Raw genomic sequence first — 144,179 nt, forward strand, 5'->3', positions numbered from 1 at the left:
AACCCAGCTTGAGAATTGTTGGTATGTCTAAGATATTGAGCTTAAGTTGAATCTGAAAGCTTGATATTTTCGTCACCAAACGGAAATTCACGCACTAAAGGGTTAAGAATGTTGGAATCACCGCCGTCTCAGTCTCTATACATAAAACTGAGACGGCGGTGGTTTGAATTTCAGAACCCTTTGCCGTTGGTTTATACACGGCCGACTTGATGCGTTGTGCGCAATTAGGATTCTCACAGAAGACAGGAAGGAAGATAGGACTCCCTCAAACAACGTACAGGTTACAGTAGGTGTACAAGAGGGAGGGGAAGGAAAGGGAGGAGTTGTAGAAGACAGGTGGTCTAATGTTCTAAGGGGAAAGAGATTGCAGGCCAAGGGCTCTATTCAGGATCAGAATTCAGGACAGGTGTCTGTGCAAAATCGGTACGAGTCACTCCAGGTAGAACAACAGAGGGAAGATGAGGGACAGGGAACTGTTGCTGAGATGTGTGGGAGTAGGAGGAAGGGAAAAGGTAGGAAAGGAAAATGTAGAGCACATGATAGGAAAAGACAGGTGGAACAGGGTCATGGGAAGGAGAAAAGGGAGGAGGAAGTAGCTTCTGCAGTTATCAGGAAAGATAGGGCTGACCAGGAGGGGAGGGGAGCAAACGAGGTGGGTAGGGTTGAGGCTCTGGTCATGGGAGATTCCATCGTTAGACACGTGGGGAAAGTGTGTGGAGGAAAGGGTACCAGGGTAGAGTGTTATCCAGGAATTAGGTTGAGGAAAGTAGAAGAGAGGGAGGAGGGGAAGGAGAAGGTGGTAGTGTTTCACGTTGGTACCAACAACGTAAGGCAAGCTGATATAAGAACCAACATAGTTGGAGATGTGTGGGATCTGGTAAATGCAGCACGGGTGAAGTTTAAGAAAGCGGAGATTGTTATTAGTGGAATACTGTGTAGAAGGGATACTGACTGGAGGGTGATTGGGGATTTAAATGAGACTATGGAGTGGGTATGTGGGAAACTGGGAGTGAAATTTCTAGATCCAAATGGGTGGGTAGGAGATAGGGATCTGCGCTCAGATAGCCTTCATTTAAACCGTAGCGGTACGTATAAGTTAGGAAATTTGTTTGGAAGAGTAATAGGGAGGTACATTCAGGGAAACGGGATGGCCTAGGGAGCGGTGATAAGGGAACAGGGAACTGGAAATCAAGTAGGGATGACATAAAATTGTTAGTGTTGAACTGTAGAAGTATTGTAAGGAAAGGAATAGAATTAAGTAATTTAATAGATATATATTCACCAGATATTGTAATAGGAGTTGAATCATGGCTGAGAAATGATATAATGGATGCATAAATTTTCTCACGGCACTGGAGTGTGTATCGTAGAGATAGGATAGGAAGGGTGGGAGGCGGAGTGTTCATTCTGGTGAAAGAAGAATTTGTAAGCTACGAAAAAGTTAAAGATGAGACACTTGAAATTCTAGGTGTAAGGCTCATTTCTAAAGATAATAGGCAACTTGATATATTTGGAGTGTACAGATCTGGAAAGGGTAGCACTGACGCGGATTCAGAATTATTTGATAGGATAGTCAGCTATGTGGGAAACGACATGGAAAGAAATGTGATTGTAGCGGGAGATCTGAATTTGCCGGATGTCAATTGGGAAGGAAATGCGAACGACAGAAAGCATGACCAACAAATGGCAAATAAGTTAATATGGGAAGGACAGCTGATTCAGAAAGTGATGGAACCAACCAGAGGGAAAAATATCCTGGATGTCGTGCTGATAAAACCAGATGAGCTCTATAGGGAAACTGAAGTAATAGATGGCATTAGTGATCATGAAGCTGTTTTTGTGGTAGTTAAAAATAAATGTGATAGAAAGGAAGGTCTTAAAAGTAGGACTGTTAGGCAGTACCACATGGCTGATAAAGCAGGCATGAGGCAGTTTCTAAAAAGTAGCTATGATCGGTGGAAAACGGTAAATATAAATGTAAACAGACTCTGGGATGGGTTTAAAGAAATTGTTGAGGAATGCGAAAACAGGTTTGTACCATTAAGGGTGGTAAGGAATGGTAAAGACCACCCTTTGTATAATACAGAAATAAAGAGACTAAGAAGGAGGTGCAGACTGGAAAGAAATAGAGTTAGAAATGGCTGTGGAAGTAAGGAGAAATTGAAGGAAATTACTAGAAAGTTGAATCTAGCAAAGAAGGCAGCTAAGGATAATATCATGGCAAGCATAATTGGCAGTCATACGAATTTTAGTGAAAAATGGAAGGGTATGTATAAGTATTTTAAGGCAGAAACAGGTTCCAAGAAGGACATTCCAGGAAAAATTAATGAACAAGGGGAGTGTGTATGTGAGGATCTTCAAAAGGCAGAAGTATTCAGTCAGCAGTATGTAAAGATTGTTGGTTACAAGGATAATGTCGAGATACAGGAGGAGACTAAGGCCAAAGAAGTAATAAAATTTACATATGATAACAATGACATTTACAATAAGATACAAAAGTTTAAAACTAGAAAAGCGACTGGAATTGATCAGATTTCTGGGGATATACTAAAGACAATGGGTTGGGATAAAGTACCATATCTGAAGTACTTATTTGATTATTGTTTGGTCGGAGGAGCTATACCAGATGAATGGAGAGTTGCTATAGTAGCCCCTGTGTATAAAGGAAAGGGTGATAGACATAAAGCTGAAAATTACAAGCCAGTAAGTTTGACATGCATTGTATGTAAGCTTTGGGAAGGCATTCTTTCTGATTATATTAGACATGTTTGTGAAATTAATAACTGGTTCGATAGAAGGCAGTTCGGTTTTAGGAAAGGTTATTCCACTGAAGCTCAACTTGTAGGATTCCAGCAAGATATAGCAGATATCCTGGATTCAGGAGGTCAAATGGACTGTATCGCGATTGACCTGTCTAAAGCATTTGATAGGGTGGATCATGGGAGACTACTGGCAAAAATGAGTGCAATTGGACTAGACAAAAGAGTGACTGAATGGGTTGCTATATTTCTAGAAAATAGATCTCAGAGAATTAGAGTAGGTGAAGCTTTATCTGACCCTGTAATAATTAAGAGAGGAATTCCTCAAGGCAGTATTATCGGACCTTTATGTTTTCTTATATATATAAATGATATGAGTAAAGGAGTGGAATCGGAGGTAAGGCTTTTTGCGGATGATGTTATTCTCTATAGAGTGATAAATAAGTTACAAGATTGTGAGCAACTGCAACGTGACCTCGAAAATGTTGTGAGATGGACAGCAGGCAATGGTATGTTGATAAACGGGGTTAAAAGTCAGGTTGTGAGTTTTACAAGTAGGAAAAGTCCTCTCAGTTTTAATTACTGCGTTGATGGGGTGAAATTTCCTTTTGGGGATCATTGTATGTATCTAGGTGTTAATATAAGGAAAGATCTTCATTGGGGTAATCACATAAATACGATTGTAAATAAAGGGTACAGATCTCTGCACATGGTTATGAGGGTGTTTAGGGGTTGTAGTAAGGATGTAAAGGAGAGGGCATATAAGTCTCTGGTAAGACCCCAACTAGAGTATGGTTCCAGTGCATGGGACCCTCACCAGGATTACCTGATTCAAGAACTGGAAAAAATCCAAATAAAAGCAGCTCGATTTGTTCTGAGTGATTTCCAACAAAAGAGTAGTGTTACAAAAATGTTGCAATGTTTGGGTTGAGAAGAATTGAGAGAAAGAAGAAGAGCTGCTCGACTCAGTGGTATGTTCCGGGCTGTCAGCGGAGAGATGGCGTGGAATGACATTAGTAGACGAATAAGTTTGAATGGCGTTTATAAAAGTAGGAAAGATCACAATATGAAGATGAATTTGGAATTCAAGAGGACAAACTGGGGCAAATATTCATTTATAGGAAAGGGAGTTAGGGATTGGAACAACCTACCAAGGGAGATGTTCAATAAATTTCCAATTTCTTTGAGATCATTTAGGAAAAGGCTAGGAAAGCTACAGATAGGGAATCTGCCACCTGGGCGACTGCCCTAAATGCAGATCAGTATTGATTGATTGATTGATTGGCAAGGGCCCACGTCATTCTGAACAACTTAACAAGCCAGTCCAATTAAAGAGATCAGCGGGATCCAGTCGGCCGTGGTCTGTAGCAAGTCGCAGTCTCATTCGTCACTACGTTGGCCTTGACAACGCCATCTTAGCTCGAATTAGGACGTATGTGCGTAAACAGCAAGGTCATGAGACGAATGATGGAGGAAATTGGTTGAAGAAATATTAACAACATAATATCCAAGGAAAGACGGACAGGATAGAAGAGAGCTGAAGATGGAAAGAATTTCCTTCGACTATGGAAAATCTCACTGTTGCGTTGAAGGCATGATCAAATTTTCTTCCCATACTGATTTATAATGGTCCTCCTAAATTAAGTCTGTAAATACGGAAAGTAGCCTTATTGGTTTCATGTAACGATCTATCGGCACCCACGGTTCCTACGAAAACTGTCGTGTTGTTACCGACGTTTACTTTTATTTTTTCGTTATTTACTCGCCGGATATACGAATAAAACAGTAAGAACTCACGTTATACTACGCGGGAACTACCGACTAACCGTATTTATCGATATTCCTAGAGGTTGAAACGTGCTCACTGGAGTTCGGTGTCTCGTTTACGTCGCGGTTGGCGGTAAACTTGCATGCATTTCTCTCTGTTTTTATTGGTGATTATATTGTGAAATCAAGAAGTATGACAGACAATATGCAGTATTTAGCTTACTTGTTAGTTCACTATTTATATACTGTAATTAGGTGAGTTGTGTTTGGGAAGTGTTACTTTCTTTTTCTTTTTGCTAGTGGCTTTACGTCGCACCGACACAGATATGTCTTATGGCGACGATGGGATAGGAAAGGCCTAGGAGTCGGAAGGAGGCGGCCGTGGCCTTAATTGCGGTACAGCCCCAGCATTTTCCTGGTGTAAAAATGGGAAACCACGGAAAAGCATCTTCAGGGCTGCCGACATTGGGGTTCGAACCTCTATCTCCCGATTACTGGATACTGGCCGCACTGCAGCTATCGAGCTCGGTGGAAGTCTTACTTATACATTGCTGTGCAAAACTTAATTACGAAACTAACTTTCTTATGTTATGTCACTGCGAAGTAACATAGCTCGCTGACACTTGAACCACACATAGGAAGAACTGCTACAACATGGGAGGCAACTGAAAGGAATATGGGAGGAGACGAACAGAAATGACACTTTTGTACAGAGAGAATACGTAAGTCACTGCGAATCGTGATGGTCCCCTGGGCATCACAACGTGAAAGGATGTGTCATGACCACAGACAGCGATGCATGCTCTTCAACGTGCTTCCATTCTGGTCACAAGATTGGTAAGGACTTCTTGTGGTAGGGCGTTCCATTCCTCCACTAGTGTTGCTGGCTGATCGTTGATGAATGTGGACGTGCTGCAATACGTCTGCTCATCACGTCCCACACGACCTAGATGGGATTTAAGCCGGGGGAGCGGCTAGACCATTCCATGCGCAGAATATCCTCTGGTTCCAAGAGCTCCTCTACCTGCGCTGTTCAATGCGCTCGTGCACTGCAATCTATAAAAAAGAAGTCAGGGCCGAACGCACCTTGAAAAGACGTACATGGGGAAGGAGTACACTGTCACAATAATGCTGACTGGTGAGTGTACCCCGTTCAAAGATTTGGAGGTCGGAACGCCCATGCAACATTACGCCTCCCAACACCAAAATGAAGATGTTCGACAATGTTCCTGGGTGCAATGCCTGTTCCCGTTTCCCGCCATATAAGGGTAGTTCTAGAACCACTACTCGAACTGAATCTGCTCTCATCTGAGAAGAACATCCGATCCCACTCCTCCTTGGTCCAGATCTGATGCTCTTGGCACCATCGCAAACGGTGTCGACGGAACACAAAGTAATGGTCGTGGCCCAAACAGTCCACCCCCATGCATCTGCCGTGCCACTGAGGAGCGTGAGATTGGGTTCCTTGCGGTCCTGTTAAGTGTGGTTTAAATTTTACCCGCTGTTTGACGTGAGACTCTTCTTGCTTTTTTCACACAATGTAGCTGTCATCTGCTGCTGTTGTTGACCGTAGTCGACCCCCTCTCCTCCTGGCAGCAGTGCCTGTCCCTGCACGTGAAACAGTGCTGTGACCAATACCGAACTCCTGGGCTACACTCGTCACACGTCGTCCTTCATACAGTTTCCCGATGATTGAAGTCATCCAGATGTTGTCTCCGGGCCATGTTGCAATGAATAACACCACGACAGGGCACCGTAAAATCTCGCTGATTGACTCACACAGACTTGTCCCGTTCCTTCAACTGCCTCATTTTGTGGGGCCAGACCCATTTGGCGGTATAGTCCTTTTCCTTGTTAGGTCGTTATTTAAATAGTTTTGTTAAGTAGTTAGGTGCATAATGTTAGTAAATTGTTTGATATAAGTTCAGTTAGGCTAGTCCTAGTTATTTATCGCGTGCAAGATGCTGAAGGGAGTTCATTTAGATGACGACGATATCATGGACAATCTTGACAATAATTATTGAAGTGATGATCCTTCTTTATCCGAATCAGAAAGTGTAGATGGCGACGATAAGAAATGTGTATTTTATGCAAAATTGGCTGGCATTTTTCAGTGGTGCATCACTTTACAGAATTTAACCTATCCTTGGATATAATGCCCATAGAATCTGTTATTTACCATGCTAGTAAACAGTAACATAGCCTTTCTACTAACACAATTCACAAACTTGGGCAGTAAACAACATTTCCCAGAATTACTTCAAAACTTTCAAAATCTTAAACTTGTAACTTTGTTACCACATTTGTTATATTTTAGTATTGAAAACATTCCTTAGCTGACAATTTGGTAGTCCCCATACTACGAACAAGATAATATTAAGCAATTTCCTCAATTGTGCCTAAAGTTTAACAGCTGAAGAGCGCAGAGATTTTTCTATCAAACTTTAAACAAAACAAATTTCGATAATCACTTCCTGCCTGAATGCAGATCCGGTCAAAGAGCTTACACTCGCTTGTTCCTTTACTCGTGTTTAAGCGAAACAGTGTACACTAGCGCTTGTAGTGGCAGAAAAGGGAAACTGCTAATCTAATGGATCGGATATCGCATCTCTGCCGACACTTCGTAAGAAACGTTCATCACACATAGGGCCATTCTTTTTTTTTTCTGCTGTAAACAGAAGTTGGAATAGCATGAACCTAAAATGAAGAATCGCAAGACGCTTTTATTAGAAACTGCAGCACCACCGGATGTAGAAGATAGAACGTTCCTCTAAAACGAAGTGGTGTTTTATGAACGTGAAGATCGTGCATAACCTTAATTTTTAGGAATAAATAGAGAATTCATCCTCATACTTTATTGTATTTTATTTACCTAAAATTCGTAGCTCATATCCCTAGGATGTTTTCAAAATTGAGTTGCTTTCCGGAAGGGCTGGAACTGTAGATTTTTATTATTGGAAACATTTTTGTTGTTGCGATTGCTATAGCCGTTATTTTATTCTCACAAAAAGCTACTACAGGCCATCCAACTTCACCCAATTCACTGATTCAGATGGGAGAAGGAACGCTGATTGATAAACAATAACAATGTACCATTCCAGAAATTTGTGCTGTTTTCATCGCGTAGCTACCCGAAAACAGTTCCCTTCAAAACACGGCAAGTGTCCTTTGTCTTCAGTACTGATATACAGGAGCTCACTTCAACAGCGAGGCTCGGATGCGTGTAATGGGATGAGGTAGAGCGACTCAATATGACAGGGGCGGAAGGCTAACGCACCGTGAAGTGTACAGGTTGGGAGGACGACTCTCCTTCAGCAGATTTCAATATGGAAACTGGTTGTTCAAAATGCACGTCACTCATAAACCTGGGCGCACTGGCGGAAAACGAATTACATATTTCACATTATGCCGACCTGAATTTAAGGCCCCTTTCCGCAAAACTTTTCGTACATATCACTCTGAAATATGTATATACTATGCGACGGAAAGGAAGGCATAACCCTAAGATTTGCCGATAGTAATGTTATTTTATCTGAGTCTGCGGAAGATATGGTGAAATTGATATATCGTATATGCAGAGTCGTAGGGAAGGAATACATGTTAAAAATAAATAAGTCTAAAACAAAATTAACTTGATGGAGTGCATTCGAAACGAAATTAGAAATTATATATAAAATATAAGTTTTGTCTGTACATTGATCAGAATTTAAATATAATTGTATGTTTGCATCAGGCATGTTCACAGCAACAAGGAAACGCACTTTTTAATTTTCCATAATTACTGTCTGTCTGTCTGTCTGTCTGTCTGTCTGTCTGTCTGTCTGTCTGTCTGTCTGTCTGTCTGTCTGTCTGTCTGTACGCGCATCACAAGAAGAAGGCTGAAGACAATTTAATGAAAATCGGTATGTAAAATGCTGGAATAAGTCAGTACATTCTAGGCCCTAAATAATTTTATTCACATTGAGTGAAATGGTAGTTTAGGGAAGTCCTAAAATGTAATTCCCAAATATTTATGTTATTAGTGGTCCTATCGGTAAATACTGCATAACTAAAGTTATATAGTATTAAATTTCCGATCGATTATGCCTTTTACATTTGTACCGTACCGGCTGTGATAACAGAGATACGCTTGAATTTGAATTTTTGTTGCGAAGTTTATATCAGCGCCAAGTCACGAGAAAATGGGTAAATCGACTGTAATGAAAATCGGTATGCAAAGTCTGGGGAATAAACAACGAAAGTCTTCGCAATAAATATTGTTATAAGATTCCTTAATAGCACAGATTAGGAAGAAAACTAAATGTGAAGGCCTACAATAAAATAATGTCATAAAATTGATCAACAATAACATTAAATTGACCATTCTTTGTTGTGATGTGCTTTGTGCCTTCCGCTGCCACTCATCTCCGATAGATGGGATTACTGCCGTACCGGGTATAGCAGCTTGCCTAAATATTGGCGGGAAGTAGACGGAGAGTTAGATCCCTCTCTTCTTTAGCTTGCCATTCCTCTCCTCTTGTTCATAAACTTTCTGATACTACTGGTCCGTTACGCACTAGTTCATCATAGCATTCCAGCTGTTCAGTCCCTACACTGAGGCACTGATTATAATGAGCATTAAGTTTATTTAACGGAAAAATGGCAGAGGAATCTTCGCGGCTGTCTGCATCCTGGTCATTCCAGGACTAGAAATTTAGACTGTTAGATCGACAGCGCAGTACTGTTCGTTAAACGTGAGAAAAAGTGTGTTTTTTTCATTTTATCGAGTCTTTCATATGATAACATTGTTTTTATCGCTACATTCCTACTGGCGTCATTGTTATGATCTATGATGTCTTCAGTTGGGAAAACCACAAAGACAGTCTTTGTGAGAATTCCGTAGCAAAGCAAGGGTACACACTGTTCCTTAAATGTATTAATTTACAAAATGTCATAAAATTAATACATAAAGGAGTGTAAGATATATTTCCATTCAGAAAATAAGTACATTTAAAATCTCAATATCTAGGAGATTACTCTTACCACTGCCGAACCATAGACTGTACGAGTGCAGCGAATGCCGAGGATTGCTCCTTTTGGGGATCATTGTAAGTACCTAGGTGTTAATATAAGGAAAGATCTTCATTGGGGTAATGACATAAATGGGATTGTTAATAAAGGGTACAGGTATCTGGACAAAGTTATGAGTGTATTTGGGGGTTGTATCAAGGATGCAAAGGAGAGAGCATGTAAGTCTCTGGTAAGACCCCAACTAGAGCATGGTTCCAGTGTATGGGACCCTCACCAGGAATACTTAATTCGAGAACTGGAAAAATCCAAAGAATAGCAGCTCGATTTTTTCTGAGTGATTTCCGTCAAAAGAATAGCGTTACAAAAATGCTGCAAAGTTTGGGCTGGGAAGAGCTGGGAGAAATAAGACGAGCTGCTCGACTAAGTGGTATGTTCCTAGGTCTCAGTAGTGAAATGGCGCGGAATGACATTAGTAGACGAATAAGTTTGAGTGGTGTCATTAAAAGTAGGAAAGATCACAATATAAAGATAAAGGTGGAATTCAAGAGGACAAATAGTGACAAATATTAATTTGTAGGAAAGGGGGTTACGGACTGGAGTAACTTACCAAGGGAGACGTTCAATAAATTTCCAATTTCTTTGCAATCATTTAAGAAAATTCAGGCCAGATTTTAAGAAAAGGTTAAAACTAAACATCTAAAATGTATCTAGGGGATTATGATATTTCTTAATAGTTAATTAATTTTGTGACAGTTCACTGTAGCGGTAGCGGTATATAAGACATTTCGTCTGAGTTTCGACACTAATTTGCTGTATTTCATATAGTTTAAGGTATTCAAATAATTGAGAGGCAGTGACAATGAACAGCACTGCACTTTACCGCACGATGTTGTGGAACCTGACGGGTGGTAGCTGTAAACAAACTGTCCCGATCATGCACTTGACTCATCTGAACAAAGGACTTGGTCAAATATGAGGGAGCATTAGATTTTAAAATTCTCAGCAGTGAGCAAACAGCTGAGTATGATCGTCTATCCCTGAGTTTCAGCCACTCTGCGGCCTTGTAGTAAGATATTACATGACCGTCTTTACAAATGTTGAAGACCTGTACACTTCCCCCTCAAAAACAGACACAATAAGTCCGGGGAGTGCTAACATGTGTCCTGGCATTCTATCTCTCCTTCTGGTCAAATTTCATAGCTTCTTGTACTCCAGTTGTTGTTGTTGAGTAATTATGTTTTAACCTTACTTTATTATAACTTGTAGCGCTAAGCTAGTAGTAAGTTTTATAAGCCATAGTGTTAAGTACTGAAAATAACTAAAGTCGTCCCCGTGTAAGGACGTACCCTAAGGGTGCAACCTTACCCTTTCTCCCCTGTAATATTAAAGTATTGATTTATAGTAACTTTTCTTGCTGTTGGGTCTTTTTCAGTGTCGGTAACCATACAGTTTAGGGACCCTACTTGCCGATACGACGTCTTACATTTACCGTTAATCTGGCACGTTGGCAACGTTCAATCACTGTTCTAGCGTGAATTGCGTGTTGCCACCGCATTGGTATTAAAGTCACTAATGATACATTTGCGAGAATATTTAAAGAATATTTTCTTTTTCTGTGGGATTGTAAATCTATTTGGCTAATACCAGGTAAGTAGAATTGTGGCATGTTCGGATAATGCATTTAATAACATAGTTTGTGTGAAATGATGAGCACAACATTTTATTAATTACGTTCCTATTTCGTCCCATACTTATACGAACAGAATTCGATTGGGATGTCTAAGAAGGAATAAGGAAGAAAAATCTGCAAGAACTCCTCCGAAAAGGAAAGCAAGGTTACGTCCTTTACAAACATCAGGTCAAGAAATGCTTGTACATTGCTACGAGCAATTGAAACACGAACTACGACGAAGAAGGTATCAGTCGCAGTGATACGAAGCTAATGGCAAGAGTTTCATTATTAACTGGGGTAAGTGTTCGTTTTTATCTTGTTTCTATGATAAGTTTCTGACATAATGACAATCAGTTCAAATGGAGCAGTATTTCATTCTGAACCTAACCTAACCTAATCATGTAGGCCTATACCATGTCTTGTGTCGACTTCGATACGGTTTGTAGACTTAACCTTTGTGTATTCCTGTTGACGTACGGTGTATGTGTATGTAATATATTTCTGTGTGTGTATTCTTACAGGGTAGTGGTGAATATATATGTTATATTTTATTTAAAAATCTTAGAATAATTTATCTTCATCAGGTGTCTTTGGTTTCAAATGTGCATTTCTCTTTCAGGGTCGCCCACATACTCCTGGAATAAACCACACAAATCTGGACATGATGTTCAAGGAGTAATTCGTCGACCTGTGTCTTAGGGAGGAAGACTGGTTATTGTTCATGCTGGAAAGAAAGATGGCTTTATACCTGGTATGTTCTTACTTTATTTTACTTCATTTTATTATAGTGAGGTGATCTCTCTTTTCATAGTTATGAGGGTATTTAGGGTTTGTAGTACGGATGTAAAGGGGGAAGGCACGTAAGTATCTGATAAAACCCCAACTTGAGTACAGTTCCTGTGTATGAGACCCTCACTAGGATTACTTGATTTGAGAACTGGAAAAGTTCAAAAGAAAGAAGCACGATTTGTTGTGGGTGATTTCTGACAAAAGAGTAGCGTTACAAAAATTTTGTCGAGTTTGGGCTGGGAAGACTTGGGTGAAAGGAGACGAGTGGCTGGACTAAGTGGTGTGTTCCGAGCTGTCGGTAGAGAGGTGGTGTGGAATGACATTGGTAGACGAATACGTTTCAGTGGTATTTTAAAAGTAGGTAAGATCATAGTACAATTATAAAGTTGAGGATGAAAAGTGGGGCAAATATTTGTTTTTGTTTTTTTTAAAGAAGGGAGTTAGGGATTGGAGTAATTTACCAAGGGAGATGTTCAATAAATTTCCAAATTCTTTGCAATTATTGAAGAAAATACTAGGCCTATCCCTGAAACTACATCTTCCACCTGGGCGACTGATCTAAGTGCAAGTCAGTGGTGCCCGATTGATTGAAATTGACTGGCACGAGATCGGTAGTGGCATTATAACTTACCGTTCATTGGGTTCTGTACGTGGTTTTTGATTTTGACTTCTCCACTGTCAAGGGATCTCTTGGTTATTAAAAAGACTTGCAGGTATTCACTTTAGGCCAATGATTAACCTTAGAGAGGTACTTCAATCAAAATTTCCCCAGTGTATTTTCATATAATATTACTGGATATTTTTATCAGTAAATTACTTGTATTGCAGGCCTATTTATTATGTTTATTCTGCATTCGACAATCTCCACCTGAATCGGTGCTTGATACCTGACTGTTGAACACCTTCCAAGCTTCTTATTTCTTACTGCCTGATATAGGTTCAGTGTTCGCAACAATTACATTTGTTCTAAGGTATTGAAATGGGTGTTTATACTTATATCTTTAATGCAAGTGATCGTGGACTTCTAATCCAGATATAGGCCTACTAATGGAAATACATTCATGAGAGATGTTAGGATAAAGTAGTGTAAGTAGTAATTCATTGACTTCATCATCAGGTGACTTTGCTACACAGTAGTTGGTTTCACTTAAAATCAGACATCTTTTTGTATCATTCAACAGAAATCACATTTTTTATCAATTAATAGGCCTATCCTTGAAGAGGATCTCATATTTTTAGGGAATACTTTTTTTTAGAAGAAATAACTTCAAACTAAAACTTAAAATTCTTACAGGTGCTGATTTGATGCTACAAACTTGAAGAGAAATCAAGATTATGCTACAAAAGATGAGCTGCAAAGGTTGTGTAATATGAATCGAAGTCACTTAAAGAGGTACAGAAGCACCTAAACATAAGTTTAGATAATATTGTTTACATTCATGTTGTTGACTTTCATGTATGCATAATAATATTTCTCTGTTTCTTTAAAACCAGGTACATTGTTGACGAGATGCTGCACAGTGAAGGCCATACTGTCCTACGATTTCCTCCATACCACTCATTTTTCAATGCCATCGAATTTGCATGGTCTGTGGCAAAACAGTATTATAACAAAACAGTGGCTTCAAGACCTGGTCATGGATTGGACAGAGCTACAGCTGTGTGGAAAGAATCTCTTGATCAGGTAGGCCAAGTGGAAATGTTATTTATTGGATATAGGCAAGTGGAGTTTATAATATACTTGTCAAGTTGTGATACTTCAATATATTCTACAGGTGACAGCAGAGATGTGGAGAAATGAAGTGAAACACACTGAGAAGAAGATTGTCGAGTCGGCCAACTAACTGGGTCATCTTTGAAAATGTCTTTTTCTATCGGCAGAGGCTTTTTTTAAATCGTCATATTTTGTATAGGCTACGCGAGATGGACAGTAGCCCACTGGTTTTCTGATTAAACATAATTTATTTAAGCTATTGCATCAGTCTACTTACATATTCACTGTCCACGTATACCGGTAACCTGGTGATTTGATTATTGAAGCATTGTGCAATGATGCGACATACAAACTGAGACAATTTCGAGTGGTCATGAGCATAACTCATAGTCATAGGGTAGGCTAAATAATAATGTTATTGGCTTTATGTCCCACTAACAACTTTTATGGTTTTTTTGAGATGTCAACGTGCTGGAATTTAGTCCTGCAGGAGCTCTTATGTGCCAGTAAATCTACTGACACGAGGCTGAGCACCTTCAAATGCCATCGCACTGAGCTCGGCCCTGCCAAGTTGGGTTCAGAAGGCCAGCGTCTCATCCGTCTGAGCCATTCAGACAGGCGTGGAGGCTAGAGAGCTGAGTTTAAGTAATTGTCGAACGTCAACTAGTTATAAAAATACTGATTGATTAAACTAATACGGTAATTAGAATAACCTAATTGCCTACCTACTTACAAGCTAGGTACTTTGGAATTATGTTCTGACTATCTTTTTAACACTGCAAATAAATCCATCTATTATTTAAAACTCCCTGTAAGAAGAGGACAGTGAATGCGAGTGGGTATTATTTTCAAATGAGCTGAGCTCGAGAGTCCATTGTAGCATATGATTTTTCCAGTGTACCATGACTCTGTATGTATTGCTTCAGAGGAAATTTGGCTCCCCGCCAATGTCCAGTGTACCGATAATGAGCCGTGTGTGTGTGTTGTGTCTCACTGATCCGTGACTATGCACGATTCTTTCAGTGTGCCATGATTCACTGTGTCTCGCTGCAACGGAAGCTCGGCTCCCCGCCAGTGTCCATTATGCCGATAAGGAGCCGTGTGTGTCATGTGGCTCACTGAGCCGTGATTGTGCATGATTTGTGTGCCGTGAGCTTGCCGTTCCTGTGAATCGATTCACTCGGACACTTGAATGAATCGATACACTGCTTCGAATCATGCACTCAGTAGCCAACATTAGTACAGGTACATAGTACATTACCATTAAGACAGATAGCATTGCAAAGTAATTCGTCTTTACCATAATAATAATAATAATAATAATAATAATAATAATAATAATAATAATAATAATAATCGTATGGCCTCAGTTACCGTGTGTAGACATTTCAAGTTGACGCCATCTGGCTGTCTGCTCGTCAATTGTGACGTTCCGTTTTATTCTAGGCCCACTAGATGGCAGACCGAGTATACCAAAACTCTCTTGGGCGTCTCTGGCTGAGATTTAATTAATTTTGTCAGGTAAACACCAAATGTGTCGCCAGAGATCTTTTACATGCCGATATCGTACGGCATGGAGTGTCGAATGGACTTTTTTCCGCCCTTCAAAAATCCGACTACCTCTGCCGGGTTTGAACCCGCTATCTTGGGATCCGGAGGCCGTCACTCTACCACTGATCCACAGAGGCAGCTGTCTTTACCATGAAATACATCGTCAACATAGATTAGTGAGGTTGGACATCCCGCCCGTCATCATTCATGAGTCGCTGTTGAACATACTGTACTTGTCAAAACTAGTAAGTTTCTATTTTACACAATAATAGTGAAATGTTGATGAAGACGACATACACCCAGCCCCCGTGCCAGAGATATTAACCAACGGTGGTTCAAATTCGTGACCCTGTCGGGAATCGAACCCTCATCCTGTGACCAAAAGCCAGCACGCTAATCATTTAGCCATGGGGCCGGACAGTAATAGTGAAAAACCACGTTCACTGCAGCTATTGTTGACTGGATATTTCTTCTCTTTAAAGAACAGTGAGTACCACGAATTAATATCCTGTTTTGTTGATTCCTGTAAACTTTGTATGTACCGGTACGGTGTTGGTTCGCCAGTTCCTAGCGTATCTACTGAATGAAAACTTTGTAGATCAATGGATTCAGTTTTATGTTTATTGCCTTCAGTCATCACGGCAGTGCTTTCAATGACAACAGTCGCTCGAGTACAATTCCTGTCGAACCTAACCTAACCCTGTGACAATCAGTGGTTTTCGGTGGATCACAACCTAACCGGTCATTATAATTTGTTTTCGGTGGATCACAACCAAACCTGTCCCCATCAGTGGTTTTCGGAAGAATACTGTGGTTTTGTCACAAGCCAATACAGACTCTTGAATCAATGTGTGAAAATGGGAAAGTGCAGAAAACCCTCTTCAGGAATGCCAATCTCAAAGTCCATAGTCTTTTTAGCGTTGTCACACAGCTGAAATGTCACTTTAGAGGTAATTGTAAAAAGTCTTGTATATAGGCTCTACAGATACATAGTACATTACCAATTCCATCTCGATAGCTGTGAGACGCACACTGCATAGCGGTTTCGCTCTATAGATAAATCATATTATAGTGAAAAAAAATTGTTTAAAAAAATCTGACATGAAGGTCCAGAAGGAAAATACTTTCATTGGAATTCTTATTTATGTGTTCACCACCCTAGTAGGTTTAAATAAACCTTATAAATGCTTCGTAAGGCCCATTCTCGAATATGGATCTGCATGCTCGGATGCGTACAGGATGGGTTTAATAAATTCCCTAGAGAAAGTTCAAAGAAGAGCGATGCGTTTCGTAACTGGGAATAGGAGGAATACCATTAACTGGGAAAGTCTTGAATCTAGAAGAACTAGAGCTCGCCTGTGTGGTCTTTATAAGAGCTATACGGAAAGGGCTGCTTGGAGTTGTATTAGGAATAATTTGGAACCTCCCTCATACTTATCGAGAAATTATCATAAGCATAAAAACCAGCATACGGATGTGGGCAAGTTTTCCTTCGTCAACAGGATCGTAAGGGATTGGAATAAATTACCTGCAGCAGTCTTTGATAGATTCCCTTCTGGTATCAAGTCATTTAAGAAGACCATTAGTGTTTGTGTAAAGTGAAAAGTAAAAGTTGTAAATTATGGGCACTGAATTTGTGATTTTCTGCTTGGATTCGATTGTGAAACTGGGAGGTTTTTACTTGTGGTATTCTCTTTCCAGGAAATTGCTTGCTGTACTCATGTTTTTGTAATTGTTGTTGTTCTTGGTTAATTAACAATGTTTTTAACTTTATTTTTTATCACTTGTAACGTTAAGCTAGTAGTAAGCTCAATCTATAGTTTTGTAAGCCATAGTGGAAATAATTAAATTGTGTGTGAAACTGTACATGATGCTGGATTTAAAACGACTAGTAGTATTTCTTGTAATATTTTTTATGGAATTCCTTTTTGTACCGATACTTGAGTTGTTGTAGTTGTTGGGTAGTAGGTTTTAACTTTATCATCACTTGTAGTGTTAAGCTAGTAGCAAGTTCAGTCTGTAGTATTGTAATTTGTAGTGTTAAGTACTGGAAATACTTAAGTTGTGTGCGAATATGTATATAATGACACTGGATTTAGAAAGTTAAATTACTAGTATTTCTTGCTTGTTGTAATGTTGTTGTTGTAGGGTAATTACGGTTTAACTTCACTTTATTATCACTTATAATGGTAAGCTAGTAGTAAGGTCAACCTATAATATTGTAAGCCATATTGTTAAGCACTATAAATACTTAAGTTGTGTGAGAATTTGTATATGATGTTGCTCGATTTAGAATATTAAACTAGCAGTAATGCTTGCAATATTTTCCTTCCATATATCTGCTTTTTGTACTCTTGTTCTTTGCTTGTTTGTTTGTTTTTTTGTTTGTTGTTGTTGGGTAATTATGTTAACTTTACTTTATTATTACATTACTGTAAGTGACCGTTGCCACCGGGATATTTCCCATTTGCAATTTAATAATAATAATAATGAGTGACAGGGGTTTAACGTAATTTGGAAGGAATGTTTTGCGTATGATAAACGAGTACCAGGTTAACTACTGGGGGGCAAGGGCGGCATGCGTAGAGCTAACCACTCCACTCCACCAAGTGCCAACGTTATGGATAGTGGAAGCCTTCACCTTCCACCCTTCCAATGGCTTTCATGGTTTGTACGGAGATGACTTTGCTTTTTGCTTTTTAAATATTAGTATTCATGTTTATTCATACCCCTGCTTTGTAATTCAGTGACCATGGAATGGCTCTAAATGTTGTAAATTATATTTACTTGTATTTATTTCCTTTTTCCATATTGCACACGTTTGTTGTTATTATTATTATTACTGCTACATATCGCTTAACATGTAAATAAACTAATATTTAATACAGTAAATAATGTTTATCTCTTTGGATTCATTTTTTCGTTGCATATTCTTTTTGCTATGACAACATTACTTCTTTATGATATAAATAAATATAAAATAAAAGTATTTCTTCCCAAACATATTTGTTATACGTGCACCAATCAGAGAACCAACTAGGGAAGTACCTTTTACTAAGGTGCATAATGTTTTTGCATACATGTATAATTGAAGAACTGAAGATCCATATACAGGTAAGTGGGTCGCCCATGTGGTAGGCCTATTACGCGTCATAGGAAACTGAGTGAACTGGCTGTGCAGTTTGATCACATTGCTGTGAGCTTGGTATCAGGAGATGGTGATGAATTTGAACCCCACACTCGGCAGGTCTGAAGTTTTTTTTCGCCCGTCATTTTCATTTCAGGCTAGTGCTGTGTCTGTACGCTTATGTACATTTTAAACGTTTGAAATCTTAGCCCTCTTTCCTATCCCATTCTTGCCTCACAACCTGTCTTCATGTGATTTAAGGCAATGTATATGTAAAAATCTGGTAATGTTGTTTGACTCATAGTGCTCCTGTACATTGGTTTCTGTAATGTTGTAAGCTTGAGATACACCAACTTGTAAGCTGAAAATATTTTTCAAATGCCAAATGCCAAATTGCCGTAAAAGTACTTAGTGGGATGTAAAGCTGTTAGCATTATTATTAAAAGGAAGGACAGATATGTCTTATGTGGTAAGTCCTTGAACTTGCAGAAATCGCAATGAATTATACAATCTATATTCCCTCCCCCCTTCCTTTTTTTTTTTTTTTTTGCTTTACGTCGCTCCGACACAGCTATGTCTTATGGCGACGACCCCCCTTCCTTTAAGAATGCAGTTATAGTAATGCGTACATCAGAATAAAGGCAGGATTTTTTAAATTAATTTAAGCAAGTGAAGGAGAGAATGTATGACTAGCTCAGGTTGGCGGATTCGAGTTAGGCGGTATTTGAAAGTGCTCAAATGCGCCAGCCTCATGTCTAGATCTACCGGTACATAAAGAACTCTTGCGGGACGAAATACTGGCACCTCGGCGTATATGAAAACGATAGAAGTAGATAGTAGAAGTAATATTCAATTCTGCAGTGAGCTTCAAAGCTGACCTAATTTCCGTTCACGTAGCTTGGCACATTAGTGTTCTTATATGGTGGGTTCGAGTCCGGCGGTATTTGAAAGTGCTCAAATACGCCAGTGTCATGTCTAGATCTACCGGTACATGAAATAACTTGCGGGACGAAATTTTTTGGCAGTAGAACTTACTACATTATTATTTTCAAATCCGCAGTGAACTTGAAAGCTGACCTAATTTCCGTTCACGGAGTTTGGCACATTAGTATTCCTATATGTTTCCTGGTAAGCTTGAAGATATAACCAGCCTGCAGGCTGAAAATATGCCCAGTAATCTCTCTCCTTACTGGTTACCGGTATTGAAGAGAGAAGGAAATGTTCGCGCAAAAGAAAGGGAAGTCATTGGATGTCTGGAACTTTCTAAAATCACACTGCAAAGATTTATTAAATAAATTGTATCGTTTAACACGCCCCTCTTTTCAAGAATATGGTTAGTACGCCTACTGTATATCAAAATAAAGACAGATACATGTAACATTAATTTGAGTGAGAAAGTGTGTTTATTTCCTTAATTCCTCATTGAGCGTGGAAACCGACTTAATTATGAATATCTTGATTTATTTCATCTTAACTTTTAGCATTTACTAGGGTAGGGACACATTCATTATCGGTGTTTACATTGAGGTTAGTTTGTTATGGTTATGTCTGGTGATTTTAATACGTAACCAGGCAGGTTGGCAGCAGTGATCAGCCATTACAAAAAAGAGAAAAGAAGAGCATCGGGCGGCGATATTTACTTTCTGGGGTATTTCCTTACGCGGCGATTACTATATTTCGTGTATGAAACTCTATATGGTTGGAGAGTTAAACTAGTAGTATTTCCTGTAATATTTTATTTCCATGGAATTGCTTGCTGTACTCTTGTCGTTGTTGTTGTTGTAGCGTAATTACGGTATAACTTCACTTTACTATCGCTTATAATGTTGAGCTAATATTAAGGTCAATATATAATAGGCTATTGAAAGCCGTAGTGTTAAGCACTGGAAATACTTAAGTTGTGTGTCAATTTGTATATGATGATGCTGTATTTACAATGTTAAACTAGTAGTAATTCTTATAATACTTTCTTTCCATGGATTTGCCTGCCGTGCCCTTGTTACTTGTTTGTTTGTTTTGTTTGTTTGTTTGTTTGTTTGTTTGTTTGTTTGTTTGTTTGTTTGTTTGTTTGTTTGTTTGTTTGTTTGTTTGTTTGTTTGTTTGTTTGTTTGTTTGTTTGTTTGTTTGTTGGGTAGTTATGTTAACTTTACTTTTTTATTACACTGTAAGTGACCATTGCCACCGGGATATTTCCCATTTGCTGTGTCTTAATCATTCCAGAAAGGTCTCGAATCTTCCCCGAGAGTATAAAAACTGCTGATTTTCCTGGCTCTCGGCCACTCGTACAGCATCTAGGTTAGTGTATGGAAGTATAGCAGGAGGCGGGAAGCGCCTCTTTCATCCGCCAGCAGCTCTTCTACAAGGTAATGGCCTTTTAATATCTTTATTTCTTGCTAGCTCAGCAGTTTAGCCCTCGGGGAAGGTCCGAAAGCTTTTCAATGTAACCTACCTTTCGAAAAATGTAACTTAGTGCCGGCTTATGTAAACTTTTCTTATTACCTTGACGGTAAATCGGGGATAGAGAGTGCTTTACCCTCTCGAGCTCCCCTTCATTTTTGAGTTGAGGTGACTACGTTTTCTTAACCGATTTTCTACTCTTAATGTATTAAAATTTTCTTATACGAGTCACCTTCCCTAGTGTGGTAATAGCCCCTGTTGAATCGGCCTAGCGCCACTTAGGTTTTAACAAGCTTTCATGTAGGAGTGCAAGTACTCGCCTCCATTCAGCTTTCTATTTTGGGGCCATTAACTTCCTGCGAAGGTCCAGTAGATTGGGTACGAGATACCCCCGTTTATATTTGTAAGTTGTGCCTTGATGGCAGTTAATTTTAAAGTAGGGTATTGCCTTCAATAGGCTTTAGAAATTGAGAGCGGGTCATCTCTTTGTTTGTGGTAAAAGTGCCTCTAGGAGGCCCGGTATAGTTTTTGAAGCTTATGCTCCTGGTATGAAGGGGATTTCTGCCCTTTGAACAAATGTGTAAAGGTGGGCTAATTGCCCAAGGGTTGTGAAATTTGGGGCTCAAAGCCCAGAACTTGTAAAGGTCCCGGAACTTGTGTTTGAGTTTGTAAAATAATTCTTGTACCTGATTTTTCATTGTTATTTCACCTAGTGAAAATTTGTTAAATCTTGTTGTCTATTGGAAATATAACCTTTATTGAAATTTTAATTAATCTTTCGGACTTGTAATTAGACCCATTCCAGCCCGCACCTTCTTTCACATCTGCTGTTCCACAGATACCTCGGAATAATAATAATAATAATAATAATAATAATAATAATAATAATAATAATAATAATAATAATAATAATAATCGCACATTTGGTGTTACATTTCTCTGAGATATCGCTGTAAATTACAGTGCTGTAATGTACTCGTAGAGTAGGAAATACGTCAGTTTGGATTAACATCTTTCTCAGGTTCGACGGACAAAACAGCGTTCCAACGCTTAAGTAATAAGGGATCACTTATAGTAATTATTCCCTTATAAGAGTTTATATTTCATAGATAACACTTAAAGAGCACACTCATTGATACAGTATTACTGGAAATGTGACAATGCTCCATTTTATGCGCATGCTTCCTGGATCGTGTAGTTCTGGCTACAGAATACTGGGGTAATCTATTGTGTTTTATTTATCGAAGGACATCGCGCAATCTTTGTTGCCATTTTTGAGGTTAAAAGTTCGTTTGTATTGTATTTGTATATCAGAATGGATAACAATACAGCGAGCCGAGACGAACTTGTGTCGGGGTACAGGGTGCACATAATATAGAACAACCAGGCCGATGCAGTTTCTCAGCAGAATATGAATGACTTGGGAAAAATTTGTTGTAGACAGTACAAACTATAAAATTGCATAGAATCTAGTGTTCTTCTTAGAATATGTGTATAGTTATCTAGGTACTTGAACCTAAACAAATATTCCTACAAGTATAAAATATCTAGCGTTACAACGCTTTTAATGATTTGACAGCCCTTACGTTGAAGTAGGTCTAATTACTCCCCTAATAAAATTGTATACTATGTTTTGATATGCGATACTATGATTTAAGAAACTTGTTATATTACCTACAGTAATCCCCCAAACGAATTGTTGACTAACCTGATATAATTAGCACAAATCAACTTTAAAACAAATGGTGGTATTGCAACACGTTCATTTTTCTGATAAGTCAGAATTGTTCTTTACTATACTGTAGTCTTACAGTCTTGATCATTTATCAACTTTTAACACGTTTCCAATTAATTAAGCGAAATAATGATGATAATAATTTGAAATTAAGAGGTGGTATAAAATATGAAAACAATATATTAATTAATGTTAATGAGTCCACTCTAACAAGAATATCATAACTGACTCTTTACAAAAACGAAGCCTTCTTGGTCGCATTACGTTTCGAAGAGATTTTGCATCTGTACTGTGTGCACGGAAAGAATTCTGTGAATGAAATGCGACATGTTAAGCAAAATCATAATCCTCCAGCTTGCTGTAACATAAGTGAGGCACTTAGTATGTGTGGGAGGTCCACTTATACGAATAAGTGGAACACTTACTGCATGTGCGTAACATGGAATGAAACATGTCTTATAAGGGGCACTAATGTATGAGTGCTGTCTATGAATTGGGTCCTTATTAACTGAAAACAATATACTGTGGGGGTATAATACCTAGGGTTGGGGAGCGGATGACACGTAAAAGTAACCTAAGACGACCAACATTAACGTCGAATTAACAGTTCTCAGGGTCGCTGAGATGAATTATGCCGTTTAAGTCTAAATTCAACCATCATCGACGTGGGGATTATGGAGAGATGAAGAGATTATGGATGTTCCAGCATAGCTCTCTACCAAACTTGCTGTACACACGACTTAGAATGTGGGAAAAAGCCAGTGGCGTAGGACAACCCTGGCATCTCTATCGGAAGGGGTGGCACGTGAATAACAATCGAAAATGACCGATATTAGTGTGGAATGCGTAGTTTTCGAGGTCAATTAGAAAAACTGTGATATTTTTTATGCCGTTTAAGTGAAAGTTCGGCTTTCTTAGGCATTAAGGGGTGAGCAGGGGTGAAGAAGATAATGTCCAACATGAATGAGATTAATGTTGAATCAGGGCGTGACGTTAGGGTGATTTTGTAGAATCAGTCGAAATATGATTTATTTTTTTACAGTTTGTACGTAGAGGAATAGCCACTTGATTTCATCTATCAGCAGCTGACTGTAATGCAGAATAGTTGTAAGCAAATACTTGCTATGTCCACCTCTCACAACACCGTGAAACACTCTTAAGAAAAGTCCTGCAACACAATATTTTAAAAACAATTGCAGTAATCAAAATCGATACCAAACTATCATATTTTAGTTAAAAACATTGTTGTATAGTTTACCTGGGATCGTGTTATGCACAAATAGTGCAACATGTAACTATTGTCGCACATTTAATAGACATTGGTGTAGTCAGTCAGTCAATGTGGTTTCGAATGAACTCCCTTGCCTACGTTAGTGATAGGCTTATCAGCTGTCCGATTTTATATTTTCAAATTTCATTGGAACAGTTTTTGACTTAATTTTGTTGGTATATTTTTGTGTGTTGTAATCGAATAAATTATTATAACCGAGACTTCGATATTGGTTACAAGGAATAGTTCTACAGTTACTGAAAAATGAAATAATTGAAGTTAAGTAAGAACATCTAAGTGGTCCATCGTTCGCAGTACAGCGACTTAGCCGATAAACCATGGAGGCTGTGAAATAACACTAATTAAATATTACTTTTTAATAATCTTACAATAACAAATAATCCCGTTATTCATATGAGTTGACAATATATAGCATTATTTCTACCTGCTGTATTTATTTATTTATTTATTTATTTATTTATTTATTTATTTATTTATTTATTTATTTATTTATCTCTCTTTGCAAAAAATCAAATTCTCATAAATATTTCTCCTGGTCATGGCCATCCACCAAAGGCTGCTATTTTCAGATGGCCATGGGACATAACGTGCACGGTTGCTAGGTAACACAGTCTGACCATTCATCCATACCTTGCAACACAGCTTGTACTGTTTCTATGGTTATACTTCCGTCCCTCATTTTATGGCGTTACGTTACACCGCGCACTACAGGTAGTATCAAATACAGTAAACTAATGTAGAGAATTGGTTAGAATGATCTCAAAAGTAATCTCGGGAGTTGCTTTGCAGACAAGTTTATTACTGAGCAGTTTTGACCTAACAGCATAATCAAAATGAGTCCGTGTGGCTCCACAAACCCCATAAATAGCTGGGGTAAACTTAGAATTGATTACTACTAGACGGCCGTCCTGCTCCTCAGCAGGTCAGACAACTCTTCTTGATTCGCGTGTCGTAGTGATGTTGTTTTTTCTTACAATTTCAGTGGTTTTACGATCATTTAATAAGAAGTGCATTGTCTTATGCAGCCCTTCGTAGTCAGAATTCCTCCATTCGGACGTCAACATTAGTCAATTGGGTAAAAATTTATCCATATATTTGTTTTTTTATCCTGCAGTTCTTGATCTAAAGCAGCTTCTTATTGTGTCGTAGATGGCGATGCTATATTTAATCTACAGAACGATTGTCTTGTGACCTCATAGGGTAGTCTCGAAGGAGCGTTTCTGGCTAAGCAGAGAACTTTTGTAAGATACACGGCCTTCAATCTTTCTAGCGCAGCTAGGTTATCCTTGGATAGATATTGTGTAACGCGTATGTCGTGATGGCATCTGTTTGTACGTAGACTTTTTTCTCATTTTACAACTTGGTTTAGGTCGCACCGACACAGATAGGTCTTGTGGCGACGGTGGAATAGGAAATGCCTGCGGGTAGGAAGGAAGCAGTCGTGCCGTTAATTAAGTTACAGCCCTACCATTTGCCTGTGTGAAAATGGGAAACCACCGAAAACCATAAGAAAAGAAGTACGTAAGAATTAGTTATCATCATCTCTGGCACGATAGGCCTATTTCGACGTTGGCATTCATACTAATTTTCGGTCAGTCTTTCCTATTCAGTGTCATGCTGGCCAAGGATTCTCACGTCCTTGGGTCCATATTCCTGCCAGCTATAAAATTAAAGCACATCATGAATCATTTCTGAAGTCGTGCAAACGTTTCTTGTGTCGTCTTGAATAAGTGAGGCCAGATAATTCTTGTCCGCATTTCGAAAGTTAGTTCGTTTAACTGGTTGGCTTGTCAACTCTACGTCAACCACCAACAATTCTTAAGGACCATCGTTTTCTCTTATATTAGCCTCCCTTAGCTGATGGAGACAGTATTTTATAGTTACATAGATTGTTTTAATTTACTTTACGTCGCACCGACACAGATAGGTCTTATAGCAAAGATGGGATGGGAATGGGAAGAAAGTGACCGTGACTTCAACTCCTTAGCGACCCGGTGCATTTCAGTGCGCATTTACCCACCGATGATTTACGTGTGAAGAGTAAGAAAACGCAGCGATCTCTTTAAACAAGTCTCTTACCAGAATTTAGCTCGTATTATTTTCAAACCTTTACAAGAGAAACTCAAAACGATGCAGTTTACACGCATTGACTTTATATTTAACTTATCGTCTACAAATGGACAATACTCATTTTATACAGAATAAAAGTGAAGCTATTGTATTTCCATGCGTTGTTTCACAATGCAATGAAACCTGGAGTAATTGTGGCAGCGGGAACTTTGAGTGGAATGACAGGGAACAATAGTTCAAATAATCATTTAGAACAAATGCCAGGTTAAAGGGACGATTAGTTCGTGAGAAAGAGGGCGTGTTTCGTCATCCGTGACTTGATCATGCACACCATGCACTTCCATTCCTTACGTTTTGCGTTCACTCTCTCTTTGCTCAATTCCGTCTTTTGTTATCTTACTGTTATCGTCTGAACTATTACAACTTAATTACTTCTCTTTTATTCAAACTGCACCACGCAATATCGTATTTCAAAGTGACAGCGAGTCTAGTATTTACGACTCATAACAGATGTCAAGGACTTCCAAAAATTATAGAAATCCTCACCAGATGATGTCAACATTCAAATCAGTGAATAGACAGCGACGTTATACTATCAATCGACAAAATTAAATATCGTGTAGTGTTACATACATCCGCTAAAATGCTCTCAAGTGGAAATAATTCAGTCTATTTCAAACTGTTTATAAATAAGGAAAGAAACGCTGATTTGAGGTGATACATGCATACGAGGAAGGCAGAGATCTTCACTTTCAAAGTCACCGGGCGAGTTAGCCGTGCGGCAGTGCTACCAAATGAGGGTCTTTTACCCTATATTTCGGAGGATTTAATCGCCCCAGAGGGGAATTTCGTGTGATAGAAGAGTCAGGGGTAATGTTAGGGGGAAAATTATTTTTTGAGAAAACTTGAGAAGCTATGGAAGTGACATCATTAATTATTTACTTCATGGCAATAGCATGCTCGGTTCCGGTAGTGTGTTCGTTTTATCTGAAGTTTTCTTTTTCTGTTGGCCAGCCTATCTCAAGCACTGCAATCAGTCATGCAACGTCATGATTTTCTCTTCTAGCAGCTCTTATCTCTTCGCGTGCATTGGGATGCTCTCTTCTCGTCTCTCTTATGAACGTAGCTGTCGCCTCATCATTTACATTTTTATTGACTAACACTGGATAAAATCTACTGAATGTTTTAAATAATAAGGATTATAATCTACCGATACAAGAAAACGCTGGAGACATTCATTGCATTCTCTCTCTGTCCCTCCTAGTCGGTGACATCACGCGTTGCGTTCTTCCCCGCATTACGTAATCTCTCCCCTCTTATCGAACTCAAAACTCTGGCTGATTGCATCATTAGAAGGGAAATCCCCGACCCGCATATACAATATAAAATCTGTACTCTGCTAGAAATTCAAAATTGGTACAAAATTAATACACCTGATGAACAACTACACTACAGGAAAAGTGGGAAGAAGAAGAAGAATCATAGAGTGGTCACAGAGTACGGCTGAGTGGAATTGCACATTTTTCTCACAATAAATTTCCATGACTATTGCGTTATTTAACTTAGTTGTGTTATAACATTTCATTGATCGAGAAAGTACCGAAATTTTCATTACACTCCCGAAAATCTTTACGCACAATCTACAATAGACATGCCAACACTGCATGGAGGGCGGCGTCAAGGTGTTAATTAAGAGACAGCACAGGCATTAGCCTGGTATGAAAGTGATAACACACTGAAAGCTATCTTCAGGACTGCCGACAGTGAGGTTCGAACACACTATCTCTCGAATGCAAGCTGATAGCTACGCGACCTAGATCGCGGTGGTTAGGTAGAAATTGATGGGCAGGACGCAGGTGTGGCAACAATGAGTGGTTACGCTCTCAAAGGTCAGTAGTTACAGCAGAGTGTATCTGCTAGGTGCGTTGTAGCGAATGTTTCCTCAGAGAAAGCGAAGTTCGCGATCCAATTAGTGGTCTGACGGAATCCCTCAGCAACTCCGGAGAGCATCTTTGAGAGCTCTGCGGCGTCTAATGAGTTATTCATGCCCTTAATTATGGAGAGACCATTAAACATTAACCATATGTCGTAATGTAGTTACACATGGGGTGTTTGCCCTCTAGCTCGTGTGAATTGAACTCCTCAACACGAACAAGGTCGATCAGCTTATAAGAACGTATGGTGTAACCCACAAGACACTAATATTCCTTTTACAATTTTTTACGACACACCGACACAGTGAAATCTTATGGTGACGATGCGACGGGAAAGGACTAGGAGTTCGAAGGAAGTGACAGTGGCCCTAATTGAATCAGTTATTTGTGAAAGGGTTGTGTTGTTTGGGTCATCAGTCGATAGAACGGTTTGATTCAGCTCTCCATAACACCCTATCCTGTGCTAACGTTTTCAATTCTACGCAACTACTGCATCCTAATTCTGCTCGTATTTGCTTTTCATATTGTTACCTTGGTCCACCTCTACCATTCTTACCACCTACACTTCCCTCAACAACCAGCTGTACACGACTTGGGTGTCATAACATATGTCCTATCATTGTAACTCTTCTTCTGGTCAAATTTAGCCAACTCGATCAGCTCTCACCAATTTGATGCAGTATGCATTCATTTGTGATTCTGTTTACCTACGAACTTCAGAATTCTTCTGTAAGTCCGCGTTTCAAAAACTTCTATTCTCTTTTTTCTGCACTACTTATAGTCCTTGTTTCAATTCCATACAACGCCAGGCTCCAATCGAAAGTCTTCAAAATCATATTTTTAATTCCTGTATCAATGTTGGAGAAGAACAAGTTTATTTTCGTAAGAAAGGCCTTCGTTGCTTGTGCTAGATGTCCCCCTTACTTCTACTACCCAAGCAACAATACTCTCTACTTCCTTAAAACTTACTTTCCTAATTTCATATTATTTCCTTCGCTAAATGACTTTGTTCGCCCGCACTCCATTACCTTTGTTTTAGATAAAATTATATTTATTTAGAAATGGATAGATATCTACAAAAGTAAATTTTAGAGAGTAGACAAAAACTTAATAAATAGTGATTGACTGAAACTACCAAAGTTGCATTTCTACAAAGCACAGAACTGGTAAAGGGCCTTCTAGTCCCATAATACGCATTTCAGATTCCATTCCTGAGGAACAAAAACATCAAATTTAATTCCTGGTGATGTACCATTCTCCGAGTGAATTCAAAGTTCTTAGAAATTAAAGCACACATTATTCATCCCCGCATTTTAAATTCTGTTTTTTAATATACTTTATTATTGCAAAATCTCTTTTCACTCAACCTGTGTCATTTAGAAATAAAAACGTTACGAAGAGATCCAAAACAATGCACGTGCATCATTTTGATAAACACAATCAGTAACACTGTTTATTATATCTAATAAGTAATTTTATTTTTCACTGCATCTTATATAACCTCTTTCAGAACTAACCTCGTAGCCATTATAATGAATTTCTGACTCTACATCTATATATTAAGAGTTTTACTTACACCTGACTTGGCAAATCTGTCTGTCCGTTCTATTGGACGAATTTGTTACATTTTTGTTCTATTCTCTCCGGATTTACCTGCCGGTAAATTATCAGAAATCGATAGGTCTGTAAGTTCAGCCAACTGTGGGTACTCATAAAATCAAATCATTAAATAATCACTCCAATAATTGCAGGTTAAGGCTTACCCTAACCCGTAATACATTCTGTACTTAACAGGTTGCTAAGCGACAAACACTCTCATTAACAGTCTGATATATGTGATTTTTATCCTTAGTAATGTCTTTACATGCATTCATGTTTGATTTATATCTGTATACACTTCCTATAATGATGGAAGAATACTATTCGCTCTAGATTCTCTTTGAGCCTCTGATTTTGTCCAGCTTCTCAATATACTTAACAGATGGCAGAACGTTCCTATAATTTACATGCTGCTACGAAAGATAGTCTAGGTAAGTACCACCGCCGTCTCAATCCTATATAGAGATTGAGACGGCGGTGGTACTTACAGACGAGAAGGTATCAAAGCCTTCTGTATGACCAGTAATAAAGCGCACGGACAAACTTACCCGAACCAGCCACGGCCAGTTGTATGTTGCACTAACTCGGGAAAGGTCGTTTGAAGGTAGTGCGATCCAGATACGGCCGAGTGGTCGAGGCACAAAGATTATTGTACGGAATTAAGTGTTATATACTAAATTATGAATGAAACAGCTGTTATGTAGCGGTAATAAATGTTCATAAAACTATTGAGAAGAGCAGGCAAAACAATTGGCTTATCACGACCTTCTTAAAAGCAATGCTGTGCGGGTCCAATAGAAGTATAGCTTTATAGTTTCTCTGTAAGAAGATCAGAATGCTTCTTCTTAAAGTGCTTCCTGCTCAATAGTCGGCGATTTTTTCACAATATCATGATAGAAACTGATATATTCATCACCAATATACTCTATCGATTTCCTTATGACGTTGATATTTTTAATATTAATGGGAAAATTTCTATCATAGCCTTCAAAGTCAAGTAGTGTCGGTAAAGGGGGACGAATTCCAGTCGGCTTAGACAAAGCAAATATTTCTGACATTTCTGGGAGGCTGGAAATCCACTTAGACACTGTTAAAAATCTGCTTGCTGAAATTACTCATAATTGTACACAGACATCTGGAAAGATACTTTGTCCCTTCTGGCTACGGTACGTTACTTCTAAAAGAAGTACTTAATAACACGGAATTTTTCGCGTCTACATTCCAACTGGAGGAATGTGAGAAAACATGGATTTACAAAAGTGGACGGGAGCCTTTCTCCAAATGATCGATTCAATTCAGGCACAGCTCCAGCATTTGCTGGCCTGAAAATAGAAAAAGAAAGCCATCTTGACGGTAGTCTATAGTGGGGTTCGAACCCACTATCTCCCGAATGCAAGCCTATAGCTACTTGCCACGGTCGGAAGGCTTGCGCGTCCCAATGAAGCAAATAGCCGCGCCGCAGGTGCAACCACATTGGATGGGTGTCTGTCGAGAGACCAGACTAATGAATGGTTCATCGAAAGGGGGTAGCAGCCTTTCGGAAGTTGCAAGGGCGGCAGCCTAGATGATTGACTTATATTGCCCTGTAATAATACTCAACACGGCTGAAAGCAACGGGAAAGTACAGCCGTAACTATCTCCAGAGGACGTGCAGCTCTCTCTGTATGAATGGTGTTCTGCTGATGGATTCCTCCCGCGTAAAATATCCAGGACGTAAAATAGTCGCCAGGTCGGATCTCCGGGTGGGGATTACACAAGAAGCGGCGACCACCGGAAGATGGATACTAATATTTTGGCGATTCGGGGCGTGGAATTTTAGAACTGTGAATCGTTGTGGTAGATTAGCGAATTTGTAAAGGGAGATGGATAGATTGAATTATATCTATTTAGTATAAGCGAAGTACGTTCACAGGAAGAGCAGGATTCTTCATAAGGCGTCTACAGGAGTACCAACATAAAATCAAAGACGGGAAATGCAGGAGATTTGTTTAATAACGAATGAGGAAACAGGGCAGCAGCTAAGCTACTACGACCAGCATAGGGAAAGGATTATTGTTGTAAAGATATACACCAAACTAATGCCCACTACAACAGTGTAGTTCGGCGGGTGTTGAACTCGAAAGAATATATGAAGGGATAGAAGATTTAATACAATATGTAAAAGGTGACGAAAATCTAATTGTGATGGGAGACTGGAATGCGGTGGTCGGCCAACGATGAGAAGGTAATGCAGTAGGACAATTCGGATTGGGACAAATGAACGAAAGAGGATCTCGGCTGGCTGAGTTCTGCATCAAGCATAGTTTAGTCTTTGCAAATACTTGCCTCAAACACCAGACACGACGCCTGTACACACGCACGAGACCTGGAGACACTGGAAGGTATCAAATAGACTGCATTATGGTTAGTCAGAGATTCAGAAACCAGGTGTTGGATTGCAAAACTTCCCCAGGAGCAGACGTGGACTCTGATCACAACTTGTCGGTCATGAAATGCCATCTGAAGTTGGAAAAATTAAAGAAGGGAAAAATCCAGTGGGATGGGATGTAGACAAGTTGAAAGAAACCAGTGTTCAAGGAACATTTTGCACAAGGACTAAATGGAAAGGCTGAAGGAAACCCAGCAAAATAATGGACAGCCATCAAGTATGAGGTCAGTAGGGCTGCTGGAAAGATGTTAGGAAGAAAGTAAAGATAAACTAAGCATCAATGGATAACTTAAGAGATAGTAGACCTTATCGATAAGCGACGAAAATACAAGAATGCCAGAAATGAAGAGGGCAGAAAATAATACAGGCGATTAAAGAATGAAGTGGATAGGAAGGGCAAGGCAACTAAGAAAGAATAGCTGAAGGAGAAGAGCAAGGTAGTGTGATCCCAGGAAAGGCAGGAACATATCCAACAGTTGTATCAGTTGTGGACATAGATGATATGGTTCTGGAACAAGAAGAGTCCCTTGATGCTGATGAAATGTGTGACCCAATTTCGAGGTCAGAATTCGACAGAGATTTCAGAGACCTAAATAGGAACGAAGCACCTGGAAGTGATGGCATTCCCTCTGAATTACTGACTGCCTTGGGGGAAACCAGCATGGCGAGGTTATTTCATTTATTGTGCAAGATGTATGAGACAGGAGAAGTGCCATCCGATTTTCGGCAGAATGTGGTTATGCCTAATCCCAAGTAAGCCGGTCGTGACCACACCATTAGTTTAGTATTAGTTTAGTAATTCTAACACGTATTATTATTTACAGAAGAATGGAAGCCAAATTGAAACTGAGCTGGGAGACGATCAATTTGGCTTCTGAAGAAATGTAGGGACACGTGAAGCAATCCTGATTTTACCTATGATCTTAGAGCATTCTTAGTTCTAGAAAATGCATTTGATAATGTTGATTAGGCCAAGCCTTTTGAGGTTGTGAAGGTGATCGAGAAAGAAGAATGATCTACAATCGTATAAAAATCAGTGTACAGTGATAAGAATCGAGGGCTTTGAAAAAAAAACAGAAATCCAGAAAGGAATAAGGCAAGGCTGCACTTTGTTCCCCTTCCTCTTCCATATTTACATAGAACAGGCAGTAAAGGAAATCAAAGAAGAATTTGGAAAGGGAATCACAATCCAGGGAGAGGAAATCAAAACCCTGAGATTTGCCGAAGATATTGTTATTTTATCTGAGATTGCGGAGGATCTGGAGAAGTTTCTGTATGGTATGGACAGAGTCTTGGGTGAGGTGTAAAAGATGAAAATGAATAAGTGCAAAACAAAAGTAAGGGAGTGCAGTCGAACGAAGCAGGTGGTGCAGGGAATATTAGATTGGGAAATGAAGTCTTAAAGGAAGTGGATGAATAATGTTACTGGGGCAGTAATATAAGTAACGTTGGCAGAAGTAAGGAGGACATAAAATGCAGACTAACACAAGCGAGGAAAGTCTTTCTTAAGAAAAGAAATTTGCTCACTTCGAACATTGATATGGAGCGTGGCACTGTATGGCAGTGAATCTCGGACGAAGAATAACTCACAAAGAAAGTGAATAGAAGCTTTTGAAATGTGGTGTTACAAGAGAATGCTGAAGGTGAGATGGATAGATCGAATCACGAATGAATGAAGAGATGCTGAATTGAATTGCTGAGAGGAGATCGTTGTGGCTATATTTGACGAGAAGAAGAGATATAATGATAGGACGCCAGGACTTGTTTAGTTGGTTTTAAGGAAAATGTAGGAGCAAGAACGATAGAGGTAGACCAAGGTATGAATATGACAAGCAGATTAGAGCAGATGTATAATGAGCAGTTATCTAGAAATGAAAAGGTTAGCACAGGATAGGATGGAATAGAGAGCTTCATCAAACTAGTCCATGGACTGATGACTCAAATAACAATTTCGACAATAAGAAAGTCGAACAAGTTCTGAAGTAGAATACCCACCGCCTGGTGAGTACTATCGAAAGTAAATATCTAGTCGCACTTAGTATGGATATGACAGTTTTCCTCTACTACTGCGGTGCAGCTAGGGATCCGGATAGGCAGAAATCGCCTCGCCACATTCGACGTCTTTAACTTTGAAACGAAGGGATTGGATGATGGATTTCCTGTTGGTGGTAAGGATTCATCGAACCTACGTACTGCAGAGGATACTGCACTCATTGCAACTGGTGAGAAGAAAACAACAGAGCTTTTGTTTCTCCCGTCAACAAATGTCATTGCTGAAATGGGACTGCAAATGGACATGAACAACAAGGCTTCCTCAGAAGAAATTGCAAGGTATTAAAATCTGATCTCCTTTTGAAAACCCTGTATTTCTCGCTTTAGAGTGCTGCTCTGAAGTGTGGATCCCTTCGCAGCAATACTTAGAGCAAGTACAGATCAGATTCTCAAAATGGATCAGTATAATTTGTTTCGGAATCAAGCTGTCTTCGACAGATTATGTTTTGTTTTGTACAAAGATATGTATTGAGTCTGTTAGAACTAGCTGCAGGGATCTTAGTTCACGTTTCATAGACAAAGGTATCGAAAATTTCCTTGATTTTCCCAATTTACTCCAGTTGCTACCAATTCAAGTTCCCCCGCGGACCACTCGACAGGACCACTTATCCAGGTGCAGAACTGAATCACACAAGAACACTTGGTTTATGCAGACCCTAAGATCCCTGAATGAAATTAGCGGGATGGTGGATATATTTCACTCGTCAGTTTGTAAAATTGGTAGTCATCTTATGGATGCTTCATAGACAGAGAGTTCCTTGTATGCTGTTCTGCGCATTTTGTTACTGCAAGTTATACTTCATTCCTTCGGTCGTTTTAAATTTATAAACACTTTTCTGCTTTCATGTTCTTTTTTTTCGTATGTGTTTTGTAAATAAGTACATATTATATATTGTTTAAATTGTATTACTAGTTGTAGTAGTAAGTGGTGTTAATATTGTTGTTCTTGGATTATGTAATTGAAAAATGAATAACTCTGTCCATGATAAATAAACACATCAAATCAAATCAAATCAAATCAAATCAAATCAAATCAAATCAAATCAAATCAAATCAAATCAAATCAAATCAAATCAAATCAAATCAAATCAAATCAAATCAAATCAAATCAAATCAAATCAAACCAAATCAAATCAAATCAAATCAAATCAAATCAAATCAAATCAAATCAAATCAAATCAAATCAAATCAAATCAAATCAAATCAAATCAAATCAAATCAAATCAAATCAAATCAAATCAAATCAAATCAAATCAAATCAAATCAAATCAAATCAAATCAAATCAAATCAAATCAAATCAAATCAAATCAAATCAAATCAAATCAAATCAAATCAAATCAAATCAAATCAAATCAAATCAAATCAAATCAAATCAACTCACTATTCAATAATGTATGTATGATGGGTATTCAGCCCGAAGGCTTGTTTGTTCCTCCACAGTTCTGCCAACACCTGTCATAGATAGCCTAGGCGTCAATGAAGAGGCATACTAGGGAAATGAGGAGAGAGGTATTTTCCCGTTGCTTTCCTCACCGAGCCAGAAGTTGCTGTTACATATCAGTCTGCCAAGCCCACTGAAATGCATGCACCAACCGACCCTATGAGCGATATTTTCACACCATTCATAGCAGGGACTGGCTGCATAAGGAATGGTGTTACTAGCATCACACACACCTCGGTCACTTTCATATTGTCAAAGCCAAGGCTCAGACTGAGACAGGTCAGTGTTCTAGCCCGTACCAGAAGACGTAGTGCAGTGTAAACACTACATCTTGCCAGCATGTGCATACTATTCAGTAATATAAACTCACCAGCTTAAAGACCGAGGGATAGTGAACTGTAAGAGAAAGGCTATTGCTGTTCAGAGAAGGGGTCCCATCCTGAGAAATTATCGATCCGAGGTATTTAAAATATTCGTTTCTCGTAACATACCGTTGATATAAACTGTATCTGTATTCTCGATCGACAGCATCAAGAACTACTCCAAAAATATCTTCAGATCCTCTTGTGTACAAAGAATAATTTACTTTCAGAGAATGCCTTACCGGGTGTTCGCTTTGAAATATGTGCATGCATGTACACTCTTGGTGATGTTGAGGTGTGCTCACAAGTCGTCTTACAGCTGAGGGTCAGTAGAGAATTTGTGTACCGTGACGCGACAAAATGTGTGCCGGAGGTGTAACCATAGCAACCGTGCAGGCTATGTCTTTTGGCTGGTTGCCGTCTGGAATTAGCAGTCGTCGGTAGATGGCCATGACCAAAAGACATATTTAACTGTAACCATTTGCTTTTCACAAAGGTGCAAGTGGTTTCTTTTTAATTTGACTGACTATCAGAAGCACACCGAATACCTAGAACTATATGTACAGCTATAAGTTAAAAACTGATGCAGGCATGAATCAATCGTCTGTTCACAAATTCAATTACTACATATCAATAACTTGTTTACCGATGTGTTGTGTGCTGAAATCTCCGTTCATATTACATTCCACTGACGTACGAGTAACGGCTGGTCTCCTCACTATTAACCATCAGTGCACATTTTAACCCTGTATTACGTAAATCGGAACTTACCGTGGTAATGCACGTTCGAAGATGAGTCGTATCTCCAACGGTTCAACTAGTTATTGAAACTCCTGGCCGTCATTGAAATCAATTGGCACTAATGTTGTTGCCCAATGCTTTCGTCACCAACACGAGACACGTTACTAGCTGCAGTACCCTGTTCTGCTCGGGTCAGTTTCTTTTAAATTCATCAATCTCTCACTGCTTATCTGCATTTAGGGCCACCGCCCAGGTGGCAGATTCCCTATCCGTTGTTTTCCTACCCTTTTCTTAAATGACTTCAAAGAAATTGGAAATTTATTGAACATCTCCCTTGTCAAGTTATTCCAGTCCCTTACTCTACATCCTATAAATGACTATTTGCCACATTTGTTCTCTTCAATTCCTACTTTGTCTTCATATCGGATCTTTTCTGCTTTTAAAGACACCACTCTAACTTATTCGTCTACTAATAGCACGCCACGCCATCTCTCCACTGACACCTCAGAACACACCACTTAGTCGGGCAGCTCGTCTCCTTTCTCCCAAGTCTTCCACGCTCCAACTTTGCAACATTTTTGTAACGCTACTGCTTTGTCGGAAATCACCCAGAACAAATCGAGCTGGTTTTCGTTGGATTCTTTTTAGTTGTTGAATCAAGTATTCCTGGTGAGGGTCCCATACACTGGAATCATACTCTAGTTGGAGCCTTACCAGAGACTTATATGCCCCCTCCTTTACATCCTTACTACAACCTCCAAGCACCCTCATAACCATTTCCAGAGATCTGTACCCTTTATCTACAATCAAATTTATGTGAAATGTTTCCTTATATTAAGACCTAGGGTACTTAATTTGATCCCCAAAAGGAACTTTCACCCCATCAAGGCAGTAATTAAAACTAAGAGGACTTTTCCTATTTGTGAAACTCACAACCTGACTTTTAACCCCGTTTATCAACATACCATTGCCTGCTGTCCATCTCACAACATTATCGAGGTCACGTTGCAGTTGCTCACAATCTTGTAACTTATTTATTACTCTGTTCAGAATAACATCATCTGAAAAAAGCCTTATCTCTGATTCCACTTCTTTACACATATCATTGATATATATATGAGAAAATATAAAGGTCCAAAAATGTTGCCTTGAGGAATTCCCCCCTTAATTATTATAAGGTGAGATAAAGATTCGCCTACTCTAACTCTCTGAAATCTATTTTCTAGAAGTAAAGCAAGCCATACAGTCACTCTTTTGCCAAGTCCATTTCCAGTCATTTTTGCCAGTAGTCTTCCATGATCCACCCTGCGAAATGCTTTTGACAGGTCAATCGCGATACAGTCCCTTTGACCTCCTGAATCCAAGGCATCTGCTTTATCATGCTGGAAACCTACAAGTTGAGCTTCAGTTAATTTTAGGGTTTCTGTTAACTGTGTGACGCCAATTTTCGCGGATTTCTTTACAGTGACGTTGGTTTATAGTTCACGAACTATTTTGTACATTTCGAAAAGTTGCATGTTTAATATTAAGTTTTAGTCAGAGATTATAATTTCCTTGTGACAGCCGAGTTTGTCTAAGTAGTAGATGATGCTTAAAAAAATATATATATAAAATGTAAGTTATGGTATAACTCGGGGCGGATTTCTATGACAAGTCATATTTTTGTCCTTAACATTATATCATGTACTCTTGGATTTTTAACACGCTTTCAAGCTCGATAATCAAAAGTGAACTGGTATTATTGGGCATAATGGTGCATACTTAGTTCTTTTATAGTTTCGTGGCATATTTTCAACAAAGTTAAATTTCATTTCATAATCATCAGAGGAAGCTCTGAAAATTATTTTTCAGTACAGACTGGAATGTACCTCTACTGAAAAACCATTGGAAAGTAGTGTATAAAATGCTTCTTGCTGGCAAAAACTGTAGTTTTCTTGTTGAATCACTACCTGGAGATCGGGCAATTGTTTACAAAGAAGCAGGCATTGTTCATATCTCTCTCATTCACCCTTCCCTTTTTGTCCTTCAACACACTGACTGACCTTGGTTACTGAGGGAGCTTCAGTCATTGAGTAGCTTTCAAAATGTGTAAAACGAAAGTCCCAATTAGTGAGAAGTTGCGCAGTTATATTCGCGCTTTCTGTGAAAATATATTCGGTACTGGTAGCGTAGGCAGGATTGGCCAATGCGGGGGTGGGGGTTTGTAATTAGAAAATGATGGTGGACGTATGACTTGTCAGTATAAGGATACTGATACAAGTAAATTAGAGATCTGTTGGTTCAATGTCTCTGGATCTTTCCTGTATTTATTTATGGTTTATTGTCATTTTCTGCTGACTTTCTGTTTGTAAAATTTACATGTGGGGGCGGGGGGTTCTAACCCTGAGTAACCCATCCCACTGTCTATGCCCCTGTTCGGTACGGATAGAGTGATGTTAATCTGTGAATTGCGTGGGCATGCCAAAGGAACAGTAGCACCTAGGGAGTGTAGAAAATTAGAAAATATGCTGAAAATAATAGCGGACTTTTGTACCTGCGTGGAATAAGTGCCATTCTCAGTGGAGATCCTTCGTCTGCAGATTTTCAGGAATTTCGTCCCAAGTGATTTAAGTCTATTCAAGTACGCTCCCGTTACATCATATGATGTCGAAAGAAGTCTTCCTCGCTACAAGACGATACTCAGCGACAACAACCTTAAGATGGATGAGGTCATAAATTGCAACAAACCTGACAAAGGACACTCGCTCAGGTATGAAAGCTTCATTCACATGACACATATATTGTGTATAACGAAAAATTAATTTGAAATTGAACAGTGAAAGTAACAGTAGTGTTCATGTCTTCCACAGAGTCCGTCCTTGCCTAGGAGTGTGCAGTGTGAGTTCATGAACTCTTCACCGCTAGAGTTGATTTCAAGATTTCGGAGAATTAAAACAATTTTAACTCTAAACAAACTTCAGCCTGAAGCAATTTTGATTAAAGGGTTTCTTTATGTAATGTGCATGCTATTCATTACGTCATACTTTGAATTTTATATGACATATTTTTATGTTTCAGGTCATAATTGTATACATACTTCATACATGTTTAGGTCTTAGAAATCGGCCCCTAGTCATAGCTGTATGTATTTATGCCTCGCGCTAGATACATAATATGAAGTACACGATTCCAACGCTCAATGGGATTGTCACCATTTATGCTAAGACTGTGCTTTTCATACAAATGCTGAACTTGGACTTAAGCGGCAACCAGAGTGTAACAATCCATATCAGCGACCCAGAAAACCATGGAGTCGACGTTAATATCAGTCGTTTTCACTTATTCTCACATGTGAACCCCTCCTCTGGGGGTGCTAGTAGTGTCTTACCTCCACAGTACTATTTTCCAGATAGTAAGTTATGCGTTTACCAAGTTTCCTGGAGAGCTATGCTGCAACATACACACATACGTCCATAATCTCGGTCACTTTGGACAAAGCGTCACCACTTCCTACGCTCCCTGCCGACGGTGAACGAACTTGGACTTAAACGACAGCCAGAGTGCGACTATTGATCACAGCGACCCCGAAAACTATGGATTCGACAAAATTTTCTATTAGTTGTATATGCCACACCGTCTCCAGCACCACCCCTAGGGGTGCTAAGGGTAGCTTCCAACCGCAGTGTTTGTCTACACATAGCGACTAATAAGTGTACCAAGTCTCGTTGAATCTGGATCAGTCTTTAGAAAATCAATCAGTCACTACTGATCTGCATTTACGACAGTCGCCCAGGTGGCAGATTCCGTATCTGTTGTTTTCCCAGACTTTTCGTAAAAGGTTGCAAATAAATTAGAAATTTATTGAACATCTCCCTTGGTAAGTTATTCCAATCCCTAACTACCATCCGTATAAAAGAATATTTGCCACTATTTCTCACTTTGAATTCTAACTTTACCTCCATATTGTGATCTTTCTCACATTTAAAGACACCACTCAAACTTATACGTCTACTAATGTCATCCCATACCATCTCTCGACTAACAGCTCGGAACACATCACGTAGTCAAGCAGCTCGTCTCATTTTTCCCAAGTGTTCCAAGCTCAAACTTTGCAACATTTTTGTAACGCTACTCTTTTTCCGGAAATCACTGAGAACAAATCGAGCTGCTTCCCTACGGATTCTTTCCACTTCTCGAATCAATTAATCCTGGTGAAGGTGCCATACACTGGCAGCATACCCTAGTTGGGGTCTAACCAGAGACTTATATGCCCTCTCCTTTACATCCTTACTACAAACCCTAACTGCCCTCATAACTATGGGCAGAGATTTGTACCCTTTATTTACAGTCCCATTTATGTGATTACCCCAATGAAGATCTTTCCTTATATTAACACCTAGATACTAACAATGATCCCCATAAGGAACTTTCATTCCATCAACGCAGTAATTAAAACTGAGAGGACTTTTCCTATTTGTGAAACTCACAACCTGACTTTCAACCCCGTTTACCATTATACCATCTCACAACGTTATCGAGGTGATTTTTCAGTTGCTCGCAATCTTGTAACTTATTTATTACTTGTCTGCAAAATGTCTTATCTCTGATTCCACTTCCTTACACATGTTATTTATATAAAATTATAAGAAAACACAAAAATCCAATAATACTGTCTTGAGGAATTCTCCTCTTAATTATTACAGGGTCAGACAATGCTCTAATTCTCTGAGATCTATTTTCTAGAAATATAGCAACCCATTCACTCACTCTTTTTCCCAGTCCAATTGCACTCATTTTTTCCAGTAGTCTCTCATGATCCACCCTCTCAAATGCCTTAGATAGGTCAATCGCGGTACAGTCCATTTGACCTCTTGAATCCAGGATATCTGCTACATCTTCCTGGAATCCTACAAGTTGAGCTTCAGTTTAATAACCTTTCCTAAACCCGAACTGCTTTCCATGGAACCAGTCCTTAGTCCTTTAGTACTACTCGAAGACGATTGTAACTCCCAAATGGTATTCCGCAAATATTCCGCAGATTTTCAGCTTAACGTATCTCCGGCCTTCTACCCAACCAACAACCATGAGTTTACAGAAATAATGATAAAACAGGCATTTCGTTACTTCCCTGCTAGTAAACAGCCAGAGACGTTGCCGTGGTAAGCGGTAGGTTCGTTGTCGGTCATTCAATGCAGTGTATGGAACCCGCAGAAAATAGTAATTTGAAGTGTAAGCGAAATTATGTGCATGAAAAAGGTTGTTTAAAATGAAGAGAATTTTTACATATGGTCTTCGGATTTTACAGTAAATTGATATTATAAGAGTAAATTTAGCAAACCTCCCCTGGTTTCCGTATCAACTTCCAGTCTATTCAGCGATTTTTAAATCCTATGCTTATCTCAACCTGGCTGAGTACACTGTAAATATGATAATATTGGTCGAGATGTGTCCAGCCGTTTCGCCATGATGGTGGAACAGCCGGATAGAAAAACAGACACGAAAGCTAGAATCCTTTGATACGGACTTGAATTAACCTAAAACAGATAAATAGCTCAGAACTGACATAATAAAAGAGACAGCGGACCACCTACACTTTTATTTCTATTTATTTATTGAGAATCAGGAGGAGCATAGTGCCGTATTACAAAGAATCGTACAGGTAATGAATAACGTATGCGCTATACGTAGGATCCATTCTCAAATTAAAGCCCCCTCCTCCCGCCGGGAGGAGAAGTTTGGTTAGATTTGCTGGTACCGGTGCATTGCTATGCTCCTCACCGAGCAGTTTAGTGGAAATTTAGAATTAAGAAAAGTGAACGTAAGTAATAGGTTATTATTAGTGGAAATTAAAGTCGTTATTGGTGAAAGTAAATAATTAGTGAATAATGAGAAGATGGGATCAATGAGCGACCATGCCATATGGTGCGTAACGTTTGGAGTTTAGTTAATTAATAAGCTAATTATTGATTCACATTAAATTAATCCAGTTAATTACTATTAATATTGCGTTTAATGGATTGATTAACTTGATTGAATTCGATTGTGTGACTACACAGTTTTATCTATAGAATTCTTATTTAGTCTGCCATTCACATTGATAATGAGAAAATGGGGAAATTTTAAGAGCTGAAATTGGTACCAGTGATAGACTGTTGTGTGTTCTTTACATCAAAAATACAACGAATCTCTCACGACCACAACTTTTGTACTTTCTTAAGGAAAAAGTAGGTCTCTGATTGCGAAACTGCTATTTCATCGCCATGATGACGTAAGTACACAGCTACATCTATCGGCATGTGTTGGAACTAGTACATTCTGAATCATATTGCCTTTAACTGGTACCAGATATAGTTTACAAGCATAATGCAATGTTCACATTCACACTGTTTAGTGAAAAATGCTATCTTTCAGTAAAATAAATGAAACAATTTTTCCATTGTGGGGTATGAAAACAAATTAAAAATGCAAACATATTCCGGGAAGAGTTTAAAGCAATTGTTGAGGAATTTGAAAACAGGTTTGTACCTTTAAAGGTGGTAAAGCATGTTAAAGACCCACTATGTTATAGCAATGAAGTAAAGAAACTAGAAGGAGGGGCATATTAGAAAGAAATAGAGGTAAAATGGCTATAGAATTAAGGAGAATTTGAAAGAACTTACAAGGACATTGAATCGAGCAAAGAAGACATCTAAGGATAACATGAATGCAAACGTAATTGGGAGACATACACATTTTAGTGAAAGTTGAAGGGTATGTAGCCAGAAACAGGCTCCAAGAAAGACATTCCATGAATCATTAATGAACAAAGGAAGTGTGTAGGAGAGGATCTTCAAAAGGCAGAAGTGTGTACGAGTATAATGTCCAGACAGACAATGACTTTTCAATAAGATACAAAAGGTGAAAACAAGAAAAGGGGCTGGAATTGATAAGATTTCGAGGGATATATTAAAGACATGGAATTGGGATATACGCCATATCTGGAGAACGTATTTGATTATTGTTCACATGAACGCGCTATACCAAAAGAATAGAGAGTTGTTATAGTAGCCCCTGTGTATAATGGAAAGCTGAAAAGTACCGGCCTGTCAGTTTAAAATGTATTCCATGTAAACTTTGTGAAATCATTCTTTCTGATTATATTACACATGTTTGCGAAAATAATAACTGCTTCGATAGAAGGCAGTTCGGGTTTAGAGAAGGTTAAACCACTGGAGCTCAATTTGTAGGAATCCAGCAAGGTATAGCGGATATCTTGGATTCAGAAGGTCGAATGGATTGTATCGCGATTTATTTATCTAAGGCGTTCGATATGATAGATCATGGGGGATTACTGGCAAAAATGAGTACAATTGGACTAGACAAAAGAGTGACGGAATAGGTTACCATAGGTCCAAAAAAGAGATCTCAGGGAATTAAGGTAGGCGAAGCTTTATCTGCCCCTGTAATAATTAAGACGGGAATTCCTCAAGGCAATATTATTGGACCTTTAGGTTTTCTTATATATTAAAGATATGAGCAAATAAGTCTATCTAACTATGCTTTCATTCCTCCTCTGAGGGGGGAGGCGGGCCACCTAGTAGGGAACACTCACTCACTGGCCAAGGGAGTTATGGGGTTAAAGTTAATGTGCTCTATGTAGGAGAGGGTAAATGGAGGTGATGGGAATGGGAGATATGATTGGGCGCGTCTTGGTTTTTTGTCTTCCCTTTATTTGCTTTTCTAATATTTTGTTATTTTTTGGTTTATCATAACATTTTGTGGTGTTTTATCGACGTTGAAGAATTTGTGGTTACACAAATATAACAATAAATAAATATAGGCTTATTTCGTCTTGTAAAGTAGTAGAATAAGAGGTGAGGCTTTTTGCGGATGATGTTATTCTCTATAGAGTAATAAATAAGTTACAAGATTGTGAGCAACTGCGAAATGACTTTGATAATATTGTGAGATGGACACTAGGCTATGGTATAATGATAAACGGGGTTTAAAGTCAGGTTATGAGCGTCAGAAATAGTGAAACTCCTCTCAGTTTTAATTACTGCGTTGATGGGGTGAAAGTTCCTAATGGTGATCATTGTAAGTACCTAGGTGTTAATATAAGGAATGACCTTCATTGTGGTAATCACATCAATGGGATTGAAAATAAAGGGTACAGATCTCTGCCCATGGTTATGAGGGTATTTGGGGGTTGTAGTAAAGATGTGAATGAGAGGGCATATAAGACTCTGGTATGACCCCAGCTAGAGTACGGTTCCAGTGTATTGGACCCTCACCAGGATTATTTGGTTCAAAAACTGGAACAAATCCAAAGAAAATCAGCTCGAGCTGTTCCGGGTGATTTCTGGCAAAAGAGTAGCGTTACAAAAATGTTGCAAAGTTTGGTCTGGGAAGACTTGGATGGAAAGAGATGAGCTGCTCGACTAAATGGTATCTTCCGAACTGCCAGTGGAGAGATGGCGTGGAATGAAGTTAGTGGAGGAATAATTCTAATTTTTTTCTTAATCTGTTTACCCTCCAGTGTTGGTTTTTCTTAATTGGACTGAGTGACGGATCCCACCTCTACCGCCTCAAGGGAAGTGTCCTGGAGGGTGAGACATTGGGTAGGGGATACAACTGGGGAGAATGACCAGTACCGCGCCCATACGGCCTCGCCTACTATGCTGAACAGGGACCTTATGGGGGGATGGGAAGATTGGAAGGTATAGACAAGGAAGAGGGAAGGAAACGGCCGTGGTCCTAAGTTAGGTACGATTTCAGCATTTGGCTGAGTTGACCCCGTTTCAGCCCTCATAGGATTTTTTAAATTTTGTGGCAGGGCCGGTGATCGAACCCGGGCCTACGGGAGTGGCAGCTAATCACACTAACCACTACACCACAGAGACGGATTTTTATTAATGTGTTTAAAAGCAGGAAACATCGCAGAATGGAGATAAAATTGGAATTCGAGAGGACAACCTGGGGCAAATAGTCGTTTATAGGAAAGGGTATTAGGGATTGGAATAACTTACCGAGGGGGTGTTCAGTAAATATTTACTTTCTTTGCAATCATTCAAGAAAAGGCTTGGAAAATAACAGATATGGTATCTGCCACCTGGGCGACTGCCCCATATGCAGGATTGATTGATTGATTGATTGATTGATTGATTGATTGATTGATTGATTGATTGATTGATTGATTGATTGATTGATTGATTGATTGATTGATTGATTGATTGATTGATTGATTGATTGATTGATTGATTGATTGATTGATTGATTGATTCGTCTTCAACGACAAGCACGAAACTGTGCAGTTGTGTGTGGCCGAAATCGTTAAGGAGTTGAATTTATGTTGGGACACAGTGGTTATGCGGTTCGAATCCCTTTGTTTGACAATATTTCTACTATCAGAATGTTGGCCGGCAGGGTAGGGGGGGGGGGTTCCTTTTTTTTTTTTTTTTTTGCCAGTTGCTTTACGTCGCACCGACACAGATAGGTCTTATGGCGACGATGGGATAGGGAAGGGATAGGAGTGGGAAGGAAGCGGCCGTGGCCTTAATTAAGGTACAGCCCCGGCATTTGCCTGGTGTGAAAATGGGAAACCACGGAAAACCATTTTCAGGGCTGCCGACAGTGGGGTTCGAACCTACTATCTCCCGAATACTGGATACTGGCCGCACTTAAGCGACTGCAGCTATCGAGCTCGGTGGGGGGAGGTGGTGGTATACAAGTTCTAATCACTATATTGCGTGTCAAAAGCCTGGGTTAAGCTCCAAGCCTGTACGCAGTGCTCATATGGAGTGAGGGCATATGGCGCTGTTGATGGTGATTGGAGACCCCTCGGTGCTCTGGGCCATCACCGCGCTTCATGCTCTCCATTGCTACTGTCATGTATCATGTCATTCATTTAAATTATTCTCTGATTCGTTGGCTGTATGGCCACCGTACTGCCTTTCGGTTCAGAAGGTGCGGTGTTCGAATACCTATCGGGAAGGAGAAATTTTCGTACTAGAGGAGGGGAAGAAAGGAACTGTTACAACATTAGCTGTTTTGTACGGTAACTTTGTGTCGAATACTTTCCTGTGAGCTGAAAGAGTTCTGAGTTATAATTTTCCAAGCTGTTGGTTAGTGCTCAAGTTGTGAGAAACAGGATTCCTGGCTCTGACCATTGCACAGAAGAAACATTGTACACGGTCAAGGTTGCTGGAGTTTGAAGAAGGATAAGAAGAAATTACCTGATTGGGGAGGCATATTCGACAACCAGCAAAGCACGGAGAACACAGGACATTGTACCTGTGATATCAGAAAACTTGTATACTATACCAAGGAGTGACAATGTACGAGGGAAAACAAACAAGAATTTGCTATCAAAATGCAGTTCGAATTCTTTCTGATTATCAACAATTGAAATCATTTCACCAGGCGATATACATGAAATACGGGGGTTTGATGAAATGGTAATGGAGTTGTGGTACACTTGCAGTGATAATATTTAAGACTCTACGTAGCGCACCGTTGTTGCAGTGAATATTGTGCATTCTGCAATTAGGTTGTATCTATGAGGGAGACTATTTCCTTGCAGATTTTACAATCATATGAAGGAAGAATTTCACAAGAATTTTTGGAAACGGTATCATCTATAAAGAGGGCAAAAAGAAGGAGACCAAAAACACTGCCCTTTGGGACTCCAGAGATTGTCTCAGAGGAAAAGAACTCCATCAGATCCTAGACACGAAATATCCAGCGAATGGTCCTTGCTAAACTTCTTTGAGGAGTTAATTTATTTTAACTGACAGGGAGAGAGGGCGTACTTCACTAAGATAATTTATAATGTTCGAATTTAAACTTAAATGTTTCTACATCTCTGAACTATTTTCATCAGTTTATAATAATTAATTAGGGAAAGAGTGGGATTTGATTCAATCTGATGATGTTCTTTTAAGTACGAAAAATGCCATTCTTTGTTTAGTGATGTGTTTTTGCAGGTATGTTTGTAGTTCTTATATTTCATGTTAAGGAGACGAGAACTTAAAGTTAAGTACTTTGAGTTGAATGCACCAGAACAAAGAACCAAGCCTAAGGTGTTTGAGGTTCTCCACTTTTAATTAATATTATTTATACCTTTAAATGATAAATTAATTCATCTGCAGTTTGACTGAGTAATGAGATTTGAGTTTCTACGAGGGACACTGTTACTTAATTACATATATTTCCTACCGTGACGTTATTATTTTCTTCCCGCTCTGTACGGAAAATTACACATTACGGTATTGTGATTACTTTCCACGCTGTTTTATTCCAACTCGTCTCCGAATGGTTGAAATCCACTTCACAGCAACGTAAACATGGATTGCCTGAGAGATCGTGCATCAAGAAGCACCAGACTTAAGCTTGTAGAATTATTTCCTCACCTTATTACAGCACTGTGGTTCCGCATCTTCTGCACGGAAAGTGATGTCTCTGCATTGCCAGCTCAAGGTATTTGCCGCCATCACAAGACTGACTAATGTATGGGCCGAACAATTTCCAACAGATAAATATAGCCTTTATCACAGCATATAATAAATTTTGAATTACCTTCATTAATCCATGACCATATTTACGATTCTGGTAGCTTAGTGGACTGTTCACTGCTTCAAATAACATTCATATTTAACTATTACATAACCCCTTGTACACACCTACGCGAGCAAGAAAACGTCAATGCATGCATCAAACACGGAAGATTTGAGTAGCGGTGAAAGAAAATGTTTCATAATTCAATTCCAAATGAGCATATTCACCATAGTATTGTTACGTGTCATCGCCCTTCTCGGTACTTCCAGGAAGGGGGTAGTGACTCAGGCGACCTGGACTCTCCCAGCCGGCGCGTAGGATGGAGCCGGCCTTTCCGTGTATTGTTCTCGTTGGCCGGCTTACCTGTGAGTTTCTTGGAGAGTGAACGGGAATGTTCTGTCTCTAGTCACCACACGAATATTCTGGCTCAAATCACCCGAGCTATAAAAGAGGTGGCTAGCAGCGGAGAGTCATTCACGGTTAGGTTCCGTCGTAGATTCAGTGTGAGACTCCGAGTGTTGCGGTTGGGTGACTGGGCTGCGGACGACAGAGGTGTTGGCTGTCTCTAGTGTCCCACCGAGGTCCGAACCAGGTGCTGTTGTTGTTGTGTAGGAGAGACCAGTGAGTGGCTGGGCTGGAGAAGACGGAACGGAAGACTGTACTGCGTGCTCGTGTATTTTTGCGTGAGTCCGCGAGGGAAGCCGCTATCGTGAGTGTGAAGCTAAATGGAGCTGTGTTAATGTTCGCTGCTTAGTTGTTCACTGCATGTGACTGTGTGAATTACCGGACTGTATGTGGAGCCGAACCAACGAACAGTCATCATATGTCGAGTGGCCCATAGCCCTGTGTTAATATCCAGCAGTCTACGCACAACTGGTGTATGAGATGACCGGACTTCGTAAGTGAAAGTAAGGTTTACGCGATAGCAGGTGTAGCAACGGGCTGGACCGCCTGCTGCACCATAAGGAAGAGTAATTTGTAAATAAACAACATTTGGTAGTGTGGCCATTCGTAGCTGATTAGAATTGTGCGTGTGTATTTATTGGGTCAACCTGAAATAAATTACAGTAGTGAAACAGATAGATCTTTATTCGTAACTGTATGAAATATTGTGCGCAACAGCCACTAAAGCGATATGTTTAAGTTATTGGTTTCGAAATTCTGCAAACAACTCATCGTAACGTAATGTAACACTTTGGGGCACGTATTAAACATTACAAGCCATGCCATTAATTACTTACAATCTGTATAAAAATCAGTCTGCAGTAATAAGAATGGTGAGCTTTGAAATAGAAGCAGCAATCCAGAAAGGAATCAGTCAGCCTGAGTCTCGCGGAGCGACCGCTCGGCAGCTGTGAATTTGATTGAGATCGCCGACCTCATTGGGTCTTTTTATCTCACCTTGTTTTGGGGCTCTTAGAGCATGTACTTTTGGTATAATTTGGTGCAATTTGTGTTTATTTACATTTGTGAATTGTAGTGTATTTGTATACTGGTAAATATTTACAAATTTGCTATTAGGGTCTCGGCTGGGCATGCAGTATTTAGGAAAAATTTGAATATAGTGGGGGGAAATGTTACTGTATAGTTGTTTGTGTACAGTGTTGCTGTGGTTTGCGGTATTCACAGGTATTTACAATATTTACATGGTGTTTTGATGGACCTGTTTTTCTGACTATCTATGGTGTTTACAATATTTACAGTATTTACATATGATATGATTTGATTTGTTATTCACTGGGTCAGGTTGGCGTATGTTATGAAGGGTCTTTCAGTCGTTAATTTGTGTTTTTGGAAGTTTATATCAGTAATACACTCTGGCATCAAGTTCATGAAGTTGCTGAATTAGTGGATTTGCATGTTCTTGTCCCTGACGGTAGAAATGGTTTGCGGCATTTTTTATTTCGTCCATGATGGATGTAATCTTGAGTTGGCGATGAATTTCTGTGTTCCCTAGATGGTAGGGTGCGTCGACAATCAGTCGCAAGATTTTGTTTTGAAATCGTGCAATTTCTTAATGTAGCACTCCTTAGCTGTGCTCCACACAGTGGATGCATATAGTGTCACAGTCCGAAGGAGTGTTCTGTATATAAGGAGCTTGTTCTTTACATCGAGCTTAGATCTTTTGTTAAGGAGGCATTCAATAGATTTGTATGCCTTCTGGGACTTCAAGGATGTAGTTGATGTGTGACTTGTATTGGAGCGTACGTTCCAGTATCACTCCTAGATATTTGGCCTCGGTTGTCCACTGAATCTCTCCGCCGTTAAATCGAAGATTTGTTTGGGTTTTCTTTCATATCTGACAGTATAGTATTGAGCCGTATCCTGCCGGCCCATAATAATAATTAGAATATTATTTGACCTAATATGTAAAATTTATTCATAAAAGTTACAGTCTAAAATGTTAAAGCATCGTACCCTAAGATAGTTGATACCGGATGTTGAGCAAGACTGTGAGTCGCTGGATATTGCTTCATATTTCCGTATGACCATGAGAAAGGATAGCGTACCCAAGCGCTGACAAGGATCGACACGTGTATTAGATGCTGACCAAGCAAGATATTTCAGCCAATGGGAACTTAAGGATTTGGCAAACCTGGAGGCTACACCGCGCCAAACCTTAATTCCAGGATGACCAACGTGCTCAGTTGATAAAGTCAGTTTCTGTAGGTAATCGGTTTTCCACAGTTTCAGAAGTCAGATATATTTGGAAATGTAATATAAAAATTGGTGGAAGAGATTTGCTAGTGTTTGAGCTGTGTTTTGTAAATATATCACAATAAGTATTGTGTCATCATATATGACGAACTCTCTGATTGGTGGTTGGTTCAGACACCCGGGAACCCCAGCATTAATGGCGTCACCGAAGCATCCTCAGTAACCCAAGCACTGGAGAGCGTCACTCTGTGTTAAAAACTTGGATAGTGCGGAAGCACAAACTTTGATTGGTGATCGTGATTAACGTGGTGTTATTCCAGTAACAGTAACTGGTTCTCAATGATACTTTAAATTGTGCAGTTGCGATATTTTACTGTACTTGAGTAAAGGGAATAGTATAATTTTGGCAGAGTTTACTTTCAATCGATAAAGACGGTGTTTAGTGACCGCTGAGTAACAAGTGTAGTGGAAACGTGCTATTCTTTCACTATTTCGCGACGGGCGCGTTTTCGCGTGGAACTTCCGTAACGAACCGTGTGCTGCTTTTCAAACTGTATTTTTACCCTTTAAGTGAAGTGTGTAATATATATGTGAATCAGTGTGTTTAACTGATCTTGTAAAGAGAAAGGGTATTTCGGCTCGCAGCATTAAGCAGCGAAGATATGATCAACTATAGTCTTCTGTGTTCCAGTGAATTATTTTCCAGCAAGATGATGGATACGCCTGCAGAGGAAGGAAGTGCATTCCCACATGTTAATGCTGTGATTAACATGGTGTAGATCCCTAAATCAGTGGGGATGTAAGCTGCTATCCTGGTATCTCGGGAGTCGTCATGTAAAATACAGTAAGGCGCATGTGTTATTTATGGCATGATATGTAAGTTATGTTAAGGTACTAGGGCAGTGTAGATAGAATTTTTTATCTTCATGTAAAGTAAGCCTGAAGGCATGTGTTTGTTTAATTTTGTTACTATGATAGATTCGGATACGAGAATAATGCATGTTTATTTTATTTTCATTTTGCTTTATGAGTAGATGTTTGGGAGAATGAGGGATTGATAGGATCAGTTGTTGTTTATTTGTGTATGTTACTTAGCGTAGGATATTCCGAGTTTTCCTTAAATATATTGAACCCATGACCTTTGTGCCCTAAGAATATTATGCACAAATCGACAATCATTTAAAAGTTGGATTCTTGATAGCATGGATTTGACACGTGACGAGGGGGTGATTACCTTCGGTCCCACGCTCTGGGGTACGTGACGTCAGCCACACGTGTCAACGGCGGAAGAATCTCAAGTCATTTTTATGAACTATTTCAAAGCGCGTGTACATGGCGTGACCCAAGCCAAGTCAAAAAAATATAGTGCCTATCAAAGGAGGTCAATCATCTCAAAAATCGAACCCGTATACATTTTAAATGTCCATGAACACTACCGCCAGAAATGTAGCAAGCATGTAGTCACTTTCAAAACTCTTGAAATTACAGTTTAGGTAAGTCAGAAAATTTATAGAAATTTGCTTGGCGGCAAAGGGAGAGGGGGTAACTGCTATAAATATGAAGGGACGCCATGACGAAGTCTCCTTCTCCGGCATTTGTGAAACAAAGCGGACGAAAAATTGTTGAGCTGCTCTGCGAAATCAAACAACGAAAGTAGACTGAGTTCAACTGCAGATCTCAGCCAGTGTGGCTAGGTCTTGTCTCCATGAGGAGATAGTTTTCTTGAGTGAAATAATTTTACCAGTTAGGACGGTCAAAGTACTGAATAAATTCTAATGTGATTAAGTAATTCGTGTGCGGAAATAATTATAGTCTATCGTGTGCGCTCAACAAACAAGTGAAGGGTATTTTTTTTAATGTTTTATTCCAGGAAACCTGAAGATATATAAAAAATGGTTTGTAAAGCCATGAATGTAAAAATGGCTAAATAAAATGCCAGGGTCGCAGGTGAGCCATATGACGACATGAGGTAGGTGACTTTCCAACTTACTACCTCTTATATCTTGTCTCATGATCTCAAAAGGTGTATTTGAATGGGGATATACGACGCAGTGGTCATCCCTACTAAGTTTTGTAAATGTGACAATACGACTAAAAGAGTCATTTGTTTTATTTTCCACTTGGATAAAATTTTGAAGTCTTGCGAGTGCCGTATAATGTTGTAAAAAGTTATTGAATAGGGTTCCGAAGTGATATCACGTCCAATGTAGATCGTCATCCGTGTGAAGTGTACTGCCTATATTTTGTGATGCTAAATTAAGATGTTCATTCGACGTAAAATTTTTCTGTCTGCAATTTGACATTAATAATAATAATCCATGGTTACTCATTTTCAATCGAGTGGAAGCGCGCTGTCGGGTGAGAACCTAGGGTGATGAATTTGGTCACGGAGAGAAACGTTTTTCTATGCCCATTTTAAACTGTGTCTGATTGACAATAAAAAGATCTAGTAGAATGTTTCAGTCATTTCCCGTATAAATCAAGTTACTAAATACGATCTCATTTATGCGAAGTTATTCATGAGTAATGCATTGTGCCATATTAGACGTCGAGATTTCTAGTAAGGATTTTATTCCAGTTCTTTGTCGATGATAATTGTGGAGCTGGGGAACAGGGCTTAGTTTGTTGACATGAGATTTGTGAATCAGGCTGGACCTGTCATTGAAGCCGGGACACGGAAGCCCGAGGAATGTTTTATATGAGTTGAGATGAGATGTGCGAATCAGGTTAGAGTCCTGTCATTGAAGCCGGGACATGATAGCCCGAGGAATATTTTATAATGTTGAGAATGGAAAGAAATTCATAGAAATCCATAGCGGTATTAATTGGCGACGCGTATAATTAGTGTGGGCATCTTGAAGCATAATCTGTGCATTTTGTTGGTTAGAATATCGTATTTGTTTATTATGTCGGCAGAGTTTAAAGGGAGCCTTTTGATAAGTCTGTCAGGTAGAACGAACCGGGCGTTTCATGTAACTGCCAAGCGAACTTGGGGGGTGAGAGGCCTCAACTGTGATAACGGGACAGGCGTGGAATTGAGATTGTACTGTATTCTCGGCCAGGGGAAACGTTAAAATGCTGGATTTAGTTGAAATTCATAGCCGGTAATGATCTGAGTATTGTGAAATACTGTAATTGGGGACGTAATGAACATTTGAAACCATGAACTTTGAGTATAAGGAAAAGAGTAACCAAATTCAGGGTGTCCAAAATATAGAGCGATGGTCGTGATGATCGGTTTGTCTGTGAGGGGTGTGCAAAATTCATAATGGTATGACGAGAGATGACATCGTAATTATATGGCGAGTTGTTTGGTTTGTACGTAGATTCATAGGATATCCAAGTGTTAATAACGGTTAGGACTAGATTAGATTTTAAAGCGTGAAATCAGGAGACAAGATATATAACTGGACATGAATTATGTAACAATTCTTTTCCAGAGTTCGTGTTACGAGGGCTGGACCATAACGAATCACTATGATGGTACATGTGGTCTCACATGGAAGCCGAATTTAAGGATTTCCAGACTTTCCTTTCTTAAATGATTAATAATTGAGACAATGGTTTCTAGTATGAATGCCCGTCAGGCAGTTACGTTAAAGTCTCACACCAGTCTTCTGACGTTTATGTAAAATGATTGTGGTGTCCAGTGGACATAATTGACTTCTATGATACCATTGACAGTCAGAACGCTTCGAAATTTTCCTGAATAAATAGGAATCTTTTAAACAGACCTTTCATTCCAGTAGATATATTAGAATTACTGAACCCTACCTTTACCTCAGCAAGTGACGAAGAACCCGATACGACCCAAGAGACAGATCTCATGAGCTTTGCTGATAGGTAAGAAAGGTAGGTATCCCTCAATATGTACCTAAAGGGTTCAATATGCTAGAAGGGCTAGATCGACAGGTTCATTTTTATACAACGTTAAACACGTATTAGTTCATTTTATTTCGGTTATTCAGAGAGACAGGTATAGCTATTCTGCATGATGCATGATTTTACAGAAGCTGATTAAAGGAGCTGCAGAACGTCGTTGTTAAAATAAGATCTTTGAAGTTAAGTTGGATTCTGTTTGCCTGATGGTCTGCCAAGGACACGAACTGCGTCTCATTATGTTGAAAGGCCAGTAGGATTCATGAGAAATAAGAGATAAAATTTGCATGCTGAATTATAATGTATTGGTGCAGGCTGATTGTATGCCTGACAAGATAAAGAGTATTGTGCAGATGTGTGTGCCTGCCTAGCGTCTTCTGAGTGTATATTGTGATCAGAATGGACAGTGTTAATTCCAGACTATTGAGTCTGATGTTGTTAAATGGCCCAAGCATGCTAAGAAGGAATGAATATACGTGAGTTTCCGTGTAGCCGATGAAAGGCGTTATCTCATGGCAAGCTGATTTCTGGCCTGTGTTTATATGTAAGTGTGAAGGAGACAGTATTTCCTTGTGGCGGCCTCGGGAGACAAAATCCAATCTTTAGCATAGTGGAGTTCAACATTTCTTTTCAGCCCGTAATCTACCCGGAAGTACATGACGGATGACCGCGCTGTTGAGCGCTCAAACGCAGCAGAAGGAGGCAATGTTGCCCATTGCTTTCTTCATGATATCAAGGGTTATTTATATGTTTTTCCCTTACAGGATGATGTTTTACATTGTTTTCTTTTTTTGTGATTGTATACCTTGTCTCGTTGTTTTTAAAGGGAACAGCCCGAGTGCTGAAGTATTGCTGGTTTATCTAGTTCTGTCTAGATCTTTTGCAGTGAACCGGGATTCACATTAGAATCAGTGTAGCATTTAAGATTTTACTCGATATCCGATGTATATAGATGTGTCTAGTTTGATTATTTGAATTGTTGTAAATATAGTGTAGGATTTGCCCCTAGTATTTTGCATAACTTTCATAGCGTCCATTGCGTCTTAATTATTTTTCTTTTCGTCGTAACTTTTCTTTATAATGTAACTTTTATTTTATGGAAATAGTTTGACGACCCTCGGGATTAACTTAACTTTTGAAACCGTATCGTTGGGATGCGATAGTGTGAAACTCCATACGGAAATACCACATGTCAGTGTTTGCGTACACTTGTTGCCATACAATATAAACATTGGACTATAAGAAGAAACTCAGTCTTGAGTTATATAAATGTTCTTTGTTGAACTTGTTTTTTTTTAATGTCAAATTTGGTATGATCATTCAATTAACGTTTTAAATTTCGACTTATTTCTAATACTTTGAGTTCATTTTTTTACAAATTATTATTTTTCTTGAGTTAATAATTTTCATGTGATATGATCGGGGATATTTATTAATAAATCCATCTTACCCCCTACGATTGTTTCTCATTCGTGTTATACCTCCATTTCCTGTCATTGATTGCTATTTAGAGTAGAACTTCGACTTTTTATCCTGACCCAACCGACAACCAACCCACACTCTGCCCAACCCTGAGTTAGTCGGATGCTCATACAGGAATGGAGGCATCGTCCTAGAGGGTATTTACCCCTGGGTACGGTACAGTATACTGCAGTGGGTTTGGCTGAGTTGATCTTAATGCTCCACATGCGGCACCAGATGGCGTCCTGTAAATCTCTTATGAAAATTTTCGGCTGGAAAGATTCTGCCATTAGCGCAGTGTCGTTGGTATGCCTGAGCAGTAGAGCGGATACAGATACGTCCCTATGATGGATCCTTGAGGTAGACCAGCTCTCACTGTTTTTATGCCTGAATTTTCGCCTAGAATCCAGTCAGGGTTGTAGTTCGTTCCTCCTCTATTTTAATGTTTATACAGAATAGAAAGTAAAGGAAATCAAAGATGAGTTTGGGAAGGTAATCATAATCCAAGGAGAGGAAACCAAAATCCTGAGATATGCCGAAGATATTGTTATTTTAACTGAGACTGCAGAAGATCTCGAGAAATTGCTGAATGATATGACCAGAGTCTTGGGTGAGCACTACAAGATGAAAACAAATAAGACGAAAACCAAAGTAACGAAGTGCAGTCGAGCGAAGTCAGGTGATGCAGGAAATGTTAGATTACTACAAGAAGACTTAAAGGAAGTGGATGAATATTGTTACTTGGGTGGTAAAATAACTAACGATGGCAGAAGTAAGGAGGACATAAAATGCAGACTAGCTCAAGCAAGGAAGGCCTTTCTTACGAAAAGAAATGTGCTCACTTCTAACATTGATATAGGAATTAGAAAAATGCTTTGGAAGACTTTCGTCTGCAGCCTGGCAATGTATAGAAATGAAACATGGATGATACCTCGCTCGAAACAAAGAGTACTATATGCTTTTGAAATGTGGTGTAAGGAATAATGCTGAAAGTGAGATGTATAGATCGATTCACGAATGAAGAGATGCTGAATCGAATTGGAGAGAGGGGATCGATTGGGCTGAATTTGACGAGTAGAGGAAATCGAATGATAGGACACACCTTAAGACACCCACGACTTGTGCATTTGGTTTTTGAGGAAAGTGTAGTTGGTAAGAACAGTAGGGACAGAGCAAGGAACGAATATGACAAGCAGATTAGAACAGATGTAGGATGCAGCAGTTAGTTAGAACTGAGAATGTTATAACAGGTTTGGGTGGCATGGAGGGCTGCATCAAAAAACACACCGGTATATTTAAACTACGAAAATTTTAATTCGGTGTCATATATCGTATAGGGTTGGTTCACATTCGGAAGTCAACCTGGAAAGTTGGTAGGAATGTCTCTCAGTGAGGCTACAGCAGCTATTATCTTAATAACAATGTTTAGCAACTTTATCAATGCATAGTAGAATATATTAATACTTAAATTCAATTAAGGTGCTCAAGACTGTATTAATACTTGATCTCGTTAATAGAGGGAGTGTTACTCCCATCTTTATAGCGACGGTGCCATCAATATTGCACTGCGTCGTGTCTCCTGGGCAACGTTTCAGTGTGTTTCACGGCCCATATAATCCTCATTGCTCTGGAGATTATTTCACGGCCGCCTTGACTGCGTATCACTTCCATTTGCATTTTCTAAGCAGCGAGTAACTGCTAAAATGAGACATGCAACTATTTTAAGTTTAATAAGCGAGGTTATAAACGACAAAGGAATATAGTATAGGCCACCTGTTTATGCTCAAGTGAGAAATGATATTGATATACCAAGGACTTTATCATAGAAGATATTTGGGAAATTGAAATGATCCCGGAAAAATGGAATGTAGCCGTCATTCAACCATAAAAATGGTGACAAGCATAGTGTTGATAACTACAGTATCCCTACTGCAAATCGCTTGCGAGTTATTCTCAAACATTTTTGCAGAACAGAGTAGAAAAAATCTATATACAAGCAATTAGGTGGATATCAGGGTGGATTCGAAGAGTGTTCAAAGGAAATAATTTAAAATCAATAATACTTCTGTGAAGCTCTAAGGTACACGGAGTTTGCCCTATTCCATTAGACCATCCAGAAAATCTTTATGATTTGTGGTTAAAAAAATGAAATGTAGTACGGCTTTTGGTTCCGGGAGTGTCCGAGGATATGTTCGGCTCGCCAGATGCAGGTCTTTTGATTTGACTCCCGTAAGCGACCTGCGAGTATTGATGAGGATGAAATTATGATGAAGTCGACACATAGCACAGCCCCTGTGCCAGCGAAATTAACCATTTATGGTTAAAATTCCAGACCCTTCCGGGAATAGAACCCAGGGCCCCTGTTACCAAAGGCCAACACGCTAACCATTTAGCCATGGAGCCAGACATGATTTGTGGTAAATAAATAATAATAAGGAGAAGAAGTAACGATGAAATATACGGAACATAGGAAACATAACAGATACCGTACAACCAAGACCGACTCCAATCCTCAGACCGTAATATAAAAATAACATGGCGGCCGAAGTAGCCGGATTGCTGGTATTGGCTAACACGAAAATAACACGTAGATATTATACAAACGGTGATAATTTGACATGGTTCATGTAACATCATAGGAAAAATCTCTTTTTCACGTGGGAAAGACGCTACGCCAAGAAGTACGCACCACACATATCCAACTAGAATCACAGATATTCTACTAGAAGAGAGAACAACAATATAATTGGATGCCGTTATGCACTAAGCGCCACTTGAAGAAAATTGAGATTTTAGCGCCATCTTGTAGAGGAAGGTTTGAACTATTTATAAAAAAAATCCCCACTGCATTACAAGAGGCCGTTAGTTGTTAGTATACAGAAAATCTAAGCGACAAAGCGGGAATCAGTAAAAGTGTAAATTGCATCGGTAGATTATGCGGCGTTTCAGTTTTCATCATTAGACCACACCACATTGCGCGCGGATGGCAGCGAGGGAGCCCGCGTTTTAGATAGTGCTGACATTTTTACGTGGTGATACATTGAGTGGTTTATCAAGTGACGAAGTTCAGCGATGTATCAAGTACTTCCAAAAGTAAGGAGAAGGACAATGCCACTAATGCAGCTTGCTAAGAAGGTTGCGTCTGAGAATCATTCTCTAGAATTTGATGGTGAATCTCAGGAGGTAAATCTAAATAAGTCAAGACAGGGACGACCACGGGAAAGTAGAGTTCCCTTTCACCAGGCATTAATAGCGTTGTGGCCAAAGGAACACCTATCCCTGAAGACAAACTAAGAGACTTTGGCTCGCTGATGCACCTAATACCTGCAGATGCCAAACAATTTTACCAGAATCTTCAAGCAGATTCTGACAATGTGGATGACGTAGATGGATTTAATGGAGGTCCTGATTTCGAGATTGAATGAACTGAGAGCAACAATCTTATTACCTGTCCAGTGATTTGTGTGTATTTATGGGAGAAAATATCTTTAATCACATTTTCTGTGTCAAGCAGAACAAAACTTACTCATAGGCTTAAAAATATCACGTCAATACTGTACTCTCAGAATATAATAGGCCTATCGTGAAGGAAAATCCATTAAAAAATAGACTACAATGGCTCATGTCTTACCATTTGTATTTGACTCAGATAAGTTAAATTCCTCAAATCAGTAAGTCGTTATAGCAACGACTTTAGAGAATAGCTTCCCATCTAGAATTTCTCCAGCCAGGCCGAGTGGCTCAGACGGTTGAGGTGCTGGCTTTCGGATCCCAACTTGGCAGGTTCGATCCTGGCTCAGTCCGGTGGTATTTGAAGGTGCTCAAATACGCCAGCGTCCTGTCGGTAGATTTACTGGCACGTGAAAGAACTCCTGCGGGACTAAATTCCAGCACTTCGGCGTCTCCGAAAATCGTAAAAGTAGTTAGTGGGACGTAAAGCAAATAACATTATTACAATTTCTCCATCTAAAACTTGTATAATGTACCGGAGTTGTGGCGCGGTTCGTGGTGGATCAAGCACTTAGCGGGCGTTTTCAGACAGTAGGAGATTCAGTTTTTAATCATGGCTGCCGCCACGTTATATTTTTTGAAGTTTTACTCAGTAGATACTCAACAGTTGGGGGTTATGGTGTAGCATCGTGATACATTATTCGCTCTTGAGAAAAACCTTAAATTGCATCAGTAGACTAAGCACCATTTCTTCAAGAAAATCTATGTTGTGCGAGTATAAAGATGTTGAAGTTTGGTGAGAAGCTACAATCTATTATCCTACAACACCAGTAATACCATGTTTAGCAAAATTATGTTCGCTCGAATTTACACATAGAACCAAATGTAAACGCGATTATCTCACAACCAACTTTTGGCGCTTGGTCTAGTGATGCATAACGGCATCCAATTATTTCAAAAATTTCCATTGGTCCGCCTCTGTGGTGTAGTGGTTAGTGTGATAAGCTGCCATCCCCGGAGGACCGGGTTCGATTTCCGGCTAAGCCACGAAATTTGAAAAGTGGTACGAGGGCCGGAAAGGGGTCCAGTAAGCCTCGGGAGGTTAACTCAGTAGAGGTGGGTTCGATTCCCACTTCAGCCATCCTGGAAGTGATTTTCCGTGGTTTCCCACTTCTCCTCCAGTCAAATGGCACCTAACTCAAGTCCACGGCCGATTCTTTCCCTCTTCCAATGTTCCCATCCCCCCGCAAGACCGCTGTTCAGCATAGCAGGTACTGGTCATCATCCCCAGTTGTATCGCACGACCCAGGGTCTGAAGCTCCTGGAGGTGGGATCCCTCACTGAGTCCGAGGGAAAAACCAACCCTGGAGGGTAAGCAGATTAAGAAAGGAAGAAAGAAAGAAATTTCCATTAGTCAAATAACGTTTTGTCTTCGATTTTACTTCCCTGGATAGATGAAAATACATAATAAAACTGTTAAACTAAATGTTTATTAATTCATTTTGAATGTTTCATAGTAAATTAACATGTGAAATTCATCAATCTATTCGCTCTCATGAGAACTATGAAATATAATTTCTTGCCTTAGTTTTCAAATGGTGGACAATTTACTACATTCAGCACCCAATGAAAGGAAAATACATCTACATATATAAAGTAAAAGTTTTGTCTGTACATTGCTCAGAATTTAAAAAGTATCGGATTTCTGCATCAGTCGTGCCCACAGTGAAAAGGAAATGCTCTTTTTACTGTTCCGTAATGTCTGTCTGTCTGTCTGTCTGTCTGTCTGTCTGTCTGTCTGTCTGTCTGTCTGTCTGTCTGTCTGTCTGTCTGTCTGTCTGTCTGTCTGTCTGTCTGTCTGTCTGTCTGTCTGTCTGTCTGTCTGTCTGTCTGTCTGTCTGTCTGTCTGTCTGTCTGTACACGCATCACGAGAAAACAGCTGAATAGAATTTAATGAAGATCGGTATACAAAGTCGAGGAATAAGTCGCTATGGTCTAGGGCGGAACGAAATGGTAGTTTAGGGATAGGCCTAAAATTTAATTCCCAAATAATTATGTTATTAGTGGTCGAATCGATAAATACTACATAACTAAAGTTATATAGTATTATATTTCCGATAATTTACCGGTATGTCTTATACATTGTTACCATACCGGCTATGATCAGAGATATCCATGAATTTGGATTCTTGTTATTAAGTCCTTATTAGCGCCGATCACGACAAAATGGGTAGAGAGGATTTAATAAAAATCGGTATGTAAAGCCGAAGAATAAGGAAGTATACTCTGCGTTATAAATAATATTTTAAGATGCCCTATCAATCAATCAATCAATCAATCAATCAATCAATCAATCAATCAATCAATCAATCAATCAATCAATCAATCAATCAATCAATCAATACTGAACTGCATTTAGGGCAGTCGCCCAGGTGGCAGATTCCCTATCTGTTATTTTTCTAGCCTTTTCCTCAATGATTTCAAAGAAATTAGAAATTTATTGAACATCTCCCTTAGTAAGTAATTCCAATCCCTAACTCCCCTTCCTATAAGTGAATATTTGCCTCAGTTTGTCCTCCTGATTCCAACTTTATCTTCATATTGTGATCTTTCCTACTTTTATAGACGCCACTCAAACTTATTCGTCTACTGACGTCATTCCACGCCATCTCTTCGCCGACAGCTCGAAGCATACCACTTAGTCGAGCAGCTCTCCTTCTTTCTCTCAATTCTTCCCAGCCCAAACATTGCAACACTTTTGTAACGCTACTCTTTCGTCGGAAATCACCAAGAACAAATCGAGCTGCTTTACATTGGATTTTTTCCAATTCTTGAATCAGGTAATCCTGCTGAGGGTCCCACACACTGGAACCATACTCTAGTTGGGGTCCTACCAGAGACTTACATGCCTCCGCCGTTACATCCTTACTACAACTCCTAAACACCCTCATAACCATGTGCAGAGATCTGTACCCTTTATTTACAATCCCATTTATGTGATTACACCAATGAAGATATTTACTTATATTAACACCTAGACACTTACAATGATCCCCCAAAAGGAACTTTCACCCCATCAACGCAGTAATTAAAACTGAGAGGACTTTTCCTATTTGTGAAACTCACAACCTGACTTTTAACCCCGTTTATCAACATACCATTGCCTGCTGTATATCTCACAACATTTTCCAGGTCACGTTGGAGTTGCTCACAATCTTGTAACTTATATATTACTCTATAGAGAATAACATCATCCACAAAAAGCCTTATCTCTGATTCCACTCCTTTACTCATATCATTTATATATATAAGAAAATATAAAGTTCCGATAATACTGCCTTGAGGAATTCCCCTCTTAATTATTACAGGGTCAGATAAATCTTCACCTACTCTAATATTCTGAGATCTATTTTCTAGAAACAGAGCCACCCATTCAGTCACTCTTTTGTCTAGTCCAGTTGCACTCATTTTTGCTAGTACTCTCCCATGATCCACCCTATCAAATGCTTTAGACAGTTCAATCGCGATACAGTCCATTTGACCACCTGAATCCAAGACATCTGCTATATCTTGCCGGAATCCTACAAGTTGAGCTTCAGTGGAATAAACTTTCCTAAATTTGAACTGCCTTCTATCGAACCAGTTATTAATTTCACAAACATGTCTAATATAATCAGACAGAATGCCTTCCCAAAAATTACATACAATGCATTTCAAACTTACTGGCCTGTAATTTTCTGCTTTATGTCTATCACCCTTTCCTTTATACACAGGGGCTACTATACCAACTCTCCATTCATCTGCTACAGCTCCTCCGACCAAACAATAATCAAATAAGTACGTCAGATATGGTACTATATCCAAACCCATTGTCTTTAGAATATCCCCAGAAATCTTATCAATTCCAGCCGCTTTTCTAGTTTTCAACTTTTGTATCTTATTGTAGATATCATAGTTATCATATGTAAATTTTAATACTTCTTTAGCTTTAGTCTCCTCCTCTATCTGGACATTATCCTTGTAACCAACAATCTTTACATACTGCTGACGGAATACTTCTGCCTTTTGATGATCCTCACACACACATTCCCCTTGTTCATTAATTATTCCTGGAATTTCCTTCTGGGAACCTGTTTCTGCCTTAAAATAGCTATACATACCTTTCCATTTTTCACTAAAATTTGCATGACTACCAATTATGCTTGCTATCATGTTATCCTTATTTGCCTTATTTGCTAGATTCAATTTTCTAGTAAGTTCCTTCAATTTCTCCTTACTTCCACAGCCATTCCTAACTCTATTTCTTTCCAGTCTGTACTTCCTTTTTAGTCTATTTATTTCTCTATTATAATAAGGTGGGTCTTTACCATTCCTTACCTCCCTTAAAGGTACAAACCTGTTTTGGCATTCTCAACCATTTCTTTAAACCCATCCAGGAGTCTGTTTACATTTTTATTTACCGTCTTCCACCGATCATAGTTACTTTTTAAAAAACTGCCTCATGCCTGCTTTATCAGCGATATGGTACTGCCTAATAGTCATACTTTTAAGACCTTCCTTTCTATCACATTTATTTTTCACTACGACAAAAACAGCTTCGTGATCACTGATACCATCTATTACTTCAGTTTCCCTATAGAGCTCATCTGGTTTTATCAGCACCACATCCAGGATATTTTTCCCTCTGGTTGGTCATTAACATTCTAAATCAGCTCTCTTTCCCTTATTAACTTATTTGCAATTTGCTGGTCATGCTTCCTGTCGCTCGCATTTCCTTCCCAATTGACATCTGGTAAATTCAGATCTCCCGCTACAGTCACATTTCTTTCCTTGTCGTTTCCTACATAGCTGATTATCTTACCAAATAATTCTGAATCCGTGTCAGTGCTACCCTTTCCTGGTCTATACACTCCAAATATATCAAGTTGCCTATAATCTTTAGAAATGAGTCTTACCCCTAGAATTTCATGTCTCATCTTTAACTTTTTCGTAGCTTACAAATTCGTCTTTCACCAGAATGAATACTCCCCTCCCACCATTCCTATCCTATCTCTACGATACACACTCCAGTTCCGTGAGAAAATTTCTACATCGATTATATCATTTCTCAGCCATATCTATTAAATTACTCAATTCAATTCCTTTCGTTACAATACTTCTACAGTTCAACACTAACTATTTTATGTCATCCCTACTTGATTTCCAGTTCCCTGTTCCCTTTTCACCGCTCCCTAGGCCACCCCGTTTCCCTGAATGTACCTCCCTATTACCCTTCCACACCAATATCCTAAGATCACAGAGTCGAAAGAAAACTAAATGTGATGGTCTACAATATAGAAAGCTCATCAAAATGATCAACAATAACATTACTTTGACCATTGTTTGTTGTGATGTTTTTTGCACTGCCGTCTCAATCCTATATACTGCCTGCTCTATGCTGTACGGTTAACATGCTTCTCGGCGTGAGCTCTTAGTGTCGCGAACCTCCGCTAGGTGCGCCAGCTAACGCACCCAACTTATCTCCGTACCCACGTTATTGTGTTACAGTGCGTTTGCATCGAGCATTTATGTGCGAGTCTGTGGTTGTAAAATGATCGTTGTGTTCATATCTGTATATCAAAGCAAGAAATCCAAATTCTTCAGATTCCTGTTATCACCCCAAATAAAGAACTTGGGGAAAATTGGTTTAACGCTATATGAAGGCAAGGATCAACCAAGGGTAATCAATGGATTCCATCCAATTATTCTTGTGTTTGTAGCCTGAATTTTAGAGATGGAGATAGATAAAATGAAAATGAAAACCTATAACCTGTTTTCCAGTCAAAGACCGGGTCAGGGATGGGATGAATGAAGCCCCCAACTTGCGGCGAGGATAGGAATTGTGCCGGCTGCCGAGGCCTATCGAGCTCCTCTGGGGCAATGCTTAATGTCTGAGAGATGAAATGAAATCGTAGTGGAGAGTGTTGCTGGGAAAATCAGACTACCCGGAGAAAAACCTGTCCCGTCTCCGCTTTGTCCAGCAGAAATCTCACATGGAGTGACCGGGATTTGAACCACGGTATCCTGCGGTGAAAGGCAGATGCGCTGCCGCCTGAGCCACGCAGGCTCTCAAAAGATAAAACTAAAATAAAAATATATTGAAACCAGAGAGCTTGCCTAGTCGGTCTTCGAATTATCCTCTTTACCTTCAAATCAGAAAAATAGCTCTATGAAAGAGCAGACAGCGACAATATATTACTTCGGAAGAAATCTGTGATGAAACAAGCTCTTCAACCACAGGAAATACATTGGATGACGAGTACGAAATTCATTTGAACAACGATGTATCAATAAAAGTCAGTATTCCAACGAGTAAGAATGACAGCAGTGATCAGAAAATCTGACAATTCGAAGACAACCCAGAAATTGATCGTCTGAATAAGTAGAGGAAGCAACCAAATATAAAGGAAAAACGACCGTTTTTAAAAATCATATCCATAATTTTCGCAAGACAAAATCCGGGCTGTCAACAAATCACGCGGTACTATGTGGCGACGGAAATATTATCCCAAACAGTTACGTATATGGTAGGACTCCTGGTCACAACGTACTCTGGACTGGTAGCCTAAATGGAAAATGTTAGTAGTGTTTGTCGGGATTTCCCAATTAGTGAAGGAAAGACTTAGAGCCTAATGTAAAACTCTCAGACCAACAGAGAGGACCAACAGTGATCGCCGATTAAACAGCTAATTAGGTACGCCTCCTCTACGACAGAACCTGTGGCAAGTTCTTTTGTGTAGTCAATGTTGAAGGTGTATGTGGCACAGATATTGTAAAATCTCCTGCTCTCGCGAATAAACTGTCATGTTTTCTTGTGATCCGAATTGTAATCCTACTTCCTCGTTAAAGGCTTAGAAGTCTTCGATCTATCCCTTTTAGTTCAGTTTAGTTGCCTTTCGGCAAAACAATCCAGATTGTGCACATTTCTATTCACCAGCAGATAAAATACTTACAATGGTTGAATGATGATTTCAATGAGTACGTTAAAATAATTCGGTTGGAATCAAAATGTGAAAAACTGAAGTGTCTGACTAATGAGACGGCAGATACTGTGTCGCTAACTGTGAAATCTATAGTGGAATGTGTGTCTTATCTGTTACGAAATCGGTTATTTTATGTTCTCATTAGATGATTTTCTGGAGACGGAATAGAAGCTCTATTTAGTTCAGTGAGATTGGGTTTTGGATTTAATGACATGACGAACGCACGCACTGCATTATGTGCTATAAAACGTATCCTGAAAACTGGTTATGGACAAAGGGTCAGTGAAATAGTGATAGAAATTTTTTTCCGTCCACTGTTGATAAATAACAATAAGAAAAGGACTGAAAAGGTGCTCCGTTACTCGTGTCGAGAAAATTCTGAAATTTTTATGTACCATGCAGCATGGGATGATCCTAATATATCTACTGTAATTGGTAAGATTTTATGTATTTTACGTTTCTATATCTTAAGCCAAGCTCAAATGTGAAATGTTAGTTTCTGTATGTGCATTATCTTCTCAATTAGTAATATGTTAAGGATTATTTTTCATTTTATATTGGTGTTACGGACCAACTCTCATTTAAAGAACATATGCTCTGGGTGCGGTAAGTGCTGCCATCTGCAATGTCGCTGCAAACGCAATTCTCTTGTCACAGAGCAGGCAGTATGTGAAGATTGAGACGGCGGTGGTTTTTGGTCTTTGGTTGCCACTTTTCTCCGATAGAGAGGATTACTGCTTCGTACCGAGTATTTTCTTAAAATTTGCCTTACGTCGCACTGACATAGTTAGGTCTTATGGCGACGATGGGATAGGAAAGGGCTATGAGTGTGAAAGAATCGGCCTTGGCCTTAATTAAGGTATCGCCCCAGCATTCGACTGGTGTGAAAATAGGAATCCACGGAATAACATCTTCAAGGCTGCCGACAGTGGGATTCGAATCCACTATCTCAGAGATGCAAGCTCACAGCTGCGCAGGGGCGTGGTTAAGGGCAACTCGCCCAGTCGTACGAGTGTAACAGCCCGTCTAAATATTGGCGGGAAATAGCAGAGGAGTTAGATAACTTTCATCTTTAGGATGCCATTCCTCTGATTCATCATAGCATTCGAGCTATTCAATCACTACTCTGAGGCACTGATTGGAATGAGAAGTATGCATATTTAACGGAATTTATATCAGAGAAGTGTCCACGGCTGTCTGCTGCCTGGTCCTTCCAGCTCTGGAACTTTGGTCTATTAGATCGACATCGTGGTACTGTTCGTTAAAAGTGAGAAAATGTGCAGTTTTTCCACTTGATCGAGTATTTTATATAATAACATTGTTTTAATCGCTACAATATCGACGTTATTGTAATGACTTATGTTGACTTTAGTTAAGAAATCCACAAGGTCAGTCTTTCTGAGAATCCCGTAGCGAAGCACGGGTATATCAGCTAGTCCTAAGTAATAATGTTACTGGCTTTACGTCCCACTAACTACATTTTTACGGTTTTCGGAGACGCCGAAGTGCCGTAATGTAGTTCGGCGGGAGTAAATCTACCGACACAAGGCTGACGTGAATGAACGCCTTCAAATACCACCGGACTGATCCAGGATCGAACCTGCCAATTTGGGGTTAGAAGATCAGCGCCTTAACCCGAAATGACCAGACCCCTAGCCAATGAATGGCCCTGGTAATGCTAACATAATGTTGACATAGCAGCACTTCGATAACGATAGTGATCAAAAGTTCAGACACTAAAGATGAAATAGTATTTTACCCATTAAAGTACATGGATGCAAAAACTGTTTGACTCTAAACATTGGCATTTAATCACATGGACGAACTTCATTTTTGTGTAGTCTGTTTGATAACGTGTAACCACAGCATGAATCGGAAGGTGTAGGTAGTGTAAAACCCTGCGTTACAAACCCACCTATTTCTTGTGTATAACAGTGTACAGATTGCTCCATCTCTCACACTTACACGTTTTGTTATAGATACTCCAACCAAACATTTTCACTGGCAGGCAGTGTACACTCGACACTTTGAAACACATAGACACTGACGGAATATCAAATACCGATATTAATATTTTCCTAGGTACAGTAATAGTTTCACCGTGAAATTAGAGGAAACTCTTCCCTAACCTCAGACTTATTCTCAAAATGATGTATGTACACCAAGGTTTTTCCATTGACTTCAAAATAATCAGGATGTATATACCTAATCCATTTCTCTATTAATATTTTATTCCGTAGAAAACTTAAGAATAGTTATATGAGAGACATTGCCATAGTTAGACTTAAATCTGGTTCACAACACGATCAAAACAAAGACTTTCTCACATTACTGCGTATAATTACAGATCCTAAGTGTCCTCTGACTCATATAAATACACCCGCACACTAATACCTATTCTACAAAAAACTAATATTTATCGTCAACTTTCATGAATTTATACCGACTACATACGATAACAACAAATCAAAACAAACCCATACTTCCAACATATACGACTACTCGATTCGCCATCTTTGAACGATCGAGAGTACCATTCGAGGATTGGAGTCGGTCTTGATACAACGCGGAAAACGCGATTGACATTACTTGAACATTTATACTAAATGGATGTGAAGAGATTAACTAAACAGATGTTCAAATATGTTTGGAGCAAGGATTAAACTGCAGAATTGCTTAATGAAGACAAGAAAGTTTGGAAAGAAAAACGATAAGGGAATAAGGATGAAAGAGAAAATTTTAGAAAGAAAGTGTTAAGAATGGAATGATTCCAAGGTCGGGAGGGAAATAAAACCGGCTCAAAATGGCCAGAAGAGAGGAAAAGTGATGAGAATATCGAATGTTTTAAACTATCGATAGACTACGATTGTGAAGCGTGACTATCAAATAAAAACATTAGATAGTTTTCATGCTGTTTTAAATCGGTTATAAAGTAATAATATAGGTTTTGTACTGCGGTAGTACATGTAACTTGTAATAAGTCATTTGCTAGTAACTACCATAATGTGGATTGTTGTTTTATACCACCGATTTTTATAGCGTGTTTCTTTTGTTGGTAGCAATATAAGCGGAAACACAGATACCAGTAACAAACGTTGCATAATGTTCGAGTGAAGGGATTGGAAACTGAAATGCGTTGGTCTATAAAATAAGATAAAATGTCCCGATTAAAGTAACTGTGGTTATTATGTTTCATTTTAAATAAAATACATTTTTGTGCCCATAACCAGAAGTTAATGGCCTGTTCATAAAATAACAAATGTTAGGTGATATCAGACGAAGGTTAGGGTTACACCTTATTGTAATGACATGACATATTATAGTAATGCGAATACAGCAAACTAGACTATATGAAAAGACAACATTTTTTCCTAGGACCAAGTAATAGTGCATATATTAATTTTAAAATAATTCCATTCATTTAAGGTTAATGTTCAATCATTTGAGGATAATGGTTAGTACATGGAAAGTATTTATATTAACTATAACATGAATACCTATTGATAAAATGCACAATAATAAAATCGCATTTATCTTTATACAACTTTGTGTCAGATATCTATTCATTTATAATAAATGACTCTGACTTCACTCCATAACGACAGAGGAACCGATATTAGCGCTGACTTGTGGAAACAATTGGAACTTGCGATCCGAATGAAAAACCGTTTGCAAACGGAAACAATCGGGTGTAACAGTAATTGACGACTATTGAATAACTGAGTAGTTTTCATTAGATAGTTCCGTCACTAGAAGGAGTATTGGAGTAAGAACAACAAAGGAGTAAACAATGAAATTGTCACGTAGTGCCTAGGAAACCCTAACGGAAAGTCAAAATGTGACAAATGGTTCAGGGAGGGAAGAAAGACCCTTGGGCAGTCTGGATTAAAACGGGAAGACATCCTAAACCGAATAAAATACAGATCATTGATCGACAGCTTCAAAGGCTTGCATGACGAACAGAAAATGAACAGGGGATGGACAGAGGAAGGAAGACACAGGAAGATCGCAAAGATTTTGGGCTGCAAAGAACGCTCCCAGTGATGTGCGAACTGCTATTCATTTCGCAAACATGTTTAATATAATCAGAAAGAATGTTTTCCCAAATCTTACATGCAATTCATATCAAACTGACTGGCCTGTAATTTTCAGATTTATGTCTATCACCCTTTCCTTTATATATACAGGGGCTACTATAGCAACTCTCCATTCATTTGCTAAACTTCCTTCATGCAGACAATAATCAAACAAGTACTTCAGATATGGTACTATATCCCAACCCATTGTCTTCAGTTTATCCCCCGAATCCTTATCATTTCCAGCCGCTTTTCTAGTTTTCAAATTTTGTGTCTTACTGTCAATATCATTGCTGTCGTAGGTAAATTTTAATACTTCTTTAGTATTAGTCACCTCCTCTATATGGATATTATCCTTGTAACCAACAATCTTTACATACTGCTGACTGAATACTTCTGCCTTTTGAACATCCTCGCATACACACTCCCCTTGTTCATTAATTATTCCTGGAATGTCCTTCTTGGAACCTGTTTCTTCCTTAATGTACCTATACATACTCCTCCATTTTTTCACTAAAATGTGTATGGCCACCAATTATGCTTGCCATCATGTTATCCTTAACTTATTGCTTCTTTGCTAGATTCAATTTCCTAGTAAGTTCCTTCAATTTCTCCTTACTTCCACAGCCATTTCTAACTCTATTTCTTTCCAACCTGCACCTCCTTCTTAGTCTCTTTACTTCCCTGTTATAGTATAGTGGATCTTTACCATTCTTCACCACCTTTAAAGGTACAAACCTATTTTCACATTCCTCAACAATTGCTTTAAACCCATCTATGTAGGAATGTTTGAGTTATGTCTCACACAAAATTAATTGAATGGTAGGAATATGATATGTCGTAGTCGAGGTTATATACTGTAGGTAACGCGACAGTCGTATTTCAGTTCAGTCACTAAACGCAGAACATGTTTTTATTCACACAAAGTATTATCATTTCCCTTTGAATTTTGATCGCCAATTGTTATACCATACAGGAATTACATTTACAATCATGCATGAAATCATTGTATTTTAATTGTCTCATGATACATCTGAATAATCTATCTCAACAGGTGGGGAGACTAAAACAGTCTCTATATAAATTCTGTGGTCGACTTGCGCGCATTCTACTGGAAAATAACACATACAATGCCACTCTCCACGTAAAAACAACTTCCTAGTTCCTGTATCAATGTTCGAAGGGAAGAAACTTGCTTTCTTAAGAAAGGCCCTCCTTGTTTGTTCCAGTATGAATTTTATGTCCTTTTTACTTCTGCCATCATTAGTTAATATTCAACCACTTCCTTCAAGACTTCATATCGTAATTTTATATTACCTGCATCACCTGCCTTCGTTCAAGGGCACTCCATTACTTTTGTTTTGGACTTATTTATTTCATATTGTACCCCTTAACCAAGACTCCGTTCATATCATTTAGGAATTTCTCCAGATCATCTGCAGTCTGATATAAAATAACAAAATAATCAGGAAATCTGAGGGTTTTGACTTCCTCACCATGGATTATGATTCTCTTTGCGAATTCATTTTTGATTTTCTTTACCGGCTGTTCTGTATAAACATTGAAAAAAGAGGGGGAGGACACTCCAGGCTTGCCTCACTCCTTTCCAGATTACTGATATGTTTTTCAAAGCCCTCAATTCTTATCACTGCAGACTGATTTTTATACAGATTATAGAAAATTATTCGATCTCGGTATCTGATCCCGATCGATCACCTTCAGGCTCTCAAAGAGCTTGCTCCAATCATCAGTATAGCATGTCTTTTCCATAGTTCACTCTATGATAAGAATACAGCACTTTTCTTATGACAACAGGGCTGCCATGTCGAACGGTTCTGCTCAACACCATCACGGGAAAACGGCTGCACATACATTTGTGAAATTCAGTATTTAATTTAAAGACAAAAAGCGGAATAAACGAAGCTACAAATTATTTTTATGAGCTAAATGGGCCTGGGGAGGGGGTTACAGTTGCTATTTTTGGTTTGTACAGAATCAGAGATAAACTATGACACATAAACACCTCAGCGTTGAAGAGTGAGGCAAACTGGGGAGACAATAGACAAGTAATATTTATGTGTTCCAGGGGTGAGGGATGCATTTAATTACATTTAATGAATGTATCCAGGCAAGAAAGGCTAGAAAACAGATGTAACAAATAAATACTCTTGATGAAAACACACACTTAGGCTTATCGTATAACTCTCCCCCAACACAAGACAAGTACGCACTGATTTAAAGCCTAAAAATACACACGCAAAAAACAAATACTGTATATGAGTTCACTACAGAAGTGAGCTGCCGGCGGTTCGCAGAGTGAGGGACTACACGAGGCTTGTACCAGAGCAACACAGAAGGAAAATCAAGGAAGGCAACTAAGCGATGGCTGTTCCCACTATTGTGCTTCCTCCCTACAAATATATTTATAAAAAAGTAAATGTTATGTAGTTATTTTAATAACTCGCGTTAAGAAATGCTCAATTCATTTTAACCATCTTTCATCATACATTACCAGTCACAGTATAATATCACTTAATCACGAGGAATTATGGGTGTATCAGAGAGGGTGTGTTCACTCCTTGTAGCTCCATAAGAGCAATACTGTTTTCTTAATGTGGAATGAGCTATAGATATAAGAACGCCACATACCAGGTAGTGTCTTTCTTTAAGATCTGGCATAAAGTCAGAATTGCTTCACGTGTTCCAAAATTCCTGCAGTCTCCGAACTCAGTTTCAACTTGTCATTTTCACATATTTATCATCTACAAAAATTATATTGTCCTTTCTGTAAACATAGAAATGCATTACATTTCCGCTCGGCCACTGTTGGACATTTCCAAAAGTCGGTATAATCCCTTCCCTCCACGAAGGTAGCATGTTACACAAAGGATAATTTATACTGGCAATGATTTGTTTAGAGAGAACAGAGAGCAGTTTCTCGCGGACAGTTCTGGTAGCGTACAGAGCCTACGACTGGAGCACCATTAATCTTCACGATTGATTTTAAGGCCTGCGGTGGAGCGCCGAAGAAGCTACAGATTCTCTCTGAAACATCGCTCTACGGCGTGCTGTATCCATTATCTCGGTCAGCGAGCCCCAATAGCAGAAAAGTTAGAACAAGGGAGACACTAGGGCCGAGTGAACCATTTGCGCCCCAGGCGGTGAGAGAAATGTGTGTCTCATAAGCTAATAATAATAATAATAATAATAATAATAATAATAATAATAATAATAATAATAATAATAATAATAATAATAATAATAATAATAATAATAATAATAATAATAATTATCATCATAATAATAATAGCTTGAATCGTGGATCAAATAAGGAGAGAACTTCGAAAGTGCAGAATGCCTATAGACTCACCTAGAACAGATAAAACAAAAAATAAATATCCATGAACGCAAAATTAAGACATTACAACTCACTTATCAAATATGAAGTACTATATGCCTCGGAAGCCTTGCTCATTGGAGGCAGGTCACTTATTAAAGACATAGAGAAACAGGAGAAGAAAATATTGAGAAAAATCTTTGGTCTAATCTGCTCGGAGCGAATCTGGATGAAACGCAAATCTCGGGAGTATACTGAAGAGATCACCGACACAGTCAGAAAAAGGCGATTAATATTATATGGCCACATTCTCAGAATGAAGAACGACAGGTTCACTACAAGGATTATCAACCTTGCTGTCTTAATGAAAGTCAAGAACAACTGGCTTAGTGATATAGAAAAAGACCTTCACGAAACTGGCATCCCACAGGAAATTATTCAAGATCGACTTCTGTTCAAAAAAGCAATCGACAACAACCATCATTTTGCTAAAAAATGAATACCAGGACCAATAAATCAAGGACTGAAGAACGGAGGAAAACGTTCAGTTCCCATGTGAAGAGATTTTGGAATAAGAAGATAATCAACGTTAGCTACATAAGTTTTATCGCGCTCCACAGACGGACAAAAGGCTGTATAGTGTTGAGACTGAGAGAGTTAACAGATTCAAATATATGGGATCTAATGAAAGAGAAGCTGACAACCGTAGGCGAGATAGGATGGCCGCAGCGTTTCTCAGAACACACGATCTGTGCAAGCTAAACTCAGACATTACAACACGGTGATTAAACCCGAAAATCACTCTATGGGAGTGAATGCCTCGCAATTATTGGAAAGTCTGGTCTGAGAGAAGCTGAAAAGTTTGAGAGGAAGATCATTCGAAAGATCGTGGCTGGACAATACAGGTCGCGAGGATGAGAGGAACTATGTCAGAAAAGCGAACGATTGAAGTCATCCATCAAGAAGCGATGACTCAAGTCACATGGCGACCTATCTACAATGGATGACAAGCGGTCGACTAGACCTTAACACATGTGATAAGCGATTCAGGAAGGCCAGAAAGGATCTGAAAGAAATTGGACTAAATCGAGAAGACATTGTTAAAAGAACCTAGTACCAACACCAGATCAGTAACTTCAAAGGATTTCGTGAAGGAGAAGAAGAAGAAGAGCAGAAAGGAGACAGGGAGAACGTAAGGATACTGTACTGCAAGGAAAGCTTCTAGAATGTGCTTATTGTGTCGTAAACGCCTAAATAATAATAATAATAATAATAATAATAATAATAATAATAATAATAATAATAATAATGATATTAATTGGCAATCTTCTCCAACAACAAACAAGAAGCAATCCGTCCGCAGAAAAACTTCATGAAATATGAAAAGACAAAGAATATGGAAGATACTTCCTTAGCAGTATCGTAGTATTCGACGTAGGCGTCGCAACACGTCGCTTCTGGGCCAGCTTTGCATTCAAAAACGCTAAGAGATTACATCTACCTTCGTTTCTTCCTGCAGCAGGCTTTTCTTCCAGTTTTATGCTGCTGCTTGTAGCCTATCGCGCCTTTGGATCGTAGTCCTTAGCTCGAATTCAACCTGAACAAAAGTCTCGTGCTTGTTTTTATGAAAGGGATAGGTTATATAGACAGTGAACACATCGTGCTATTCTTCCATTGAAAATAGTAACAATAACTTGTGTACGTGCTTCTTCTACATGATCTGGTATTCGAAATCCATCCCTTTTGTGTCTAGGATCAAGAAAATTTGCCGCCCTTGTCACAGAACGAGTTTCATATGCAAAAAGTGGCGTTGTTACGGCTTCCATATTTACTTCGAAGGCCATCTGTCCCACAGTGGTAACTGGTTTTCCTACTTCTGTAGAAGGAGAGAGAAATAACCCTTGCACCAAAGGGATCACGCGAGAACACGTGGTGTATAGTTCTCCGGATAACATGGTATTCATCGTTTCGAATGGGCCTAGAATTGCTACGCACTCCTTTAGGATTAACCATTCGTCAGCTGGAAATAGTTAAGGTCATACATTATATTCAAATGTTACAAAAATACGTGGTTTTCAATACATTACACTGTATTCGTAATTCTCAGGTGTTAGTGCATTCACAAGTTTCGAGTGAGCCAGTATGAGTTGGTCCTTTACCTCGAGGAGACGGCGCATCAAGGCGGGTCGAACATTACTGAGTGGCTGCTTACTGGTCTCTGACTGTTAGTGTTTTAATTTATGGCTTGCAACAAGACATTGTTTAGGAGAAAAATCAGGACACAAACACTAGCAGCGTTCCCAGAAGGCCTGGAGAAAATATGTGTGTATAAGCCATAGTTCGGCACTATCTTGTGTTTAGCATTTCAAAACTTACAACCCTAATCTTACTTTTACTTCTGTTGTGGCATATTTAATTGAAATGCGTGACAATATTTGAGCAAGTATCCAAAAGCGTACGAAAAGGGAACGTGTTCTTTACCACATCACTTATGGCCAAATTAAGTGTGTGCGCTACACAGGGCACATAGTGGATATCTAAGTGACGTACCGCAGCTACCATATTTGCAGCGTCATCTATAGTAATTGCTAGCACTTTACCAGGCAGCTGCCAAGAATTGATGATGTCTGACAGCGGCTAGCGATATGCTCCGCGGTGTAACTTCCTTCAAGAATTTCCGTTGCCAGGCATGCGGACGTCAGTGTATTTGACGTCCTTGATATGAAATGGGCAGTCACAGTTATGTATGGGCCTTGTCCATTGGATGTCTAACAGTCAGTCGTTAAAGCGGTTGCATGTCTATAGAAACAATCATAGCCAAACTCTTATTCAAGCGCTTATGCTCTTCACTGCCTGGAGCGTACACCGCGCTACTTTGCTCAGTTGTTGGTTCCAAACATTGCTTAGGGCACCTCCTTAAATGATAGAATAAATTAGATGTGCCGCCTCTCCTTGAAAAACTAGGACCACATAATTTTCACTTGGCAGATTTCTTCTGATCGTCTTCTGCATCGAAAAGTTACAAACAACTGCGTGACATTAGCTACACAGTGAAGTTAACGGTGCCAGAAAGTTCACCCGTCACACGCAGCAACTGACAGGAAGGAGTATCTTGTCTGAATGAGCAGAGCACGTTCGCTCCGTATTCTCCGCGGTAGTACCGGAGAATACCGGTGGAGCGCTTCACTTGCTACGATCGATTCAATCACTCGGAGGACGGCCTCCTCTCCCAGCGCTACTCAAGGACACACACGTGCCATGTCGACAAAGACTAGACTCGTGACACACGGGCCCATATTCAACCAGCATACGGTCACAATACGTAGGCGAGTTTATACAACCAAACGGGATAAATCAGCAACCTAACTGAGAACGAATTACAAAATTACAAAGAGCATTGTCTGTAGCAGATACAACACAAAATCTATATCAAAAAACGCAAAATTACGACACTACAACAGAGTTGAAAAACCAGAAACCCTTCATGCATCAGAAAATCTGATAATTGGTGGGAGATCACAAATAAAACAATCGAAAAAGAAGAGAGGAAATTTCTAGGACGTAAATGCGAAAACGGTATTTGGATGAAAAGGAAATCACAGGAAATATATGAAGTGTAAGAAAAAGAATCGCAATCATCATTACAAAGAGAAGATTAAAATTCTATGGTTACCGGATCAGGATGGATAACAATAGGCTAACAGAGAAAATACCACAACAATTGGCTTAGAGAAATAAACAAAGATCTGCAGGAAATCGATGTAAATGAAGACACGACAGAAGAAGATCAGGAATGTCATAAACAAACACAAATTTTCTGATCAACCTACAAGCTGCAGGATGGACGGAAGAACGCAAGAAGAAGCACAGCGAAAGGATGAAGAGATTTTGAGAAGACAAGAAGAAACGTTGTGCTAAATAACTTCGCACTTGCTCGGTAGTGGGGCGTAAGGAATAAAAAAAAAATTATAAATATAATCTACAAGAGTTGGGCATCACATATGATGATACCCTGGAGCAGAACCAAGTGAAGAAGAATCTCGAAGACCACAAAAGTTTATAAGGAAAGTGGAAGCTGAGAAAAGGGAAGGCGTGAACCGAAAGAAGAATTGAATAACACCGGTAAGAAATGTGGGAGTAGTGAAACACGGGGGAGGAGACAGTTGCGTGGTCAGTAGTAGGTTTCATTTTCCTTTACATGTTAGCATAGGAAAATAAACACAACGGAAACTGTTCTGATGGACTGCATGTAAATATGAGGCTGGGGGGAGTGACCACTCTTAAGGGATATAATGGGCAGGAAAAGCATTCTGATATACGAAGTTTTTCAATCAAGCTGTCGATATGGAGGTAGAACACGGCAAGGACAGACAAGTTGAAATATCTGGGTGAATGTATCCAACTTAACAGACTGGATAAAGAGGCAAACAAGGCAAGAGCCAGACAATTAGGTCTGGTCTACAAGCTGACACAAAACAAACGGGCAACATCCTACACGGTGAAAATCTGACATTATAATCGGAATGATTGTACGCTGCAGAGTGCCTTATTTTAAATTTAAAAGTGGGAGCTGCAAGAACTGGAGAAGAAGGATAGGAAGATTCTGGGACCGCAGAAGACTACTGATGTCAGTTGGAAGGAAAGGAGAAATCAGGACACGGACACAATGCGGAAACAAGGATCTTCTTATGCATGATGAGGTTAAAGGTCACCTCCAGGTGAGTAGAAGAGGTCACGAGGGGTGGAGAAGAAGTTTGATTTACACTGCAGTAGAAAGGTGTTCAAAAGAAGAGTCGGCAATCTAAAATCATTTCAAGAGAAATCACTAAAACGGAGTCACGAACGGATCATTTATGAAGAGGGGAGAAAGATGAGAAGGGGTTTTGGGAAGAGAGGGAAAGGACAAGAATCCTTAAGTTCTATGCGGTCGACATTTGGCCAAATTTGGGCACAAAATAATAATAATAATAATAATAATAATAATAATAATAATAATAATAATAATAATAATAATAATAATAATAATAATAATAATGAGACAGGAGTGTCGAAAGGTGACGGATTATCATCGATTTGGTTTTAACATTTTCTTGAAAAAGGTAATGAGAATTTGGAGGAAGACCGTAAAAGAAGAAGCCTAAATAAAGCTTGAAAAAATTACATGAAATCGCAGGCAAAGCAGGACTCCGAATGTCATACGAAAATACAGTACATAGAATAAAAATACAATAAATATAAGCATCTGGAAACGAAGTATGCTACAGGCAAGAGGTCAATTAAATTTAAATATTTTGGTGAATGGATCTTGATAAAGAATCAAGTAAGGGAAGGACCTGAAGATGGAGTTAGCCTATATTTTAGTAGAGAATGGATACAATGAACCGAACGATATCTTACAGAGCAAAGATAAGGCACTATACCACGGTTATCGAGCCAGAGATACATGGAGGAAGAGCAGAAATAGAGAAATATACTGACAGACAGAGAAGATCACAGACACCACACGGGCATCTCACAAGAATGAACTAGTCTTCAACTACATCAGCAACTACCAAATGGGTAGAAGAAACCTAGAAAGGGCATGGAGAAAGTTGGCATCAAACCATAGAGATATGTGTCGACATAAAATAGATACAATCAAGGGGTTTTAGGAAAAGCAAAATGAAATGTGCAAGAACATATGGTCGGTGGAGAGCAGGAGGAACCGCTCAATTGTTTATCGTGGTCCAAAGTAGGCGAAATTCGAAGAGTGAGATACTTCACCGGAGTAGAAGACCGGGCTGGGTAGCTCCGGGGTTTGATAACTGGCCTCCTCAGCTCAAGTTGGCAGGTTTGATCCTGTCTCAGTGCAGTGGCGTTTGAAGGTACTGTACCTATGCGGATTTTTGTTCTCCACAGTTGAAAACTCTGTCGATATTGCACATTGCATTTCTTCAGAGAAACAAGTGACTTTTAATTTCATGCCTGAAATCACCTACTTCCGTGGTTCCTCCCTCTTTATGTCATGAAGTGGTAGGCTTTTCATCTTCCTGATATTTTGATAGTGAACATTAGTCCACCTGTTATAATTTATTTTTTCATCTTCAGTAGAAGATACTTTAGCTCTTCATTTCCTGCCATCAGTTTGGTGTCTTTCGCATGTCTGAGGTTATTCATATTTCTCCCGTAAATTATAATCCCAATTTCTGTTTCATATAGCAGGCCTACAAATAAGGCGACAACATTCATCTGTCATACGCTCTTCTCAGTCTTGACCCATTTAGTTGTTCCAGGGAGGGTTATCGCCGCAGCTTCTTGATCAGAGTATAGATTCCTTCGAAGACACATAAGATGAGCTTATGTTTCTGTATTATTGAGTATTAGTATTATTTATTTACCACAATTCTGTTCGGCGATGTAGAAAATGGGTGAGCTCCAATATAGATATAAAATGTTTCCTTGACCTGTCTTACTGTGAGATACCAGGACTGTGAGTAAAGTGGTACTAATAATGACAGAACGCAATAACAAGTACATAGCGACATAGAGTTCCATTGCGCGGTATACAGATGCCACGTCACGAAATCGCTGGCTTCGGAGCGGTTCCTTCAAGTACGTAAAAATATGGAAGTCACAAGGGCATGTGTCTGGTGAGTACGGAGGGTGTTCCAACACTTTCCAGTGCCAGCGTTGAAATAAGAGCTTGGAATTATTTGCGACATGACAACATGAGTTCTCATGCAACACGATAGGCCGATGATCTGTCAATAAACGTGGGTGTTTGCACCGCACAGCCGCTTGGATATGTCGCCCCGGAAATAAACAATAAAAATCACTGTTGACAGTTTGTGCCCCAGGCACAGCATGCGTAAGAACAACCCCAATGGGTTCTTGTCGAAGTGGCGAACCGGGGTGAAACTTTAATTCACGTTCGTGGACTCGTGGCGACTACACACTGCAGGAATGAGTTTCCTTCGTTGTGCAGGTGCACACCGATGTAACTTCTATACGCCGGTGAGTTGCCGTGGAACCCAAAGGGATTTCCCTCATGTGCCACACCGTTCTATGACTGCGACCAACCTCTACGGGTAAATCTCAGACAGTTCATCGAAGGTCAACGGAAACGAAACCACTCACGATGTAAATATGATATTGGGGAATGAACGGCAGACCTGCGCGCTGCAAATCCGGACTCATTTCGATTCGCAGAAAAAGCTTCGACCCATCGTCCAACGGAACTTACGGTAAAGCATCCTCGCCACAAGCTCCTCAATAACATTCTGATGTATTTTTGTCACGTGTAACTTCGATTTTAATCCGCGAACATTCATCACTAAAGTTGGGAAGTTAAGGAAAAGTCATATTTCTTTCCTGAGGCCATTTTACGCAAAATCTGGAAAAAAAAAGTGTGAATGATAAATTCCTCACCCAGTTTAAAGCACTCTTATGTTGCATATAAATACACATCTCGACCAATTTTACTGATTTGATCATATTTTGGTGATATAAGTTCATATTTGGTTATAGTTCGAACATTTTTCTTTAAAATGATGCCTAGTTTTTAACAAAGTGCATGTTATATGTGTCGAGTTGCAAACACAGGATTTCACAATACTGCAGTGGGTATATAATTCCTCCATTTCCCGAAACGTATCGATAGTAGGTTTAGAAAACGTAACTGCGAGAAACAAATGCTGTACACACTTACAACAACAGATACAAAAAGTACCATTCTGACACTCCGTGCTCTTGGCTCCCTTCAGGAGAACAGAGTGGGAACTGTACCTCGGGGCTATGATACTGTGCTCTGTCAGTTTGTGTCTGTTGTATTATCGCTTATTACATTTTGACACGTTCATTGTTCGAAATATACTTATACGTGTTGTCCACCCCGAAAATGCTGAAGTCATTTTTTTACGTTCATCGGGTCATATTTAGCTAATTTTTAGGTAATATTTAGCTAGTTTAGGTCAGTTTACCGGTACCTAGTTTTAGGTCATCTTTAGCTAGCTCTAGTTCATATTTAGCTACATTTCAGTGCCTTCGGACTATATTTAGCTAGGCTTAGGTCGTATTTATCTAGTTTAACATCATATTGAGCTAGATTCAGCATATAATTAGCTACATTTTAGGCCATATTTAGCTAGTTTTAGGTCATACTTAGCTAATTTCTATGACATATTTAGCTAGTTTTAGGTCACACTTACCTAGTTTCTATGATATTTACCTAGTTCTAGGTCACAGTAGCTAGTTTCTGACACATTTAGCTAGTTTTAGGTTATATTTAGGTAGATTTAGGTCATATTTAGATAGTTTTAGATCATCTTAAGCTAGACTTAGGTTATATTTAGATAGTATTATATAATTTTTTTTTTGCTAGAGGCTTTACGTCGCACCGACACAGATAGGCGCCTCTACGCGCACGGCCAACTCGCCCGGTTATATCATATTTGAGCTAGATTTAGGTCATAATTAGGTAGTTTCTAGGTCATATTCAACTAGTTTCCAGGGCATATTTAGCTAGTTTTGTGTCGTACCTACCTAATTTTAGATAATACTAGGTAGTTTTATGTTATATTTAACATATATTAGCAAGTTTAAGTCGTATTTAAGCACTTTTGGTTATATTTAGCTAGTTTTAGGGCATATTTTATATTTCTTTATATCTTATACTTCCGAACCGTACTGGTCCCCTTTAGAAAACATGCTCTAGAATGGTGCAATCGACACTCTTCACTTCGACACCACACAGCAACAACACCCCCAACTGGATGCCCATCAGATCACACTATACTGTACGTTGTAACCTGACCGCTCCCATATACCATTTACGGATACCCGATCACCTATAAGTGTCTGGACTACGTCATCACAGCCCTCGCATTATTTAAAATATTTAAATAGTTCACAAATTACTTACATAGAATTCTGCAAGATATACTTAATGTGTTACTGCTCGCTCATTCTGCCTATCTGTAGGACTGGTGCTCGCATAAAAGATCTCCCTGATAATCCCAGACCAAGAGCACACTGTTTGTATTCTTGGCTACGCCAGCTGCAGTATGCGCATAGTTCTTGACCTTGCAAGCAGCCGGCATGTGTTCGATCTGGCAAGCATCAGTCGCCAGTCTGAATCTCAGCTGTTAACATGGTGAGACACTTATCACTGCAACACCGTATTTTCGTATGAAAGAGTTCTGGTTTCATGTCAATGGTCGTGTGAACAGTCACAACTCTCGCTATTGCTGTGCAGAAAACCCTAATCTTGTTTATGAAGTCCCTCATTATGATAGGAAGATTGGTGTTTGGTGCGCTGTTAGTGCAAGACGAATAATTGGACCTATATTTTTCGAGACGACAGTAAATGTAGAGAGGTACCAAGATAGCATTTTGACACCGTTCCTCCATCAGTTAACGGAAGAAGAAAAATTCGCGTGGGTTTTCAACAAGATTCAGCCCCTGTTCATACAGCGCAGGATTTCCTTCTTAAGATCTAGGAAGTGTTCCCAGACAGAGTGATCAGTGCTGGTCTATTTCCCCCTCGTTTTCCAGATCTAACAATGTGTGATTTTTACTTGTGCGGTAAACTGAAAGAAAAAGTGTATCGAACAAATCCTCACACATTGGAGGAACTAAAAAACACATTACGAATAAAATCGGAAATATTACTGTGGTAGAACTCACTTGCGTAAGCATGAATGTGGTTAGCAGTTTTTCTAAGATTTTTAAACATAATATTAACACACACATCCATTAATAATTTGATAGTTCAAATATGTTTTCAATCAATTGCCATGAACTCCTACAGTTCATCTAAACCAATTTTATAAGACAAGAAAATAGTGCACTTGTTTTATGGCAAGCCCTATAGTTCATCTAAGTGAAATTACTTCAATTTACACGACTTTTAAAGAAAAATCTATAGTTCAAAATAAGACCTGAAGTCTTCTTGAACAACCTCCTACAATTATTAGGAACAGTAGGATTAGAATCCACACGAAGCATTTTTCTTTTGACGTATGCATCACTATGAATGATTGAGTGCTTTGTTAAAAGTCAGTTAGTGTCTAAGAGGAATTACTCACTCCAAAAATATATGAAAAACACTTATATCACCTGTAATCTGCTTATAAGGATTGACGAAGTACTGTCCTGCGGCTTGGTAACTGGAACTTTCTGCAGCATGCAGCCAAGACTCGAACTCGACACCAGCGGCGCACAGTGGTCTAAACACCGACTCTAGCCGGCAATAAATCGTATCATCTTTCCGGGTTCACAAAAGCCGACGAAAATTAATACTCAGTGGTTTTCGAGGTCGCTGATTACGAATCCGCTAACGGATTTTCGATTAACGCAGTAGCGGATCCACTAAGCGTCCACTAACTCGCAAAACTTAAGGTAGCGGGACAAAATTTAGTATTCCGCCAATAGATTCATGGTAAGTGGCGCGCTACGCTCCCGTTAACTCTTTAATGAATTATGAACAGGGTTTAGAAATAAAAACATATGGAATCCTTGACAAATATCAAATGATTTTATTTTCATAAGAATCGGTCATTTAAATCCGTGATGTGAAACATATCAACGATTGTAAAAATTAGCCCTGTTTGGCGAGGATGGTGACCTGGAAAGGAATAAGAATATATTACGTTATATTTGGAATGTTTCTATTTTTAGCGCCATGTTACGTATTATTAAGACTACTTACGAGTCATACCTTGGGTTTGCTATCTGTATTTGATTTTTCAACGTCCTCTTCTTCTGCTTTGGAAATCTCTTCTTCGGAAGTCTCTCCACCCGAAGCCTCCTCTTCATCTGTCTCCTCATCAAACACGAGCAAAGCATGTGCTTCAGGGGGCAGTTCATTCCAGTGAATTTCGGCTTTGATGAAGAGCCTTGTAACTACTGGGTCCGACGAAAATAGGAGACTGTGTATTAAGATAAGTTGTTGTGTCCTTTCAGGAGGTCTTTCGGGTTTGTTACTCCCGGAAGAACCTGTAATCCTTGTTTCGAGATTCTTGGGCCTCCTCGGACAGCTTTCCGATTGGCAGTAGGGCGTATCTGATCACCTGAGCACCACGAATTAAGACTTTGTGGACGGTCGGAGGCACAGGATACCAATTACAGCGTACAATTTTTCAGTGGTCTAAAGCGTACGCGCTGAAAGCCTCATCGTTCAGCTGATGACAACTGGAAAATACCTAAAACCCAGAGAAGAGTATAAATATCGTGAAGGGAAGTAAGTCCAAATATAGTTGAACTGGGTTTTGTTGTACTGCAATATAACAGAAAATCTGATGATTAATTCTTCGCTGACTCCGGTTCCTTCCGCTGCATTTTTCGGATTGCGATAGAACGTTCTTGAGATGTTGCCGGTGTTCGAGGCCCCAGTCCCTTGAACAACCCTGTCAACTTTCAGGCCCAGCTCTTTCCACAAAGCCTCCTGAATAGTGGATTTACGATCTTTGACTTCCTTCTTTTGTTCAACCGTAGTGTTTCGTAAACTACCTTTAAACCACAAATTTCAGTGCAAAGAAATACAGTCAGATCCATGGTAGCGGAGAGCGATAGGCCATGACTCACAGATAGTGGGTGCTGCGTTGCGGGTAGAGGATGGGAGGGGGAAAAGACACTGATACGAAAAAGTAATGCGGTGATTTTTTTTCGGTTTGCTTATAAGTAAATGCCACCAGAAACAAAAAGTTGCAAGAAGTGGCAGTTGATTTCTGGTGGAAAATCTTTAGGATAGTGTATAATATCGGTTAAATCAATCAGTAACATATAACTTCGGCTTCCGGCCCTGAAAATACCATAAAATCGGAGTACAGTTAAGTCTAAAATATGGAGAAGTTAACTGGTTGATACGGTTTCTTTAGCGCATGCAGAAGGAGTTATCCTTGTGTATTTACTAACAAATACCCTCCCAGAAGGAGTTCTTCAATATTCTGGTTGGTCCCAATCTATCTGTAATTATAAAAGAAAGTGTTTGTCTGTCTGTCTGTGTGTCTGTGCGCGATGCCCAGCAAAATCTACAGCACTCAGATATCTGAAATTTTGAGCATAGGTAGATGGAAGGAGGTCCGAATGCACCTCGAAGCCGGAATTTTCATTTTCGCTTTCGTTGGTGAGTTATGAATGAAAAACGATCGGAAAATATGCATTGGGATATGACAATCCAACGTGCTGTCACCAAGATTAATGCATAGAGTCGCTGTCGCTAGGCAACGTACATAAGATAGGTAGAGAACACAATATTCAAGGAGCCATTTTACGTCCAGGACGTAGGAAGCTGTTTTTGGTCTTATATGGTGTGAGGGCATATGACGGTGTTGATGATGATTCGTCCGTCGTATCGGGACTTTAAGTCTTGAGCTATTGGAGAGTAGTGGCATACGTGCCGGCGCTGGGTTTCATCCTCTTCATTCTTGCTATCATATATCATGTCATTCATTTCTTTCAACAAGCAACTTTTACAAGAATTACCCGATGTTCTACGGAGTTACAAGTCTATCGACTACACGGCTGTGCTTCGAAAGACTTGGAGTCATCTGGAGTACCCTTCAATGTCTTAGAGCGAACGATTGTGGCACCAATTATCCTTCTTAAGAATAAGAATCCTGCCCTCTGCAATGAACACGACTCTGAAATTGATGACTAATATTATTGAAGCAATTCTCATGATTGGGCATGCCGCGAGCGAAGTAATATTCATTCCTCGGATTCGAATAATTTCTTCGGATATACAGTTTAAGTTTAGATCTCTGCAGTGTTCAAAATAAAATTTCTCTATGTAATAATAAAGCAAGCATAATCTTTTTCTTCTTCTTACTATATATAAAAATGGATGTATGCATGTATGTGTGTGTGTAAATGACATATCTCCTCCTAAACCACTGGAGCAATTTCATCCAAACTTGGTACACTTATGCCTTACTATCTGGAGACGAGCACTGTGGGGGTAAGCCATCCGTACCTCCCTTAGGGGTGGGAGGTCAGGGGGGACAAGGTATAAAAATAATCGAAAAAAGTGGCGAATCCACGGTTTTCGGGGTCGCTGAGATGATCAGTGACACTCCCCATTTTTCAAGTGTCAAAGTTCAGCTCTGTTTCGCTTGGGGGGCGAGGGGGAGTGATATATAAAATTAAACGAAAATAATGTCGAATACATAGCTTTCGAGGGTCGCCGAAGTGAATTGTATACTCTGGATTTTTAGTATCAGAAGACAAACCACGTGGGGGTAACACAGCTTAGGAACCTTTAGGGGCAGGGGGGGCGAGGGGGCTGAGATATAAAACTCATCGAAAATAGTGTCGAATCCATACTTTTCGGAGTCGCTGAGATGAACAGTGACACTCCGGAATTTTTAAAAGTCCAAGTTCAGGCCCCTTCGTGATGGGGGGCGATGGGAGAGTGATATATAGAAATAATAATGATATATAGAAATAATAGTGTCGAATTCATTGTCGCTGAAGTGAATAGTGACAATCGGAATTTTTAATATCAGGAGACAAACCACATGGGGGTAAAACACCCCAGGAACCCTTAGAGGCGGGAGGAGGGGGCAAGGGGACTGAGATATACAAATCATCGAAAGTAGTGCCGAATCCATACTTTACGGGGTCGCTGAGATGAATAGCAACATTCAGATTTTTTAAAACTCTAATTTTAGCCCCCTCTAGGGTGGGGGAAGTGGGAGTGAGATATAATAGTAATCGAGTATACTGCCGAATCCATAGTTTTCCGGGTCGCTGAGATGAATAGTAACATTCCAGATGTTTAAAGTCTAACTTCAGCGCCCTTTGCCATAGGGGTGAGAAAGGGTGAAAAAATAAATCGTCAGAAATGACCGAGATAATGGACGTGTGTATTTTCCAGTGTGACTTACTACCTGTAAAACGTACTGTGGAAGTAGGACGCCCCTAGAACCACTAGGGAAGCGGGTAAAATATCATCCACACTAATAAATGGAAGTCTGTTAGGCGCGATCTATATATACTGTACTATATATAAAAATTAAGGCATAAAAATGAAAACAGACGTAAATTAGTGAGACCATTCTAGGCACCTTAGAAATTTAAATCTTGGTACCAGACAAGCTGATGACTTCAGGATCCCTAGAAGAATCTGAAATTCTCATAATTCTCTGAGGGGTACATGCTGGGAGTTTCAAACCTGCATAAGAACACAGTCGGTGATATTTATCCAGAACCTACAGGTTTTATGGGCTTAAAAGTGTCCTTGAAGTCCTGATTTTTAACCCACTCCCCCATATCAAGATCGCAGCACAATCTCCCAGACAAGTTAGGAAATTGAAATTTTGCAAAATTATAGCTTTTAGCATGTAACCGACGGAAAATTTACGAGATGTTTAAAACTTTTATTTTTTACCCCCGATAAATATCGAAATATGGAGGCAATTTTAATGACGGTGCAGTCCTTCCTTTCGATGTATTTCGTGCCTAAACGGTAAGTCGTATCACAAAACGGATGGCAGGCACAATCTCCGTTCAATTTGGAGTGATCTACAACTTCGGTCTTATGACCTTTTGTCGTATCTCTATCCCTTATACATTAAATTTTCTCTTTCTGGATTTACCTAAATTTTGCACCTTGAACACGTACAATTGATGGTTTGATTCACTTATAGGAAAGATGGGATCATCAAATTCTACACGAATATTGGCCCACCTAGTAGCCATATGTGAGCCAAATTCTATGTTTGAAGCTGTCGCATAAGTATCTGAAAAGTAATTCACTGTGTGAAAATCTTACACAAATTTCACCCCATTCAACGTTTCTAAAACATAATGAATTGTGGTAGACAAGTGCACCTGTCTTTATCATCACAACTCCACAACTCGCACTTTACATTGGAAACATCGCCTGCGGACCTCCCTATGCTTTTTCTCGGATAACGCCAATTTACATGCAGTTTAAAAATTATTATTCACTTCATGTACAGTAATTTACTTCGATATCCGTATACAATCTGGAATACCGTAGCGAAGCACGGGAACAATTGCTAGTAAGATATAAATGTTTAATGTTTCCCCGCCACTTACACACTCCACTGACATTATGTAAGGCAAATATGAGGTACCTGGGGTGTCTAGAACGAGTTCCCAAACTTTTTTTCAGCGATTTCTTGACTTCGATTTCATCGATTTTTTGCCGACTAGAATCGGTGTTTTGACCACTGTGCGGCGTGACAAGTTTCATCCAAAGAAGACAGCACGTTATCATCCCTCGTTGAAAATACGCTCGAAGAAACCACGATTAACCCCACGCTGGAGATGACGTTCTACGTAGCGTAATATGTCGACACTTCGCCAAGATTTCCAATGTTCTTTTTAAACAGAAATGTTGAAACACGGAAAGTTCAATTGGCACAATATAATGGGCTGTAGAACTCTTAATTATCGTTAAAAATCCTATTAAACACTGACATAAGTCTTAATGCACAGCTTGTATTCCCACTTTTGGTTTTACGATGTTTAATATGTGACTCAGAATATCACAGTCTATGCTACAGTGTGATCCATAAGCCAAGTTAATGCAGTAATGACCTACAATCGTTTTCAAAATGGAAAGCACAGTCTTTCACTCACAGTTTATAAAACATGAATTGAACACCGTCACAGTTCATAACAGTCACTGATTATGTCTTTAATTCACTCCTAGAGTAACCATCACAGTCCATGAAAGACTCGAGAAAATGCAATGAATATCGCTCTTAGAACAGTCTCCTGAATATTAATGTTCATAGATTGAGAGGATTTTATGACTGAATTTGCATTACACGAGTTTCTATGACCTACTATTGTCATAAAATGTCCTTAACATTTAGTTACTTTCTCATGGTAATAATCGAAAGTTCGAGAAAATACGTTGAAAATAGTCAGATTTAGCCCTGTTAATTAATGAATATTCTAGTAGAATGGTATTTCAAACAGTTCACAATCGTAATAGTATACGAGAAATACGTCTCAGAATTAATTAAACTGACATAAATTGAAAGTTCAGTTTAACACGCACAATGTCCTAATATGCTGTTACTGTCAATGACAAAGTTCAAAATTAAATAAATTGACAAAGTCCACAATACCGTCAACTGGTAAATTAAACACTTGAATTCTCACTCATACTTCCATACACAGTCTCTACCGTAAATTCACTAGGTTAAGACACTCGTAAATCTTATACAATGAAGATTCAGTCCGAGAACATTTTTACAATATTTCACACGTCACGACGCGGTTGAAACGTTACTTGCGACGACCTCGCACAATTCAAAGTTCTAGAGTGACGTCTAGTCGTAGAGTTTAAGATACTCTGACTATGCGCTCGGGTCGTCGACCTATTTATATCCGGCTGGCAGTAGATCTCTGAGTCGGGCGATAGGGGGGTGATAATACTTCCCAAATTTCAACTCGTTATACCATTGAAACCACTAGGCTGATTAATCTCAAATTTGCAACGTTGTACTTTTAAAATGTAAGCTACAATTTTGTGTTCGTCTCATATTTATTGGTCAAGTCGTTGAGAAGTACAAAAATTGTTTCAAGACGTTTCTGCGGGGAGGTGAGATGCATGCGGTGCTGACGTCACTCGACCTTGCCCCACTCATGCTGACTTCCTCACTCAGAGCGGTATGGACGAGAACGTTCTCTCGTACAGCTGTTCGCACATCGTAACTTACCTGTTCTCTCATGAATAAAGATTTGACAACCCTTATGTGCCAGGGCCTATGCCTTCCTGTTACAATATATATATGTAAGTGCCAATAGAGTCTTGTTTTTCTCATAGTAGTTGTTATCTTCTGAACTTTTCCACAAAATTGTCGGTTCGGTGTCAGTAGGGACATGGGTTGGGAATCTAATTACCTCATTGGACCTCAGATTTTCCTAACGAATCTCCTGTCCCTTGTTCAATGACAGGATGCGCTACTTTCACCGCCGCACACAGACGCTGTGTTCTGACTACCGCACATTAACGTTTTAATTATACTTGGTTGGAGATGCACTTGGATTTATAAGCTATATGACAGAGTCTGAAAGCCATTTCCATCTTTTCCATCCTTCAAATGATATATTATCTGTACCCCCGCTTGTCGTAAGAGGCTACTAAGTGGGGAACCACCAAAAATCAGTACTTGCTCTCTCGTTTTCTAAGCCCACAATTAGGAAATAGGAAAGTCCTCTCGGTTATAATTACTGGGTTGATGGTATGAAAGTTCATTATAGGAATCACTGTAAGTGTCTAGGAGTTAATAAGAGGAGAGATCATCACAGAAATTGTATTGTAAGTAAAGGGTACAGATCTCTGCACATGGTTATGATGGTATTTAGGGGTAATAGTAAAGATTTAAAGGAGAGGCCATATATGTCTGTGGTAAGACTCCAACTAGACTATGGTTCTAGTGTATGGGACTTTCGTCAGAATTACTTGATTCAAGAAAAAAGAGTAGCGTTACAAAACTTTGCAAAGTTTGGGCTAAGAAGACTTGGAAGAAAGAATTGGAATAACTTTTTGAGATAGATGTTCAATAAATTCCCATATGTTTTGCAATTATTTACGAAACGAGTAGGAAAACAAGAGATAGGGAATCTGCCGCCTGGGCGACTGCGCTAAATGTACATCACTGGTCACTGATTGAGTGATTGATATCAATTGCTCTAAGCTCTTCGGTGTAGGACAGAAAATGTTGCAGTGCGAATTTTGTCCTGTTTTGTTTTAGAGATTTTTCAACAAATTTTGTTTTTTCAAAAGTGATAACCGGTTTGATGGTTGTCAGGAATAACGCGGCGTTACTTTAAATGTGTGTTTGTTAGCCATAAAGAAGTGATGTTTGAAGTTTATGATCGAGGGGCGAGAGACAGAAGAAGTAGCTGAGTGGAGTACTTTGAACTTACAGTGCTTAGAACACGACGGCCAGAATTACTTCCATTCTCTTCCGTCATGTACATGTAATTATTCCCCCTCATCTTATACTTTTACAACGTTTTGTGTTCTCAAAGGAGCATCTCTTTAAATTCTGCTAAGATTGTAATTTGATCTGTGTGCATTTCCAGAGACTAACTCTAATATTGCTAGGGCTGACATCAAGGGATTTGGATCTTATTCTGTTCCGCGAAATATGAGCAAGATTCATTTTTAATTCCGCCAGCATGCTTGTAAAGCTCAAATGTCTCTTCTAAGTGAAATGCACGGAAGATTAATGACGGTCCAATTCATTAGCTCCTTACAACATTTATGCTAATTAAAGCTCATCTTTCCCATGACAAGTCACTTTAATTGGATTCTCATTCGCAAGGATAAGTTCGTCATCGTCAGTAATTGGATTAATCGTTTTCCGTCTCTGGAAGTATTAAAGTTCTTTCTCCTCTGCGGCCTTAGGAAGTACTTTTTTAAATGAGGTCTGGTGGTAGAAGGTACCGTCACAATTGTAATGTATGCCGGACTTAATGAGACATCCATTTTCAATCTCAACCTAACTAACTGGACTGAAAGGTTTGCAGATTATTTTGTGTACGTATGAATTTACAAAGAGCTTATAAATTCGTAATAAAACAGAAGGTTGAAACAGATCAATTAAATAGTTGTTATTTTATGCAATCAGAAAAAGGGAAGACAGGAATAAAGCACGTTACCCTTTGCGAAGATCATGTTATAATAAATATGTCTCCCGGTGATGGCCATCCATACTTTACACATCTACCTGAATGTTTAGTAGGTAGCATTGTCTGCTCAACCATCGATATCTTACATCACAGCCTACATGATGATTGGTAACATTGTCTGACCATCCATCACCACAGCCTGCACTCTTGCATTGATTATGCTTGCGTCACAAATTTTGTCACGTTACGTTACGCAAATTTTCACACGATCCTCAGCCATATGTCATGTTTAAATCAATAAAAGTCGTTTCTTTTCTGCTTTTGAAATTCATCAGTGTTGGACTCCAGATTTCATATCAGGAAACTCAATGCATGGAAGGATATCTTCGGTACGTGGATGGACAATCAATTAAAACGGAATTTGCCAAAATATACCAAGTGTCTACATTCAAATACCTGGAAGAAGTCATCCAAACTTCAGGACTTAATCGTGAAGCAAAGAAATAAATGGTCTGTAAACTACAAAGAGCATGTGACTCATTTAGGGCAGATCATTGGTTACAGATGTAGAAGAGCAAATATAATAATTTAAGGAAAATTTTTGACTAGTCTGTAGAGGGGTAGTTTGGACGATAAGTATATCTCATGACCTGTACCAACACTCAGAGAAAATCTCAGACACATTGAGGAAAAGACGTTTGAAATTTCATGGACATACTCTCAGAATGCGTAATCAGGGATTAAATAAAATACTTCTGCACCTTGCTCTATGAGTGAAATTAGGAAAACAATTGGCTGCTCGAAATTGGAAAAGATCTTTAGGAAATAGGCATCACAGATGACATTTTGTTAGAAAGATCTAAGTTTACAAAATTAGTCGACAGTCACCGCTTTAAACATCATCGAAGCACTTCCACCAACAAAACCTGGCCATAAGATCGCAAGGAAAGCCACAGCGAGAAGATGAAGGGATTTCGGGTGAACCAAAAATCAGCGACATCAGCGACATCAGTTAAATCGCTCTCCTCAGTGGGGCATAACGAAGAAGGAAGTGTGTGGAGAAGCAACTGATGAATTATGAGCGGGTGAAGCGAAGCGTGTACATTACTGCAAGTATCAGTCATTTGTTCATATTTATATGCACTATAAGAATTTATGCAAGTATAATGGACTATTGTAACTAGGAAACAATTGTCTAAACACATGTATCGAGCTCGATTAGTACGGGTTATTATTATTATTATTATTATTATTATTATTATTATTATTATTATTATTATTATTATTATTATTATTATTATTATTATTATTATTGTGTGAGGTGTACGCAGTTTTAAGTAGTTATGTGCGCACCTTATTTCGTATAAATCGTGGTTGTATTATTTGTGTGTTGTATGATCTGTCTTGTGTAGTAGAACATGTGAGGTTAACTCTCGATACACCTGCTGTATGTATATTAATAAATCTTTATTTAATGTAAGAACCGTAATTAATAGTATACAGTTTATTATTACCTGTAAATATGATGTATACATGTTGTGCAACACAGGGTAATAGTCCAGAACTACGCAGGTCTGTCACTAGAGTTTTACAGAATGTTCTATCCATTTGTACATAGATTATTAGAGACTCGAGAGGATGCGGGAAAACATGTTGTGTCATACTTTTCTAGAAGCCTAGCCAGGCAAGGTATATAAAGGACCGTCTTGGGTAGTAAAGTTGAGTTATTAGTGAAAGTTGCTCAGTGTTTGAACTCATGTTGTCATTTTGTTGTGTTGCTAGTTGGTTGACATGCTCATACGCGGTTCATTACAGTGTACACAATCGACCGCATCCCGTATGTGCGTCTTTATGAAGACGTTCGATTTCATGTGGGATGAAACGCCTTTTAATTCTTACGGGCGTATTTTATCTTGAAGCAAGCAAAACATTCATATGTGCCAAAATCCACCCTCTACTTATAAATTCCACTTTACTAGAACACTCTAAATGAACACAGCCTTTGACTGGATGAGGAGAGTTTTAATTGACTCCGGTACCAGAAAAATGTTAGATGATCCACGTTCCCCTCCACACCGGCGACGACTTGGCCCCTCCCCTGATAGGGGGGGGGGGCAGAACTTGAATAACTACGGTTTAATATGGCAGGACCTGGCGATCAACTCTTACAGCACCGTATAGATGATGCAACTGTCCTGGCATACATAGTACGATCACTGGCTTGTCAAAGTTACATTGGTGACGGGATATTCACAAGCATAACTCCAGATAGAGCAAAAACGTATGAGTGACTCCGGTGCAAAATCCGCCAAATATATAACTTATAGTTTTGAGAAGAATGTACAGCAGAATAACCGGTACTATTAGAATTGTTTTCCAATTTTTTAATTATTTGTAAGGGTATTACTATCGTCCACTGTATGTTTCATGAGATTAGTTATAGTGAATCGATGGAAATTTTCATTTTGATTTTATATTAGATACATTTTGCTACAGAATTCTTACAAGTCTTTTTAAAATGATCTTTAAATACCGGTTTGGTTTCTATATTATTTCAAATTTATTTCAACTTTTAGACACTGTATGCAAGTTCTTTTTGTCCAACTATGTGTAATGCACAATGGATCACCTTTAACAAACTGTGTACTAATATCACACTCCCGCCTCTGAATCGCGTACTTCGCAAGCTGCATCTGGTAGATGACCTTGTAAATTTCCTACCTCTGAATCCACCATACCTTTGTAATACAACAAATCAGGGACGCCCCTCCATGAATCCCCTCTTTTTTCACTAGCATCTTCACGTCCTCGATTTTTGCTGCTTAAGGAGAAAGTCCTGACAAAGAAATAAAAGCTATTTTTTCTTACCTCTGTCTGACGCCTACGGCTCGTTTCCATTGTGAACTCTACTCCTAGAGCCCTTGGGACTTGTAGACAATGGTCTTCATATTCCATCCGTAATTTAACAACCTCTCGCTAATGTTCTCCGTAATACTGTCTGTAAAGTCCGTAATAATGCAGCTAATCTTTTATTATACACCTTCACAAAATCCTGACAGATGACTCCCAATTTGTAAGTGCATTAACCAGGTTAAGCAGCAAAGCCTCATATTCAACAGATTTTAAACAGGCCTAATAAATGTATTTTAGACAGAAGTTCGCTTACTTAAGTAGCTTATCGTCTGAACTTCCATACACCAGTGATAATCAAAATTTTTCAAAAATGTATTTAGCAGGTTTTGATCCGGAGCCCCTCATATCCTTGTTTAAAGAAAGCATGAAACAGAATCCTAACAAACATAGTGATCGATTTTTTCAGAACAGTTGCAACGCTGTTTGGAGTGATACAAGGATAATCAGTAGGCTATGCTACTGATACGACCGTGCATATTTTGGGGTGAATGCAATGAATCAGTCACCACTGACCTGTATTTGGGGCAGTCGCCAAGGTGGCAGATTTCCTAGCTGATTTTTATGTACTTTTTACATAACCATATGGCAGTTCCGTGCATAGTGTAAATACCTGCCATATATGTCATTCTCTTAAGGTCTTGCTTTGATGGTGATGTAAGAGGTTAAAGGCGAGTGTGGCTTGGTGTATGGCAAAGTAGAATCGACTATCACACTACAGTTGATGTTCGTTGAGATGCTTAACGACAAAAAATTAGGCGTTGCGGACTAACCCGGCATAAATTCAACACAGCTATTCACTTCTGATGCACGAATCGTAAGTGCAGTGTAAATGTTTACGTAAACGAATTTTCAACTGAAGTCTTAACAGTTGCAAACTTTCCGCATAATCACGTACTGCGAAACTGGACATTGATCAAGTGGAACGAGAAACTAACGGAACAGCAGTGAAACGTAAAGCAGAAGAAGACTTACATGCTAAACCGAAATAGCCTACAATACATAGACATTAGTGCACGCATAGGTGTTAATATGTTTTAAATGTTGTAGTATTTTTGATTTGTGATTTGTTTAAGTGCCTATATGCTGAGAAATTTATAATTTACTTGTAGTGTCTTATTTTACCTGTACCAGCTTCTCTTTTGTGAAAAGATGATGGACCAAACACCAGTGCGGGATTTAAATGCCAATGACTATATGAAAGAGTTCGTTACAAGTTTGTCTGAGCCGTTTCCGTCCATACAGTGACGAGCTCGAATTATGCATATGACAAGGCCTATGCCTGCAGTGCAATTGTGTACCGAAGTGAAGGTAGAACAGCACGAGTATACTCGTCGTCATCTACAGTACCATACGATCGCTGGAATTGGTCGTCTGGCAATTCTAAGCTGTCTGAACTCTATTGCTGGTCATGTTTTTATTTAGTCGTGAAGTTAATGTACGGTCAACGGGAAGGTTTTCAAATATGAACTCATTCCGCACGGTACTTCAAAAATATGAACAATGGAAGGCTTGCGTTTACAGCAGCATGCAGTTTGCAAACATTGGTAATACAAGAATACATTTACAGGTAGACAAAAAATATGCTCTGTATACTGATCAACAATGCTCTTGTAAAAAAAATCCTGATATTTTACTACGTATGTAATTTCTCGGAAATACAGCCCATGAAATTCTTTGTGAAAACGGACTAAAACAAGTGATTTCTGAACTACTGAAATCGCTAACATTAATTGTGACAATACGAGCAACTTCAGCATCTCAACCAGAGCACTGGCTAACACCTAAGTATCTAGGTGTAACACTGGATCGTGGTCTCGAACTAGTGTCAGCTAGAAGAAACGTCCCACGCAAGTTCTCTGAAACCAATATGGGTACACATCCCAAAGACGATGAGAACTACCCCGCCGCAGAGGACACAGATCCAGTCGTGCTAAACAAGTTGACATTTCCCTAAATGGAACATGTCGACTAATCACTGACTGTTTGAGAGCAATACCACGAGATAGAATCTACTGTTTGGCTGGAATCGCCGCACCATATATTAGAAGAGAAGTTGCATCCATGAATGAGAGAACTAAAGCACTTGCCTCATGTGCTCACCCATTGTACGGATATGAACAGGCCAATCCACGATTGAGGTTTAGGAGGAGTTTACTGAATACAACCGAAGATCTACAAGAATCTGCTCAATGCACAAGGTTGAGATCATGCAGAACTATAGTAGAGAAACCTACATCCGCGTGACGTATTTACGCAGTCCTACCCTACATTTGATTTAGGAGTGAAATGTTGACCTTCCACAATTGACTAGTTATCACAACCAAATTTAAAACACAAGCACATATTAATAAGATATAACAGCACACAAAATTTGAATTTGATTAGTTGATTTGTTGCAAAGTTATTAACAAACACTAGTTTCATGTGTATATGTTAAATATACTCCTTGCGCCACAGTTCTTATTATTGTTAATCTATAATTTGACAGACTTTCAAGACTAGTAATATACTTAATAATAACTCTGGATTTTGTTGCCAGCATTGGAGATGAAAGCTTTTCAATTTTTTCATTATTCCTATAATAGTCAGAAGACCAGTTTGGTGATAGTTTAGGAGCAGAAATATGAAGACAATATTCAATTAAGAGTCAGTAAGTATCGGCAGTCTTTAGTTTAGCTCTACGGCGTTTTGTGCTCCGCAGCTGCAAGATTGCACCGTTGTCCACGTCTGTGGTAGGTTTCAGCCTTGCGCTGTTTTGGCCGCGCCACTCTCTGATTGCACCAAGGAGCGGAAATTCACAGAACAGTCACTCGTCTGTTATTCAGGATCAATATTGGCAACAGTTATGGCTGCAGATGGACGCCCGAAACTTTCCTCATCCTTCACGCTCGTGCGACCCCTTTGGAACTGTTCAATCTACTAGTAAAGACTTGCCCCAATATTCTGCTGAAAGTCTTCTATGAATTTTCAGTCCTGGTTCACCCTCAGACCACAAAAAAGTAAACGCTGATCTTCCTTGGTGCAAACAGAGAGTGGCACGGCCACATTAACGTCGCAATAACGCTGAAACCTACCACAGACAAGGTCTGTCTAGGGAGGTCAAGTCACGAATGCTACTTATGGAGCCGCCATATTGGGTCTTTAAGCGAGCCTAACCTAAGGCAAGTGTATTCGAATTTAGAGGATTTCGGTACCGTACATTGAAATAAAAACAAAATACCAACTATTTTCATAAAGAATTTAATTGGGCATCTCCTGGCCATGAATATATAACTGCATAACACTTAAATGATATGAATATATTCACAGCTATTTGAATAGGAAGATAATTAACATAGCCTGAAATTCTACTTTTTTTTTTCTTTTTTGAGAAACAAGAATCAACAGAAAAGCTCATGTTCTTCTCTTTTACGTCCTTACAACTTGGTCTTACTGTGTTTCTTATTAATAGCATCTGTCAAATACGTAATCTTATTGACTGAAACATAGAAATCTGTACAGTACTTGTGTCATATTATGATTACAGGTACATGAAATACTGAATTTGAAGTACTGTATTTAAAGTACTAAACGACGGTTGTAATAAATTACCTTAGCGTTTTCTTTATTAAGAGAGTAATTACCGATACTGCGTTTCTAAAAGGTTACCCCAGTATGTTGACAAACACTGAATGCCTGTTGAGTTGAGTGCATTAAATGATGTATGGTAACTGTTGTTATCCATTCATGTGGTATTTCTTTGGGTTCTAAGGCAAAAATATTCTGCACATATGCAACAAGAGTGATGTTCCTAGCTACTCTTAACTAGTTTATTGATAACCCATGCAGCTATATAGTACAAAGTAGTGGTGGCGATTATTGTTTTAAGAGGAAGTACAACTGGACAACTATCCTCTATAAACACTAATCAGAAGAAAACAAATGGAAGGGGACCAAAACTTCGAAAAATGAAGGTATCGGCAAAAGAAAGATGAAGGCCGCAAAGTGTGTGGAAATGAAAAAACTTCGTAGGCCTCGAATGCGCTAATGCCGTCGAGGTCCGAAAAGAAGAAGTGTTGACCAGGGGAGGTCGGATAGACTAGAATAGTGAAAGCAATGTCAAGACTCAGGTAAGGGCCTCGTAGTCACGACCCAAAATAGATTTTCCCCCGTGAGTGGGGGCAATAGAACAACAGCCACGGTATCCCCTGCCTGTTATAAGAGGCGACTGAAAGGGGCGTCAGGCTCTCCTAACCAGGGAGCGTGAGTTGACGACCACGGGCCTCTTAGCTGAGTCCTAATATTCGTGCATATAATAATAATAATAATAATAATAATAATAATAATAATAATAGTTAAGAAAATTAAAGCCATTGGTAGACACGATTTCATAAGAAATAGAAATTCAGTCGCTATTAGGCCTAAGTTGAGTTAACCTAGGTTAGGCTATTTTAGGGATTACATTAGGATATTATGTTAGGCTACGGTAATTTAAATTACAGTAGTTGGTTAGTGCGAGTGAAGCGAGTGTTGTGATCTTTAAGTATTTGTCCAGCCATGTAAAGTACTCTATAGAGCATTTAAGATGAATGGGATTTAGCTATAAATAATAACTACAGTACAGTATAAGACTGCTATTATCAATAGAATTGTTGCAATGATGGCCAGCTGGACATAAATTGTTGGTTTGAAGTGATAGGCCTGTTGTTTGTTGTGATTATAATTGGTAAATGAACAGGAACAAGCATTTCAAATATCTGTGAAACATTTCTACGTTACATGTAGGGTTAGAATAATACTGTCTGTAGTTTACATGAAAAGGATTGGAATGAAATGGCGTTTGGCTTTTAGTGGCAGGAGCGTCTGAGGACAAGTTCGGCTCGCCAGATGCAGGTCTTCTGATCTGACTCCCGTAGGCGACCTGCGCGTCGTGATGAGGATGAAATGAAGATGAAGACGACACATTCACCCAGCTCCCGTGCCAGCGAAATTGACCAATTATGCTTGAAATTCCTGAACCTGCCGGGAATCGAACCTGGGACCCCTGTGACCAAAGGCCAGCACACTAACCATTTAGTCATTGATGCGGACACATGAAAAGGAAATGTTTATAAACATCAATACTAGTATTACACATTTCCTGTTACTTTTCTTGCTTGTTTTGAAAGACAATTCTCATTCTTTGGGAGGTTTCCTGTTATATGTCAAAGACTTAGGTGGATTAGGGACTTTGAAAATTGTTGGGATGGAACTCCACTTGAGTAGTTTCCGTCCATCTGCCCTCTTTAGTTCAAATTGCGATTCTTCAAAATGATGCTAGAAGAAAATACACCGGGCGAGCTGGCCGTGCGGTTAGAAGCGCGCGGCTGTGAGCTTGCATCCGGGAGATAGTGGGTTCGAACCCCACTGTCGGCAGCCCTGAAGATGGTTTTCCGTGGTTTCCCATTTCACACCAGGCAAATGCTGGGGCTGTACTTTAATTAAGGCCACGGCCGCTTCCTTCCAACTCCTAGGCCTTTCCTCTCCCATCGTCGTCATAAGACCTATCTGTGTAGGTGCGACGTAAAGCCCCTAGCAAAAATATATATATAATAAGACCTATAAATATAAAACATCGTTCATATAAACATACCTAGCACAAGAAGCAATTATCTGTAGGTTGCCATTTGTCATGCCTACAGTTTTGTACCCATTGAGTTCTCCTTTGCTTATCTCTCGGGAAGCGAAACACTCTAATTTCGTCAGTTGTCTTATTTTGACAATTTGGTGCGGCGCAGTATCCCGTTTTCCTTTAAAATACAAGAAATAACTCACATCATTACATCGGGCACGGCCACGTAACAACGATATTTAAGACCCAATATGGCCGCCACCGCAAAGGATTGTGGTAGCGTGACCAGACCTCCCTAGACAGACCTTGACCACAGACGCAGACAAGGGTGCCATCTAGCGGCTGGTGAACACACAACGCCATAGAGCCAACCTAAAGACAATTAGAGCAAAATTCCCTATACTTATTGACTTCTTTATGTAATTCCTGTACATATTGAAATTTTATCTGAAAATTTCAGGTGAATCTGATAAGAACTCTGTTTCAAGGACAATTATGTACATGGCGAAGAGCTGAAAGTATTTAAGCTAGTAAAATGATTCTAAACTGCTTTGGAATGTAACTTACTCCGTCAGACTTCTTCGCCCTCTACAAGGTATGTACATAGGGCGGTCAGAATGAAAGTGGACCGAGTACACGAGCGGTAGTGCGTTGGTCACACTGATACGTCGATATCCCACGGCGATGTAATTTTAGCCAATAAAATGGCTTCGCAAGCGAGTTCAAATGGGCTTTACTAGGCGATGTTGCTAAATCTTCACGTGGCTTGGTCGGGCGAGAAATGAGCATCAAACACTAACACACAATGCCACCGTACCGTGCTTGCTGTGGGCCGAACCTATCAGCAGGGAGCTCGTCGTTCATGTCTCTCCCCTGGAGAAGTTGTTTTCTTCTATTGGCTCTCTCAAGCTGGTCATAAGCCATCAGCAACATCGTCTCGGAAATCCCATCTGAAGTCGAACGCGAAGAGATTTGTTTGGCTAAATTCAGCAGCAAATAAAATGACAACAATGGCGTGAGACATGTGACTATTTATCAGTATGGCCAACCTTCTAACGCTAATATACTCAGTTCGCGTTATATCCCACCACACTGTATATTCTAGCGAGATATCTGAAGTGGTAGCCCGAAAGAACTTTTGAAGCCAATGTTATCCGACATTTAGAGCATTAAAAATGGCCTTAGGCCTAAAATTATAATGAGTTTTGAAAAAGAAAGGATTGGGCATTGTTAAATTCAAAATTAAAATTTCGAATTTTTTCGGTGAAAAATCACAATATTTCAGTCACGCTTCCCATTAAGGTTCAGCATAGGACATAACGAAAATTGTTGTGATGGACTGCATATCCATATGTGGTTGGTAGGCGTGGCAAGTCTTAAGGTGAACAATGGATAGGAAGAGCATTGGCAGATACGAGGTTTCGTTTCTCCAACGACGGTATATTCCTGAATGAAATTTAACCTTGAATTTTTCAAATAGAATTGTTTCAAATGTAGGAAACACCAACAAAGATAAAGCATATTTACGAAAAACCTAGCGCCATTTCTCGCGTGTTATAATATTAGTAAACACGGATAATTTTAAAGTCTAAGACAATGAAGTATGTTCTTGTTTGAGTCATCAGACCATAGGCTGGTTTGATGCAGCATGGAGATGCCACCCTATCCCATGGTAACTTTCTCATTTCTACGTAACTGCTGCATCCTTCACCTGCATAATCACCATGTCATATTCATACCTTGGTCTACCTCTACCGTTCGTACCGCCTACACTTCACTCAGTAACCAAATGCACATGTCCTGGGTGTCTTAAGATGTGTCCTATAGTTCAATCCCCCTAAATCAATCAATCAATCAATCAATCAATCAATCAATCAATCAATCAATCAATCAATCAATCAATCAATCAATCAATCAATCAATCAATCAATCAATCAATCGATCACTATAGATCTGCAATTATGGCTGTCGCCTAGGTGGCAGATTCCCTATCTGTTGTTTCCTAGGCTTTTCTTAAATGATTTCAAAGAAATTGGAAATTTATTGAACATTTCCCTTTGTAAGTTATTCCAATCCCTAACTTCCCTTCCTATAAATGCATATTTGCCCCATTTTTTTTCTCTTGAATTCCAAATTTATCTTCATATTGAGATCTTTCCTACCTTCAAAGACACCACTCAAACTTGGTCTACTGATGTCATTCCACGCCATCTCTCCACTGACACCTCGGAACATACCACTTAGTCGAGCAGCTCGTCTCCTTTCTCGAAAGTCTTTCCAGCCCAAACTTTGGAACATTTTTGTAACCCTAATCTTTTGTTGGAAATCACCCAGAACAAATTGGGCTTCTTTTCTTTAGATTTTTTTTCTTTTCAGTTTTTGAATCAGGTAATCCTGGTGAGGGTCCCAAACACTGGAACTACACTCTAGTTGGAGTCTTACCGGAGACTTGTAGGCCCTCTCCTTTACATCCTTACCATAACCCCGAAAACAACCTCATAACTATGTACAGAGATCTGTACCCTTTAATTACAATCCCATTTATGTGATTAACCCAATGGAGATCTTTCCTTATATTGACACAAGGTCATATTTAGTCAACTGGTTCTTCTCTTACCAATTCGATTCAGTATCCCTCCATTCGTGTTTCGATCTATCCATCTCACCTTCAGCATTCTTCTCTAACACCACATTTGGAAAGCTTCTATTCTCTTCCTTTATGAGCTAGTTATCGTCCATGTTTCACTTCCATACAATGCCACGCTCCACACGAAAGGTGAAGTCTTTATAATTCCTATATCAATGTTCCAGGTGAACAAATTTCTTTTCTTAACAAAGGCCTTCCCTGCTTCTGCTAGTCTGCATTTTATATCCTCCTCAATTCTGCCATCGTTAGTTACTTTACTACCCAGGTAACAATATTCACCTACTTCCTTTATAATTCATTTCCTAATCTAATATTTCCTGTTTTACCTGACTTCGTTCGACTGTACTTAATTACTTTGTTTTGGACTTATTTATTTTCATCTTGTACTCCTTACCCGAGACAATGTCCGTACCATTCAGCAAACTCTCGAGAACTTCTGTAGTTCAGATACAATAACAATAACGTCGTGTAATCTAAGGGTTTTGATTTCCTTTCCTTGGATTGCAATTCTCCTTCCAAATGTATGTTTGGTTTCCTTTAATGCCTGTTCTATATAAAGTTTGAAAAGGTGGTGGCACAAACTGCAACCTCGCCTCACCCCTTTCTGGATTGCTGCTTCTTTTCAAAGCCCTCGCTTGTTATCGCTGCAGACTGACTTATAGTATATATATATATACTAGCAAGATACCCGTGCTTCGCTACGGTATTATACTGAAATTTACAATTGAATATTTATTGTTTTCGATATATAATCCGCCGAAGTTCGCGATCTGACTCGTTTTCTGCGAGAATCCGCCAAAATTCGCGATCTGACTCGTTTTCTAATAGATTACGGTATGTTTCCTCCCAGTTTTCAATCTTTCATTCCAGCAATCGATTTCGTACTTCCCGGGCTAGGTCCAGATATTCCACCCGGTCAGTTGGGTCCCTAAATCTTTGCCATCTCTTCCTATAAGCGTTTTTAATATGAATCAAATCCTTCAGGAGATCCGGCTTGGTGTCGTCTTGGGTGCCTTCGTGGTACTGAACCCGCGGCCGGACTCCATTCTTAGTCATTACACGTCCAGGACCCGTTTCCAGGGTGGTCCGCACATTTGACAACGGTCCAGAACATTATTATTATTATTATTATTATTATTATTATTATTATTATTATTATTATTATTATTATTATTATTATTATTAAAATATGTTCTCGACCCCAGAGCAAGATGCAAGACCGCTACGTGGCGGTAAATTACATCTGCTGCCAGTGTCATTGTTACAATGTGACCAGCACCATTGTCGCGCGTAGGCAAGTGTGCGGGATTTCTGCCGACACCAATGACATACTTCCGTGCATTATTGACCTTTTGACAATTTGACAGTCCATCTCATTCCTATCGTTTATTTCAAATGTGTTTAAATATTTATTTATATGCCAGGAGAATCTACTGTAATCTAAGAACGTTCTCCGAATGAAAAGATGGCTGTTGAAAACGAACCCAGGAAAGATTAAAAAATGATCGGTTTATGATCAGAATAAGTACATCGAAACTATATAGCCTGTTTCCAGTCATTCGACAGGGTAGGAAATGGAATGAATAAAGCCCCATCTAACGGCGACAATAGGAATTGTGCCGGCTGCCGAAGCACACCTCTGGGGCAATGATCGATGAATGACAAATGAAATGAAATTTGGACAGTGTTGCTGGAATGAATGATGACAGGGAAAATCGGAGTACCCGGAGAAAAACCTGTCCCGCCTCCGTTTTGTCCAGCACGAATATCACATGGAGTGACCGGGATTTGAACCACGGAACCCAGCTGCGAGAGGCCGGCGCGCTGCCGCCTGAGCAACGGAGGCTCCTTATAAGTACATTTTGAACTGTAAAATCAATTGGTCTCACCTCCTTTTACACCCCACCGCCTTTAACTTAATTTACCCCCCACCAAAAAATAAATAATAGAAGGCGTGTTTCTTTATGTTGAAAGGAGATTCCAAACACCATTGTTCACGTCTGTTACCTTCAGTTTTGAGATGTAAGTATTCCCATAAAAATAATTCACTTTCTTTCACTTCTTTTCACACTCCCCCCCCCCCCCCTCCGCCCGTAAGTGAATTTTCTGGCAAAAAATACTTGTTTCTTTAATAGTAAAGGATCTTCTAAATAGGAATTATCCCGACTCTAGCTTCTTCAGTTTTTGATTTTCATGTATTCATGAAAGGAATTCAACTCCTTTTCACTCTCGCTCCCCAAGATGGTCCCCCCCAAACGCGTTTTTCTTTGTTTAAGGAGATTCAAATACCAATTTTCACGTCCGTAACAACTTTAGTTTTTATTAGATGTATGTATTCTCATACAATTAAGTCAATTAATTTTTCAATTCTTTCACACACACCCCCCCCCCCCCACCTTCATTGTATTTTCCGATAATACGTGTTTCTATACTTTTAAAGCAGATTCCAAATGTCTAATTTCACGTCTGTAATATCTTCATTTTTGAGATATCAGTAGCCTAATTAAAAGAATTCAACACCATTTTCAGTCACTTTTACCCCCACCCCCACCCTTCCAACCAAGTGGTATTTCCGAAAGCTAAAAATACACGTTACTTTATTTTTAATAGAGATAAAAAATACAATTTTGCACTTTTATAACATGTTAAGTTTTTGAGATATACTGTAAAAATTCTCATTTTAAAATTACACCCCTTTTGAGTTCCTCTTAAGTGGAGTTTCAAAAAACAAATCACCTATGTTTCTTTACATTTACAGTATATTCCAAACACCCACTTTTACGTCTGTAACATTTTACGTTTCCAAGATATTCTGTAGATACAGCCTTTCAAAAAATTCACCCCAATTTGTCACTCCTGTTTAAACGCCATTAATTGGATATTCCAAAAACTAAAAAATACATGTTTCTTTATTTTTAAAGGAGGTCCCATATACAAATTTTCAGTTCTGTAATATCTTCAGGTTCTGAAATATAAGTATCCTCATTAAAGGCATTCAACCCATTTTTCACCCTATTACACCCTTCCTATTGGGATTTTCCGAAAACAAAAGAATACGTGTTTCTTTATTTTTAAAGGAGATTCTAAATACCAATTTTTATATCCATACACTTTAAAAGTTTTGAGATATTGATACACTCATTTTAAAAAATCACCCCCTTTTCACCCCCCCATTAATTGGATTTTCCAAAAACAAAAAATACGTGTTTCTTTATTTTTAAAAGAGATCCCAAACACCAATTTTCAGGTCTGTAATATCTTCAGGTTCTCAGATATAAGTAGCCTCATTAAAGGCATTCAACCCCTTTTTCACCCCTTTTCACGATTCCTATTGCGATTTTCCGAAAACAAAAAAATGCGTGTTTCTTTATTTTTAATGAAGATTCTAAATACCAATTTTTACATCTACAAACTTTAAAAGTTTGGAGATATAGATTCACTCATTTTTAAAATTCACCCCCTTTTCACCCTCCCATTAATTGGATTTTCCAAAAACAAAAAAATACGTGTTTCTTTATTTTTAAAAGAGATCAAAAGTACCAATTTTCAGGTCTGTAATATCTTCAGTTTCTGAGATATAAGCAGCGGTATCCTGATTAGGCATTCAACCCCTTTTTCACCGTTTTTCACCCCTCCTATTGGGATTGTCTGAAAACAAAAAAATACGTGTTTCCTTATTTTTAAAGAAGATTCTACATACCAATTCTCACATCTCTAAACTTTTAAATTTTTGAGATATAAACACACTCATTTTAAAATTTCACCCCCCTTTTCACCCCGTTAGCGACGGAATATCCAAAAATCCTCTCTTAGCGAGCACCTACATCTTAATATGAATATATCTCCAAAATTTCATTTCTTTATGTCCAGTAGTTTTGGCTCGGCGATGATGAATCAGTCAGTCAGTCAGTCAAGACAAGCTACTTTATATATATAGATATACACTAGCTAAACCCGGCTACGCTTCGTTGTGGCTCACTCTGATTTGAAATGGATGGGTAACTAAATAAATGTACTCTAGCAAACATGACATCAATCGCACTTTTGAAAATCCGAATTAAATTGTTGTTGCCATATAACATTTTTTGCAACGAATCAACAACAATATGCCTTCTGGTTCCAGTAGAGATTTGGCGGCGTGCATTCAATTCGGCATTTTTAACTCCGATGAAACAGATTTGGAGACACTTATTATTATTACTGCGAAAAGGAACCAAAGACTAATGATCTGTGGTAAATTTGTCGCTGAATTTTAAAAGTTGGCATAAGATACTCTGCTACAACGGTAGCGCCGAATAAAGTCAGCTGAGAACAGAATTTTTAATTTATGTTTTAGAGAAATATTTTGAATCATCAGTAATTCCTTTCAGTAACTTTTCAGTGGCTCTTTTGGGTGCTCAATTCAGGTAGCTTCACTTTTCCGCTCACATTCCCGGGGTTCTCTTGCCGTGCAGTGCGGACAAACTTTGCCCATTTTCCGATTTAAACGAATTTACATGAGGTATTGTATTAAATATCTGGTTCATATGAAAAAGTAATTCGGTGATATGAAGCTGGATCATTCAGATATTGCAACTGCTGTGGATCTAATGGTTCTTCTTGTTGCTGAGATTTTTGTGTTGCATTCAACTCGTAAGACTTCAAGTCTTTTTTCCCGCTGATCTGCCGATTCTTTGCTCGCCTTTGAGAAGTTCCGACATTTAACACGTTCATTGTCGTCCACACATTTTTCGTCAGCGCGATTTGACATCCATTGACGTTCTCTGATTGCTTGTCGAGAACGGTGGCGAAGCACTGCGGATGATTGATGAATATGGTATTATGAGTTAAGATTCAAGGTTTCCGTACTATGACGAAGAATATTTTATTATTACTTAAGGGTATGTAGCTAGATCATTCAAATATTGCAACTGTATACGTCTTAGCTGTTTTTCTAATTGTTCTTGGCGTTGTTGAGATTATTGGGCTGCTCTTCTTCTCGATTTAACTTATAAAACTCGTTCTACGGCTGGCGAAAACACAGACCACGATCGACTACTTTTAGAGTTTTTGCGAGCACAGGACACATTTATTCATGATTTTTACATTCGTTCAAAGGTATAATAACAGGCAATGAGTTGATTAGTTACACGGAAGTACATGACGATCACGCCATGTTGGATTCCTATTTCCAAATAACAGGCAATGAGTTGCCTAATTACACGAAACTCGTAGCTAGGAATGTCTAGCTGGTGAGTTCTCGTCACCTATACACAGCCATTCTTACCAGACGAAAGTGATATAGCGTACGTCGTTGTCGCTTAGCTACAAACTGTCCATCAGGACAGATTCGATCTTCGTGCGGCTTTGTATAATTCTATAAAATGACTCATTATAAGATAACTACCCCTCCGATTTCGTTCAAACCACTTCCTAAACACGCTAGTATTCGAATGCAACGCTGTGTCAAAATTTCAAGTCACTAGACCGACTACGTTTAGAGTTTTGCGATCACAAACATACCCAAGCATATCACAGATACTCGGTTCAACATCTTCTCCGAACAACCTGCAGATGTAAAAAAGGATAGCTTAAGAAACCAGGGGCCTGTTCCACGAACGAACTTTGCAACTTTGCAACTTTGCACTTTTCGCTTTTTAATTCTTGCAAAGTGCAAAGTCTTTCTGTTCCACCATGAACTAGGCTGTACTTTTCACTTTCTTCGCAAAAGTGAAAAGTCTTTGCGAATGAGTGATCCGAACAAGTTTATTCCATGAGCAAACTGTATAGGCCTAATACTTTAATACTTTAATGCTTTACTTTTCGCGGCGAACGTGGCGGTATAATTGTCGTAACGTTAAAGTTTTTATCGTGGGAAAGAAAGGTTATTATAAGAAGCTGGCTGTGCTGGAAGTTGTCAAGGAGAAACGTGACATCATTTTTTGACAACTTTAAAGATAACCTCTCAAATGATGACACAAATCAATGTTAACGGGAGTACCGTCAACACATATACTGTACACACAGAAAGACATTCACCCTTCATTAGAAATCCCGTCGCTATATTAAGTGGATTATCAGGCCAACGTACTGTTAGGAAATATTACATTTACTATAACATCTACGACTTTGCTCACAGTTCTGCAAATAATTGATTTTGATGTCCCATGCATTGTTGTTACACAGTACAGCTGGGCAACATTTACTAATAAATGTAAACATAAGAATTTGTTCTTTATCGGAAAGGAATTTACTTCTTTATGTTTCAATAAATGACCGATCATTTCAAGAATATAGTCAGCCTCTGTTGGGATAATACGAAATCACTCGCGATATTACGTCGAAGTGAGGTTATGAAAATTAATCCTGTCTTTGTACGTTCTATTATTGGATTCTTCATCACTGTCCTCACTTGATGCTAACAAAAGCTCACGTCGTAACGTGTTTATATCACTAAACCAAATTCTCCGCCGAGAAACTAATGTACACACTTGTTAATTAACATATGAAAAGGGAATCATCTCTTTGCAAGATTTATGAAAACTTTTCACTTCATTTCTTTGCACTTTGCATTTCTGTACCAATGGAGGAACATAACAGGCTTGAAAAGTGAAAAGATTTCTAACTTTTCACTTTTAAATTTTCACTTTGCAAGCTAAATCTGAAAAGCGATGGTAGAACAAAATCTGAACTGAAAAGTGCAAAGTGCAAAGTGAAAAGTTGCAAAGTTCGTTCTTGGAATAGGCCCCAGGGCAATGAAGCATATCTTAATTCGTATTTTCACTAAACATTTAGTCCTACTATCTCCTCTGTTGTCCGGCTCCATGGCTAAGTGGTTAGCGTGCTGGCCTTTGGTCACAGGGGTTCCGGGTTCTATTCCGAGCAGGTTCGGGGATTTAACCATGATTGGTTAATTTCGCCCCGCACAGGGACTGGGAGTATGTGTCGCCTTTATCATAATTTCATCCTCATCAAGACGCGCAGGTCACCTGCGGGAGTCAAATCCAAGGACGTTCACCTGTCGAGCCGAACATGTCCTCGGACACTCTGGGCACCCAAAGTCATTCGCCATTTCATTTAATTTACCTCGTCTGTTTTCGAACTGTGTGAACACTTCTTAATCCGTGGTCACTTGACATCATATTGGCATTTCAGTTATACTTTCTGTGCTAATAAATAACGCAGCCTATTGTAGGCACGCAATTTGCCGGCTGGTTTAACCAATCAAATAGTTAGAGTGAAGGCCTGATAAAAGTGCTCCTGACAATGGAGATGGCCAGAGTGGAGTAAATCTCCCTGCGGATTGGTTTCCAATAGTAATTAGCCTCGATAATGAGCTCGTGTCTCTCATCCGCTTCATTTCGCAGGTGAACGCCGCCATTAATTGTCCCGGGTGCCATACTGGGTTTCAGAGACCTTCTAAACCGGAACATGATTAATTCCCTGAAAATAACCACCCTAGGAGTTTGATATGCGCGCTGCGCCTCTTCGTCCCGTTGAGCGATGTATTTAGGTCTTACTGGTCATGGCGGTGGTGGTGATCATTTTTTTAACAGGAAGTACAACTAGCCAACCATCCTCTGTATAACACTATTCAGAGGGAAAACTTAGACTACCATTAGCACAGACTATTCCCACCTGCTGGATATTACCGTTAAGTATCTGACGCCGTGGTTAGCGGGTTCGAGTCCCATTCATGGAAATAATCTCCATTAAATCATTGGCCAGGAGCGTGGTGGCACACAAACAATAATCAATGATCTACAGTCGTTATGTTTTAACTTTATTATCACTTGTAACGTTAAGCTGGTAGCTAATTACACGACTTTAGTGACCATATCATGTTGGTTTGTGGCTCAGAGATACCACCCAAGGCTAATATAACGAGAAATCTCATAATTTTTAAGAACAGTAATATTAATAAAATGGGTGAGAATGCGTCTAAAAATCCAACGACTAAGGAAGACTATTATTGTGATGCCATATTGTTGAGTATGTAACAGAAGCTAGTACCAGAGGCTACAAATCAAAGCAGTAGGCAGAAACATATTAAAAGAGCAGACGTTTTTGCCCATTGATAACTCCTGAACTTTTAGAAATTATTCACAAGAAAAATAAATTATGCAGAGAAATTAAGACGCAACAAGTTAGATTTAAAATGGTATGTAGTTATGTATCACAACAATTGAAGATAGGTTGCACATCGGTGTGTAGTAGGGTTACCAAAATTAAGAGAGAATTAGCGAAGTCTTATTATATTAACAATTTAAGGAACACAAGTAATCAGTGGAAAATTATAAATAAGATATTAACAGGAAATAGAATCGAAAGCAAGGATATTCATTTTAAAATACATTACAAAATAGTTAAATATCCAAAATAAATTTCTTCAACATTCAATGAATACTTCACTTGTATAGCGAATGATATGGCCAGGTAATTCTAAGGACGTGGGACTCCCTACTGGGTGTAAAGAAGAGAGACTTGTAAACAGACAGCAACTGCGGTGACGACATGGGAACGGTAATACGGTAAGTCTGATAGTCGATATTTAGTTTTTTCATTCAGAACGTAATAAGCGCTCGTGCCAATGAGATGGAAAAGGTAGATAAGTCTGTGTGATTAGCGCAAGACGGAACCTGTGTTAAGTCCAGAAGGTTTGGCATGAAGAAGGTAGTAAGTCAGTCCGTGCCTCTGGCGGAATTAGTTGCAACCTTTGCCATTTGTTGAAAGTCACCTGCGTATAAATCTTGTTTGTAGCTTTTATAGTTCATCATAGTGATAGTTCAGTTGTCAGAATGCCTCCGAAACCTATCCCATTCGAAATAATAAGTTGTTATTGCTAGCATCTTGACATGACGTTCATACTAGTTCTTTGCTTTCAAAAACAGGTACTGCGTGTGACCAACAACGGGCTAAACATTTTTGACCATTTCATGTAAGCACAATGTGGCCTGGTTATTTTTACGACTTCGCCATGGAAAGCAAGAGATATTTAAATACACAACGCGTTCATATTAGCACTGTAAGCTGGACAAGGACTTCAAGATTCGAACTTCTCTCAGTCCAGACAAGGCAATAATTCAACGAGTTAAAACAGTGGAAGGAGTAGCAGAGGACGGTCCTATCAACAACATACGGATCTTACAACAAATTGGAAGGTGCCAAGCCATCATCGAACCGAAGAAAGTACTTATTGGCAATGCTAGATTTCTTGCGTTAAGAAAATAACTTGGTTTTTTTCCGTGAAATTTCCGGTTGAAATATACACATCAGCTGACAAACTGATTAAGCAGTGATTTTCCACAACGCATTTTATCGCACAATTTGTGCCTAAAACATAATTAGCGTAAATTTGTGTGTTACATGATTTATTTCCAGTAGCATCTGCTTCAGAATGTTGAAAAAACTATTCTTTCTTCTCCCGTAAATTTCACTTTTTATGACTTACACATGTCAATGCCGCAATTAGTAAGTTTGTGGCCATTAATGGCCAAATAGAATTGTGTGTGTCTCTCTCTCTCTGTGTGCGCATTTATTGCGTCAACCTGAAATAAATTAGAGTCATAAAACAGACGAAGTTTTATTCGTTCCAATATATTTATCTACAGCTCTTCCTGCAGCTGTTGCCAGTACGAGTACACAACAACAGGTGTTAAGCCGCACCGTATTGAGTATATGTGTTATAACAAGAGGCCAATATAATACATATAAACCCGTATTTTGAGAAATAACAACAGAAGGAATAAACAATAGTCCGCCTCTGTGTTGCAGTAGTTTCTGTGTTTAGCTTGCACCCCCACGGGGCCGGGATCGATCCCCGGCTCTGCCACGAAATTTGAAAAGTGGTACGAGGGTTGGACCGGGATCAAATGAGTAAGGGAGGATTGGATTCGTTATTCATTCTGGGAGAGCTTTCTCCGTGGTTTACCGCTTCTCCTCCAGGCAAAAGCTGGGATGGTACCTAACTTAAGGCCCTTCCCTCCTCCTTGTCTATCCCTTCCAATATTCCTATCCACCCACAAGGCCCCTACTCAGCATAGCAGCTGAGGTCGCCTGGGTGAAGCACTGGTCCTCCTCTCCAGTTGTATCCACCCGAACCAAAGTTTCACGCTCCAGCACACTCCACTTGCGGTGGTAGAGGTGGATCCCTGGCTGAGTCCAAGGGAAAAACAAACCCTGAAGGGTAAACGGATAAGGAAAAGGAGAAAGGAATAATACCCAAAATGCCTTAGATTTCTCTGTATGGTGGTGGTGATTATTGCTTTAAGAGGAAGTACAACTAGGCAACCATCCTCTATATAACACTAATCAGAGAGAAAAATGGAAGGGGTCTGACACTTCGAAAAATGAAGATATCGGCGTAAGGAAGACAAGGGCCACGAAGGGCACGGAAATAAAAGACTCCCTACGCTTCTATACGTAATACCGTTGAGGTCGGAAAAGAGCAAGAGTTGACCAAGAGAGGTCGGATAGTATAGATAAAAGTGAGGAGCCTGGCACAAGTAAGTGTAAGCAATGCCAGGACTGAGCTAAGAGCCCCGTGGACGCCAGCCCAGGCTCCAAAGTAGCCTCTTACGACAGGCAGAGGATACCGTGGGTGTTATTCTACAGCCCCCACCCACACGGGGAGACGCAGTGTATTCCTCCCGGGTAAAATATTCCGAAGGTAAAATAATCCCCCATTCAGATCTCCGGGTAGGGACTACACGAGAGGGAGCAATAATTAGGAAGACTCCGAGTCCGAGCGTGGAATGTTACAAGTTTAAGATTAGCATCGAATTGGGTGCATCAAACCAGTCTGTGCAATTATGACTAAAACACAGCATTTTGTTCTTCTAGTAGTTCACTATTGGCCTGTAATTAAGCCTCGTTTCAGTATAAATCTCGGTGCCGATGACCTTCGATGTTAGCCCCCTTTAAAAAACAAGCATCATCATCATCATCATCATCAGTATTAATCTCCAACGGTTGTAGCTCATGAGACTCAAAAAGGATCGTCGAATATATAACATGTCGTTAACGGGATGTAGGTGGGCTGCCTTCATAGTACCCGGTCTCGAAAAACAAGAATAACGGCCGAGAGGATTCGTCGTGCTGACCATTCTACACCTAGTAATCTGCAGGCCTTCGGGCTGAGCAGCGGTCGCTTGGTAGGCCAAGGCCCTTCAAGGGCTGTAGTGCCATGGGGTTTGGTTTTGGTTTGCCTTCATAGTAAATATCATGTACCTCTTCAAGTACTCTGTAGCCTTGTGTACTACGTACGATGGGAAAGGCTAAAGCTTCATGCCTTATCAATCAATCAATCAATACTGATCTGCATTTAGGGCAGTCGCCCAAGTGGCAGATTCCCTATTTGTTGTTTTCCTAGCCTTTTCCTAAATGATTTCAAAGAAATTGGAAATTTATTGAACATCCCTCTTGGTAAGTTATTCCAATCCCTAACTCCCCTTCCTATAAATGAATATTTGCCCCAGTCTGTCCTCTTGAATTCCAACTTTATCTTCATATCGTGATCTTTCCTACTTCTTTCCTACTTTTATAAACGCCATTCAAACTTATTCGTCTACAAATGTCATTCCACGCCATCTCTCCGCTGACAGCTCGGAACATACCACTTAGTCGAGCATCTCTTCTTCTTTCTCTCAATTCTTCCCAACCCAAACATTGCAACATTTTTGTAACGCTACTCTTTTGTCGGAAATCGCCCAGAACAAATCGAGCTGCTTTTCTTTGGATTTTTTCCAGTTCTTGAATCAGGTAATCCTGGTGAGGGTCCCATACACTGGAACCATACTCTAGTTGGGGTCTTACCAGAGACTTATATGCCCTCTCCTTTACATCCTTACTACAACCCCTAAACACCCTCGTAACCATGTGCAGAGAACTGTACCCTTTATTTACAATCCCATTTATGTGATTACCCCAAAGAAGGTCTTTCCTTATATTAACACCTAGATACTTACAATGATCCCCAAAAGGAACTTTCACCTCATCAACGCAGTAATTAAAACTGAGAGGACTTTTCCTACTTGTAAAACTCACAACCTGACTTTTAACCCCGTTTATCAACATACCATTGCCTGCTGTCCATCTCACAACATTTTCGAGGTCACGTTGCAGTTGCTCACAATCTTGTAACTTATTTATCACTCTATAGAGAATAACATCATCCGCAAAAAGCCTTACCTCCGATTCCACTCCTTTACTCATAACATTGATATATATAAGAAAACATAAAGGTCCGATAATGCTGCCTTGAGGAATTCCCCTCTTAATTATTACAGGGTCAGATAAAGCTTCACCTACTCTAATTCTCTGAGATCTATTTTCTAGAAATATAGCAACCCATTCAGTCACTCTTTTGTCTAGTCCAATTGCACTCATTTTTGCCAGTAGTCTCCCATGATCCACCCTATCAAATGCTTTAGACAGGTCAATCGCGATACAGTCCATTTGACCTCCTGAATCCAAGATATCTGCTATATCTTGCTGGAATCCTACAAGTTGAGCTTCAGTGGAATAACCTTTCCTAAAACCGAATTGCCTTCTATCGAACCAGTTATTAATTTCACAAACATGTCTAATATAATCAGAAAGAATGCCTTCCCAAAGCTTACATACAATGCATGTCAAACTTACTGGCCTGTAATTTTCAGCTTTATGTCTATCACCCTTTCCTTTATACACAGGGGCAACTATAGCAACTCTCCATTCATCTGGTAAAGCTCCTCCGACCAAACAATAATCAAATAAGTACTTGAGATATGGTACTATATCCCAACCCATTGTCTTTAGTATATCCCCAGGAATCTGATCAATTCCAGTCGCTTTTCTAGTTTTTAACTTTTGTATCTAATTGTAAATGTCATTGTTATCATATGTAAATTTTATTACTTCTTTGGCCTTAGTCTCCTCCTCTATCTCGACATTATCCTTGTAACCAACAATCTTTACATACTGCTGACTGAATACTTCTGCTTTTTGAAGATCCTCACATACACACTCCCCTTGTTCATTAATTATTCCTGGAATGTCCTTCTTGGAACCTGTTTCTGCCTTAAAATACCTATACATACCCTTCCATTTTTCACTAAAATTCGTATGACTGCCAATTATGCTTGCCATCATATTATCCTTAGCTGCCTTCTTTGCTAGATTCAATTTTCTAGTAAGTTCCTTCAATTTCTCCTTACTTCCACAGCCATTTCTAACTCTATTTCTTTCCAGTCTGCACCTCCTTCTTAGTCTCTTTATTTCTCTATTATAATAAGGTGGGTCTTTACCATTCCTTACCACCCTTAATGGTACAAACCTGTTTTCGCATTCCTCAACAATTTCTTTAAACCCATCACAGAGTCTGTTTACATTTATATTTACCGTTTTCCACCGATCATAGCTACTTTTTAGAAACTGCCTCATGCCTGCTTTATCAGCCATGTGGTACTGCCTAACAGTCCTACTTTTAAGACCTTCCTTTCTATCACATTTATTTTTAACTACCACAAAAACAGCTTCATGATCACTAATAGCATCTATTACTTCAGTTTCCCTATAGAGCTCATCTGGTTTTATCAGCACCACATCCAGGATATTTTTCCCTCTGGTTGGTTCCATCACTTTCTGAATCAGCTGTCCTTCCCATATTAACTTATTTGCCATTTGTTGGTCATGCTTTCTGTCGTTCGCATTTCCTTCCCAATTGACATCTGGCAAATTCAGATCTCCCGCTACAATCACATTTCTTTCCATGTCGTTTCCCACATAGCTGACTATCCTATCAAATAATTCTGAATCCGCGTCAGTGCTACCCTTTCCCGATCTGTACACTCCAAATATATCAAGTTGCCTATTATCTTTAGAAATGAGCCTTACACCTAGAATTTCATGTGTCTCATCTTTAACTTTTTCGTAGCTTACAAATTCTTCTTTCACCAGAATGAACACTCCGCCTCCCACCCTTCCTGTCCTATCTCTACGATACACACTCCTGTGCCGTGAGAAAATTTCTGCATCCATTATATCATTTCTCAGCCATGATTCAACTCCTATTACAATATCTGGTGAATATATATCTATTAAATTACTTAATTCTATTCCTCTCCTTACAATACTTCTACAGTTCAACACTAACAATTTTATGTCATCCCTACTTGATTTCCAGTTCCCTATTCCCTTATCACCGCTCCCTAGGCCATCCCGTTTCCCTGAATGTACCTCCCTATTACCCTTCCAAACAAATTTCCTAACTTATACGTATGGCACATATCTTGTGACGTGTTGACGGTTAACCAACCAACCAATGAATTAATTGATTAACCGTGGATACCAAACATAAATTCACTGAAAATCAAAATAACGTTAAAGAAGCTACCAGTAACTTACGCAAAGTCCATATGATCTTTACGTGATTGCGAACTTGTTGATGAAACTATACAACGGTAGCCCAGAATAAATGTGAACAAGGTCTTAATGTAATCAATATCAACATTAAAAGGCATGGATGAAGTACTTGATAAAGTTTGCCGAAATTACAGCTAATATATGGGCAATGTTTCCTCAATTTACGGATAAACAATTGAAGTAACGATTCCCAATACCAAATCAAGGAGAAGTAAGGAACAGGAAAGGAAGGAAAGTTAAATACTTCATCATTTACACCATCAGAAGTGAACATAAACACCAGAAGGTAACTAATTAAAGGTAGGACAATGTAACATGTTGGTCAACACCCTAAACCAAAACAGCAATACATACTTTTGATTATATAACCCATGAGGCAGTCAAGTTACCATCACGCACAGCTGATCAAACACAACACGTACAGAGCGGTCAACGACCCAGCAGAACATTTGCAAGGCATAACATTAAGACACGACTCATAATGAATAAGGAAGGTACAAATTTGACCCCAAACAAATAATGGAGAAACATGAAAGTATACAGAAAAACCTCAAATTAAGAATACTTATAATATAAGGAATTACTCACCTGGAAATACAATCTCGTTACCAGTGCAATAGTGCAACAAACCTTTGAATAAGTTGACATCTTGGTAGCTCTTTAACATAAGGACCAGATCAACCTGTTAGTTAAGAAACAAATCTTGATGGTAATAAATCTATTACCTACAGACTGAAGGTAAAAAATATAAGGATGCTACGAAAATGAGGAGTGAGATTCTTAACTCGTAATAGTTATTATTGGTCTAGAAGGATTAACCGAAAACAGAAGATTAAATGTTATAGAAAAATAACTAACATCCTTCAGACAATCATAAAAGTACTACGAAGTGAAAAGTCACAACAAATGGGATCGCAGGATGGTAAACCTAAAATAAATTAATGAAAATAAACTTCAAATTTAGAAAAGGATAACAAATACATACACTACTTGGAACCTGAAGGGTCAAATCCGACGCAAAAGGCTCGATATAAAGTAAACTTCAATAGCGCGTCTGTAAAGGAGAACGTCTCTATGGATACTAACTAATAATGGCCGTCAACACACAGCATGTACTTCAGGGAGTTACGACTGCGGGTCGCCTTGAGGCTGTGCACAAATACCAGGTGTATGCATCAGTCTTTGACGGTTTCCGTGGTAAAGAAAGCAGGTGATTTACGAAAGAAATCCGTGCATTGTTTATTCAATGTTTTGCCTATCAGATTCTACACACTTCGCCTGTCCTTCGCGTAAGTTGTGAACACCATGCCAGAAAAACTGCTTGTCGTTTGCGGCAACCATTCGTCGAGCCATTTTCCAACTTCCTCGAAATAGCTGAAGTGTTGCTCTGCGAGCGCGTGCCTCCTTGACACGAAGAGGTGATAGATGGCGCCAGGTCGGGGCAGTACGGCGGGTGCGGAAGGATGTTGCATCAAAGCGATTTCAAGGTGTCTTTCACTGGTATTGCTGTGCGAGATGGCGCATTGTCATGTAACAAAATCACTTTGCCATATCTTCTGGCCCATTCCTGTCGTCTTTCGATCAATGTGTGATTTACATTAATTATTCATTGGTGATAGCGTTGTCCATTAACGGTTTCGCCGGGCTTCAGGAGTTCGTGATACGCCATATCGCTCTGGTTCTACCAGACAGAAAGCATGGTCGTCTTGCCGAGAACATGTCACACATGTTCTAATCGATGAAGCATGTTCGGCATATATTTCTTCCAGCAAACGATGGTTTTCCACAGCATTTTCCTTTTGATCAAATAAGAAAAGCAATGCATGCTGCAAATGCTCTTTTTCAGACACAAACGTCAACTTGATCAGTGAACGATACAACACAGACGCTAGACTCGTGTGTGTTGGTAGGTTCATGTCAGACAAACAAACTGACGAATGCGCCAAATTCAAACGCTGCGTACTGTTTGCTGGCGCCATCTCATAGTGAATCCGGAAATGACTTAAAAATACAGCCGGAAAGATAAGCGATATGATCAGAAGGATTAGAGATACGGTTAATGAATAAATACCAAACATAATAATAATAATGAAATTAATTATAATATATCAGCTTCATGCACAAAATAATAATGGTACATTCTAGAGCACTGCTGGTTCAATTTTAAGAACAATATCTCATTGAAGAGTTGTCCGATCTCTTGGCTGAATGGTGAGTGTACTTCTCTTCATTTTACAGGGTCGCGGGTTCTATTTCTGGCAGATTCAGGAGTTTCAATCGCTTCTGATCAATCCTTCTGCCTCGGGTGCTAGGTGTTTGTCCCAAAACTCAGACAACACACTACCAACCACCACAGAAACACGCAGTAGTGATTACATCTCTCCATATAGGGTTCGGGTCAGGAAGGGAGCCGGCCATAAACCAGGGCCAAGTACTCATGAGCAAAGCAGTCCGGAACAGCGCAAAGACGTTAGAAGGAGAAGAAGAACATGATCTCACTGGAGAGTTATTGCCAAGTGGATATGGAAATAATCTTAAAGTGGTCGTTTTTCCAGAAAACCCACCGGTAAAATGGAAAACCTCTTAACTCCGTAACCGCTGAGGACATCCATTGGAGCCTTTGTTGTTCGATTCCCAGGTCTAGTCGTAAAAACTCGCTACCAAGACTCATTTCACCTCACACCGGACTGGAAACGGGGCACGGATTAGACACAAAAGGACACTGAAGTTATATTAACACGATCGCGGCCGCTTTGATATCGGTATCGCGGCCGCTTTGATATCGGTAAGCGTTACCGCGGTACCGTAATACTTTTATTGCATAACGGAGTTTTCTGAGTTTTTGTAGTCTTAATTTGTGGCTTGGGGACCGGGATTTACGTCGTGTTCGCTATTCACTTCATGTCACCCTCAAGCCTTTCCAGAAGCATGCATTATTATTATTATTATTATTATTATTATTATTATTATTATTATTATTATTATTATTATTGTTGTTGTTGTTGTTGTTGTACCGAGGGTACACATTCTCCGTCCAGTTTAACGGCGTGCCTTCTACAAGGCCATCATCTGTGCTGGGAATCATCATAATAAACTATATATCTGAAGATAGTTGGACCTTTAATCTTTAGATGTCTCTACTATCGACATATGTATCCCCTCTGGCAGGAGGACGGACAATTAATTTTTAAGGGCATTTTCAAGTTTCAACATTGGTAAACCTGAAGTGTTTGTAGATTGTTTATTTTAAGTGCTAACGTTACTATCACTTCTACGGCTTCTTTCTTCCTTAAGTAATTAACAAATCAGGAATTTCTGTACATATTTCTCTACCCAATTAAAATTTGGGGTACGTACAGGCATTCTGTCTGGGTCAAGAGAGTTCTGGAACTTTCCCCTCTGAGTTGCTAAAAAAGCTGGGTGCTTTAAAGCCGTATTGACATCTTCATCGCTCCCGTCTAAGTGTGGGTGCGGTGTAATAAGAGGCAGGGGAAGTGTTGCTGTCGTCGGAAGGCCCAACAGCTCAAGGTAATGACATACATCTCTTAACATGTAATAGCTCCGGGCAGTTAACTTAAGGGAAGCTTTCAAACTTCTTTTCTTAATGTAAAATACTAAAGTTTCTGTTTAAATGTAAATTTTCGGCAAGTCTAACGACTTAGTTCAATTCCCCCCCCCCCCCACCTCCCGCCGCCGCCTGGGAAATGTGTAAATTTAGGGAATAAAAATTGTTCTCCCTCTATTAATCCCCACTCAACTTGCTATGGGGTGACGAAGATTTTCTGAAACCTTAATTTCGTAACAACATTTTGCAGCTGAATATTTCGCATCTAGTCGCCCCTCTGTAGTATAGGCTTAGCCTCTGCAAGTGTTGCGCCTCCTAGCATTTCCGATCGTCTTAAGCCTTTTATTTTGTACTTTGAGGCCATTTAGAATGGACACTCATTGCCCTGGCTAAAATTGTTATTATTTATAGACGAGTGTGTAAAGACTGTCCGGCAGAAATGACAGTATACAGTGTTTGAAGTGTAAATTTGGCAAGAAGCGTGTGCCTCTGAGAGGCTGGACTTTAGTAAAATTTTGGAGCTCAGCCTCTTTCAATGAAACTGTGTGAAGCGAATATGCTCTTGTAAAATTGTGTACCTTTCGAGCTACAATGGTCACTTCTTGTAAACTACTGTGCTTATAATCTTCCCCAATGTACCTGATTTTTGAATTTAAGTCAATGTTATTGTGGGAGTTAACTGTTAGTTGTTGTTGTTGGTTCAGATTTTCTAACTACCAAATTGGAAAAAAAGGAAGAAAATAGAATATAGTGTTTTAACTTAACCTCTGATCTTTTCTCTGTCCATCCATTCACTCCAGCATCTTCTTACACTTCTCTAAACAACGGCAACTCCGTAAAAACTATTATTATTGTAAAATTAAAACGAAAATTGTTACAGCATTAGCAACGAACGTACCGGTCGTTCACTGGTTGATCTACGCAACCTGTTCCAAACAACCATGCCTTCCTCATCGTAATAGTTCCTGACCTTATATTTCAGACTTGATTAGATAACAGAGTACTGGTATTTCACTCCCATCTACTTCCACATTCTTGTAGCAAGACACAAGAGCTGCTGTCATAGGAGTAATATAATTTCCTCTTGATAGGTAGATCTACTAAACTGTGAGCAATCTTTTAGCGTTAGTTTCTCTTTTGTTGTTTGGAATCGAACCCGTGATAATAGGTCGAACACCTCCACCGATATGCAGAGAAAGCAGTGAACGGTGTGCACAACCACAGGTAATGTTGTTATATTTGATGATGATAATGATGGTGATTTATTTATTTAGCGTATGGTTAACACATCACATTATAGATACAATAATAATAAATAATATTTACAATTTGAAGTATTTACAGGTTCAAATTATTTACATATTCAACACACAAGGGTGAGAGCAGAAAAAAGTCTCTTGGGTTTCCCTGGTGGGCAGGGAGAGGACACTGCTCCACAATGTGCCGAACTGTTTGCTTCACAGCACCACAACTGCACGCTGCCGAATTAAGTATTCCCCATTTATGGAGGGAGTCGCCACATCTGCCATGGCCAGTGCGAATCCTGTTGATAGTTGTCCAGGTCTTCCGTGGAAGATCAAAACCCTCTGGTTTGTTTTTCAGCCATGGTAGATAGTGATATTCTGATGGAGCACTGGATATCCATACTTGCTTCCAGGCCTGAAGCAGATTAAAGTTAGCGACTGCTAGGTTTCTGGCTGCTCTAACAGGTGGGCGTCTTGATTTTAGCCTGTTAATAAGAACATCATTCATGTCGCCATGAATTGGCAACTGACTGTTGTTAGTATGATGGTGATGATGATGATAATGATGGTGATGATGATAATAATTGTACCACGGGTACAACTTCCCCGCTAGTTAAACTGCGCGCCTCCTCTAAGGCCATCTATGCCAACAGACTTGAATTTATAAACTTTCAAAGATATTCCTGTGTACTGTCAGACGGCTAGACCATCGATTTGTAATTAACTGATAGAGCAATGTTTATTTGAAGTTTGTTAACCTGGTTTGAAGGATTGTTTTTAATGTACCGAAGTTGTGAACACTTCCGCTGGTTCCTCCTCGATTTCAATCAACCTATCAGATACTTGGAAATATGTCCGCTAGCCAGTTACAACCTGCTTATCAGTTAAGAGTTCTAGAAGCTTCCCCTCTATGGAATTATAAAAGCAGGTCATTTTAGGGCCGTTTTGTCTGAATTGCTCCAGTGCTTTGGGAGTGCGACGTGACCGAGGCAGGCAGGTGCGAGGCCTGCGTGAGGATCGTCCAGCAACTCAAGGTAGTGGCAGAATTTACCTGGACATGTGATAGCTCCTGAGGGTTGCTTTTCAACCTCCTTTCTTTTGTAATGCTTTAAACTGGTGGTTTAAAACATAGAATTTTCTTCAATTCTGAGGACACTGGTTTTATTCCCTACTGGGAAAAAGTTAAGGGAATAAATAGTGATGACCCGCTGTCACTTCCCATTCAGCCTTGTATTTGGTGATTAAATCTTTCAACTTCTAAATGTTTTAAATCTTGTGTTGGTATTAATGTTTCTTCTTAAATTCCCCGGCGTAGCGTAGGATTAGCCTATGTTTTTAGGGGGGAGGGGAGCCTAAACCCACTTAGGATTTTAACAATTTCTAGAACGAATGCAGGTATTAGCCTTCCTCGCATTTTGTTTATGGCTGGTTATGTGCAACCATTTCTTATTAATTAAGGCCGTGTCGTATGGGCTATTATGCCCCTGTTTATTCGTTAACTCTTTCTGCGTCCTGGTTCCCTTTAGGAACAGTGCTTAATATCATTGTGGAACAATTGATGAACACTCTGAAGTGAGGTCACCCGATGGGTTTCCTAGTGTGATTTCTGTGTATCAGTGGAAACTGACTGCCTCGGCGAGGCTAGACTATGGTATTTCAGAGATCAGATTCCCTACTAATGTACTTTCTTACAGGAAATCCAGCTCTTATACAATATTTGTACCTGTCAAGAGCAATAATGCTCTTTCCTATGTAAATCAACATATCGATAATTATCTCAAGTTTTGTACCTAACTTTCGGACTTTTAAGTCCCTGTTATTATTAAAGCTGACGATATAATAATTAATCTGTTCTATTTGCTTCTATTTCATTCAGATTTTCTATCTCTTAATTTTAATAAAAGGAAAGAAATTAAATTTCCAATTTTGTTGTGTTAAGTTCTGCTCTAGTTAATTCCTTGCCCCGTCATTCCACCGAGACTCTTCTTATACCTCTGTGAACCTCCGAAACCCGTAATAATAATAATAATAATAATAATAATAATAATAATAATAATAATAATAATAATAATAATAATAATAATAATAAATTGAAATGGCTTATGGCATTTAGTGGCGGAAGTGTCCGAGGACAAGTTCGGTTCGCCAGGTGCAGGTCGTTTGATTTGACGCCCGTAGGCGACCAGCAGGTCGTGCTGACGATGAAGTGGTGATGAAGGTGACACATTAACCCAGACCTCGTGCCAGCGAAATTAACCTATGTGGTTAAAAATATTCCGACCCTGCCGGGACTCGAACCTGGGACCCGTGTGACCAAAGGCCAGTACGCTAAACATTTAGCCACGGAGCCGGACATTTTTGTTTAATAATAATAATAATAATAATAATAATAATAATAATAATAATAATAATAATAATAATAATAATAATAATAATAATAATAATAATAATAATAATAATAATAATAATAACAATACTGCACAGCTTCTGGAAATGCTTAGTGGTGACCCAATGAGGATGAAATAAATGGCGGAGATATCATGAACACTGAATCCCCAAGTCAGGGGAATGAAAAGTACGAGGAGTTTGATCCCAAGAATTGAACTGAGGCCATCGGACGAAAGGCAAACATTCTATCCATTTCGCCACAAAGCCGGGCTTTAATTTGCCAAACACTGTGTTACCATTTCCACTGATCAGGCGCTGAGCATTGGTAGTTGCCTAGCAGTAGCCTGTGAAACAGCCTTCACAACACTGCAGGTTACTGCAGTTTAAGATTCTACCTTCACTAAACCAACTGTACAAAGTGTGTGTGGGGGGGGGGGGGCGTGGAGTAAGCCAGCGATAGTCTCGATCCCAGCATTCGCCTCTGGGTTGTAGATAATCAACAACGACAGACGAATAAGTTTTTGAACATTTCCATTTTCTATGCAAACTCCGAGTTAAAGTTGCTACAGGAATAGTAAAAGCATAGCAGAGTCCGACGTGAAGTTTCATGCTGGCGACATCAAATTACTTCCCGAACACTAAAGAGCCATATTCCAACCAGACAGTTTGTGGTCCATTTTCGTTTTATACGGCTATGAATCCCAGTAGTCGCTATTTGATGTAACGTCGTAAAGCACCACGAACATGGCTGACATTTAACAGGGGGCTCAGACAAAGCAGAACTCAACTTCGAACAATAAAGAGACACAGAGTAGTCCATCACTAATTCAGTATTTATAGGCAAGGTCCAATTATCACTTGTGGACATTAAAAACTCTTCTTAAGTCAGACATTACGATTGTACGAGGAAGAATCAAAAAGTAAGTTACACTTCCAAGTTATTGCCATTTATGAAACCACCTACACATAGCAACACGGCTACGACAACATACAATATAAGTTTACTTTTCCACATAGTCAGCAACAGACTGTGAAAATTTCTCGGAACGATCAACCAACTTATCGATTCCGGATGCGTAGAAATCTCCCCCAGCGCCATGTAACCACCTAGAGACAGTACGTTGCTTTCACCTCGTCATTGTTTCGGAATCGGCGTCCTACGAGATCCTTTTTCAGGTTAATGAACATATGATAATCGCTTGGCGCTAAAGTCTGGTCTGTATGGAGGACGTTGCTATATGTCCCACTTAAATCAGTGCAGCAGTTCGGACGTTTGGCGGGCCGTGTGAGGTGTTGCGTTATCGTGCAACAGAATCACACCGGCGCTAAACTTTCCCCACCGCTTTTCTTTAATTGTCTTACGCAACCGGTTCAGCGTTTGACGAGTTGATTGCCTTACCTTTCGGCATAAATTCCACGAGCACCACACCCTCCATGTCAAAGAACACTGTCGCCATTACCTTTCCTGCTGAAGGTTGGACTTTGGCCTTCTTTAGTGGTGGTGATATGGTGTGCACCCATTCTATCGACGTTCTCTTTGTTTCGGGGGTGAAGTGGTGGACCCGTGTTTCATCCCCTGTGATGATCCGCCGCAGAAACTCGTTGCTCTCCACAGAATGCCGTCGCAAATATGGCAGTGACGATTGGAAACTTTGTCCCTTGTGGACATCAGTGAGTAGACGCGGGACCAATCTTTGACACATTTTACGAAATACAAGGTGCTGGCGAACAATGGAGAACACACTGACAAACGAAATGTTCAGCATGCTGGCAATTTACTGCTGTGTTATGTGCCGAATGGACATTGCACGCCTACCTTCAAGATATTCGTCCGTGAGATCCGTACGTCCGGTATCAAATTACTTACACCACTTTACAACACCTGGGCGAGAAATTGCACGCTCACCTTATAGATCAGTGATTTCACGATAGATAAATGTCCGCGCAATTGAGCCATTTAGCCCACAGAAATCTGATCTCTGAACGCACCTCCAATTTGGAGTGAACATCCAGTTGACGCACCATCGAGCCTAGCCCGCTCTGCACACACAATACGTCCGGAAACCACACGAACCTTCCTATGGGACGTATAAGGAATTACTGTAGCTTGCACCACATTGGCCACGGTCGCGACACACAGCGTGCTCTCGCTGTGAGCTGTTATAAATTAATTTTTTGATTCGCCCTCGTGTATGTAAATTAAAAATATAATACAGTAGTAAAATACAACGGCCCAGAAAAGTGGGACAAGAATTTCAACCGCATCCATACGTGGAACTAGCAAGATAGCCGTGCTTCGCTACGGTACTATACTGAAATTTATAATTGAATACTTATTGTTTTATATATAATCCGCCGAAATTCGCGATCTGACTCGTTTTCTGAGAGAATCCGAGAAAAATTCGCGATCTGACTCGTTTTCTAATAGATTACGGCAAGTTTCCTCCAATGTTTCAATCTTTCTTTCCAGCAATCGATTTCGTACTTCCCGGGCTAGGTCCAGGTATTCCACCCGGTTAGTTGGGTCCCTAAATCTTTGCCATCTTTTCCTATAAGCATTTTAATATGGATCAAATCCTTGAGGAGATCCGGCGTGGTGCCGTCTTGGGTGCTTTGGCGGTACTGAACCCGCGGCCGGACTGCAATCGTAGTCATTACCCGGCCAGGAGCCGTTTCCAGCGCGGTCCGCACATTTTGACGACGGTCCAGAACATTATTATTATTATTATTATTATTATTATTATTATTATTATTATTATTATTATTATATGTCTGGAACCCACAGCAAGATGCAAGACCGCTACATCGTCGCGCGTAGGCAAGTGCTCGAGATTTCTGGCGACACGAATTATATACTTCCGTGAATTATTGACCTTATTATAGAGGTGAACAATTGCACGGTCAATATCATTCACATCGTATATTTCAAATGTGTTTAATTTTTTATTTATATGTACTCCAAAGGAAAAGGTGGTTCTTGAAAACGAACCCGGGAAAGATTAAAAATGATCAGTTTATGATCAGAATAAGTACATTATGAACAGTAAAATCAATTGGTCTCAACTCCTTTTTCACCCCACTGCCGTTAAGTTTATTTACCCCCCCCCCCCAAAGAAAAAGAGCGAAGGCGTGTTTCCTTATGTTTAAAGGAGATTCCAAATACCAATGTTCACGTCTGTTACCTTCAGTTCTGAGATATAAGTATCCCCATTAAAGGAAGTCACTTTTTTCACTTCCTTTCACACTCCCCCTCCCCCCCCCGCTATTAAGTGAATTTTTCGTTTAAATACGTGTCTCTGTAATAGTAAAGGATCTTCTAAATACAAATTATCACGACTCTAACATCTTCAATTTTTGATATATGTGTCCACATAAAAGGAATTCAACTTTTTTCAACCCACCCCCAAAATGATTTTGCCAAAAAACGCTTTTTTCATTGTTTTTAAAGGAGATCCATATATCAATTTTTACGTCTCTAACGACTTTAGTTTTTATTAGTTGTAAATATCCTCATACAATTAATTCAATTAATTTTTCAATTTTTTTATCCCCCCCTTCATTGGATTTTCCGAGAATACGTGTTTGTTTAATTTTAAAGCAGATTCCGAATACCAATGTTCACGTCTGCTAAATCTTTCATTATTGAGATAATAGTATCCTCATACAAATAATTCTACTAATTTTTTTTAATTTCCTTCCTCCCTTTAGGTGGATTTCCGAAAACAAAAAATACGTATTCCTTTATTTTTAAAGGAAATTCCAAATACCAAATTTCACGTCTGTAACATCTTCAGCTTTTGAGATATCAGTATCCTAATTAAAAGAATTTAACCCCATTTTCAGTCTCTTTTACCTCTCCAACCAAGTGGTTTTTCAGAAAACAAAAAATACATGTTTCTTTATTTCAAATAGAGATTAAGACATACTATTTTCACTTCGGTAACATGTTAAGTTTTTGAGATATACTGTAGAAATGCTCATTTTAAAATTTAACCCCCTTTTTAGTTCCCCTTAATTGGAGTTTCCTAAGACAAATCACCTATGTTTCTTTACATTTACAGGAGATTCCAAATACCAATTTTTACGTCTATAACATTTTACGTTTCTGAGATATACTGTAGATATAGTCTTTCTAAAAATTCACCCCAATTTGTCACTCCTGTTTAACCCCCATTAATTAGATTTTCCAAAAACAAAAAATACGTGTTTCTTTATTTTCAAAGGAGATCCCAAATACTCATTTTCAGGTCTGTAATATCTTCTGTTTCTGAGATATAAGTATCCTCATTTAAGGCATTCAACCCATTTTCATCCTTTTTCACCCCTCTTATTGGGATTTTCCGAAAACAAAAATACGTGTTTCTTTATTTTTAATGAAGATTCTAAATATATATTTTTACATCTGTAAACTTTAAAAGGTTTGAGATATAGATCCACTGTTTTTAAAAATTCACCCCCCTTTTCAACCTCCCATGAATTGGATTTTCCAAAAACAAAAAATACCTGTTTCTTTATTTTTAAAAGAGAACAAAAGTACCCATTTTAAGGTCTGTAGTATCTTCAGCTTCTGAGATATAAGTACCGGTATCCTGATTGAAGGCATTCAACTCCTTTTTCACCCTTTTCACCCCTCCTATTGGGATTTTCTGAAAACAAAAAAATATGTCTTTCCTTATTTTTTAAAAAATTCTAAATACCAATTTTTACATCTGTAAACTTTTAAAGTTTTCAGATACAGGTACACTCATTTTAAAATTTCACCCCCCCTTTTCACCCCCTTAGCGACGGTATATCCAAAAGTCCTCTGTTAGCGCGCACTTACATCTTAATACGAATGTATCCCCAAAATTTAATTTCATTATGTCCAGTAGTTTTGGCTCGGCGATGATGAATCAGTCAGGACAAGTTCTTTTATATACACTGACTGACAGTGACAATGCAACAGCAAGGAGGAGTGGTTCGAAAGGGATGAAAGTTGGGGAAAAAACAGAGACGGCACGGATGAATAATTGGTGTTTATTTCAAACCGATATGCAGGTTACACAATGCGCACGGCATCGACTCAGTAGGATGTAGGACCACCGCGAGCGGCGATGCACGCAGAAACACGTCGAGGTACAGAGTCAATAAGAGTGCGGATGGTGTCCTGAGGGATGGTTCTCCATTCTCTGTCAACCATTTGCCACAGTCGGTCGTCCGTACGAGGCTGGGGCAGAGTTTGCAAACGGCGTCCGATGAGATCCCACACGTGTTCGATTGGTGAGAGATCCGGAGAGTACGCTGGCCACGGAAGCATCTGTACACCTCGTAGAGCCTGTTGGGAGATGCGAGCAGTGTGTGGGCGGCCATTATCCTGCTGAAACAGAGCATTGGGCAGCCCCTGAAAGTACGGGAGTGCCACCGGCCGCAGCACATGCTGCACGTAGCGGTGGGCATTTAACGTGCCTTGAATACGCACTAGAGGTGACGTGGAATCATACGCAATAGCGCCCCAAACCATGATGCCGCGTTGTCTAGCGGTAGGGCGCTCCACAGTTACTGCCGGATTTGACCTTTCTCCACGCCGACGCCACACTCGTCTGCGGTGACTATCACTGACAGAACAGAAGCGTGACTCACCGGAGAACACGACGTTCCGCCATTCCCTCATCCAAGTCGCTCTAGCCCGGCACCATGCCAGGCGTGCACGTCTATGTTGTGGAGTCAATGGTAGTCTTCTGAGCGGACGCCGGGAGTGCAGGCCTCCTTCAACCAATCGACGGGAAATTGTTCTGGTCGATATTGGAACAGCCAGGGTGTCTTGCACATGCTGAAGAATGGCGGTTGACGTGGCGTGCGGGGCTGCCACTGCTTGGCGGCGGATGCGCCGATCCTCGCGTGCTGACGTCACTCGGGCTGCGCCTGGACCCCTCGCACGTGCCACATGTCCCTGCGCCAACCATCTTCGCCACAGGCGCTGCACCGTGGACACATCCCTATGGGTATCGGCTGCGATTTGACGAAGCGACCAACCTGCCCTTCTCAGCCCGATCACCATACCCCTCGTAAAGTCGTCTGTCTGCTGAAAATGCCTCCGTTGACGGCGGCCTGGCATTCTTAGCTATACACGTGTCCTGTGGCACACGACAACACGTCCTACAATGACTGTCGGCTGAGAAATCACGGTATGAAGTGGGCCATTCGCCAACGCCGTGTCCCATTTATCGTTCGCTACGTGCGCAGCACAGCGGCGCATTTCACATCATGAGCATACCTCAGTGACGTCAGTCTACCCTGCAATTGGCATAAAGTTCTGACCACTCCTTCTTGGTGTTGCATTTGCTCTGTCAGTCAGTGTATATAGATTATACAACAGAACAGAGAAAATCATAAAAAATTGCCTTTTGACCGTTTGCAGAAATGATGACTAGTTTCAAGCCTTAGACAACGTCGAACTAAAGAACATCGAAAGTGATCACGTTCTTTCATTGCATAAACAATGTTCAGCCGATGTTTAACTAGACATCATTTAAAGTTTAAATATTGGTTCGAAAATGGAAATGGAAGTATCTTCCATTAGTCGGTGCGTTCGCCAAACGTTAGTCAGCTGTCGTCTTCCTATACATTATTGAAATATGGCTAAATGACTCGCCCACAGATAAGAATATCGCTTTCGGTGGAAGTTAAATCTCATAATATTATCAACACTAAAGCGGGCATGCCACCGTAGGAAGATTTGTAATTGTGTTGTTGCGGTGAGTGTAAGCTAAATAGCTTCTGCGAAAGGAAGATGGAACTGTATTAGGGCTGGTTTACACGGGTAGAGTAGAGTGGATAGTAGAGCTACTAGCATCGTGTAAACGACCGGGATAGTAGCAAGTAGAGTAGAGTGGGTTTCCGCTGTGGTAAAGTAACTCTACCACTATCCTTCCCCCTCCACCGGAACCGAGCTCCGAGAGCTGGCGGAGAAGGCCGAGGACGCTCGATTTTTCAGTTGGAGCTTCATTCGCCTATTTCCGTGTGTGTACTGAGGGCATTCCGCTGAGTAAACTGAGCATTTTTGTGCGTTTATTTGGTGGAAAAACCAAGTGTACGGAAGAAGAAACATGTACATTTGTAGAACTGACAGTGAAAAAGGAATGTTTATGGAACATAAATAGCATTATTTACAGAAACTAAAATATGATACGGGCGACGGAAAATGGGTAAAGAGGGTTTTGGTTTTATGGAACTTAGACAGAATTTTTTTTAAATACGATGTACCTACAACCATGAACTGACGAAAATTCGTAAATCCAAGAAGTCTGGAGGTGGTGCCGCCGACATCTACACTCCCTCTCTTAAGTGGTTTAGTAAAGTATAATTTGCAAGGCAATTCTGAAAGCCGTCCGCCTCTGTGGTGTGGTTAGTGTGATTACCTGCCACCCCCGGAAGCCCGCGTTCGATTCCCGACTCTGCCACGAAATTTAAAAACTAGTACGAGGGCTGGAACGGGGTCCACTCAGTCTCGGGAAGTCAACTCAGTAGAGGCGGGTTCGATTCCCACCTCAGCCATCCTGGAAGTGGTTTTCCGTGGTTTCCCGCTTCTCCTCCAGGCAAATGCCGAGATGGTACCTAACTTAAGGCCACGGCCTCTTCCTTCCCTCTTCCTGGTCTATCCGTTCCAATCTTCCCATCCCCCACCAGGGCCCCTGTTCAGCGTAGCAGGTGACACCGCCTGGGTGAGGTACTGGTCATCCTCACCAGTTGTATCCCCCGATCCAATGTCTCATGCTCCAGGACACTGCCCTTGAGGCGGTAGAGTTGGGTCCCTCGCTGAGTCGGAGGGAAAAATCAACGCTGGAGGGTGAGCAGATTAATAAAGGAAGAAGAATATTAAAAGCCACAACGTAACATTGTAGCTCAGTGATATTAAGGGGAGGTGCACTTTTGGAGGTCAAACAAATGCAGGTGTATTGTCCTATAATGGAGAACAGACCTCCCTCTTTTCGATGGAAGAATGATTTTAAAAATACCTAAACCTATAACAGTTTCGAAGATGCAACAACAAATATAAACAAGTGTCAGCTGGATTGTCCCTTTAGATGAAGGTTTCTCAAGTTTCAGTGTTACACAGCGTGTTCATCATGTGTCTAGACAATGATGCAGGACTGTGTACTTTAATCATATTAATAACATACATAGGGATCTTCTACCTCGTATCACTTGACAATGCTATTAATTTTAAGCAATAACAGTAATGTCCACAACAAATAGAATAATTTTCATATTTTGTTTGGAATATCCAAAATAATTATTGTTTACAGTACAATGTCAGGTCTTGAAACTTAATCTCTAGACCTGGGCCGTACAAGCAAGGAACAAACGAATTATATAAATAGATCAGTAATTGGGGTATTTATGGCAAAGAAGCTACTACAAATTAGGCCTACGCCAGCGTGATTTACAGTGTACTGATGGCTATTATCATTGGCCAAGAACTTCAGAGTCACCTCAAGCTTAAATCTTGGTGTTATTGCATTTCTCATCACTGTGTTGTGTCTTTGAATTTGCGGTGTTATAGCATCTAACAGTGTCTGAAAGTTATCAGGCTTCGATCTCATACAGTTTCTGTATTCTTCTTTATACTCTGTCGCAAGTTCTCTCAGAATTAATGTTGATGCCCCGAGTGTATCTCTCCTAAGCCAGCCTCTTACCCACTCCCTTCTTTCCTCATTTGCTTCTTCTAATGCTTCACTAACCTCTTGCATTAATATGTTTGCAAATGTCTTTAAACTCTTCGTTAGGATGTGCTTGCGTCTTGACATGGTGCTACTACTCTACTCTACTGTATGACTCTAGTCCCGTATGAACGATACAAGTGTCAACTCTAGCAGACAGTGGAGAGTAGAGTAACATGGCTACTCTACTCGCCTCGCTACTCTACCCGTGTAAACCAGCCCAATAGCGTGTGACCAAATGAGCTGTACGGGACATAGAGACGATCTTACTTTCGAAACGCACCATCGGCTGCCCTGAAGATTGATTTCCGTAGATTACCCACTGGGGGCTCTTATCATGGCCACAGCTCTCTTCACTCCCGGTCCTTGCCTTTTCCTATCTCATTGTAGCCGGAAACTTACCTGAATTATAGCGACGATTATCCGTAAAACACTCCCACATAAAGTCCTTTTTGTGTTGCTGTTATGTGTGCTAACTTGGCAGTAAATGTAATAAGAGAATCATTGCCGGTTGGTGGATGTGACAGCCCCATGACGATAGGGGCAAGTTATTCTGATATGCATGTGGTAATTTCAGGTAAATTATCCCCAATATAATAAAATACAGGGTTGTCAAAGAAAACGTTGCCTCTTACATGGTAGTGCATTATGTTACGTCTTATCATTTTTTGTTTTGTTATAGACAAGATATGGCCATCCGACTTACTTTGGAGGAGACAAGGAAGGCAGCAGGTTAGATGGAAGTGTTTGGGTCGTCCTCAGTAGTACTAATAACATTTCATAGCGATCCTCAAAGCCGTCGACGGCATGAGAAATGTGTAACCACCAGGTGTGTCAACAATGACTGTAAAGGAGAGTATGTCCAACAATTGAGGCCGATGACCTAGCTGTTAGGCCCCTTTAAACAACAAACATCATCATTATCAGTCCAAGAAGTAAGCCATAGAGTTAGAGCTGCGCCCAAATAACATCAACAGAGAAGATGGCTCAAACACATGGAGACCTGTATAACAACACCATGGCACAGCGGGAGGCACTCAAGAAACTGTCGACAGAGGACGGTGAGTCATTGAGTTCTCTCCCAACCACCACAGCACAGCGGGACGATCCCTGAGTCCAGTTAGTGGGGAGCGCCACGGAGAGTACGGTCAAGAGTTCCACGTTCCTTCGAAGAATTTCTTTGCTCACTGTCGGAGGCAGACTAATGAAGCCCAATGCAACTTGGCGCAGAGTTCGGCTATATTAAATAAATATATACAGTGGCTTTAATCCAGTTACACTTATATTTCCTTATGTTAATACAATGAGCTACGAAAACCTACGTTCATTACGTCCAAGAAGTATTCGAATAGATGATAACATCAGAAATGTTCAAGGACATTGATTGGAGCACAGGAATGTCAAGAACGAGATTAGCATCGGAAACCGGCACCGCGGCGACAAGTATCTTAAGAATTCTACACCTCGATCTGCGAATGAATCCGTACCACATTCAGATCATACATAATCAGTTCAGTAGAACTCAACATCAATCAATCAATCAATCAATCAATCAATCAATCAATCAATCAATCAATCAATCAATCAATCAATCAATCAATCAATCAATCAATCAATCAATCAATCAATCAATCAATCAATCAATCAATCAATCAATCACTACTGATCTGCATTTAGGGCAGTCGCCCAGGTGAAAGATTCCCTATCTGTTGTTTCCTATCATTTTCTTACATGATTTCAAAGAAATTGGAAATGTATTGAACATCACCCTTCGTAAGTTATTTCAATTCCTAACTTCCCTTCGTAAAAACGAATATTTGCCACAATTTGTCCTCTTGAATTACATCTTCATCTCCATATTGGTAATTTCCTACTCATAAAGACAGCACGCAAACTTATTCGTCTACTAATGTCATTCCACGCCATCTCTCCGCTGACAACTCGGAACATATCACTTAGTCGAGCAGCTCGTCTCCTTTCTGCCAAGTCTTCCAAGCCCAAACTTTGTAACATTTTTGTAACGCTACTCTTATGTCGCAAATCACCCAGAACAAATCGAGCTGCCTTTCTTTGGATTATTTCCACGTCTCGAATCAAGTAATCCTAGTGATGGTGCCATACACTGGGGCCATACTCTAGTTGGGGTCTTACCAGACACCTTAATATACTCTACTTTACATCCTTACTAAAACCCCTAAACACCCTCATAAGCATGTGCAGAGATCTGCACCCTTTATTTACAATCCCATTTACGTGATTACTAAAATGAAGATCTTTGCTTATATTAACACCTAGGTACTTACAATGATCCCCTTAAGAAACGTTCAGCCATCAACGCAGTAATGAAATCTAAGAGGACTTTTCCTACTTGCGAAGCTAGCAACCTGACTTTTAACCTCGTTTATCATCATACAATTGCCTGCTGTCCATCTTACAACATTATCAAGGTAATTTTGCAGTTGCTCACAATCTTGTAACTTATTTATTACTCTGTACAGAATAACTTAATCCCCAAAGAGCCTTATAATCCCCAAAGAGCCTTACTTCTGATTCCTTTTCTTTACTCATATATATATATATATAAGAAAATAAATAAAGGTCCAATAATACTGCCTTGAGGGACTCCTCTTTTAATTACTACAGGGTCAGATAAAGCTTCGCCTACTCTAATTCTCTGAGATCTATTTTCTAGAAATATAGGCACCCATTCAGTCACTCTATTACCTAGTCCTATTACAGTAATTTTTGCCACTAGTCTCCCATGTTCCACCCTATCAATTGCCTTATGTAGCCAATCACGATACAATCCATTTGACCTCCTGAATCAAACGTATGTGCTATATCTTGCTGGAACCCTACAAGTTGAGCTTGAGTGGAATAACCTTTCGTAAAACCGAACTGCCTTCTATTGAAACAGTTATTAATTTCTCAAGCATGTATAATATAATACATGCAATGGATGTCAAACTGACCAGCCTGCAGTTTTCAACTCATGCCTATCACCCTTTCCTCTATACACAGGAGCTACTATAGCAACCCTCCATTCATTTTGTATAGCTCCTTAATGCAAACAATAATAAAATAAGTACAGTACTTCAGATAGGGTACTATATCCCAACCCATTGTCTTCAGTATATCCCCGAAAATCTTATCAATTCCAGCCGCTTTTCTACTTTTCAACTTTTGTGTCTTATTGTAAATGTCGTTATTATCATAGTTTAATTTGAATACTTATTTAATATTAGTCACCTCTTCTAACATGACATTATGCCTCCGTAAGTTTATTTCAGTTAATATAGTAACGACTTGGCGGGTTAGTAGATAGGTAAATTGTCGACTGGTAGCTTCTACTCTATGATTTATTAATTCTAATAACCACTTACTCACAGATGTACAGTTACACTCGTTAGCTCTCTCGCTAAGTTCTCACTAATATTTCAGTCTAATACTTACAGACTAAAATAGTCACGCTACACAGCTCACGAAGACGCGCATTGTGCACTATCGCTTTTTTTTGGCTAGTTGTTTTACGTCGCACCGACACAGATAGGTCTTACGGCGACGATGGGACAGGAAAGGGCTAGGAGTGGGGAGGACGCGGCCGTGGCCTTAGTTAAGGTACAGCCCTAGCATTTGCCTGGTGTGAAAATGGGAAACCACACTATCGCTTTTACCATAGGACAGTTCAAGATACAGTATAGGTGGCCACATTCTTTACAATCTAAGCGCGCGTACGTCAGTCTAACAAGTCGGTATGAGACGCACTAGCAGATTCTATAACACGCTGAGGCAATATTCAGCGGTACACACTTCACAGCACTGTCTCGCTGACCGGACTCTTCGCACTTGTCCGCCACCTTCATATAAGGGGACTGGCCCTTCGAGATCCATCGGGCACTAGAAGTCAACGGCAAACTCTGTGTATAAAAGGGTTTTCGTTTCTCGTCGTTTTCACACTGAGTTGTCAGCCCGTCTCGTCCCCGATGCGAAGTCTGTAGTAGTGCGAGTGTGGGAGGCGCAACACGGCGATTATTCCACCGCGGAGCCAGATGACTCAGGCTTGGCATCGCGGAGGCCTTCCGTACCACAATAGCGTACATCCGCATTTGCCAAATGATCTTCAAGAATAAACAATATTTCCTCATAACTTTCCGGTCGACTTTATGAAATTTTGCAGACTTTCAAATTGTTCATGTTGTTTCTGGTAAATATCACTGTGTGTTCCGTCCTCTTAGAAAATTTATACAGAGCGCGCTCTTGTCCGCGTCTCTATTGAGTGTCCAGAATGCATCTGGTTTCCGGCAAGAAAAAGAGACAGGCTCGAACTAGACAACATGTCGGCGAGACATGCATTCACGGCCACATGGCCTCCAACTTAATCAATAGCCATCCAGGCATTTCAGTTTATTGTTTAACGTGTAAATAGTTTCTATGTATTTTGTTAATCATGTACAATTGTAATAAAAGTTTCATTACGTGTAATATTGGTGAATGACTTGGCCCTATGGTCTTATCACGTGCTTAACCAAACTACAGTCCACTACCAGAATAATAATCGCTGTTTAGTAATACAACATGTGTGCTACAGCATTCAATTCGTCACCAAACATTTTGGTCCATTTCCGGGCCCGATATTACACGGCAAAAGTGAAACGCGTGTGAAATATCCGCAGGATTGGAAACATACAATGCAACGTGGGACTCTTCAGTTTACAAGGTCAGATTCCCTTTAATTACCTTTTCCTTGCATTATTTACATTTGTGTGAGCCAGTGCTTTACGATGGACGAGAACGAAATCGCAAAGCTGATCAAGCAACGGGGTTATCTGAAAGGTAGAATCACAAAAATCAAAACTTTCGTCGAAAAGTACGACACTACTCAAAACCTAGCAGACATTAGGGTTAGATATGATGCACTTATTGATTTAGAAAGCAAATACGATTTAGTTCAATCGCAGCTTGAGGTGGAGGATAGTAAACGAGATCATGGGGTAGATAGAGATGAAGTAGATGACATTGTGTACAGTTTGAAGGCAAAAATGCAGGTATTATTGTCGCCAGACCAACACGAAAATGCCGGTAGTATCAGAAGTAACACTTCCAATTCGTCGCATGAAAATATCAACATCAAATTACCCGCGATTAAACTACCCATGTTTAGTGGTAACTATGAAGATTGGATGTCGTTTGAAGATAATTTCAAACTATTGGTGCATGAAAATTCCAGTCTAGCAACCATTCAGAAATTTCACTATTTACTAGGAGCAGTTCAAGGTTCAGCTAAAGCATTAATTCAGAACCTTCCAACTACTGAAACAAACTATACGGTAGCTTGGAACCTATTATGTGATCGGTTTCAAAACAAGAGACTGATAGCAGCAAAGCATGTTAGAGAAATCTTAAACATTGCAACAGTGGAGAATGAAACCGCTGAAGACCTCAGGCAGTTCATCGGCACATTCTCAAGCAACTTACAAGCACTTAAAGCATTGAAATTAGATACTCCTCTCGAAGAAGTAATATTATCACAACATATTGTTGATCATCTTGATTATGAAACCAGGAGGGGCTGGGAACTAGAAGCAAACGCCAACAAAAATTCCTCCCTCAAACAATTAACATCTTACATTGAACATCGCTGCCAAGTCCTTGAAAGCATGCAAACATCTGTCAGTCAAGGCAAGGTGCGCGGTAGTAAAGAAAGCTCACACAAGAAAAAACCGTCGTCCTATACACATGTTGCATGCATTAACAATCAGTGCTCTTATTGTAAACAAGGTCATACACCAGGACTTTTTGCATGTGAAGCATTTCTCAAGTTAACTGTGTCAAATCGCATTCAGTATGCTCGTGACAACAAACTCTGTTTAAATTGTCTTCGAGCATCACATAAAACATCAGAGTGTACATCCAGTCACTGTCGCAAATGCAACAAGGCCCACAACACATTACTACATCTTGAAAATCACAAGTCTAGTACAACTAACGAAACTACTTCGAACAACAAGGTGGTATTTGCCAGCGTTCACACAACCACCAAGAATGAACATCCATGTACTCGAAACAAACCATATGTGTTGTTATCCACAGTTATTGTCAAAATCAAGGATCACAGTGGTAAATTTCGCAAGGTTCGAGGACTCTTGGACAGCGGCAGTCAGACTCATCTCATCACTACAGACACTGTCAGCAGACTAAATTTAAAATGTAAAGAAGACACCACTTCTATTGTAGGCATTAACAATTCTTCGTCAACTCTGAAACACAGTGTGGATATTCACCTCCAGTCCACAACATCAGATTTTAACACTAACATAAATTGTTTAGTGGTTCCTGCCATCACAGGAGAAATGCCTTCCATGGAGTTAGACTACAAATCGTGGAACCTACCTAAGGACATCACACTAGCAGATCCTAAATTCTACAGTCCAGGCAAGGTAGATTTAATCATTGGTGCAGAGATGTTCTTTAACATTTTAAAGACAGATGGGAAAAAACGTGCAGGTGATTACCCGGTATTGCAGGACACTCATCTGGGTTGGATAATTTCTGGTAAATGCCCTCAGTCAAACAGCCATCCTGCATGCAACACAGTCACTTCTCTCTTTGTCAAAAAGGAAGATCAACTCGACACGCAACTTCGTAAATTTTGGGAAATAGAAGAATTGCACACTAAACCCAAAACTCAGGATGAACAACAGTGTTTACAGCACTTCAAGGAAAACACCACACGCACTCCTGAAGGAAGATTCGTTGTCAGGTTACCTCGTAAGGAAACTCGATCACCTTTGGGCAATTCTCGTGATATGGCAACACAGCGATTTCAACAACTGGAAGCAAAATTCAAGAAAAATCCAGTATTGCATGAACAGTATGCAAACTTCATGTCCGAGTATGAACAGTTATCTCACATGAGGGAGGTAGGCCTACATGCAACAAATGATTCTGAACATTATTACTTGCCACACCACGCAGTATTTAAACAAAGCACAACTACATCAGTCAGAGTAGTTTTTGACGCATCAGCCAAAACTACTACTGGAGTGTCGCTTAATGATACATTGTTAGTAGGGCCTACTATACAACAAGACCTTTATTCCATTGTGTTGAGATTCAGGACACACAACATTGCATTTACGGGAGACATCACGAAAATGTACAGACAAGTTCGGGTTCATGAAAATGACACGCAGTTGCAAAGAATTATTTGGAGGGAATCGCCACAAACAGCTATCAAGACTTACGAACTATTGACTGTCACGTATGGTACAGCTTCAGCTCCATATTTGGCAACACAGTGCCTCAAACAATTGGCAGAAGATGAAGCAACTTCATTTCCACTGGCATCAACGGTTTTACAAAGGGATTTTTATGTTGACGATGCCCTGTGTGGTGCGTCCAACATCGCTGAAGCATTAAAATTGCAAAGTGAACTCATAACCTTACTCAATAAAGGTGGTTTTCCCATCAGGAAATGGTGCTCAAATCATCAAGCTATACTTGCCGCTGTTCCACCTGAAGACAGAGAAATTAATTTACCTTTCCAGTTTGATAATGATGACACCATACAAGCTTTAGGATTATCATGGCATCCTACGTCAGACAAATTCTTAGTGGCAAACAGAATCAAACACATTCCAGGGAACAGTAACATTACTAAACGCACCACTACGTCAGTTGTAGCATCTATATTTGACCCATTAGGATTGATCAGCCCATTAGTGATACTATACAAGATATTTTTGCAGGACTTATGGTTACATCAACTTCACTGGGACGACCCACTGCCAGATCCATTAGCATCAGACTGGGCAAAATTACAAATGCAGCTAGCACACATTGACAATATACAAGTAGAACGCCACGTATTAATTGAGGGTGACTTGGCAAATATTCAAGTTCATGGATTTTCAGACGCTTCCGAGCGAGCTTATGGCGCATGCATCTACCTTCGGTCAGTGAATCAGGAGGGTGAAGTATCAGTCAAACTGCTATGCTCTAAATCACGCGTAGCTCCGGTTAAACGAGTCACTCTTCCTCGTCTAGAACTTCTCGGTGCAGCATTATTAGCTCAGTTGGTACACAAAACCATGCCAGTCTTAAACTTGGCCATTAATGAAACACATTTATGGACAGACTCCACTATCGTACTGTCATGGTTAGCATCACCAGCATCACGTTGGAAGACCTTTGTAGCAAATAGGGTAGCTCACATTCAACAATCAACGAACACTAGTGACTGGCATCATGTACCATCACAAGATAATCCAGCGGACTTGATTTCTCGAGGCGTCAGACCAGCAGATCTGCAAAACTCAACCATTTGGTGGTCAGGACCCGCCTGGTTGTCCACTTCTGAGTTAAATTGGCCGCAGAACAACAATGTTGAGGATTCGCTCGCCATAGCAGAGCAGCGACAATCATCCACACTATTAGTAGTGACACAAGCTGAAACTATTATTGAGAAATTCTCATCATTAATAAGACTGCAACGAGTAATAGCTTATTGTTACAGATTTTTGCATAACACTAAGCATGCCAGGGACAAGAAAATTGGGCCTTTAAATGTTGAAGAATTGGAACATTCATTAGAAGTCTGCATTCGTATTGCACAAAATGCAGCCTTCTCAGAAGAGATTGGAGACCTGAAAAACGGAGGCGTAGTCTCTAAGAAGAGCCAGATAAGGAACCTATGTCCCTTCTTACACAACAATATTCTAAGGGTCGGAGGCAGGTTGAAGAATGCATCGATTCCGTTTTCATCCAAACATCCAATACTGTTACCATCAAAACATCACCTGACGACTCTAATTGTCAAACATGAACACTTACAACAAGCTCATGCAGGACCAGAATTGTTGTTAGCAACCCTTCGTCAACGTTATTGGATTCTGAATGGCAGAAATGTAGCCAGACAGCAAGTGCACAAATGCGTAACATGTTACAAATTGAAAGGCGTAACTAGTCATCAACTCATGGCTGACTATCCTGAGCATAGAGTTCAACCAGCACGTCCATTCAGTGTTTGTGGCATTGATTATGGAGGTCCTATTCTACTTCGCCCAATTAACAAGAGGAGCAATGTCCGTATCAAGGCATACATCGCACTATTTGTTTGCTTCACGACAAAGGCTGTACATTTGGAAGTAGTCAGCAGTCTTACTACAGATGCCTTCTTAGCCGCACTTCGCCGTTTCATAGCCAGAAGAGGAAAGCCCGCAGATATCTACAGTGACAATGCTACTACGTTTATTGGAGCCGATAGAGAATTAAAAGATCTTCACCAATTCATAGCATCACCGCAGCATCAAGAGGAAGTTGTAAGCAATCTGGCAAACAAGGGTATCAACTGGCATTACATTCCACCTCGTTCACCCCATTTTGGAGGATTATGGGAAGCTGGCATCAAGTCAGTTAAATATCATTTGCATCGAGTTGTTGGAAACTCATCATTAACATTTGAAGAGCTTAGTACTGTGCTCACACAAATTGAAGCCTGTTTAAATTCACGTCCACTTACAGTCCTATCCTCAGATCCGACTGACCTTCAACCCTTGACTCCAGGTCATTTTCTTACTGGAAGCAGTTTGAATTCCATTCCTGAATCCAATCTGACACTTGTACCCAGCAATAAACTTTCAGCATGGAAACGGTTGCAGCAAATGGTGCAACACTTTTGGACCAGATGGCATAAGGAATACTTAACCCAACTACAAAACAGGCCAAAGTGGGCCTCCCAGCAACCTTGTATACAACTTGGAGCAGTGGTGGTTATCAAGGAGGACAATTTACCCCCGCTTCAGTGGAGACTAGGTGTGGTTGAGGAACTTCACCCAGGTCTCGATGGACTTGTGCGAGCAGTCACCATAAAAACTGCTCATGGAATTTTCAAGAGACCAATAGTGAAGTTGTGTCCCCTTCCCATCGAGTAGTGTTTTCTTTTAAATGACAATATGATTCCTTACAGTGTCAGTTAGTTGATTGGTGTATAAAGTTGTATTGTAGTTATATTGTACAGTCATTTAACAAAATGAACAATTCAAAAACTCTCATTGTGCAGCTGTGAACAAAACAAACAATGCATCAGCCTGCACACCAGTGTACAGTTCTGTTTCATTTTATCTATGTTAATTAGTGATTGACGTTCATTTAAGTGCAACATTTATTATTATGTATTTGTATTCTGATGACATTTTGTTTTATGTTAGTGTTATTTTCATTGAAACTGTATTTTGTCTTGATTGAATGCAATCAACAGAGGGGAGAATGTTCCGTCCTCTTAGAAAATTTATACAGAGCGCGCTCTTGTCCGCG

This window comes from Anabrus simplex, chromosome 1, assembly GCF_040414725.1.
Source record: "Anabrus simplex isolate iqAnaSimp1 chromosome 1, ASM4041472v1, whole genome shotgun sequence".
NCBI classification, from domain to species: Eukaryota; Metazoa; Arthropoda; class Insecta; order Orthoptera; family Tettigoniidae; genus Anabrus; species Anabrus simplex.